The sequence below is a fragment of the Thermobia domestica genome, chromosome 10 (assembly GCF_964235325.1).
Source record: "Thermobia domestica chromosome 10, izTheDome1.hap1.1, whole genome shotgun sequence".
NCBI classification, from domain to species: Eukaryota; Metazoa; Arthropoda; class Insecta; order Zygentoma; family Lepismatidae; genus Thermobia; species Thermobia domestica.
Genome location: NC_137463.1, coordinates 16,601,679 through 16,740,501, shown reverse-complemented (window position 1 = coordinate 16,740,501; position 138,823 = coordinate 16,601,679). Strand labels below are relative to the sequence as shown.

General features: G+C 36.2%; 1 protein-coding gene across 2 annotated transcripts; it reads left to right on the top strand.

The window, feature by feature from the left end:
- Positions 1–40,397: 40,397 nt before the first annotated feature.
- Positions 40,398–133,851, top strand: msk (importin-7 msk). Of its 2 annotated transcripts, none has more exons than XM_081727779.1 (23): positions 40,398–40,812; positions 60,265–60,346; positions 62,626–62,779; positions 62,871–63,029; positions 68,059–68,215; positions 69,916–70,100; positions 71,964–72,137; positions 74,463–74,608; positions 76,549–76,712; positions 76,871–76,990; positions 79,941–80,129; positions 83,223–83,360; positions 85,208–85,394; positions 87,601–87,692; positions 90,783–90,914; positions 92,927–93,019; positions 99,207–99,430; positions 100,809–100,954; positions 104,714–104,773; positions 107,297–107,367; positions 124,412–124,547; positions 127,306–127,449; positions 130,537–133,851. In XM_081727779.1, exons 1-23 carry the CDS (start codon positions 40,729–40,731, stop codon positions 130,602–130,604), a joined length of 3,105 nt encoding a protein of 1,034 aa, XP_081583905.1. In that variant the 5' UTR covers positions 40,398–40,728; the 3' UTR covers positions 130,605–133,851. The 2 variants fall into 2 exon arrangements, with proteins under 2 accessions (XP_081583905.1, XP_081583904.1); XM_081727778.1 differs by having other exon boundaries at positions 40,399–40,812; positions 107,297–107,418.
- Positions 133,852–138,823: the final 4,972 nt, after the last annotated feature.

Here is a 138,823-nt window from a genome sequence, read left to right as displayed (position 1 = left end):
GTCAATGACGGAGGGGTACCTAGGACAACCCCCTCTAAATTTTGGCAGGGGTATCTTGGCCCACCCCCAAATTTTGGCAGGGGTACACAGGACCAATCCCCTGAAATTTTGGAAATTGCCAAATCTAAAAATTGGTGTGGTAGCCTAGGACCATAGTATGTACCTCTATCAGTATTGGGGGTCTATGTCGTTCCCTTTCATGGGTAAAAAATTGCCAAAAAGTCAAATTTCGGAGGTTTTTGACCTAATTTATCCCCTTTGATGAGGTGTTATTACCCTATATGGTTATATGGGCGTATGCAAGGATCTATTACCTTTCATAAGACATGGGTATATTAATGCACCCCTTGAAAATTTTGGGAGGGGTACCTTGGCCCACCCCTTAAATTTTGGAAAATGTCAAATTTAAACATTTGGTATTATAGTATAGGACCCTAATATGTATTATGATAAATTTGGATGGTCCACCTCGTTCCCTTTTTGGGGGTACAAAATTGCCAAAATATAAACGTAAGCAATACGTTATACCACGTGTTTGGTTCTTGGTCGATTTTATCCCCTTTGATGAGGTCCTATTACCTTATATGGTTATATGGTCAGGTAAAGGGGTCCATTACCTACCATAAGACATGGGTATATTGATGCACTCCTTTAAATTTTTGGGAGGGGTACCTTGGCCCACCCCTTAAGTTTTGGAAATTGCTCAATTTCAACATGTGGTATTATAGTATAGGACCCTAATATGTATCATGATAAATTTGGATGGTCCAACTCGTTCCCTTTTAGGGGTACAAAATTGCAAAAATATAAACGTAATTAATACGTTATACCACGTGTTTGGTTTTTGGTTCATTTTATCCCCTTTGATGAGGTCCTATTACCTTATATGGTTATATGGTCATGTATAGGCGTGCATTACCTACATAAGACATGGGCACATTGGTGCACTCCTTTAAATTTTTGGGAGGGGTACCTAGGCCCACCCCTTCAATTTTGGAAATTCTCCAATTTAACCATTTGGTATCATAGTACAGGACCTCAATATGTATCATGATAAATTTGGATGGTCCAACTCGTTCCCTTTCATGGGTACAAATTGCCAAATTTTAGTACAACCACATGTTTGGATTTTGGTCCATTTTATCCCCGTAGGTGAGGTCCTATGGTTATATGGTCATGTATAGGTGTTCATTCCCTATCATAAGACATGGGTATATTGGTGCACCCCTTTAAATTTTTGGGAGGGGTCCTTGGCCCACCCCTTAAATTTTGGAAATTTTCCGATTTAAGCATTCGGTATTATAGTACAGGACCTCAATATGTATCATGATAAATTTGGGTGGTCCACCTCGTTCCCTTTCATGTGTAAAAGATTATCGAAAATTAGTACGACCAAGTGTTTGGTTTTGACCTAAGTTATCCCTCTTTGATGAGATCCTATGATTATATAAGGGTCAATTATCTTACATAAGACATAGATATATTAGTGCATCCTTTTTAAAATTTGGGAGGGGCCCATCCCTTAATTTTTGGAAATTGTTTAATATAAGCATTTGGTATTGTAGTATAGGACATCAATCAATATGTATCACTATAAATATGGGTGATCCATCACGTAAAGAACTACCACAAATAAAATTTTGGAGGTTATTGACCCCCTTTGATGAGGTCTTATTACATTATACGACTATATGGTCCATGTATATGGGTCTATTCTATTGATACATTGGTGCATCCGTTGAAAAATTTGAAGGAGTACACTGGCCCGCCACCTTAAATTTTGGAGATTGCCAAATGTAAACATTTAATATAGTACTATAGGACCCTAATATGTATTAGTATAAATTTTGGTGGTCCATTTTGTTCCCTTTTATGGATAAAAAATGTTAAAAATTCAAATTTAGGAGGTTATTGACCCTCTTTGATGTGGTTTTATTACCTTATATGAATATATGAATGTGTTCAGGGGTCTATTTTCTTTTATAAGGCATGAGAACATCGATGCTTCCATTTTAAAATTTGGCAGAGGTACATTGGCACACCCTTAAAGTTAGGAAATTGTCCAATTTGATATAATAATATCGGTTCTTATAAATTTAGTTTCCTTTCATGGGTAAAAAATTGTCAAAAATGTAAATGAGCCCTTTGATAAGGATGAATGAGTACAGAGGTTTATTACCTTTATATTTTTATATTCCTTTTTAAATTTTGTTGGGAGTACATAGAATCATTTCTTAAATTTGGAAATTATCAAATAACAAGTAGGTGTCCCTCTTAAGGACAAATATTCAAATTTTAAGGTTATTGACCTAGTTTATCTTTCTTGATACGGCTTTATTATTGAATGAATACAGGACTTATTACTTTTTTCATAAGACACAGGTGTATGTGTGTACCAATTTTAAATTTTGGGAGGGGTACATTTCTTATTGTTAAATAAATAATTGGTAATTGTTCTTAAAATTGGATGGTCATCTCATTCTTTGGGTAAATCATTGTCAAATATTAGTATGATCTTGTGATCAGTTATTGACCTATGATGGGATTAGGAGTCCAGGACATTGGTACATTGAAACTTTGTAGGATAATTTGAGAATTGTCAAAATAAAATTACGTCATTGGTTTTGATTATTCCCGCCAAATATAAACGTAAGTAATACGATGTACCACGTGATTGACCTAGATGAGGTAGTATACAGGGATTCATTTCCTTTGTTGTGGTACTTCTTAAGTTTGAGTACACACTTCTAGAAAACAGTTGGTTCTACTAAGGTAAACAATTGACGGACATTATTGACCTTATTGAACATATAATTAATGGTTAATTTTAAGACAGGTGTATCGAGAGAAGTATTCTTTAAATTTGGGAATTGTGATAAACAGAATTTTAACATAAGGCGCGAAATTTGAAACAACACTTTGAACTTTGATCACAACTCATAGTCTAAGATCATTGGTGTTGGTTGATTTGACCTTGACCTTTAGAAATCTGATGGCTAACCTTATTGCACCTTATGACTCATAATCTAAAGGCAATACATGCTACAACACTGAAATTTAGTCACAACGTGATGTAATCTGACACTGGCAAAGTTATTGTTGATGCAATTCGATTGGATGATCACTATCTTTCGTGCTATCTGATTGGCTGACCACTATCTTTCATGCAATCTGATTGGTTGATGAATTTCAAATTTTTGCTGCATTCAGTTTTAAGTTTTGTTTAACATTTAGAAATCTTGGTTTCGCTCAACATTTTGCACTCATTGATAAATATGATCAAAACCGTTTATTTGTTAATCGAATAGTTAAAAAACCGGATAAAGCTTGACGGTTAACCGTGAAACGTAAAAGTTTTAGTTTGAACATTTTTTGTTTGAAATTTTTTATGATTTTTTTTGTTTCAAAATTTGTTTGAAATTTTTTCGTTTCCAAATTTTGTTTCAAAATTTTTAGTTTGTAATTTTTTGTTTGAAATTTTTTGTTTCAAAATTTTGTTTGACAATTCTTTTCGTTTCAAATTTTTTTCAAAATTTTGTTTCAAATTTTTGTTTGTGAACTTTTTGTTTCAAATTTTTGTTTGGAAAATTTTGGTTTCAAATTTTTAAGTTTGTGCACTCATTAGTAAAGAACCGGAACTGTTTAGAACAAAAAAACTCTGGCAGCATTGTTTATCATGGTGCAATAGTACACGTCAGAACATGATAATGCAACGTCATCAGTTTTGCATCATATATAAATATCGTTCGAGTTAGTATTCATGATAACATCATCATGGCTACTTGTCTGTAGTTTCTAAACACACGTGATGTGATGAAATCATTTACCAAGATTACTGATTTACAACAGAATGTACCTTATAGAATTTTAGCTAGCCAAAAAATCCCGACAAAGTTTGGATTAAGAATCGTAATGAAGTTTGAAAATGATAAGAATATAATTTTACCAATGGAAGCATCAAAACCAGAAGAACTGCTGCGTTTCTTAAATACTGAATCTGTATCTTTATATTACAAAGGATTCTTGGGTCGAAGTCATCAATTTGAATTTAGTACACAGTCGGATCAGTGAATTTGGTTTCGTCAGCAATTGTGATGAAATCATGAATTCAAACGTCAACACATTCCTTTGACATCAGACGTAGTTGTATGCAGAATGCGATCAATGAATTTGGTTGGTCAGCATGACGTCAGCAGCTGTGATGATATCATGAATTCAAACGTCAGCACATTTCTTTCCAATGATGTCAGCCGTAGTTCAATGAAATCAGCAAATACAGTGTCATCCCATGAAATCATTTGAGCAAGTGCGTTTCAGCAGCAAAGATGTGTACTTCTAACGATAAAGAATTCATCTTCACAAGTTATTATCCAATAAATATGTTTCAAACAAAACATGTGATGATTGGTATCAGTGCTAGAATATTTGAACCAGTGATTCGATTGGGCAAAGCAGAACAATTTGGTGTACAACTGAACTTTGAAGAATGGCAAATATTATGTTCACGAATCGACCAAATGAATGATTATTTTCATGATGAGCTAAATGTGAACATAGTCAAATCATTAGGCTCAAATCATGAAGTGGTGCTGCGTACAGGCCTCGAAGAGAAGATGGTGCTGTTACGTAAAAAGAGTACATTGCATGTCCCTCGTAACTTAGTGTATCTAACGCAAACGGGATGGAACAAATTCATCAATGTATTCCAGTGTGTAAAACATGCAGTGGAAGTGTGCAATGGTACACCTGAATCGACTGAAGAAACATCTTGCGCTAAAAATTTGGCAACATGTGTTTTCCGAAGACTTGGGCCTGTATTACTTGCAGCTAAGATTATAGATATAAACTAGAAAAGGAGCTAATGTAAGTCTTGGGACGTAGCAATTTTGTGGTGGGCAGTCACGAAAGAACTGACACTTGTAGATGGTGATTAATAATAGCTCGCAGTAAAAATAAAGCTGCTTCAGTAACCAAAACACTTATCCACATACCTGCACAAGGTCCGTCCTCAACGAATTTATATTTAGGTATGTTTCTTTCATAAATAAATTCACCCTAACAAACTGTAGTGCAAGTGGGAAAGGCTGCAGTAAAGTCTCTTTGAATCCACACATTTTGCATTCCTAATTAACACTGCATGGGTTTTCGTCTTGAACATATATCAACTTGATAGAACTTGGCATTTCTACATTGTACTCCTTAATTATGTGCGCTGCACAAATCTGCATAGAAGCTTTCTCATGTACCATGTAAGCATTCTTTTGAATGTTCCATTTGTAGCGCCCCAGAGGGCCCAATCCCTGGCAGGCTACAGCTAAGTTTGATTGCTCAGTACCGGAGCACTGAGATGATAAGTATATGGTAGGGGTCGCCACCTGTGATCAACCTATGACACAGGAGAAGAATAACGCAAGATGCTAACACAGGAATAAACTGCGCTAAAGTAATACGATGATAACAAAACAGGGAAAAAAAGAAAAAAAAACCTTAGTACAACGGCAAACGAATCCAACATGTGCGAGACTGCCCCCTGTACACTCTACGAGTGCACCGAAAACAGCCCTTTCCTTGTGCTGTGATTTCCTTACCTATGCAAATCTCATGAGAATGCAGAAGCTGAAATAAGAGACAGTAGGGTTGATCGCACAAATATAACACTTAAGGTAGGGTGTTGCAACATTTATTTGACTGAAAGAATGTTCACAATTTAAGAGTAGTCGATCTTGCTAAATATTACAACAAAATTATACTGAGATTACGATTGCGACTGATTTCTGAGAACCCTTTGCAATGCTGTGCTTCGTGACTTATTCAGGTACTTAACTGAATAAACTTACACCCACAATATAACTACACCTTATAACGGTCCGATTTTACGGTATCAAAAAAAAATCAAGGTTATATTAGATTTAATGTTCAGGTTGCATTAACTTTAGCAAAAGAAAAGAAAGACACAACGATAAAGCTATTATTTATCATCAGAAGTTTCCAGATTCTTGTTTTGTGGCCAACCAAGAATAAGAGTCAACATTGTCCAGATTAATTAGTATATATATATAAAGAACATAAACAATTAGAACCGTCTAAGTTCAAGTTTATGAATTGCATTTGAAATCATAAAGTCAAGTTCTCAAGACTAATTTATTTGTGCCATTAGTTAACGATTACATAATAACAGATTTAAAAGAAAATTTGTGTCATTAAACATTTGCCTCTATCATGATATCTCAAAGACACTCTATCAACATCTTATATGGAAATATGTTATCATAGTGGTTTAACATATTCATATTATCAACATGTTTCTCAACATTGATACATATAGGAAACTCTTAATACTAAAACAAAATCGGCGATCCATCCTCTCTACTTCTATATTTCTAAATAAACATCTTAATCAAGCGTTCATTCTTTATAGTATCCCTGTCGTATATCAAATGAAATACAAACATAGGCCATATCATTACTACTACAACGTCATTCTTTTAACTTAAAGTGAATAAGTAGCATTTTCATACTTCACATTAGCCTATTCATCATTTTTATAATACATCTAACGTGGAAAAACACTGCTATTAATGAAGAATGAAATATTTACAAATGTGTAGTGAGTGAAAGAAAAAAAAAAAAATAATCTACTCGACAGGTTCAAATATTGAAACGCCTTTCCAACTATTATCATTTTAACTTATTATTGTTTCTGTTCATAATCAGTTAAGCTTGAAGAGGGATGGATACGCGTAAGGAATCATATTCTAGTTGGGTGAAGCAAGTTGAGACATATTCCAAAGTTATTGGTTTCGATGAGGCAAAATATATATGTTTAATGAACAGGCACATAACTATAATCATGGCACGTTCAAAGTAAACATCAACGTTACACGAAGTGATAGTTTTAGAAATAATGATATTAAATCCGAAAATATGTCCAAATAAAATTTCACCGGATCAGCACAGGCCGATATCAACATCAAAGAAGCTAATTTAAAATATATGTTGCGAAACAACGAGTATATTACTAGATACTATGAAAAGGGCACATCACTAAATAATAAAACACGTTCAAAGCACAATTTTCCCGATTTCACACGTATTGCGCATGCAGAAATGTATTATTAATCAGTATAAAAAAAAAAAAAACACGATGAAATATGGAAAGCGCACATACAAAATATATTACGAAATGATATCAAAAGGACACACGGCAAAATATGGAAGAACACGTTCAAAGTACAATTATTACCGGCAATACACTTACGATATACTTTTCCCTAACCTACACAAATGTATTTTTAAAAAAAACAAAACAGTAGTATATAAATGAAGGCACTCCCAAAGAAATTTCATCATCATTAACATTTATCAATGGCATACGTTACAGAGCATTTAATATTCTAACATAAACCGTCAAGTTATCACGAGTGCGTTCAAAGTGAAGTTCACCCCGAAAAAAAAAAAAAATAAAATATATCACATGGCAAAACGAAAGGCACATATTAGATTTGAAATCACAGGCAAAATTACATTCTCTAACCTAACCAAAATATTATGGGACACATCTTTCAGATTTAACCTACCTACAGACACATATTAAATTCGAAAGCACGGACAAAATTTAATTTCCTAACCTAGCCGACATAAATATTATGGTTCACACATTTAAGTTTGACCTAACCTAACCTACAGCAAATATTCCACAAAATAAAACGTCATCAAGGGACATGCGTTTAACTGAGCTTACCTAACCTAAACATTCAAAGATCTTAAAGTACATTACTATAGAAGAGTGCGTGCAAAGTAAAGGTTTACCGTATCAACACATAAGATTTAATACTTCGATCATACATGCTTATGGCATGCAATTATAAGTACATGAGTGGACTATGATAATGAGCTTGAAAGACACGTGACGCTTTTCGATTTAACTACGCATAGTAATCTTGAAGCACTTCATGATTGAACAAGAAAAACAAAGAAAAGATGTTACCAGTTAGGAAAATTCCCCAGATTATGCGAGTCCAATCCTTCCCACTTCTTACACTCCAAAATTGATTCCACTGGATCACTAGTTCGGTACCCTACAAACGCAGGAGACCGTCCGTGTGGCCCATTGTCGTCAACTTCGAAGAATTACATCCCCCTTGCCATCACTATACTTCACCAGTAATGGCGGAGATGGTACTTGGCGGCCTTGGGCCTAACGGTGTTTAAATTAATTTTGAAGTCAGGCTCCTCGGTTAATTTCTTCACTTTCTAATTGTCTCGGTTCACCAAAAGATTAAAATTTAGATAAGGTTCACTTTCCGAATATATACTTTAGCTATCAAATTTCCAAATTTAAAGGAGCCTAACTCAGACCGCCTTCTATGTTCTTTACTTCATGGTGGTCAACTACGTCATCTTAGTCGCGTCACCAGACCTTAATAATCGCGGTTTTAATATTACATGATCAATTACGAACTAAAACAAATTTATATATCTTCTGTTACTATACAAAACTCTATTCAAATAAGCAACCGTTCTATCTATTAAATGACATTTCATAGTTATCGGAAACAACCACATAACATAAATTTTCAAACTCACCTAGCCACGTCTTGAAAACATTTCCCGTTGCTGTGACGACCGCTGCTCTCACTGTTCAAGCAGGTCGCCATTTGCAAAGTAAATGCCCGCATAGCGATTCAAACGCCCTCTTGTAGTGATAGCCAGAATGAGTAACAAATAAACATCAGAATGAGTAACAAATGAACATCAGGGCGCATAACAAATGAAACACGGGTAGTATCACGTGAATAATTGACAGACATACGTATATGAGGTAAGGTAAAATATAAAATAAATTTGTACTATATTAAACTATGAATGGAATCATTACAATAATGCGAAACAGTTGTAGAAAGAAACAGTTCGAAGTTTTAGTGGTAAATTATTGTTGTGTTTGCGTATCTCATATAAAACTGATCACTTTTCGTGTCATTTATTTCATCTGCAACAAACCAATTAACGTCAAAACGAATCTGAAACGAATCTTTGGAAACACTAGGGTGCAGTATTACAATACACAAACCAACTTTAACGCTGCCTCAAACAACCGGTAAACATTGCAATACGGGTAAACATTACAATCCGGGAGCCAATTCAAATAGAATGTAAACAACCGTTACTCGGTCTGTTACATTTTTCCCGGCGGCTTTAAGAAAAAAAAAACTTTTTTTTTTAATTTTTTTTTATATATATTTTTTTTATGACTATTTAAAGTCTTTTAACAATTCTTCTCTCTTTTCTGGAGCGCAATTGAACAATTTTACGTTCGATAAATTTTGAGTTGGCACTTCTCTCCCCTCCAAATCTTTTAAATAAACTGAGTTGTGATGCACTCGAGTCGCAACAAAAGGCCCTGTGAATACAGGCATATACTTATGCGTGATTTTTTTTAAACGCATCCGATTGAAAATGGGTTTTAACCATAACCAAATCCATTTCCTTAATTTCAATCACATTATTTTGCGACTTTCGTTTTCTTTTTGATAACAAACGGGGTTCCACCTGAATATGCCGTTTAGAATTTTCTACTGTTTTCAGTTCAGACGGCCATGGAAATTTTTCTCGAAATCTATCGGTAGCTGAAAAAGAAATGAACACCTCGGCAGGCGTGCATCCAATGGTGCTATTATAAGAATAGTTTAGCAGATCTTGTGCTGTCTTTAGCACTGTTTTCCACTTAGTGTGGTTATGGCTGCACAATAATCGAATAATTCGGTTGAGTTCTCGATGCGAACGTTCAACGACGCCATTCCCAGAAGGGTTATATGGCGAGACCAAGATGTGCTGAATTTGGTGATCATTACAGTAATTCTTCCACGTGTTCGAGAGGAACTGTGGGCCCTGGTCGGATATGATAGAATTTGGGTAAGGGAAGAGATAGAAATATTCCTTTTCTAGAGTCCGAACAATCTCAGCAGCTGTGGCAGTCCTCAATGGCAAATAACATAGAAACCGTGAATAGACATCAACGATTGAGAGGATGTAGTAGAATCCATAACTACATGGCAATTTTCCTACGAGATCTATGCACAACTTGATATGTGGCTTATCTGCCTCAATATGTAGATCCTCACGAGCGATAATTCTGTTGGAGAACTTCGTTCGAGCACACAATTCGCAATTATTGATGAACTTTTGGAACGTACGTTTTTGTCCTTTCCAGAAAAACAATTCTTGAACTAATTTCAAACATTTACTAACACCAAAATGCCCCGTTTCATGAACCTTCCTAATCGTTCTCTCAATCAATAACTCTGGGATTACTAGCAGCCAACGCTTCGTTTTTGAATTTTGAATGTAAACCAAATTGTTCACTAGCCGAATTCGAGAATCGGTACTGTCTGACATTTTCGCCTTTAATTCGTTACAGTACCTATCACCCTCTTGCATTTGCATTAACTCATCTACAGTGAACCACGTACTATCATAAGAAACAAAATTAACACAATTAACAGAATTAACATGGTATTCTTCAGGTTCGGCAGGGAGTTCCGGAGTATTGCGACTCAATATGTCGGCTATTTTATTGTCAACTCCCTTAATATGCTCGAACCGAAGATCGAACCTCTGTAACTTCAGCAAAATTTTTGTGGTTCGGGGATCTAGGTTCTGTAACGTAAAAGCGTATGTCACTGCGCTGTTGTCACAATGAACCGTGACTTTTCTACCCAAAATATAGTATGAGAAATGTTCACATAGAAACAATACTGCCAGCAATTCCAATTGGAAGATCGAATAGGAAACTTCATATAACTTTAATTTTCTGCTTGCATAGCCGATAACGAGAAGTTCTCCAGTATCATCATACTGAGCCAGATAGCCAGCCAGATTCTCTAGTGACGCATCTGAAAATAAGTGAAACGGTTGGTCGAAATTAGGTTGACTGAGCGCTGGAGGCTCACTCAACAATTCTCTCAATTGTTGGAATCTATTCAGCAATTCCTCAGTTAGACAATATTTCTTGTCTTTCTTCAATAAATCGAAAAACGGCGCTGTTAGAGCAGCGAACTGAGGAACGAATTTTCTCCGCCAAGAAAGAATGCCCAAGAAAGATCTAAGTTTCTTCTTGGTTTTCGGTATCGGAAAGTACTTTATCGCTTCGTTGTGTTTGGGATTCGGCTTCAATTCCTTCCCATTCACAATGTGTCCCAAAAATAAAATTTCAGACTTGACGAACTGACATTTCTTGAAATTGAGCGCAAAATTTCCAAAGGTTAGAATTTCAAAAAGTTGTTCTAAATGAATGAAATGCTCATCGAAAGTAGAACTAAAGCACATTAAATCGTCCAGATATACTACAACAAAATGTCTAGTATCTAGTCCAAAATATGAGTTCATCACATTTTGGAAGATACTAGGACTTGACTTTAAACCCATTGGAAGGACACATAATACATATTGTCGACCTAAATATATAAAGCTTGTGGATGCGAAGGAATCTGGATGCAGTCGAATACCATAATATCCCATTGTCGCATCCATGGAGCTAAAAATTTTAGCTCCAGAGATGCGAGTAAGAATTTCGTTAATGGGTTCGACCTGTATCTTAGGACTTACGACCTTTGAGTTCAGTAATCTCAGGTCGATTACAGGTCTAACACCCCCTGAGGATTTTCGCACGCAATGAATTGGGTTGCGATAACTGCTGGGATGTTCTTTAGCTATCCCCAACCTTATCCATTTCTTCAATTCTTCCTCAAACTCTTTTTGCATAGCTTGAGGGATCGGATAGATCTTTCCGACCACAGGTTCTTGATCTGTCAATTCTATTTTATAAGGTTCGCATCGAATGGGTTTGGGATATTCGCAAAATAAGTGCTTGAATTTAAGGAGCAAATTTTCTAGTTTCAATTTTGTATCATCATCTAAATCATCACGACTTTTAATATGTTCTTTAATTTCTAATTCCGAAATCTCACCATAATCCTTACATGGTTCGCTAGAAAAAGAAAGAATTTGGTTAGGTTTACATGATTCAGAATTAGTATCTAACTGAACAAGAAGTATCTTTGGATAGGAGATATCCAAAGTTACTTCTTCGTCGTTATTATTTTTCAAGATTAACTTTCTGTTATGACTGTCCAAAGTAACTCTAAACTTAGCAAAGAATGGCGAGCCTAGTAAGAGTCCAGCTTTCATGTCTTTCACAACAAAGACTGGAACATTGAAAAGATTATCTTGTATATTTAATGTCAATTCAAGCAACCCCTTCACAGGAAAATTATCTTTACCTGCAAAAGCAGTCAAATGCACACTGGGCACTGGTTTAAGCTTTGCTGAACGGAAGGAATTTTGAAGATTTTGCCAAATATTATAATTGAGGAGGTTCAACTCTGCTCCAGTGTCCAGGATACAGTTAATTTGCATCTTTCCAACCTTACAATCTATAGAAGGAGAAGGAAATATCTCGAAATCTTGTTTGGACATATTCCCTTCTTCTTCCTTTAACACAAAATAAGTCAGTAATTTTAAAGAAGACTCATTTTCAATCGACACATTCTCTTTTTCGAAAGAACAAAATTTACTAACATTTTGTTTTGGGGAGAGAAGTTGGTTGGAGCAGCCATCGTCTCCCCTTAGTGACGACTGCTCAACATGTTTTCCGAAACGACTACCGGACTTGTTGGTTCCGCAGTCACCGAAGGGTATGGTGGACGTAAAGCGGAAGTGACAGTAGTCACAACAGGTAAGTTTTGGGGAAACGAAGAAGTTACCATAGTAACGGAAGGACCTGGCATCATAACTGGTTTCATATTACTGAAATTATACATGCCCGGTACCGTATATGGTACTGGTACTGGTACACCCCCATACATCGGAACCGGCTGAATACCGTTCATGGGTTTAAAGTTATTATTTCTGTTCTTATCCCATCCATGTTTTTGGTTTCGATTTCCTTTCCATTTATTTCGGTACGATCTCCCGTTAAAATTTTGAAGTTTATTTCCGAATTGAACACTACCTTCATTGCAGATCGGCTCCGTTTGCACTGCATTGTCGGTTCGATTAGTGCTATTAGGTAAAAAGAATGTTTTCCTAACCTGTGGTTTCCTAGGTTGAATTTTTTGATTGCCCTGATTTCCTAACGAGGGAGTAGGACTACACTCTAACTCCGCTATTCTTAACATTAAATCTTGGACTGTACTAACTGAGCCTAATTTCAAAATCTTTGCTTCTTCCTCAGGAAGGCAGTCCAGGATCAAATCCTTCAGCTCTTGATCCGAAGGTGAAGTCACAATCGAATTGTATTTTTCTACAATGTGCCTCACAAAACCTAACAAGGAAGCATGTTTTGACTTATCATACCGTAACGAGTAGAGGTGGCGCTTTTGTGCCCTCTCTAGTCGTTCCGATATGTATTGAAGCTTAAAAAGCCGCACGAAGTCAGAGAAAGACTTGACTTGTGAAGCAACACTACGATACCAAATTTTTGCTGACTTTTCCAGAACTCGTCCCACTATATATACACGATCTCTATCTGTGAGAACGTACATACTCATCGTTTGCAAAAGATCATCTAAGAAAATTTGTGCTACCCCTTGCGTCAATTGACCGTCAAATTTTGGGAAGTGATGAATTTCTTTGAGATACGTGCCAGCCCCCCTTTTATAAGAAGGACTAGTTTCCCAAGGCTTAATCTTTTGATTTAATTCCAAACTCATTGGATTATCCTGATTGTTAATGACCAAATCTCTATGACCACGCTGATTCTCACTCACACCCGTACGAACCGATTTCTTTGTTCTTTTCATTTTTTTTAGACGATTAGCTCTGCGAGATTCTTTGCGACATTTTTCAGAGTCCGACGAAGATGATGAAGAATAATTCATGTCATTCTCGGTATCATTTGTTAAAATTTCATCAAGTTTGAATACCGGAGTTCTCGGAAGTGCCTTATCATCTTGAACCGATCTACGACTCTCGAAAGGAGTTTCAGTTAAATTTAGATTACCACGGTTCTCGATCAAATTTTTCAAGGTTTCGGCATTTCGTTCACATCGATCACGACTATGACGATACGCATCAATTACATCTTTTTCTATCGATTGTATCATGTTTGCTGTTTTCTCATTAGCTTCCCGTAATTGTCTATGTTCCTCAACTTGCCTCTCTTTTACATTTTGGAATTCACTATTTAGTCTTACATTTACTTTACTAATGTCACATTTCAAAATTTCCATATCTTTAGCCAAAGTCTCAACCTTACAATCTACAATTTCGGTAGTTTCTTTACAAATTTTACTTGTATTTTCTAAGTCCGACCTAACCTTGGTAATTTCAACATTTAAATTATCTACTTCTTTGCTACAAAACTCTCTGACATTTTCTATAGTTTGACCTAAATTTTGGTTAGTCTCGTTCAGTTCAGTTCTTAACTGTGACACCTCACGTTTCAAATCACGTTTAACAGCTGATAAATCCTCCTGTACCGAGGAAAGGGATTCTTTAATCGTAACAATATCTGCTTTTAAGTCATTCGTATTAGCGTCCATTTTATCATTTAATCTATTTATGTCAGATTTTAAATCATGGTTACCAGCGTCCATTTTACCGCTCATAACTGACATCTCAGTTCTCAAGTCCTTAATGATCCCAATTAAAGTTTTAAGTAATGGTCCCCCACCAATTTCGATTTCGGGTACACCTTTCCTTTTCGGATTTCGCACCACAGGTGGTTCAGTTTCTGTATCTAACGCACTATCGAGCTTGCAGTCGAAACAGACCCATTTGTTGTTAGTGGTGCGTAACACTTCCTGTTCCTCATCAGGAATGTTCAAACAACGGATGTGGAACCATTGATCACAAGTTTCACAGCGTATAGACACACTGTCACTAGAATCATACTTATTGTCACAACATTTAAAATGTTCGGTAGAACCATCTACACTAAGACTTTCGTCACTCATTTTACATTAATCGAGTCACGCGTCTAATAGCTCACTGTCATCAATCCACTCATTACTTCACATACTTATCTCAGTTTGGCACACAAAACAATAATTATAAAAATATTAATACATATCCTAACACAAATTATCAACTAAACAAATATCCTTAAAGCTGAGGTCGCCAATTATAACGGTCCGATTTTACGGTATCAAAAAAAAATCAAGGTTATATTAGATTTAATGTTCAGGTTGCATTAACTTTAGCAAAAGAAAAGAAAGACACAACGATAAAGCTATTATTTATCATCAGAAGTTTCCAGATTCTTGTTTTGTGGCCAACCAAGAATAAGAGTCAACATTGTCCAGATTAATTAGTATATATATATAAAGAACATAAACAATTAGAACCGTCTAAGTTCAAGTTTATGAATTGCATTTGAAATCATAAAGTCAAGTTCTCAAGACTAATTTATTTGTGCCATTAGTTAACGATTACATAATAACAGATTTAAAAGAAAATTTGTGTCATTAAACATTTGCCTCTATCATGATATCTCAAAGACACTCTATCAACATCTTATATGGAAATATGTTATCATAGTGGTTTAACATATTCATATTATCAACATGTTTCTCAACATTGATACATATAGGAAACTCTTAATACTAAAACAAAATCGGCGATCCATCCTCTCTACTTCTATATTTCTAAATAAACATCTTAATCAAGCGTTCATTCTTTATAGTATCCCTGTCGTATATCAAATGAAATACAAACATAGGCCATATCATTACTACTACAACGTCATTCTTTTAACTTAAAGTGAATAAGTAGCATTTTCATACTTCACATTAGCCTATTCATCATTTTTATAATACATCTAACGTGGAAAAACACTGCTATTAATGAAGAATGAAATATTTACAAATGTGTAGTGAGTGAAAGAAAAAAAAAAAATAATCTACTCGACAGGTTCAAATATTGAAACGCCTTTCCAACTATTATCATTTTAACTTATTATTGTTTCTGTTCATAATCAGTTAAGCTTGAAGAGGGATGGATACGCGTAAGGAATCATATTCTAGTTGGGTGAAGCAAGTTGAGACATATTCCAAAGTTATTGGTTTCGATGAGGCAAAATATATATGTTTAATGAACAGGCACATAACTATAATCATGGCACGTTCAAAGTAAACATCAACGTTACACGAAGTGATAGTTTTAGAAATAATGATATTAAATCCGAAAATATGTCCAAATAAAATTTCACCGGATCAGCACAGGCCGATATCAACATCAAAGAAGCTAATTTAAAATATATGTTGCGAAACAACGAGTATATTACTAGATACTATGAAAAGGGCACATCACTAAATAATAAAACACGTTCAAAGCACAATTTTCCCGATTTCACACGTATTGCGCATGCAGAAATGTATTATTAATCAGTATAAAAAAAAAAACACACGATGAAATATGGAAAGCGCACATACAAAATATATTACGAAATGATATCAAAAGGACACACGGCAAAATATGGAAGAACACGTTCAAAGTACAATTATTACCGGCAATACACTTACGATATACTTTTCCCTAACCTACACAAATGTATTTTTAAAAAAAACAAAACAGTAGTATATAAATGAAGGCACTCCCAAAGAAATTTCATCATCATTAACATTTATCAATGGCATACGTTACAGAGCATTTAATATTCTAACATAAACCGTCAAGTTATCACGAGTGCGTTCAAAGTGAAGTTCACCCCGAAAAAAAAAAAAATAAAATATATCACATGGCAAAACGAAAGGCACATATTAGATTTGAAATCACAGGCAAAATTACATTCTCTAACCTAACCAAAATATTATGGGACACATCTTTCAGATTTAACCTACCTACAGACACATATTAAATTCGAAAGCACGGACAAAATTTAATTTCCTAACCTAGCCGACATAAATATTATGGTTCACACATTTAAGTTTGACCTAACCTAACCTACAGCAAATATTCCACAAAATAAAACGTCATCAAGGGACATGCGTTTAACTGAGCTTACCTAACCTAAACATTCAAAGATCTTAAAGTACATTACTATAGAAGAGTGCGTGCAAAGTAAAGGTTTACCGTATCAACACATAAGATTTAATACTTCGATCATACATGCTTATGGCATGCAATTATAAGTACATGAGTGGACTATGATAATGAGCTTGAAAGACACGTGACGCTTTTCGATTTAACTACGCATAGTAATCTTGAAGCACTTCATGATTGAACAAGAAAAACAAAGAAAAGATGTTACCAGTTAGGAAAATTCCCCAGATTATGCGAGTCCAATCCTTCCCACTTCTTACACTCCAAAATTGATTCCACTGGATCACTAGTTCGGTACCCTACAAACGCAGGAGACCGTCCGTGTGGCCCATTGTCGTCAACTTCGAAGAATTACATCCCCCTTGCCATCACTATACTTCACCAGTAATGGCGGAGATGGTACTTGGCGGCCTTGGGCCTAACGGTGTTTAAATTAATTTTGAAGTCAGGCTCCTCGGTTAATTTCTTCACTTTCTAATTGTCTCGGTTCACCAAAAGATTAAAATTTAGATAAGGTTCACTTTCCGAATATATACTTTAGCTATCAAATTTCCAAATTTAAAGGAGCCTAACTCAGACCGCCTTCTATGTTCTTTACTTCATGGTGGTCAACTACGTCATCTTAGTCGCGTCACCAGACCTTAATAATCGCGGTTTTAATATTACATGATCAATTACGAACTAAAACAAATTTATATATCTTCTGTTACTATACAAAACTCTATTCAAATAAGCAACCGTTCTATCTATTAAATGACATTTCATAGTTATCGGAAACAACCACATAACATAAATTTTCAAACTCACCTAGCCACGTCTTGAAAACATTTCCCGTTGCTGTGACGACCGCTGCTCTCACTGTTCAAGCAGGTCGCCATTTGCAAAGTAAATGCCCGCATAGCGATTCAAACGCCCTCTTGTAGTGATAGCCAGAATGAGTAACAAATAAACATCAGAATGAGTAACAAATGAACATCAGGGCGCATAACAAATGAAACACGGGTAGTATCACGTGAATAATTGACAGACATACGTATATGAGGTAAGGTAAAATATAAAATAAATTTGTACTATATTAAACTATGAATGGAATCATTACAATAATGCGAAACAGTTGTAGAAAGAAACAGTTCGAAGTTTTAGTGGTAAATTATTGTTGTGTTTGCGTATCTCATATAAAACTGATCACTTTTCGTGTCATTTATTTCATCTGCAACAAACCAATTAACGTCAAAACGAATCTGAAACGAATCTTTGGAAACACTAGGGTGCAGTATTACAATACACAAACCAACTTTAACGCTGCCTCAAACAACCGGTAAACATTGCAATACGGGTAAACATTACAATCCGGGAGCCAATTCAAATAGAATGTAAACAACCGTTACTCGGTCTGTTACAACCTTAGTTGAAAATAATGATACGGGATTAAACACTCACATCAAACAAAAATATTGGAAAATATATATATATATATATATATATATATATATATATATATATATATATATATATAAAATGGCATAATGAGTAATTTATTATGACCTTAACAGATAATAGGATAAATGGCTCGAGCAAAATATAGATTTACTTACCACGACTAGTCGGGTTTACACCAATTATGTAATACTCAAAAATGCAACATGACATACTTATGAGTAACTACCATAGCGGTAATGAGCCCCAAAGAAACATCATGCTAGATAGAGTTTCATTACTTCGCGTATAAACATAAAACAAATGACTTGTCCTAACTGAATGAGGACATAAAAGTGGGCAAAAGGGTGGACAAATTAGATAAAGGTAATTGTGAAACATTATAAATAGACCGGACAACGAGTTGCTAAAAACCAAGCCTCGATCAAGATGCTAAGTACAAATGAACGTCATAATTATGTAGACATAATGATCTGACTAACAAAAACCCATGTAATCGTCATGTAGTGGCACACTCGGACAGAACTTAAAAGGGAAAGACTATAAAGTGGTCAATATGAACTGACAAACGTTAATGCCATGGTGACCTTAAAGTAGCAAACCAAAAGGACAGCATTCCTGATCCACTTGTGCTAGATGGCCAGGTGCCTCTTAAATACAGAAAACGTATTCATGTTTCAGACAGTGATAAACTCAATGAATAGCGGTAGACTAAACACTCATGTAGCTAGTGGTATTCCTATAGCGTACTTCAGCATTGATAAGTGCTAATAAACATTTGTAGAAAATACATTCTTAAGACGTGCATCAGCAAATCCACATAAGGGTGCTATGTAAACACGATTCCATGAATCAGCAATAGAAAAGATAATTCTGTACAAAGCAGAATTATGGTTAGCCTGCTACGAAGGCGGGCACTCACAACATAGGGTACTTACCCCTTTGACAGGTATAAACAAGCAGAAATTATTATACCTTTCACAAATGCACTTTCACTATTAACGGAACACACTCCTATAGGAAAATAAATGATATACACATTAACTGCTGCTCAAAGCACACACGATGCACAGAGACTTGGACAAAATAAATGATCACTGTTGTGAAGAGCTTCCCTTAAGTTATATGGCCTAGAAGATTGGACACAAGAAGATTTCTTCATTTTTACACAACCCGGTCTGGGCAGGTGGGAGCTGGTGTGCACCCAATCCATGACGTTCACTGGACAGTTTGAAAAACGATGATAATATGCTTATTTATGATTATTAACTGAAGTCTAACTGATAGGTAGTAATATTATAACATCATAATGATAATATAGGAACTGAACACTTTGTCGAAATCACAGATAGTGGATTAATGAGAACATAAATGTATAGATATCAACTCTTATTGCTTAACACTTCATGTGTGAGCCTATGCACAAAGTTCCACTCTAACCACTTGGAGCGATGCTAGGTTCTTAACTTCTTGAATAGCCACCCAAAAATAATGGATCACATAGATTACAAGGTTGCATGCGATCAAGTGGCTAAACAGCACGAGGAAAATTAGTATGAACAAATGATAACCCTGTAGCCATACTTGCCACTCAAATAACTCACAATGATGACAATGTTCTGGGTTCCACTCCCAGAGTGTTATATTATTACAGGCGAAGTTACTATAAACTCTTGATGCTTCCATATTACATAAAGGCACGGATATCACTGAATAGTACAGATGGAGAGAGTGCTTACTTTCGCTTCGCTTCACGGACATTGCGAATGAGTTTGGGGGCCCCGCTGCTAAGACTTTAGTTGGACATTAAGTACATTAGTTCAAGCTGCAAGTTAAAAATACAGTTCACTGAAAACATGATGACCAAGCCGCTTTGAGAATGGTTCACACTAGATATCAGAATATGATGATGTAACAGGATGCAGTCCAACCTAAAACATGCACCTACACAACGATGGCTCACGTGGTAGCTAGGGCTAATGAGTATTACCCAACTCCATTCAGAGTTTTATACTATGCAAATTAATGGCACACCTGAAAAACATGTGAAGCAGTTCGCTAAAGTAAGAAGTAGAGCACACACACTATTAAATATGACGATGGCCATTATAAATAGAGATTCGACATGGTTTTTGTTAACGCGCACAAGTTAATGTTACCATTGCGTCTTCTTGTTCAGCTTCGAGTACCCAGAATCCCTTGCGCGAACCCGCGAACATGATGTTTCGGCAGGGTTGCCAAATACAAAAGGATTACAAGAGGTAAGTAGTAACTTGTACTAATGATACAATTGTAGAATGAGTTATATAGGGGCGTTACACATTTTCACTAGGGTAGTGTCTAGTCATTTCTTGCATGGTTTTCATGGCATAAATTGTAGTACCTCATTTCGGCTGCTATGAGATCCACTTCTCGTATCTATAACTGTAGTGATTTATCTTCCTTCCGAATAGCTGCTCCTTAAATGGCATGTTCAGCAATTCTAGTGACACATGTTACTAGAGTTTCCCATGAAACATCCTTTCCCTTTTTTCGTGATCTCCATTTTAGCTCTAGTTCTGGCAAAATATGAGTTGTTCCTCGTTAACAGGATGTCTTCTAAATACTGTCTTGTAGCAGTACGCTCCAAAGATGGTGAATTATCCACTAAGAGTGTACAATTTTCCGCCACACATGATTCAGCATTCTAACTTAGTAATCGTGGTAATTTTGTAAAACTTTGGTATTCCCAGCGATAAACCGTGTTTGTTAGTGAGGAATTTGGATGCAAAAACGGTGCAGTTTTGCAAAGTCTATCTCTTGCCGCAATTCTTTGACCCGAAAATATTTATGGATGCATTTTTCGATGAAATTTTTCGTCCTCATGTCAGTTTTGTTGTATGCGTAGTACATTACACAGAATTTTTGATTTTTCACATCAGCAATCCCTTTCCTTATTGCAATTGTCGTCTGTCTGTCTGACTTCTTTTTGTTTGCCATTCTTTTTCAGAGTAACTAAGATGATGTGGATTTCAGGGCGAATGTGCTACTATTATCAACTTATAGACAGACAAGAACACAAAGAAAGTAAAAGATTGTTTAGTTTTACGCGAATTAGAAAACTACATTACATACTATATTAAGTGCGATTATCTCTGTGCACATGTATTAAATGTACGTTTCCTCTGCTGCTATTTGAGGGATCAAGACAAAATTTTAAGTTGAAGTTGAACATAAAATAGGACATACAAATACATTTTATTATTCAGCTAGTTTGCAGCGTTGCCACGTAATAACTGTACATTGACACTAAGTCATACTCGTACTTCCATGAAAATTAATTTTTATAAGCCCTGTAATGACTATAGAATACATATTTCCTCTGTTGCTTTTTGATAGATCAAGACGAAATTTTCAGTTTAAGTTGAACATAAAATAGTACACAAAAATACATTTTATTATTCACATAGTTTGCAGTGTTGCCACGTAATAACTTAAAGAATCGCGAGAAGGGACTTTTTAGTGCAATTTCTTAAATATCCCTGCATTATTTTTCCTTAGTACGCAGAAATATCGTGTTCATTACGTAAACTGAAAGCCTACACTCTTACAAATCGATCTAGCTATAACTTATTCCACTGTTGCATTAATGGTCTAATCTACGGTCATTTAAAGAGATTCTATCGATGTCCCTAAATATACACGGGTGCTAAAGGGTTAAGAGCCCCAGGACCCAGGTGTTGCACTTATATGTTGACAAACAACTATTTTTTTGATTCTAAGGACTGTAATGAACATTACTAATATAGTGGTAGAAGTTTCCAAAGGGGGGATTTTCACCCCCTTGGTCTATAGGCATTTCAAGACCTTCATTTTGACTAGGATACAATTTCTACAATGACAGTACTTAAAAATAAATTAATTGTTGAAGTTGTTGTTGCGGCCTTACAGTTTTGGAACCTTAGTTTCAATCTGAAACAACTCATCATTTAATTCTCTCAAACTACTGATAATCAGATAGTGTCTCATATCACAAATTACAATAGACATGTGTAGTATTACACTATAATTTTTTGTACGAAGGTAATTTATAATTACAGAGATATTAAATTTATAAGCCATGTTCTGGACTGACATTTCTATGTTCCGGACTGACTCTTATCAAATAAAACTAGGATACTGAGAATACGAGTGTAGTTAGCAATAGTATGTGCACAAAGTGAGATAGAGTATATCAGCATTTAAAACATGTGTGCATAAGCCAATAAGCATTTAAGCTTACAAAATTGGCCACAAAAGCTTAAAAAATGAAACATACTGTAGGACGATATTGACTACAAATGTATAATTCTTACAAATCTTTTTTAACTGATTGTACTTCCTCTGTACAGTTTCTAGTTCTTTCACTTTAAATGGGTCAGCACAAGTTAATTGTAATGGACCATAAAATACAAACTGCTGAGCTGCATTTTCAACTCTATCTTTTTTTTGGACAACAAAAACTCTGTCCTATCTGCTCCAAAAAATTAATTATAACAACACTGTAATCTTTGCTGCAATGTAATCTGGCCAGCACATCTTTCCAAAATTCATTACGATCGTCTTTCTCAGCTTCAGTTTCATCCACTAACACTTCAAAAACATTGATATGCTTCACCCTGTTTCCAACTTGTTTCACAAAATCATGTGCACTTCTAATAGAGTTTCCACTTAACATGGCCCTTTTTGCAATCCCCTTTACATTGTTCTCCATACCGTCTACAGTTCCTTTCCGGTTGGAGGTTACAAAAATGTTCCATTCCACGACGTCAAATGTTTCAGCCATTCTTGTTATATCTACCAACATGAATTTCTGCTTAAACTGGCTAGATGCGCCGGCAGAGAAAATTTTCAAAGTAGATGCCTCTTTCACGGAATATACTCTGATTCTCAAGAGCAGAGAGTTTTTTTTTTTTTAAGTAAATATGCACTATATATTTTTCGTGTTCCAAAGAATCCAAAACAAAAGCAAAATTCATTTGCTGTGCTGACCACCATCTATCTGGAAACACGACACATATGTAAAGACTAACACTTGTTTGTTAACCCAGTGAGCTGACTGATTTCATTCTGCTCTTTAGAGGTGAAATTTTCAGCAAAATCCTTCTGTAAAACAATGGTTCCACGAGGAATGTTTGCTTTGCTGTTAGCAAAATATGTTGCTTGTTGACGTTTTATCAATGTATGGCTAAGAAAATCAGGCATATCAGCAGTCAGTTCATCCAGCAGATCTTGAATTATACCGTTGCCCATTTCTTTCATTGTTGCTGGTGTTTTCTTCCCACAAATCCCATCGCAAAGGCGCCCTGCTTCATCACTACCTTCTTCGTAAAGTCAGTTTTTTTTTTTTAAAGGACAATCTGGACATTTGGACAGTTTCAAGCATACATGTTTCAATGTTTTGGGAACATACAGTGCTGTCAATGAATTTACCAAAATGAGACGATGGAATCTTTTTTTCTTTTCCCTGCAAGAACATGTAGACATAGACGAATGTTCTCATGGATAAGACAAACACAAACATTATGAGGAATGTTTCTTTGAAGAAACACATGTTTTGGTCGAAGTTCAGGTAATTTTGAAGTAGATATGACATCTGACACACAGTTTTCCTTGAACAGTGCATATCAGGGTTGCCAACCGTCCTGCTTCTGTCAGGACTGTACGTATTTCTGACTTATTTGTCCCGCATCCCGATCGGACACTCGTCGGGACGTATATTGTTCTAATTTATCGATTTTCAAAGTTAATATTTTGCTGTGCCATTTTTACAAAGGAATAATTATTCTTTTACACGCACAGTTTTATGTGTAGAATCAATTTAACAAGCATTTGACTCATGAAATATTAGTTAGCAGCTAGTCTTTAATTTACAGTTATTCCCTAATTGTTTTGAGTTGATAATCCAGCCGATTATGATAGTATATAGTATATTCCATGCAGCGCTAAGAATATTGTTTTTGCAACCTAAGCGACTGCTACCGCAGTGGCAGTAACACTAGCGCTCACTTCAGCGGGTGGCTACCACGCTAACTATACTGGGAACCGACCGTCTGCCAGATCTGCTACCAGTGTTAGCATCTTCTGCTTCTTTTGGTTTGGCGCGCAATCGCATTGTTTACATTAACCTGTGCTGTGCAGTATTTTTCTGTTCTTCGACGTTAAATTATAAAGTTAATTTTTTACATAATTACAATGATGGATGATAATGAAGACAACGTCAATAATGAACTATCCACATCGAAATCCTGGGGGAAGGGAGCTCCAACACCGATTCTCCCGTCCTAAGTTTTCTTAAGAAAAGTTGGCAACCCTGGTGCATACACTTCTAACAATGTCATTAGTATATAAGAACCTTTTTGACATTTTTGTTTTTTTACGAGTTTCGTCAGTGACGATAATGAAAATAAACTCAAAATATAAATAAGAAACTTTGAAGTACAAGCTATATGTTTACCCGGCAGAATTTCTGATGAGACCGGAGAGCAAAAACAAGTCCAGACTTGAGAAAAAATGTCAGTCCGGAATACACACTTGGTCAGTCCGGGACACAGTTTAATGTCGGTCTGGAACACAGTGATGTCAGTTGGCGGGAAATTTCCCGTGAAACGGGAAATTCTGAGCACTGCCGGGAAATTCTGACATTCCCGTTTAAAATAGGCTGAAAACGGGAAATTTTGACATTCTCAACTTTTCTGGTATGTTTTATCATTCATTCATTTTTCCTTCTTTTGCTCATTTTCTCTCACATGAACAATTCCTTCACTGACTTATCTCAATGTTGACCAACTAAGCAGGCATATAGCCAGCAACCACATGACAGAACAAAGCGACTAGATAAAAACAAAATTAAACAAAAAGTTTATGGTACTATGGACTTCTGCTGCGAACTGACAGTGAATAAATACCTCCTCTTTACGCTGTGCTACCTTTCTTTTCGCACACGAGAGATTGGTTTATTGTTTCCGAAACAAATGGGGTACAGTTGTCTGGTGGTTTTGTGTTTTGGCACGCACACAGGTATCACTGCTATGTTTCGATAATGAAAAGAAATAACAAACCCATCCGATACATATGATAGGAACAGCGAACAGAGGACACAAACATTGTAGCAAGCCAAGTTTTCTGCGTGGGGACATTGGGGAGAGTAAATCTTTTGATAATGTCACGTTGATGCGTTTAGGCTTTTCCTACCCGTTCTTATCACTTTTCAGCAGGAGAATAGGCTGTCTCAAATGATGAGTAAACTCCTAAGAACATCAACTGAAATCAATAAACAAGAAAGAAAACAATACTTCACACTGCTATCATTTGTTGTAGGCCTACATCTTTATAAAGTTGTTTTCCTTAGAAGCATAACCCTCTTTTCGAAATAGCTCCTTCGTGTCACAGAAGTGTCTAATTTAATCTTGTTTCGTGCTATAATGAAAGAGAGAAATGCGACATTTGTTTCCCGGTAATTTTTCTTTTTCCTTTTTTTTTTTTAAAAAAAAAAGATGAGCGAGAGTAAGAAGCAAGATAAAATTAAGAGATCTAACAAGTACTGGCTTTCGGATCCACAATTTAATAGGGGTTACAGTCCGTCAGGAATCGATACCAAAGCTAGGTATAAGACCTGTAACATCAAGCTCTTTTGTAGTAAAAGTGAACTTCAGTATCACACAAAAAATTTCAAGCATCTAGTTAATGTAATGCAACAGCAAAATACCTTGTCTATTGCTACAGCTTTTTTGTGCCAAGGAACTAGTAATGTGCAGCAACACAGAAATCTTGTTAAGACCAGAAAATGGTATTGTATTTTATGTATATACTTATATATATAAAAGTTCACAGTGTTTTTGAAATATATATAATTATTGTGCCAGCATCTTTGTGATATCATGCATAACTGTAAATAGTGGCTTTTATATTACGAGAATGAGCTTAACTGTACGTTATATGCCCTCTAAAGTGACATTTTTCAAAATTATTTATCATTAGGTATTGTAAATTGTATCTTTTTTAGTTGCCGGGAAGTTTTGCGTCTAATCGGGAAATTTCATGGCTTCGGACGGGAAATTCGGTTACAAAACTGGCATCACTGCTAGAACAGTTTACTCGGTTATGGGAGCTCCTGCGGCTCATTTGAAAGTCTGTTTAAAGGAGACAGAAAATATGAATTATTTTTTAAATTCACAAACATAGGGCCTACAGCCAAGCTACATAAAATTAAAAATGGAAAACGTTCCAGACTGACATAAACATAAATAGTACGTATTTAATTCGGAAGATTATATTTACACACACTATATTCATTTTACTTTTTGATTTATGAAATACTGATCACAGTGCATCGGTGATTTTTTTTTTTGGGGGGGGGGGTCAAAATCTTGCTGTCGATCCCTCTGTATATCAGTTTATAATCCAATATACAATTTGCCTTTCTTAATCACTTGGATAATCTAGTATTTAATTTGCGTTATTTGCAGTGGCGTCTCGTAACATAATTTTTCGGTAATTCACAGTCGTTAGAAAGTTCTATTCTAGAATTCCTTTAGTATTCTAAATAAGAAAAACTATACATAATGAATGAAAATAACCATATATATATTTACACATAATGAAAAGTACCAATTTATAAACAAATGCTCCATTTCATTCGTATATGAAATTATTTATCATGCTCTTCTGGGCAATCAACTCGTCAATAACTCTTCTGAAATTTAGTTTTTTCTCTGTTGATACTATAGCTAATGCAGTGGGAATATTTTGAGCTACTTTACTCCTTTAAATGCTTTCATATTCTTTAATATGGTAACACAACTTTCAGTTTCTAAAGTCAACTTCGGATTATTTGCTATGATTTTCACAAATTTTGTTATACGCCATTCTCTTTCTACAGACTCACCATCAATTTCACAACATACTAAATGTAATCTCAATTAGTACCAAAACTACAAACGTCTGCTATCTCGTATATTTGAAGAGCTCCTTTGTGGCTAAGCGCTTAGCGTTAAGTGCCTTTAGCATGGGAGATCCGGATTCGATTCCCGGCAGGAACTCATGAGGTTCGGATTCCACGTTAATCAGTAGGTCCCGTCTCAAATAGCCTCGCTGCTTAAAGGGGCGTTAAACTCAAAATCAACTCAACTCGTATATTTGAATTGCCATGTATGCTCTTTACTGAACTGTTAACAGTATACACGAAACATCAAATTATTATTATAGTTGCAGAAGCTCCTTTAATGAGGAACGCTTTGTCCATGTACTTTTGCATTGTTATCTCAAGACACTCCATTACTGTTTCGCCCCACTCCAAAGGAAAAAACCTTTCCGATTACAGCTGAACGTACGTTACTGCAAATCTCAATACTCGTGTTTTTGTATTTTGCATGTGTTAAAGATGAATGTTGAAAAAATCAATTCCAAAATTTCCTTCAGGTTCCCACAATACAAAAGGTATGATCTTACCATTGTAGTAATATTACCAAGTAGTTTTATAAGCTATTCGCCTTTCTTACAAACATTTAGTTTATTTAGGTAGAAAAACCATATCCTAAAGAAAAATCAGGGATTATATATATATTTTTAAAAAAAGTCTTGAAAATAAATTAAAATTTAATTTTATTCTACATTAACTTAAAAATCTCTGGGGAAGGGTTTTAAGCCTCTCATTCCCCTTGGTACGACCTCGGAAAGCCGTAATTTTGTTTGTCCCATTAATGTATTTTCATTATGAGAAATTGAGATAAAAATCAATGTAGATAACTGGTTAAAAGAATGAGTTATATAGTACACTATATTCTATATATTTTTAATTGCAGTTCATTGTCTGATTCTGTTTAAAGCGCCACGTTCTGGAAATTAGTCAACAATAGCTGTCAACGCAGGAGTTCATTCTTCGATTCTTTTTAAAGCGCCACATTACTGGAAATAAGTCAACAACAGTGCTGTCAACGCTGCAAGTTCAAATCTTGATTTGAACGTCAGGAGACCGCAGTTCCTCCCCTCAGCTACTTTTGTTTCCCATCCGTACTATTACACACAGAGCAGCCTATCACGCTCGCTGCTCTGTTGTGAACGTGGTGTGATGATGGAATGCATATACGTAAGGGATGAAGCAAGCGAAGAATAGAAACGAACCGACAATATAATAATATTCTAAATATTAATAAATATCTTAAGGTGGATCACTAGGTGTTCTCGCTGTTATGCTATAGTGCGTCCAGTAAGAGAACGTTTCTGACAGCTCGCACTGACATTGCCACTACTCGCGTGTCAAAGTTTTTTTTCGGTGCAACTGTAGTGGCAATTTAATTAATGGTATAAGACAGAGTGATCGTGGTTGGTAACACTGGTATCAAAGTAGGAGTGCAATGTCCCACCGCATGTGGTAAGAAACGTCAGAGACCATCTCTTGTTGGCCGCGGCGTTGCCAGATAGTGTCGAGTGTTTACTGATGCCAGATAATAAAGAAAGTAATTCTGGAATTCTGCTTGGGTACTTACTGGTGAAATTAGTTTTCGACCCTTACCGCAATTCACAGGTAAATTCCGCTTCTCGAACTGCAACGCTAGAATCCAGGAATTTTCTTATTGTGACTACCACAGTAAACATAAAAATTTGGCAACAACGCATTATGGCGTTCTGCGCAAATTTCTTCTCAAAATCTATTTCCTTAAATGTAAATTAATATTTAAATAAAATGTGAAACATAATACGAATAACGGTCAAACAAATTATCTATTTCGTAATAAGATTGTTACTTTAAAATACTTTACACATACAAATAAACATGTCATAAAACTGAGCACTTCTAGTAAGATCTAACAGTAAGTGCAATCTTGTGTGCTCATTGTAAAACGAATCAAATATTTTCTTTTATTTGTTACCTTTCTTGATATCAGACGACACAACCAAATGAATCAGTGTCTTGTGTTGTAGCTGAAACATAACTCCATCTTATAGTACAATATTTATAATATGCAACGTTTCATTGCGCAATAGTTAAGAGAACGAGCTAAAATATATACTGACTTCCGGGTGGTGATCCACCTTAAGGAGCGACAAACAGCCTACGATACTTGGTGGTTCACGTGCTCTTGCGAACTGCACAAGGCGACGCCACTGGTTATTTGACAGTGAAATACAAATTGTATTTATTGAATCTGTTTTGATCTGGATTTTATATGAAATTAACTTTCAAATGATGTATTCAACATGCATATTTTCATTTTTTCCATGACAAATTGACATTCGTCTGGAAATGCTCTTTGTCGAGTATTTTTGCTCTTTTACCTACATACGGCTGGCCGGCAGAAAACACATTTCTATTTCTCTCACCTGATGTCGCTTAAATCGAAATGTTATGAATTTTCATTCCGAAATAGAGCGTGCTCTAAACACCAGAAATCTCATAGCATCGTTCAGAACATAGAAAACGACATGCTATCTGAAGTCATATACGTTTAGATATGAACTCTAGAAAAAATCGTAAGAGATTATGATCAATCCTATAATGTATAGCAGACCGAAGTAGATAATTTGCATGCACAAATTTCGCTACATTTAATCAACAAACCCATAATATGTACCAATCAAAACGTTCATTAACTTGAAATTTAATTCTAGCCTCGAATTAGCCTTTTTGTTTTGCATTGGTTTTAGAAGCAGTTTAGTTTACTAAAAGTTCCTTATATTTTTACTCTATCCATGTGTGCGTCCGACCGAGTGACAAACCATGTTAAGAACTACTTGATCGATCATCACCAAATTTGATCAGGAAGCAGAGGGTAAAATGTTAGGAATCAAGTACGTTGAGGAGATGGTGTATGGAAACCGGAAGCGTTAGAAATAAGCCATTTCGCGTTTTACGTTTGCCACTAAAAACTAACTAACTAACTCTATGGCCTATGGAACCCGGAGGTTCAATGCCGCGTTCACAAAAGCTCTCCACTGACTTCTATCCTTAGCTAACTGCATCCAGTTTCTACTCTGTATTCCAATCTCTGCGAGATCCATCTTAATATTGTCCTCCCATCTGCGCCTAGGTCTTCCTAATGGTCGTTTTCCGATTGGTCTTCCAATCAAAACTTCGAAAGCGTCTCTACTTTCTTCCATTCTAGCTACATGACCCGCCCATCTAAGCCTCCTAGACTTGACGACCCTAACAATGTTGGGTAAACCATATAAATTATGTAGTTCCTCGTTATGAAGTTTCCGCCATTCCCCATTCCCGTTCCTCTTGGGTCCGAATATTCGTCTCAGGATCTTGTTCTCAAATACTTTCAGTCTATGTTCTTCCCTCAGAGTAAGTGACCATGTTTCGCAGCCATACAGAACAACAGGCATGATTATCGTTTTGTATATTTTAAGTTTCAAATTCCTCGACAGAATTCGCGACGACAAGAGATTTTGAACCGAATAGTAACACGAATTCCCTGCTTTTAGTCGACATTTAATTTCTCCGTGAATATGATTTTCCTCTGTTAATATTGATCCTAGATATTTGAAAGTATCCACTTTATCAAAAGTATTATTTAGTATTTTAACGCATCCATAATTTGCTGTATTCCGGTCCCGACGCACTTCCATGTATTTAGTTTTCTCTGCATTTACTTCTAAACCCATGTCCCTGCAAGCGTTTAATAAGATCTCTGCATTTCTTTCTATTGTTCTCCTATCATCTCCTATTAAATTTACATCATCAGCATATGCCATAACCTGGTGAATACCGTTCAACTGTAAGCCCTGGTTGCTATCTTTGATTTTCCTTATAGCGTATTCCAAAACGAAGTTAAATAATAATGGCGACAACGCATCTCCTTGTTTCAGGCCATTTTCGACGTGAAAGCTCGTGGACAAAAAATTTCCTACCCGGACTTTACTTTGGGATTCATTTAAACATATCTTAATTAATCTAATTAGCTTTCTCGGTATTCCAAGTTCTGCAAGAACGTTGTATAATGTTTCTCTCCTAACCGAGTCGTACGCCTTTCTAAAATCAATAAATAGTTGATGTACCGGGGTATTGTATTCCCACTTTTTTTCGAGTATTTGGCGAATGGTAAATATTTGGTCGATAGTTGATCGATTTCGTCTAAATCCGCACTGATAATCTCCAATAATTTCATCTGCATATGGGGTCAGTCTTGCTAACAGAATATTTGAAAGGATTTTATAGGATGTTGACAGAAGAGAAATGCCTCGATAATTATTACAGTCAGTTTTGTCGCCTTTCTTGTGGATTGGAACAATGATTGATTCTTTCCACTCTTGTGGCAATTCTTCCTTGTTCCAGATAAGGAGAATGAGTTTGTGTATCTTGTTCCACAATTTTTCGCCTCCAGCTAAAATTAACTCAGCCGGAATTTCATCTACACCCGGAGATTTGTGTTTCTTTAATTTCTTTATAGCGGTTTCTACTTCTATTCGGTTGGGTTCTGGAATATACGGTTCTGCGGTGTGTATCTCCTTTTCTCCACGAACACTAGTTTTTGGTTGCGTGTTAAGCAAATCGTCAAAGAAATCTTTCCATCTATTTAAGATGCTATCCGTGTCAGTGAGAACTGTACCGTCAGATTTCTTTAATATATAAGGACGAGGTTGATAGCCTTTCTTAAATTCGTTGATTCCCTTATACATGTCCCGTATGTTTTTATTTTTACTATTATCTTCAAGTTCCTTAATTTTAGCTTTGAGAAAATCGCGTTTCTTTGTTCTAAAAGTTTTGGAAGTTTCCCGCCTGATATCTGCGAAATTTTGTGTAGTCATTTCATTCGGATTTTGTAGCCAGCGTAATTTTGCCTGTTTTCTCTTCTCTGCTAGTTTTATGCATTCCTGGTCGAACCATGGTTTGTTCCTACGTATTTCCGCGTGTCCCAATTTTTCTTTTGCTGAAATTTTAATGCTATCTCTAATTTCAATCCAGTTATCCTCAACACTAGTGCACTTCGAATCTTCTAAAGCCGAAAATCTATTCGAAACTTCAATCTGATATTCCTCTCTTACCTGGCTCTCTTCTAATTTCTTTAAATTGAATCTCTCCGTTTTCGGACAATGAATATTACCTTTATTCAACGATAACCTCTCTCGTATTATCGCCGCTACCAGGTAGTGGTCAGTGTCACAATCAGCCCCTCTAAATGACCGGACATCAATTATGCTAGATTGCCTTCTTCTATCTACTAAAACGTGATCAATTTGATTATGTGTTTTCCCGTCTGGTGATGTCCAAGTGTATTTATGAACGTCGCGATGTGGGAATTTTGTACTCTTCACGATTAGGTTTTTGGATGTTGCAAAGTTCACGAGTCTAACACCGTTGTCATTACTTTCCTTATGCAGACTTTCGTTCCCTATAATCGGTTTGAAAATATCCTCTCGTCCTACCTTCGCATTGAAATCCCCTAATAGAATTTTCATATGGTATCGCGGGAGTTGGTCAAATATCCGTTCCACTTCTTCGTAAAAACTGTCTTTTATATCGTCATCCTTATCTTCTGTTGGGGCATGTACATTTAAAACAATAATATCACACCACCGTCCCTTAAGAGTAATAAAAGAAAGTCTGTCAGTAACAAATTCAACCCGTTTAATTGCTGGTAATATACGTTTATGAACGAAAAACCCTGTTCCTAACTGGTGATTTTTATTTCCTTCCCCGTAAAAGAACGTAAAATTTCCGGAATTCTCAGATCCATTTCCTTCCCACCTAACTTCCTGAACTCCTACTACGTCCATCCTGTATTTCTCTAACTCCCTCGTTACGGATTTTAACGCGCCTACCCTATAAAGACTCCTAATATTCCATGTTCCAAATCTCATGTCCATTTTCTTTTGCTGAGGTCGTGCCAAGTTATCAGTCCTTGTCCGAGGCTTTTGTGAATATTTCTGAACAAGTGCTTTTTTTTACAGGATGAGGTTGTTAGCCCTACCCAAACCCCCAAGCTGGAGGACCACTCCTAGTCGGCTGTCCGCGACTGCTTATTCAGTATATTCGCAGCTAACCTCTATATCTAGAGGCCTTCTCCTCGATCCGCAACCTGAGGACGCGCCATGCCGTGGTGATAGGAACCCACGTTACACGGTTACGTTTGCCACTATAGAGCAGAAATGATAATTCGATGAAGCCGGTAGCCAGTCCAAAAATGTAGGGGGGGTGTTAGAAGTTAGGGGGGCGATCCAACCATATTATAGTTCATTTGCAAGCCTACCGTGAACATTTTAGGCGGGGTCGGTAAAAATGTAGGGGGGTGGCCCCCTAGACCCCCCTTGGATACGGGCCTGTATTGGATAGCTAAAAGCGCTTTTTCTGCAATCAATTAAGCGTCAAAAGAATACATTTAATCTCGATTCTTAACTATCCACTATTAAGTAAGATCAGCTGCTCTGATTTCAATATTTATCTACATAAAGAGAATGACTATAAGAGAAGCAATCAATATCTTTTTTTTCAATCGATTTAACGTTCTAAGAGTAGGTTCCATCTCCGTGAGCACTTTATTTAAACCGGAAGTAGGGGCACTCGGTCGAAAAAGTGTATAAAGCTTTTTCAGACCAGGTAGCCTGAATGAGGGTTCCCTCATTCACACCAGGCAAATGACGGGGTGATACCTAACATATAGGTCCTTCCTTTCCCAATTAGGGATGGGCACGAGCGAATTCAAGCGAGTTTTATTTAAAACTCGACTCGACTCGACTCGACTCGACTCGAAACAGACATTTTGGAACTCGACTCGAGATGATCCGATTGACATCATTATCTGGGTTGAGCTTCTACTTAGGCTGAAAAATTCGACCATGCATTTTTCAACCCTGATTGTAAGAACTACAATGTATATTTATATTGGTACTTACGACATTTGAGGCTCTCTCGTTGTAAAAATCTATTATCGTCTCGTTATCAGGACGAGACGAGATGCGAGTAGTGTCTCCTATCTTGAGCAACGTTAAAAGTATTCTACATTACTACTTACATTTCCTATGGCTTTTGCTTTCTGCTTAATCAGGCCACGATTTCAAAACGAGCTGAACGAGCGAGCCATTTATCAAGCTCGACTCGACTCGAAACTCGACCTCAAAAACAGTGACTCGACTTGGAACTCGACTGAGAAAATTACCTTTGACTCGACTCGAAACTCAAGCCGAATTTTAGCTCGAGTCGTGCCCATCCCTATCCCCACCCCTTTCGCCCTTTCCTTTCCTTGGATAGTATGATGGCCGAGGAACGTCATCCCTCATACTTGACTTGATAACATGGCCATATATGCCGAAAGCCCAGAAATGGGCCATTCCATCATCACGTGCAGGACATTTACACTATATTTTTGATGCTTTAAAGTTGTATATTTCTTAAAGTAGAACATAAATTCTGCTAATTGTATGATGTATGAGCAGTACGGACTTAGGAGTATATGTAGATGATGTTTTCAGTATTTTTTTCTGTTTAGAGTAGAAAATATTAATTCCTATACGTCTGTCACGGGCGGGGACAAAAATGAGAAGTGATTTTCGACACTCCAAGTGAATGTTACAAAACTCTGTGAATTCTTAGCTTAAAATGTTTTTATTTCAACTGAAATGTATAAATGATGAAATTTTTTTAACAAAATTCACATAAAAGAAATTTGCCAAATATTTATATTAATAAATAAACTAAACTTTACTGTGTCACTGGCAGGACACATGGTTGTCACGGGCACGACACCGTGTGAATCAACACATAAAATCTCAATAAGAATGATTTCAAAAATGAAACAAAATCGAAAATAAGTCAATTTCTGCTGTTCTGTTATAGCATTGTACACAAATAATTCTATTTACTTTACTTGAGGCTCGCTTTTATCACATAAAAATAATAATATATCGTACAATTATTTCTCACCACCTACACTTTAGGAAATGGTTTTATTTGCCAATTTACCCACCTTGTAGGGAAATTCGTACAAAACACTATCTAACAGTATATAAAATAGGTGCTGGTATCCAGTGCCCGTGCCGTGGAAAATCAGCGCCCGGGGCGAGAGTATACGACGTGTCGCGACGGCGCTCGCGTAAATATGAGTGAGGTCGACAGACCAGCCGCAATGCGTCACCATGGTTTTCGCGACGCGTAAGAAAATTTTCAAAAAAATAAACCCTGCTTTTCTTTGTTTTTAAGCATTTTTAATACTTTTTTCCTTCCAATTTATATATATCTTTTATTTTTTCCTCCTGAATTTGCGCCTCCTTACTTTGACGCCCGGGGCCGTCACCCCCTACCGCCTCTTCCCGCACGGCACGGCACTGCGTGTATCTCAGGTATTATTTGATCGAAATGCACGTAAGACACATCTTCAACAGTCTTCAAAATTTTACCGCAATCGCTTACGGTCTTCATACGAATTTCCTTGACTTCTTCGTCCCCTTCCACTGGGCTTTGTGCGATAGTTGCATGTGTTTTCTTTTTCTGTCCACTAGAGAAAAATTCCATCAACAAAAATGTTCCTTGTGTTATACCTTCAACAGCTGGTCTAATACAAGCCTTGTTAACATTCAAACCTTAGTCGTCGCTCAGGATAGCTTCATGGCTTTCGGAATCATCATTTTCAGAATCAGAATAAAAGTCTGTTAGGAATTTAAAGATTTTACACGGATGAAGCTCTGATTTAAAAGTTCGACGAACTACCAAATTTTCGCTGTCAAACTGCAGGAAAAAAACTGTTTTGATTGAAGATATTCAATTGACAAGAGCATTTTCCTGTCTTTTATTCAAAGTTTTTTTTTTTTTTTCAATTTCTGCTGATGATAGTAGTAAAACAGATATATTTTGAAACGAAGAGCTTAAAGCTGCTACGAAATCAGCAGCACATTCTACAATTACTTTCTTTTGTTTCACAAAGTTCCATACTGGCTTTTTTGTACGTACTCCAATCCCATCTACTGCTTCTTTGAAACGAACAAAAAGTGACGCTAATGATAATATTTATATGACATTTATTTTAAGTTAAAACATCATACTGACAGTAATAGATAATCCTTTATTTAAGTAAATAATGTTCATGCTTAGAAAACGTTATTTTATTACACATGGAATCATTTTCTATCATGAATAACCAATGTACACAAACTTTCCCACCAGTGGCATGCCCACTGTCACGGGCAGGACAAGTTTTCAAATTGAAATAAGTCGAAATATATTATTAGCATTAGTCCAAAATTTGGTAAATGTGAAGTATACGTGCAAATTGTTACTTCTACTAAATACGAACTACATTCTCAAATTTAGTAATTCAATACAATAACTTTTGGTAGTTTTCTGTCACGGGCAGGACACTCAAATTGACGTTTATATCTTTAATGATATTATAAACAATTTTTATCCTGTAAACACTTTTTCAACTGCAGCTTGTAGCAAAAAGAAGCATCTTGAATAGCTCGAAGTTACTTCAGCCAAACATGCACAAATTATCGTAAAATGTTGCCGATAACAAGAATAAAAAAATTCCCCGCAGCTGTCATGTTACAAAATCACAACTTAGATTTAAAATTTTACGTGAATTCTAAGTATAAATAAGTTTTTCTTTGTGAAAAAGTAAATTTCGTTCTATTTACATCATATATACGTAAAAATGCATTGGTTTTGACAGTTTTCGAAAATTTGGGTTCAGGCTCACTTTCGCGGGGAATGGCCCAAATCTAAATCCTAATCCGTAAGCCGGAAGTGGCAAATCAACCACTTCCGGTTTTAACGTTGACAGTTATAGAGTAAAAAACTGAAACATAGCGAGATGTGTGTTCTGCAATCAATCAAGCATCCCAAAAAATATTGCATCTGTAGTTTAATCTGTCTACTAAAACCGGAAAAGGAAGAAAACTACCACCACTTCCGGTTTGAATATAGTGTTGAAATTATCAAGCTCTATGGACCAAAATCTTACGTAGTGTACTTGTGACACTGCCATTACGAAGTTTGGTTGAGCAGAACTCCTTTATAGCTTTACATTATGTCTATCCGAGAAACAAAAAAATTCAGAAACTAATTAATGAATCATTATCAATTTTGACCAGGATATGGAGGGTCAAAACTTTGGAATCGAGTTCGTTTTCGGAGATAATATATAGAGGATATACGTAAACTGGAAATAGTAGAAATAGATCATTTCTGGTTTTAACATTGAACACTATAGAGCAAAAACAGTAAGAGCAGGGCCGGCTCTACCATATGTACTGTACAACACGTCCATTTGCACGGGGCAACAAATTTCGAGGGGCGGCAAAATTTGTCATAACTATATTATTTAAATTAAATATTTCTTGTTGGAAACAGACTTTATGATGATGGTAGTTACATTTATTAAGCTGACCTTCTACTTGAATAGTACATTCAGAAATCATGTTTAGGTCGCATTAGGTTAACCCTTCGTAAGTGTGGTGAATATCTGGAGCATCTTTAGTGTGGTTAGTCTCAGAGACTGTTTCTTTTTTTTTTCTTTCGTTCTCCTATGAATTCTTTCTCGTTAACTAATGTTTAATATGGTTGTCTTATGTTACCATCACCTTTATCAGTATACAGCTATGATCATTTCAATTATTGACCTCAAAAATATTGAGGTACAACTCCCGCCACCTGTTTTTTTAAAAAATGAACACCACCCGAAATCTGAGACCATGCCACACTTACGAAGGGTTAAGATCACATGGACAGTGCTAAAACAAATAGTCAAACAAATCTCAGCACCAATTGTATCTTTGTTGTCAAATACGAGAACTTAATCCTCGAACAGTAGCGAACAGCTGTTCCATTTTGTTAGTTACCACAGTTTTGATATGAAACTACTCTTGTCTTTGTTACAAACAAGCTCCTTATCATTCTTAACAAGTATTTTTTAAAAAAGGTTCTTTTAACAGATGTAGAAGGAAAAACAAGAAATAAAGATAAAAGAACTAGTTGTACTGGAGTTGCAAAATGATATATTGAGACCTGAAGCTCGATATTGAATTCTATAAAAATAATTACAACCTTTCCTCTCCGTTTCTTTATTTTTCGTTAACACAATAGATTATTATTAAAACAAAAAGCATGCACGAGATTGTATTTGTTGTGTTTACGCCTTGCGAATGCACTTTCCCTCCTCTTCGTAGTTCATGATAGGCAGTGGCGTATTTACGATTTTGTTTCGGGGAGGGCTTTGCTAACTTTCGGGGGGGGGGCTTTGCCAGAAAATGTAAAAATTCTGCAAGATATTTCATATACTTTACTATAGTAAGTAAGATTTCGGAAGGGGGCTTAAGCCCGGAATCCCCCCCCCCTAAATACGCCACTGATGATAGGGTAATATACTTAAAATCGTGGCTTTTAAAATTTGTTCTTTCTGGAGAAAGGGGCGGCGGCAAATGATGCCATTGCACGAGACGGTAAATTGCCTAGGGCTGGCCCTGGGTAAGAGATAGCGAGAAGCGATTTCCTATAATCAATTAAGCGCACACTTCTTCTTCATCTTTAAGTCTACTAAAACCGGAAGAGAGATAGATATCCTCTTCAAGTTCTGGTTTCAATATTATTTTGTGATATTATTTTTATACATAGATCAAAAATCATAAGAGATAGCGAAAGGCATTTCTTTCAAATCGATTTAGCGTTTAAGAATAGGTACCATGCCTATTAAGCCATTATTCGACCTATAAGTGGCAGAAATCAAGCAGTTCAGGTTTTAACGTTAATTGCTATAGAGTAAAATCGGTTCTAGATAACCAGGGGGTAAAAGTGGATCTGGAAAGGTAGGGGAACGCTTGACTTTACGCCGTCCTTCGTACGTATCTTTGCCCATTGTACTGTTTTTTTTTTTCGAAAGTGGAAGACGCCATAGATATTTTTGGGAGGAGGGGAACGACGTCCGCCCGCGTTCTCTCTCACTTTTACCCTTGTAGATAACGAGAAACGTTTTTCTGTTTTGAATCAACTGTGCCAAGAATATTCCATCCCCACTTTAAGCTCTCCCTACTAAAATAAGAAGTGTAGACATCACTGGCACATCTAAAAGGTAAAAAACTGGGCGGGGGGAGGAAGCGAGAACCCAGACTATGATGAGTATATCATCAGTTTACACAAATCATTTTAATTTGAAATCCGTTTACGCACTTCGTTAACATGGACTAGGAATATAAGAAAATGAATAATTCCTTTCACCAGTTTCAGTTCGATATAAAGTACGAATTAGCAATTAATAAATTGTAAGCATTTACAGATACGGTAACTAAACGGATTAGTCACGAGACTTTGCTTTTTATATAACCAAAATTCGTTATTAACATTCAAGTTAGAAATTGTCGTAGGAATTACATTTTTAATACAAATATACAACCCACCACTATTAATATTATTCTAAAAGCGTCCAATAAAGAATAAAAGGCAACGCTTGCTGTAAACGTTCAAAAATATATAAATAATAGGCCTAGCTTCAATTATTTTTGTCACTCAAAAAACAACGGGGGGCCTAGGCCCCCGGCTAAAGGCTAGATCCGTCACTGGTAGACATATACTACAATTCTGGTTTCAATCACGCCATACAATCGTGATCGTGATCGACCAAAATATCACACAAAACAACCAAAACTTCTTAATGTGGTGTTCACGTGACATTATTACTTGTTTTTTTATGTGTGTATGTCGGGGAGAGGATAGAATGAGCCTCCTAGAATGAAATTTATAATTTACGCAAGTATGTTTTTACAAAATTTGCATTTAATATTTCTTTTAAAACTTTTATTCGCTCTAACTACGGCGTAACTGTAGGTGTCAAGGGTGATTGATTGAAATTTGAGTCGTGGTTGTAATGTTTTTATAGTTTGCATAGTCGCAGGTTATACTTTTCATATAAGAAAGGAAAGTAATAAAAATTTCATTTACTTTTTGGGTTGGATATACTGTTTGAGATGCATACATCGTTGAATATCTGACATATTAAGAACTTACCAAACGATTTAAAAAATGTTAAATGTGACGCTCAGAAAGTAATTTATTCATTTTTAAAAATGATTTAGAATTGAAATTTCTTTGCTTGTTTATAGATGAAGAGAACAGGAAGTTGTTACGAGAATTAAGTTTTTATAGTGCCTAGTGGTTGCACACTTCTGCCACATTCGAAGCCCGCCATGTTACTGACGAATCACGTGAAGAAAGAGATCAAAGTGAATGTACCGGGTTAGGAAAAATATAGAATATATTTAAAATATTTTAGCACTTCAGTTTTTTTGTGGCTCGAGAAAAGCAAGATGGATACAAGGAAGTTAATAGAAATTTTAAGAGCGACCATAGACCAAAACCAGCGTCAACAAGCTGAAGAACAATTGAATCAGGTATGTTGAGCCTTAGAACATGTGCACTGTTAACAGTGCAGGAATTTTTGGTTCGATTGGACCTAGATCATGCTAGACATCCGGTATATTATTAGCTCAAATAATATTGATATGTAAATAAATTAATTTTTCAATCGAATATTTTGGATTTGTAGATGCTTCTGTTTAGTACCTTTACATGTATATATGTATTTTTTTCATTTGGTTGCATGTTGCAGTATAACTAGTCGCTGAAGCATGGTGCACATTTCTGTAACTTATGCTACCTGCAATCACTCTTTTGGCAGTAAAAGTTACAAGACTATTATGAATACAGCCAAAATAAATAATGATTTGGTGCTTCAGAGCCGTGTAGTATTGAAAATTCGACTATAGGACTTTCCCGCTAATTGACGAGCATGCCCGGCATTTCAGTGTTTCATTAAAATAGAAAAAAGTACTTTCTGCAGTTGTAACTTGCGTGTGGGTTTTAGCGCTAGCAAGATTTAAAGTTAATTAATTCTGACAAAAATTATATGGAGTATATAGAAATATGTGTTTTGTAATAGGTATTACAATCTGCGGATGCTATTTAGTATCTCCCCCAACTCGTTTCATGGTTCCAGAACCGAGTACCTTGTTTTTGTCCAAATTGTCATAAAGGTAGAAGTACAAGGGCCCTGGGGGCTTCTAACTCCCTTCGCTAGCTGTCCCTAGCTCAGCTATATTTTGTAAAGTAACACACTGTAAATCTTATATGTGCAAAATTGGGGGAGATACTAAATATCAGCCCAATCTGCTAATGAGATTGTGTGTTTAAAATGTGTCCAGTGGCTGAAACAGCAGGTTATAGTTAAGGAGCCGTACTTCCCATTTAGGGAAGGACGAGAAACGTCATACTTTCAGGAATTATTCAATGACTATCTAGGATGTTAAAAAGTAGGTAATAGACAGAGTTCTTGCCCTTGTACTTAGGGTGTTTAGGTAGTGCAACAGTAAGATGTATCCTCGTGCACGGGAGATGAGAAGTAGCTGTTCTTAACTATTACCAAACAGCACATACTAATGTGTTGTACTTGTTTACATCAATATCACTTTAAAGACAGCGTGAAATATCCAGCACAGGCTCGGACTAGGTGCATCTCCTGCGCACAACTGAGCTACCAATCAAAGCTTCAAAACAAAAACTAATCATTATCCAAATAATAATAATGAACTACAACAATGTGGACGCTCTTAGTATTGTATAATAATGTTACGCCACTCCCTCATGAATGTGGATTACTATTCGAACACTGCGGCTGTCAGCGAGAAAGCTACCCAATTACACCTTTCGATCCTAGTTGATAATCTACCAACCATACATTTCACGAGCGGTACTCTAGAATATCAATAACTCGAATATTTATTATAATTCCAGAATAATTTTTGGGTAAGAGTGCACTTACAACAGAACAATTAATTTTGTCACATTACGTGGCATTAGAGAAGAACAGAAGCACTGTTATTTGTACGTAATATGTGCGGTTCGGTTAGGCTAGGCTAAGTTATGTTCGTATACATTTCTATGAATGTTCTGCTCAAAGCGCATTTTTGCCAATTTTTATTTTATTTTCGCATTTATAGTTAAACCCGATGTACACAAAACTCATTTATGTCTAGTTTAGGTTGACGCTTACGTTTAATAACAAACATTTGTGGGTGGATTGGTGGAACAAAATCCCGATCTCTTAGCGAAAACAGTTCCATGTGAAATCAACACACAGTTTCTGATTGACCCGTCAGGTTGCGGTGATATTGTTTTCTGACTGCTATAATCATATGTGGTTTCGAAATTACAGGCCACCAGTCTTCAGAATTTACCAAAACTTGCTTAAGTGGCATTTGGCCAACTGACATTTGCGGCTGACGTAAAGGACTAACAAGGGAACATTCAGATTTGGTGAATTCAGTTGCTGAAAATTATCACTAGCACTGGATTCTGCATCAAAAGAAACAGAGAAGAGGGTGTTTAGTGGCAGACCGTATACAGGATGGGAGATAAGTGAGGGCAAAGTGCAAAGATAGAACGTAGAAAATGTCTAGAAATGTCATGTTAATTTTGAAACTACTAGGAAGAATTGAGATCAAGTGTTAGATATGAGGAATGCATGTAGAGCTCCACTGAATAGGCGTACTGTGAATTATGGGAGACATCTGAAAAGAAACCATTTTGGAACTAGCGCAAGAAGACTATACGTGGAAGATGTCGTGTGACATATAGCTCTTGGCGCACACTCTATTGAAATCAATAGTGGCCAATACGATTTGAGACCTCTGTTTAATTGCAACTGTTATGGAACTTAAGAATGATTGTGTGGTTTATACAAAAATGGAGACAACAGTGGGCATATTTGAAAAACGATAAGAATGGACAGTTGGCTCGTCACAGCTGTCTCCGGTATTGAAACTGAAGCAGTAGACGATAGGTGTCACGAATGCGCCAGGTGTTGTTTGCAAATATCCAGTTTTGTAGAAAGCATATCTAATCATAGCTTGCAACCTTGGTGCTGTAAACTGGTAGTGGGTGAGTGATTGCAAGTCCCATTGTCACATTTTGAAGTCGGATGACAGAAAAACGGTGTTTATATTTCACGAAATTCTAATACGGGCGGAAGAACACATCCAACGGTTGTATGAGTGACGTGCAACCATCAGGGATAAGGAGTCGGAAAAGATCAATATTATCCGGTTTCTGCACCAACTCATCATCTTTATTGGTTCTCCATCAATCAACGAAGGGTAGTAATTTTATGTACTCTTTAGAAGGCCAGGAAACGTCAGTTATATACTTTTTCACGTTGCCCTTGGTAATATCTTCACTTTTCCTGCATGTGAATGAATATTGCGTGGATCGGGACGTTTGTTGGTTGGAAAGTGGCCTCATTCAAGTTTGTGATTCTTCCTCATTCATGTCCCCTTTACGATAGTATTGCTACATTGAAAATAGCGTGGAACACCTCCTGTCAAGAGAGGTCTCAAACTGTATTGGCCACTACTGATTTCAATAGACGTTGTGCGCCAAGAGCTATATGCCACACAACACCTTCCCCGTATATCCTTCTTGCGCTAATTCCAAAATGGTTTCTTTTCAGATGTCTCCCATGATTTACATTACGCCTATTCAGTATTCCTCATATCCAACACTTGATCTCAATCCTTCTAGTCGTTTCAAAATTAACATGACATTTCCTACATTCTATCTTCGTACTTTGTCCTCACTTATTTCCACGGTCTGCCACTAAACACCCTTTTCTCTTTCTTTTGATGCTGAATCCAGTGCTAGTAATGATTTTCAGCAATTGAATTCACCAAATTGGGATGTTCCCTTGTAAGTACTTAGTGTCATTTTAAAGCTCATGAAAAGAGACTGCAGACTTGAATAATTTTTTTCTTTCGAAAAATCAATATTTTAGTTTTTCAGAAAATCATATTTTGAAAATTTTCAAACTATAAAATGTATTATACTGTTACGAATGAATTTCTAAAATTTTACTTTGAGGTCAGCATGGAATCATTTGTAAAAAAAAAAAAAAAAAGTGTTTCTACTTCTAAACATGTAGTTGAACATTGGTGCCGCACATGGTTGCCTCGAACTACAAAATTTACGGAGAAATGATCATAATTAGGCAAAACGATACCATGAGAATAACAACAACAACAACAACAAAAAAAAAAAAAAAAGTAATAAAGGTCATCAGTTTATGATGATTAATTAGGGAGGAAAACTTAGTTAAATTTTGGAGTGAGTTTGTGTATTGATGCGAAACAGGCAATAGAGCATAATTTGGCAATGTTTCAAACCACTGTTTTACCTAGGACGTAAATGCAGCGGTAATGGAGGGAAAATAAGAATGTAGAGCGGAAACTAATGAAAAGGGAGTTTCATCAGGACCAGATGTGGTGAAACGGGGCAAAATTTTGGGTGTTGTCCCATTTTATGGGGCTATAACTTTTAAAATCGACGGAAGAAATATGTTACTTGATTTCACAACAGGAGTGTGTAAGTTTTTGAACAATTTTATTTTTATTTATGGAGATTTGTATTTTGTTTTTGAAATACTTCCGTTGTAGTCGTATAAAAATACAAGAATTGAAACTTTTTGATTTCATCGTGTTGGCTTTAGATATTTCTGGAGTTATGATTTCTCAAAATTTATTAACCAGGACGAAAGTTATCTGTTAACTGAAAAGTTTACAGCTTCAGTATCTCAACTATCAACTGATGTTCCATTCGGTTTTAAACAACCTTGTCACGATACCGCTAATATCTCCTTGGTCATGGTCAGTTGAAGAAGGCTTCGTTGTCTGTCATTTTTCATTAGATGTGTTTGAATTTGTAAATGTATTTTAAATGGGGAGCATTATTTTCAGAAATTATTAAGTTACCTATGAGCATCTCAGAATACTATAGACAAATTATTTCTGCGAACCACTGTCGTCTTTGTCAGTGATTGAAAACTGTTACGAGATCGGGATAATTATGTATCAGAAACAGTAACCTATTTTGGAAATTTATGGCATTTTACTATATTTAAATTTATATTGAGTATGCACATGTAAAATACTGACATACACTTGCATATACATACAGGGTGCGGAAAAACTCCCATAACAGTCCAATATCTCGTGAAATATACAAGTCAGCAAAGCAAACAAAAACACACGTTAAATAATTTTCAAAAAGCTATCCAGTGATACCAAACTCGGCCTCCTATCTCCACCCTCTTCAGGGGCACGGGCATAACTTTAAAATTTTAAATGGGAGCTCCCATTTCTTACTGCATATTTGGATTCTCCAGAAAAAATCCATAGTGATTTGACTCAGAATTGAAAACAGTCCTTCACTGATGGCGCTAGAATCTACATCGACAGTACTACATCGGGATAGTAAAACATTATGAAAATGGGAATTGTCAGTCACGTAGTGTATGGCCATACGGTTTATTCTCTCCCCGTTTTCTTCTGCGTATTGATTCAAGCACCATCCGTGAAGACACTGTTTTCAATTCTGGGTCAAATCACTTTTTGAGAATCCAAATGTGCAATAAGAAATGGGGTGTTCCCATTTAAAATTTTAAAGTTACCCCCGAAAGAGGTGGGGATATAATGTGGTTTGGTATCACTGAATAGCTTTTTCACAACTATTTAACACGTTGTTTGTTTGTTTTGCTGATCTGTATATTTCCCGAGATATTGCACTGTTTCGGGCTATTTTCTACACCCTGTATACATTAGCTTTTTTACATACACAAGTCCCAGGAAATTTGTTCGGGTGCTGTATTTGAGGACTTCATGTTTTCGTTATAAAATATAAATATTCCAAAATTAACAGCATCTCACGTTAAGTTGTAGGGTTATAGTTAAGGAGCCGTACTTCCCATTTAGGGAAGGACGAGAAACGCCATACTTTCAGGAATTATTCAATGACTATCTAGGATGTTAAAAAGTAGGTAATAGACTGAGTTCTTGCCCTTGTACTTAGGGTGTTTAGGTAGTGCAACAGTAAGATGTATCCTCGTGCACGGGAGATGAGAAGTAGCTGTTCTTAACTATTACCTTTAGAACAACAAACGGCACATTTCCATGCTGGATTCATGTCCTTTTTAATGCTCCGAGTTTTTTGGAAACGACGACGTGTCAGTAGCATTGAAATCGGGGTGCTCGAAGGCCGAGGGAAATCCAACTGGTCACCTTTGCGCTGCAGAAATTAGTTGCAAACTGCCATGTTTATGAAGTGTGACTTTTTTTTTTTAATACTTCTGCTGACTAGATTGTGAGACATGCCTTGATTTGTTACCTTGCCATCTGTTGGCTAACATCAACCTGCATAATTCAAAGGATTGCAACGTATGCCGTCCGCTTGTTCCAGCTATTAAGAGGCTTCATCCCGGCGAAATTAAAATACCACTAATTTTACAGATATTATGTGATATCTTCCAATAGATAAAAGATAATCGAAATGTGGAACAAGAGCGCCCTAGACAATATCATTTTGCGTGAGGTACCGTTATCACAATATACCTAGTGGCTTTTCGTTTTCAACCGTTTAGAAACGCGAAAATAAATGCCGATTTTGAAAATGGCTCGGAATCGAAAGCAGACAAGTGAGTCGTGATAACGGTATCTCAGGTTAAATGATATTGTCTAGGCGCTCTTGTTCCACGTTTTGATTATCTTCTATCTATTGGAAGATATCACATAAGTACTGTAAAATTAGCGGTATTTTAATTTCGCCGGGATGAGGTCTCTTAAGAAATTAAAAACTCCCGAACGTATGGAGTACGTTCGTACCGGGTAAGTGATTATACTACAATTGATACTACTTGTTCTTTCTGCCAGCTCGCTGCGCGCACATGGTGCTCAATATCATGTCAGCTTCTGCGTCGAGTATTGAAAAAATATGAGTATAACGAGTGAATTGTTTCTTGTTCCACGTTAACATATATTAAATGTAGAATGCTTATTTAAAATCACAATTATGAGAGAAATAAACATAATTGTAAATTACATTGGTACGGTATTAAAGTACGGTAAATTCAATCATTCCTCCCTCTCAGTTTATTTCTATAGGAAATCTTAACTTTCACTGGAGAAAACAGAAATTTCCGTATACTGTAATTACTAACGTCCATAGTGGACCTTGTTTATAATTACTGAACTTTCGTTTGTATACCATATATCACTCACGATAGTCTTAATTTTGAATTCGTGACACTTCTATTGCGACAAATTTAACAGTTAATATATACAGTAATAAAGAGAAATGTACTTAGGTTTATCGTGTGATTGGGGATACTCGCAGAGAATAATCACTTACTTAGACCACGTTTCCATTTTACATGAATCTTGCAGCTGTAAAAAGGAAGAAAAAAATTGTAACTCAATCTTTCTATTTACTGTTCACATGTTACAACTTCCTGAAAGCAAGAAAGGTATCTGCACCCATGCAGCACTGCACTCTAGTGGTCAAAGACTGAACCTCCATTAAAAACGTGTATTTTGGCGCACCTCCTCTTCCTGTCCAAAAGAATCCGTTGTTTCGGGAGCGGTGAAACTGGTTTTTCCTTTGTCAGCGGGAGGGCGATAGCAGGTAGCAAGCAAGATGTCCTAGAAAGTTACACATGGTTCAACTCTTTGCAAGATGGAAAAAAATCTCTTTCAAGACTGTTTACATGGTGAAATATGGTAGGGTTTCAAGATGACAACTACAAGATTCATGTAACATGGCAATGCGGTCTTACGAAGCTGGAAGTAACAGAGATTATCACGTTTTCCATACACTATTCAAGAGTTCTTTATCCCATTTCTCGTCTAGGAGTTTTTTCGAATGCTGAACATCAGCAGTTCAGTTTTCCGCAGTGACAATCATTTGCTTCTCTCGTAAGTCTTTCCACTTCTGCCACTGTAAAACTTTTATTTTTCCTCGCGACGTATTCCTTTCCTTGCACCCAAATATTTTCTATAAAGTTTAAGTGGGTGTGATAAGGGGGAAGTCTCATGACCTGGTGACCTTTTTCCTTTGCTAATTCGTCAGTTCTCTACAAAGGGGTTTGTGCTTGGAGAAGGTCACCAGTTCTAGAAGTTCTGCTTTCATATCAGGCTCTAACTGGACACTGGTATTGCACTTTAGCCAGTCCAAGACTTGACTTCCGGGACTAGAATTGAGTTGTTGGAGGCTTGCCGAGCATAACAGAATGTTATGAGGCGTTATCCATAACAATGATGAATTTAGGGACATGTTTCACAAAAGAGCTTCTTGGAACCATTTCTAAAATGTATCGGAGTTCATTTCCTCGTCATAATCAGGTTTTATTTATTTATTTAATTTGAAAATGAGGAGGCAGTTTGGGACAAAGGCATGAGATGTGCCTCTTCCCTATTGGTGCGTTCATTGTACTATGCGCAGTGAGATCAGTCCAACCTTTTTCTAATAGGTGACCTCCGGTGACTCCGTCTAACCAAACCATATTATTATAATCGCATTTCTTCATAGCTCTGAGGTACCGACAACGCCAAGTTACGATGTCACTTCTTTCCATCATCACTGTGCATTTGGAGAATTCGTTAAATTCGAACCCTGGGTCCATGAGATAGCTTCTAAGTGAGAACTTAACTTCCGTGGAACAAGTTCGCTTCTTTAAGACTGGCTTGGAGCTTGCTTAATGTGGGATGCTCCTTGCGCATGTAATACGCGTAAATGTAGCATCGAAGGGCATCCCGCTGGAATGAATCTAGGTTTGTGATCTTTCCATAGCAACGATATTTTCCTGGAGTGTTTGGTCAAGGTTCGTCTCTTTCTTTCTTTCTTCTACAGTTCCTTATTTTTTTATTCTTTCCCAATTCGCACCACTGTTTTTGTTAATTTTAAGGACAGCCGCTGTCCTTTTTTCCTATATATTTGCGTCTGTTCCTATAAACTCCTATATTTCCTACATTTTTACAAAACCTATATTTTTGTGGCATTGCTACTTACACTTGTGAAAATAACATAAGGAAATAAAGTGTGGCTGGTTGGAGGGCCTTTTGTCTTCACAATAGGGTGGTTAAATGTAGAATCTTCTTTGTTTCGTTCTTCCCTACTTATTGTCTACAGATAATTACACCAAACAATATACAGTTAGCGCAAAAACAGATCCTTTTTACACTTTCCTTATATCCGTTGGTTAGTACTAGTGAGCTACCTACGAAAACACTAAGAAACTCGTATAAAATTTTGCAGCGAGATAATTACCCATTTAGTTATATTTAGAGTAGAATGTATGTTCAAATAACAATTGGTGTAGGGAAGGTTCTAGAACACGTCTCCCCCCCCCCCCCTTCCAGCAAGTAGTAGCTAGGTTGGTTCCTTTTTGTACCAAAATTGAATATTCACTAGTATTGCCGAGCGAGCGTTAGTGAGTGAAGGCGGGTCAGAGCCCCGCAGGGCACGTTGTTTTCTGTCTTTATTACAGTTCAATGGGAAGGGGGATCTGTGTTCTAGAACCTTGCTATTGGTGTAATTTCCATGTTACTTTTTTATTCTACCTATTGGATAATTTAAATGTTCCTTTTTCACAGCTTCACGAAGCCTCTCATATTTTTTCGTTGTGATTTCTTGTATTTTCAGGGCTCATAGCGAGTCACTTTTTAAAAAAAAAAAAAAAAAAAAAAACAAACTACAAGTTACTTTTTTCAAGTTGGTCACAAAAAGTTACTTTTTTTTTTCAAATTTGTCACTAAAAGTTACTTTTTTGGAAGGTAAAATGACTTTTTTTTGTGTGTGATGTATGTTGCATTGGCAGTTTTCTAAGAAAAATATTATAAAAATAAATGTAAAAAGGCAGGAACTTTTTACTCAATACTCTTCTAAAAACTTTAGTACTTGCTGCTACATGTGAAATAGCTTTATTCTCATTTCAGCTTTTTTTCTTTCTAAAGCACAGTGGATGGTTGGTGGATGCATAAGCTTTCGGGGTGGGGTTGAAAATCCTTCTGTGTCTATTCTTTCTTCTATCATAGTAGTCTTTGTTTTCTCCCGTAACAGTTAACGCTCCGCTCAACGTTGTGTGTATTTGTGTGGTTCATCATGTTCGTCTTCTGTTATACATCTTGTATGTTCTTCGTAAGAGTAGGTCATGGCTTTGAGAACTCTCAATGCTAAGTTAAATATAATGTCTGGGATGAAGAAATTCGGAAATAGACCAGAACTGGTTCCACTTACTCAGAAGCTTCTTACATCTGCTAAGTCTGCTTACCGTAACTACAAAGCATACTTAGAAAACCTAAGAAAGGAGGAAGCTCAAAAAGAAGAAGAAAGGATGGAACAAAACAACAAAGAGGCGATGGAGAAATTGACAAAGGAAAAAAGGGGCATGATGAGATTTTGGTCACTTTCTCGTGCTTTTAGTCACTTTTTCGTGTGCTTTTGGTCACTTTTCAACTATTTACAAGAGACCAGACCACTATGAGCCCTGTATTTTTTTTCTTTAGCATTGGAAAGCCTCCTGTAACTTGATTTACATCGATAAGAGGATCACCATTTTCTCTTTCCCACTCATTCGAGTAGTGAACACACCGTCTCGTGAGCTTGGCCTCGTAAAGCGACACTGTCCACTTTTTGAATATTTCTTTACAGGCGAGTGAATTCTTCGTCGCCCCCGACTTCGACCAATGGGATTTGCACTTTCTGCCGCTTCATTCATTTCAGAGGACACATACACAAATTAAGAGAGTCAGAAATAAATAATGCACTAAACGCTATAGCATACACGAAACACGAAATTATTCACTGCAAGTAAATCTCAAGTTTATAAAATTAATGATACAAAAACGAAAACTAAAAAGAATGCTCTCAATAACCATCAGGTTGACTACCAGGGTTTGAAAAAACCCGGGTATTTTTGAAAAAACCCAACCCACCTGGGACCATGTGGGTTTTTTTCGGGTTTAATTGGTTTTTTTCGAAATATTTCAATCTCTTTGGGGTAATAATGTTAAAATATGATTTATATTTCATGAGTGTCATTGTCACAACTTGCAACAACTTTCTATTTACTGCTGTTTTGAAAAAAATGCCGCCATTTTGAAATTTTATATTGGATCGCCGAAAAAATCCATACAGCAAATTTAGAATGTCTTGTTCTTCTACCCTCAAAATATCAACTTAAAAAGTCCGAAAATTGCACCTTGTAGCATGGGTACCCGCTATTTTGAAAAATGGACGCCATTTTGAAATTTTATGCCGCCAAAATATATACAGCTAATTTAGTCTTTCGTGCTTTCTACTTTGAAAATTTCAACTTGAAAGACCTAAAATCGCGCTTTGTAGCGTGGATATAAGCAGCGGCGCAAATTTGTCTTCAGCATTGGGGGGACGGGTAACGGTATATATATATATATATATATATATATGCGATGTACAAAATATTTATGAAGGCGAAAAACAATGCTGAGGAGGATTACCCATGTCGGTCTCGGCGTCCTCCATAGGGGACATAAAATATGACATTATTATTGCTTTATAACTTTAAAATCCCCCCGGCAACATTGAAAACTGTTTACAAGGGATAATCCAAGTATGATCATTCCCTGTAAACAGTTTTCAATGTTGCCAGTCTGATTTTAAAGTTGTAAAGCAATAATAATATCGTCATATTTTATGTCCCCTGTGTGGGACTCCGAGACAACATGGGTAGGGGAGCAGAGTTGTCTTCAACATTGGGAGGCGGCCAGATTTGAGGCTTATTCTGGGAGGTATCAATTTCATCTCACTTTCCTTTGTGACAGTTGGACACAAATCATCACATTTCTTCCTAAAAGATACATTTCCAATCGGATTATTGAGGGGAACAGTTCCAAGATTGTAGGGGATATGTCCCCATCATCCCCCCGGGAGTTTCGCCAGTGGATATCAGCTATTTTTTTAAAAAAGCGCGCCATTTTGTAATTTTACGTTGGTATGCTGCCAAAATCTAAACAGAAAATTTAGAGTGTCTGTGGTTTGTATCCTGAAAATTTAAAAGACCGAAAGTTGAACACTGTGTGGTAAAGGCAGACAAACTAACAAATGTAGATCGAGTCATCCTAGGAGCCTCAGTGACGTTCGTCAAATATGAATACCAAATAGCTATATTAATTTAAAACAAAGACATAATTCATCAAAATGTCTTAAATATTTTTCAACGTAAAATAAATGGTCTTATTGTTGAAGTTCACTTTCGATGCTTTGTGCATTCAATTACGGGAATTACCCGAGCACTTGTTGCAAGACCGCTCTTTTCCGAAAATTAATTTAAAACAAAGATAGGCCTATAATTCATATTTTATAAAGTAAATGTTTCAAAATGTCTAAAATGAAATGAAATATCCTCCAACGTAAAATAAATAGATTTATTGTTGAAGTATTCACTTTCGATGTTTTGTGAGTTCAATTGCGGGAATTTCCCAAACACTTCGTTCACGACGGGTTTTCCCTGAAAATGCAGCTTGCTTTACTGTACATCGAAACTTCCATTAATACTGAAGTTTGAATGCAACACTTGAAATGGTAAGCGTTACGTAGTCTTCGGAGCTCCGACCATTAAGCTTCTTAATTTTGACAAGAATTTTTACGTTATTGCTAGTGTTGATTCTACAGAATGCTTATTTGAAGGCTAGCAACAAATGACTGAACTTAACTGCTGTTGTTGGAAAACCAAATTTTACTGAATACTTTTGTTACCATCAAAGGTAAGAAATAATACTAATAGTTTTACTAATGTATTTACATATTTACTGTTAGTACCGGCTCCTATGACCTTAAACCCGTCAACGTATGAGGGATAACGTTCCTCGGCGGCGCCGAGTCAGGAAACACCTTATTCACGGAAAGTATTTTCTAAAATATACAATCGCTTACTTTACTTCAAATAGGCTATAAGCATAATCCGCACATTAATTTGTTCTACAATTATCTCAAGCTAAGGTGAGGTTTTATTTATTTATTTATTCATTCATTCAGTGCATTTAGAGCTTTATAAAGGTCTTATGTTGATTATTGTTGTCTATCTTAACATCTTAACATGAAAGCATATAATTCGCCCAAAGAAAGTTTAAAATCTGATAAAAATAACTTTCAATGTGATCACCTTAGTTGTACCAATAATACACTAACAAAAAAGTCAAAAACCCAGGTGGGTTTTAAGATGGTTTTTTTCAGGTGGGTCCAACCCGAAAAAACCCGGTGGGTTTTTTCGGGCTGGGCCCACTTGGGCAAACCCTGTTGACTACTAAAGTTGACATTCGACTAAAAGAATGTGCATTGGTTTATATTTAAATTGACAACGTGCGGAAAGGGTGAAATGTTTACCATTGCAGAGTGAGAGAAATGAGCCACTATAATTGGCTGATGTTACCATAGAAACAGATCTTCTTGCCTGCCTTCTTCTGACCACGTGCAGAAGGAAAAAAAAAAAAAAAAAAAAAGAATAAAGCAACTGTCAGCAAGGACAAAGGACTGAATGCAGAGCATTTGACATCATGAAATTGCCTCCAACTCCTAGATTATGGATTAGTGAATACAGATGAATGGAACACTATACAGATAAAATTGTTACATTCTGAGTTCTTTGAAGTTAAGAAAAAAATCCTTTGACAGCGTGATCAAACTTGGTCTTGTACACTTCTGTTCATAAAAACCTAGAATCCCTTACAGAGGCTGTCGTAAAAAGTGAGCCTAGATCCATCGCAATTGTCACAGATCTGAACAGGAAATTGGATTTTCCCCTCTGTACTTTATATAGACACTAGCTGTAAGAAGTACTTCTACCGACGGTAGTCGAGCGTGGTGAGGCACTGAGTCTTCGTAAAGATCTTGAGACTTGAAGATCGAGGGTTCAAAACTTTTTTTTTTTTTTTTAATTTTTTAAACATGAAGATATGATGAAATGATAAAAAGTGTAATATTTGTTGACATATAAATTTCAAATTCAGTTCTTTGATGCTAAAATTGGTGTTCATTGCCTATATTTCATTTTTTTTTTAAATTTTTGCTTTTAGTTCCGTAACAAATACTTACAAGACTCCTCTGTTGAAATCTCTAGAATAATCAGCAGGGTGTCTACTGATACTGGAAATACTTGAATTATACTGGAATTTAATTTTGATACTGGAAAGTTGATCCACATACTGGAAAAATAATGAAACAGGAAATTTGTCAACAATGCTTTTTTGTAATTGTTTTAATAGTCCTAGAAACAGTTTTGTATTCATTGAGATTGTTTCATGACTCAAAACAATTTAAATGAAATAATAATAATAATAATAATAATAATAGTAATAATAATAGTAATAATAATATAAGGAATCCATCAACTATTCTTACGTTCATCGCTTCTGAATACTGGATGAAGAACAAATGCATAAATGGAAGGAGACTCGGGGAGTTCAGCAGTGATCGTATGAGTGTCAACTTCCCCTGGCGTGTTGCGCAGAAGAGGAAGGGGATTAAGTGAAAAGTGCACATCTTACATTCATTACACACATTTACATTCATCCACAAATACTCTACTCATCTGTATTTCATTTATTTTTCACTTTTTCTCACTTTTACATTCTTTCCATCTGGGTAGCTGGTCCTCTTCATCCCGCTGGACCCCCTTCCTGATTTTGACTTCAATTCTTTCCTATTTTGACAATTTTTCAACTAACCCGACTTGGACATATTTCTATATATTACATGCATCTACTGAATTCTATTTTTAACTGCTGTCAATTTTTTTATACTATAATTCAAGCACTTCGACTTCACTGTCGGCCAACCTTGCAAATGGCGATGTCCACCATTTGTAAACTTTTGTACACTTTATTATACAAATAAGTCAATTTCTGCACAAATAAGTCAATATTTCTGCATTTATGGCACATTTGACCTTAGTTGTTGGTGCACCTAATTATTAAACACCATTAATGGTGACGAAGACAAGACAAGAAGGAGACTCATTAAAACTGAAATAATCAAGAGTGTGATCATTCCTTAGGAACTTTAAAAAATAATTGTATTAGGTACTGGAATTTTGCTGACAGTTATACTGAACATACTAGAAATGCACTGGAATTTTGAAAATGAAACTCAGCAGACACCGTGATCAGTGACACTCAGACTGAAATAGATGAAAATAAGCATGTAATTAGTGATATATTACTAATTTTATGGCTAATAAAATAATTTCTACTGCAAATATATTTGATAACCAATTAATCATACAATACTGACAAATTAAAAAAAAATCTAGTAAAGTACACTCACTGCAATGAAGGTAACTTTCATTTTCTTTACTATCACGAATATAGATGTCTATCACTTACTGTAAAACGAAGTTGCTGCTCCCAATCTTATGAAAAATTTCCAGATCTTTTTTGCGTTTTCGTAAATAATCGTCCGATATGAATTTATTATGCATAGTAGTACCTTTGGAAGTGTCTTTACTGAGATTTCTGTAAGCTTCAAAAGTTTAATATCACTTTCTATTGCAGTTGGCATTGAAGTATAGTGCATGCAATGGTAAGATGTTTTTAAGAGTTCTTTGAGCTTGTAGTATCAATTCCAAGAAGTCAAATAAAGATACTAGTCTTACCTGAATACAGATGAATACAATAATCAAAGATATTAAAATAGCAGATTTTTGTTTAACTCGGACTACTTTATATATATCCAAGAAAAATTGTAGCTAATGACAAAGTAGACAAAAGCTTCGATTCTTTTGATGTATTTTACGTCATGGTTAGTGTTTGTTCATACTCATTTTTGACACCTGTTGATAAAATGAAACTAGTTTTTGATTACAAGCAAGTATTGCTCTGGATGTTTGAAAAATAAAACTCTGCAAGAGCAAGTGGAGACATACTAGATTTCAAATATTTATTCAAGCGAGCAGTAACGGACCTTTAAAAAAATCTTGGAATCATATTACCGAAATAGGTGCTCACACCCCCGTGTCAGAAGCAATTAGTGAAAGATAGGGGTCTGCAGTAAGCAATATTATGATAATTGTCTTGCAGCCAGTGATTTTTCGTTTGAAGTGATTGGCACAAGTGATCGACTTACATTAAGGTAAATGGACCTGGTGCTGGATACAAGAGAAACAGGAAGTTTTCTTTTCCTTTTCTTCTTTTTTTAACTGACTTTGTCAGAAATTTGGTAATTAATACCACAATTTCAAGTCTGTTTCTGGGGACAAATTGTCTGAAGATGAGACATCCGAAGTAAGGAACAAGGGGACTTAAATGATTCATTGCCATCTTTTATAATAAACTGTACTTTCTTTTTGAGTACATATGTGCGAGGATTTCTTGATTGGTTACTTATTCAGTTATTCTACAGTCTTACAAGCCTCCTGTATATTTCTCCATAAATAAAAAGCCTATAAGTAAAAAATGGAACTCTGTTTGCTTTTATGCGCTTGAAAATTTTAGGTTATTTTATTACTGTATTATTAAAATGGTTGCTGAAAATATTTGGGATTCTCGTATACCATTTCAAAAAAGTTGAAAAACGTTCTGCTTTGAAAGTTTCATTACTTCATTAGCTTTTCTGTTGACAGTTTCAAACATGCGCACTGCCGTCTATCCCTTTCTTACACCAACACGTACTTGACGGTTTTAAATTACACTAATTTTTGTCAGTGTTCATAGATGGCTGCAATTTTACAGACTTTGCGCTATGCCACGCAAAAAATCTATCGTAACTCTCAAAGTGGTCTGAATAACCTCCTTGATGTGCTCAACCCTTCGTCCAGCAAAGCCTCCTGTCATGTCATAGATTATTAGTACGGGGATGTAAGATAAGATTCTGCTGGGTTCCGATACATTTGGTCATAGCTGGTAATAGAGGCATGCCAAGCAGCGAAAGTTAAATGCCGATGAAGCGAAAAAGCTCCATCTTCCCATACCCACCATAGATTGTGTTCACTAAACAGTTTCATCAGCGCTTTCAACTCGAATGGAACCAAGTTGTCAACAATATGTATTGAAGTCTGAACTTGTCTGGATCACCAAGTCAAGTTCTTGCCGGAAGGAACAACTTCCACTCGGTTTGGCGTCCAACATTCACACTTAACACAAGTATTTCTACTGCGTGACTATGACTCACCATTGTCCGTGTCCTATGAAACTCGATAAAGTATTCTGCATCTATGTATGCATTGTCCTCCTTCAGCTTCTAGCTGACTTTGCCGTATAATCAGACCTACGAACACTGCTTGGAGATGATCAGTAAATGATCTCTCAAAATTTTGTGTTCGTCACCTGCACGTTCTATCCAAATCATGGTCGTCTTAGTGTTTTCTTCCTCCTATGTGTTCGTCTCTTGTCACTAAATGCGTTCTTCCTTTCCAGTCTGTGATAATCCCGACATGTATTTGACTTCTCTTATATTTCATACTAACTTAGGGCTTGCTTTACCCTTGTGATTGTCACTGTATTACCATGACATTGAAAGTGCAAAATATGTACAGTATAAGACATCCAATTCCAGTGCCTGTTTCTTAACTTGACCTATATTTCAAACCTCAGAACTCCGGAGCTTCCTTAGCACCTCCTTCCCTACACTGTAGTAAATCTAATGTGTGGTGTATTGCTTACAATTTGCCGTGACAGAAGAGGATGTGCTACTAGCATTGGTAAGGCAGCATTATTATAAAACTTGTTAAATTCGTAATGTATATAAGAACGTAAATGGAACCACTGAATCAGATAAGGATGGAAGAATTACAGAAGTAGAATGGTTCTTTATAGACTGGCTTACTGATTTAAGGTTTAACACATGTAAAGTTCCGTGTAAGATGATACCTTTGCTGATTTATTTACAAAATTGTTCCTTGTATTACATAAAAATTTCTTGAATCTTTTGACTGATTTCCCAACGATCATTTTATAATCATGTCAAAGGAGAACACGTTGTTTCGGGTCTATGTCAATGTGTCTGCTGATACTACTAAGAATATACTGGAAATTGTATAATATTGTAGAAATGTAACAATTTCCTTTGAGATCCTTCAAGATGGCAGCTCCATCATCTGGCTGTAGATGGTGATGGAGCTAATTAGCCAACCACTTAAGTAACTTCTCGCAGAGAGATAGAAAATTGGAATTGAAACTCAAACCTCTGCTCGAGCCTGCAGAAGAGGAGACAAAAGCTTTGGAAACAGAAATGAACAGCATGAAAAAAATAATAAAGTCGAAACCTGGAAACATTATTTTTTAACGTATTTTATATGCATTTTGTATTCATTTAATATATGCGAAGTATCAAGATAATAGCACATCCAGATTCGTAAGCACGAACATTAGGCGTGTTACACTTGCATATTTGTAATTAATTCGTCTTCTACATAACAGTGTTTTCTGTACCAAATGTAATACGAATGTAAATATGTATATATTGTAATGTTTGGTAGAGTCAAATGATATACAGGGTGTCTTTTCCGCTTCACCAAGTTTTATTACAAAATATAATAAATACAAGTGTGTCTAATTCAATGTCTCTTCCTCAATGACCAAGTGAAGGAATACTAAATGTTTTGCCGGGTGCCCCTTCCACTCATGGCGGTTTCCAGAACACTTTGGCAGGTTGTAGGTTAGACTTGGATTATAAGTTTAAGATGGATCCCTAGTTCAGTGCGACATATGGTAAGGAAGAGGTGCTCCTAGTCCACAGCGACATAGGAAGGTAAAGGTTAGGCGATCAGTTGGTCGACTGATCTGGGTCCCTCGGTGGTCCTCCTTTTATTTGTCCTCCTCGGGTACTTCCGTGAGGTCCGTCTGTTTCGGTGTTCCTCGGTGTCTTCCGGGTTGGCCTGTTGTCTGCTAGGTTGTTTGTAAATATTAGCACGTGTTGAGCTGACACGTGCGTCTGTTGTGATGTGGGGATCCTTGCAATATAATACGGCGAACCAGGTAGAGAAAGGTTTGGGGCTGAGAGGTAGGATTTAAGGCCAACATACACAGAAAAAAGAGGTGTGCATCACGACAGACATTTTGGGAGAAGTAACGTTAACGTTCAGAAAACACACACACACACACACACACACACATATATATATATATATATATATATATATATATATATATATATATATATATATATATATTATTGATTTATTTAGTCTTGGTCCCCTTTTAACTGTGATTAATGACTTACACATGTGGGTTTGGGAGTCCACTTTGCTTTTTTTCTCTTTTTCTCCCTCGCCAACCAAAGGTAGATGCTGCGAAAATGAACACACTGACTAACTGTGCATATGGTTTATTTCTTGTCAACAGAAAAAAGATTTTCTGGTGAAAGTGTCATAGCGCATGTATTAGTTGCTAAGTGAAGTCTTGACCCGACTACGGTAGGTGAAATAGTTTTGTAGCTATAGACCTTTAAAGTTAATTTTTTTTTTTTTTTTTTTTGTGTGTGTGTGTTCGGCAGCCTATAACTCCAAAATGAAGCATTTGTGCACCCAGGTTGGTCTATACTTTTTGTCTTATCTTAGTGTCAGGAATCACCTCCCAAACGTTGATAGACAGATAGTTTACCCTAGTATATTGAAAATTATTGTAGGAATACACTTGGAATCTGGAGATACAGTGGGAATAACGAAGTTCATCAGACACATTATGTGCGCTTCGAGCTTGAGTTTCCATTTTATATTAAATTACATCCACTTACCACACGGTGCTCAAAATACCAAAATGTTGATAGTCGAGGAAGAAACCCAAAAGTAATATTGGTGTGGTATTACGATAAGGTTCTATTTTCCAAGTACCAGCAATTTTTATTTTTCTATACAATGTTGTTCATTGAAGGAACTTAATCTAATGATAACATGGGGAGAAAAAGAAGCCAGTCTTATTGATTCATGAGAGTGCTTTATGAGAAGTCTCGGCTTTCTGATATTATTATTACTATTATTATTCTTCTTTCTTTTATAGATACACAAAATTATCGGATTTGCACCGACATTACTTCAGGTTGTAATGATGTCAGATGTAGACATGCCTGTACGACAAGCAGGTGAGTAATCTATTTTTGAGAGTTTGATTCAAGGTGTGTGTGTGTGTAATTTTTATATTATGTGCAGTAACTTAGTTTTTTTTGTAATTGTATATGAAAGTTCCGTTCTTGGAATACGTGGTAGCTTCATATTCAATGAAAACTTAAAGGAAGAAAAAGATAATAACGTCAAATTTTAATTTCCTTATCTGTATCTACCAAAAATTAGGTATGCGCTAAATATTTCATATAAGGGACTAGTCTTCTTCGGTATTCTTCTTACGCTTATTCTATTTTATGAAGGTAATTGATCACATTAAATTGCTTCAACTCCATTCTATTATTAAAATAAAAAATAGATCACTTGTTATAGAGGTAAAACGAAGGTGGTATATAAACACTGTAGTTTTTTGACTTAAAAATTTCTTCAATGAAAAAAAAAATCCTAAAGAACTCTACCTAAGATACAAACAATTTTTGAAATCTTCAAACTGCTATCTTAAAACAATTGTTCTATTTAAGAATTAAATACTTTGAAGATGTATAATGTATTAGGGAGTTGAGTGCATAGGGAAATGTGGACATTTCTATACAAGGTGATTTTTTTTTTTAACTTGACAGCAAAATATCAAGAGAAATAAGCGGAAAAATGTCTGAAATAAAAAAAAAAAAATAATACTTTTGAAGGGGAAATCAATCTGTGATAAAATTAGCCCTCTCGTGTGATGTGGTGTGATATTGGATAACATTCTGGCAAAAGTCTAGAAAGTCGTGACACCTAAACATCCATCGCCAAACAATGTTACACCATTCGGAGAAAAGAAACTCTACGTTTGATGCCACATGATCTGACTGAAAAACGTTAACTCGATCGAATTTCGATCTTCGAGCCTAGTGAAACATCGAGCGTGATCCACATCGAACGTGCCAGGAACTTGAACAAGAGTTTGGAGTGTTGGAGGAAACCATTCCATTGCATCTGCACAACCTTGGGAAGACTTGGAAGCTCAATAACTGGGTTCGTCATGTTCTGACCGAGAAAACCAAACTCCAGCGACTCACCATTGGCTCTTCATTGCTGTCACCCCACAAGAAAGTCCCACTTCTGGACGAGATATTGACATGTGACGAGAAATTGGTGTTCTGTAGTAACCGCAAGAGAAAATATGATTGGTCGTTCCCTGGTTTTGTGGCATTTACCCCCAAACAAAACAATCAACAGAAGGGTCTGCTCTGTGTTTGATTCACCAGCGCTGGTATTGTGCACTTTAAGTTGCTAGATAGTTGCAAAACCATCACTGTAGGGATGTACTTGTCCCAGTTGCAAAGGGTTGAAGTTGCACTGTCAGAAGCAGCCAGTTAACAGAAAAGGAGTGATCCTTCTTTAAGACAATGCCAAACCTCCTACGGCGAAAGCGACCAAGGAGGTGATCAACACGCTTGGGAAGTCCTATCTAATCCTCCTTACTCCTTGAACATCGCTCCATCCAACTATCATCTATTTTTGGTCGTCGATAAGCATTTGCGTGAACAGCAGTTCCGAAACCGTGGTGGTGATGCGCAGGCCGTAGGATAATTGGTTATAGAGACAAGAACTTTTAAAAACACGGGATTTATAAGCTTTTCTCTTTAAGAACATGTAATTGAAGCTGAAGGAGATTATTTTGCTGAATAAGATGCATTTGAATGAAAATACGGGTCGTTGTTTTTTTTACTGAAACATACGGCACGAACTTTTTTGGATACCTGGTAATTATTGGTTCATCATCTAACTTTCGGCTGGAACACGGATTAAAAACGAGAGTAGATAAAATAAAAACACGAAGGAGTGAAGAAGGGTAAAGTTGTCGGGACACCTTGTCAGATACACAAGACTTGGTCGAGTTTGACAAAACCACTCATCGTTTGAAAGATACTCCCGTTGACAGTGTGCCAACATAGCTCTTTCCCGATTTCTTTTTATTCCCTAATGTTTTTATTGGCTTTATATAATATTTCGCCAAGATTATATAAAGCTTTAGCCAAAAGCCGTGCAGAAGTTAGGCGTGGAAGGAAACTTCTTGAGCTGTCTACATTCTTTTGAATCAAACCTGTTTTTCTGTAGGTCAACAAATAACTTCTTTCAGTAAGGAACGTTTAGTGTTGTACTTAAAAGTGGAAAGCCTACATGTACCATGTATGTATTTTATTCATAGGAATACAATATATGCCGATAAAATATAATTAAAGTGCTATTTTTTTAATGTAAAAGTCTTTTTGATTACTCTATTTCTTATGCAAACAAAATTCTTTAATTGCAGGTGTAATTTTCTTGAAGAATCTTGTTACACAATATTGGGCTGACAAGGAAGCGGAACCTGGTCAGCCAATCCCCTTTAATTTACACGAACAAGATCGCGCAATGATCAGGGATGCCATTGTTGATGCTGTTGTCCATGCCCCAGAATTAATTAGGTATGTAATCAGTTAAATATTGAATATTTTAATTGACTTTCTAGAGTCAAAGCTTGAGATAACTTAATAATCATCGGTTTTCGTATTTCAGGGTTCAGCTTGCAGTGTGCGTGAGCAACATAGTAAAACATGACTTCCCTGGAAGATGGACACAGATTGTCGACAAAATTAGCATCTATTTACAAAATCCTGACTTGGGAGGCTGGTCAGGTGCTCTTTTATGTTTATACCAGTTAGTGAAAAACTTCGAGTAAGTATTGTATGGTGTTTAAAGTATAGAGTAATTATGTATTACATTTTGTAGGCATGATAAATAAAGGCAGTTGTATTCTACAAGAGATGAAAAAATAGGAATAGAAAACTTTTGGAAAAAAAAATCACAATTTCATGTATTGTTTGCATTCCTAAATAACCATTTCGGGTTATTGGTCATCTAAAGAACACAGTAAGTTGTTTAGAGACGTAGGAAATGTGTAGAAGATGAACATCACACATTTTCGTATCAAGTGGTCTGGAGACCAAACAGAATCCATTTATATATATATTTAATATCTTGCTAGAAACTATCATTTCCATTAAGTTGGACAAGCTAATATATTTTAATTAGCTAATGTACACGCATGTCTGTAAATGTGTTGTTGTAGGAATATAATTTGATAACGAATTCGCCCGGTGTTTCTTATAATGTTAGTATGTGTATAATCGGCAAAGACATGTACGTGGCAAATTTCATGTCAGAGCAGTAAATAAGAACAATAAAACGAAAATAAAACTTTCTTGTCCATTTAGCAACATTTTGTTTTACTCGTTCTAATTTTCGTATTTATAATTCTTTTCCTAGGAAATTTATCATAAATATACATTTCTCGATTATACATATAGTATCCGTGTTAAAAGTACCCTGCAAAATCATTATCAAATTATATTCTTACAAGAAGAAAGTTATAGATATGCAACAATCATTTTGAACATTAGTGTACATGAGAAACCACTACCGTATACGTTCCCGTATTCTGTTTTGAATTTCGGGTAAACTGTTTTTAATGCATACCTCTCAGAATAATGTATATTATAGGCATCCTCCTGAAGAAATTCGATTAGTGAAACCCTGCATATACGATGCTGAGATAGACATTCTTACAAGACAATAACAAGCTGATCTATTAGGGAAACTTCTACTTCATACAACGAGAAGCACGCCTACCTTTGTTTGTTTCAGCTTACCGTTATGCGCGACATACTTTACTTTGAATTTTCTATTTCCTGTACTAGCTGCAAATTCCACGATTCGCAATTTGAAAAGTTCTATATATCTGTGGTACATCCCTATTCTGATTGCCATCTTCCCAACGCACTCATCAGACAATCTGAAATACAATATAGACTGGAGGAAGAGAGGTTTTTTTTTTTTTTTTAAATTTTTATTTTATATATTTGGTCTAGGAATTAATTCGTGCGGTTTTACAAAAGATGGCGTAACTAGCTTATTGTCCCATGGTTTCGTTGATCCAAACATGCGTTGAAAACTACTGTCATTGAGCATCTTGTTTAGTATATGTCAGTTGCTTGAAGCGGAAACAACAACATTTTTTCTTCAACTGAAAATGGCGCGTTTTGTGCCTGATAAAGTGTTTTTGCGGGGAGTTATTCTTCATTGCTTTAACATGAAGAAAAGTGCTACCGCAAGTCATCATATTTTAGTGGAAGTGTTTGGTGAAAATTCTCTAGCTGAGCGAACGTGTCAGAAGTGGTTTGCACGGTTTAAAGGTGGTGATTTCAGCTTGGAAGACCAAAAGCAATTTGGACAGCCAAAAGAATTTGAAGATGAAGAATTGAGAGCATTGCTTGATCAGGATTCGTGTCAAACGCAGGACGAACTTGCAGAAGCATTTGGAGTTGAGCAAACAACAGTTTCCAAACGTCTCAAAGCCATAGGAATGATTCAAAAGATGTCTTATTGGGTTTCACATGAATTGAAAAGAAAGACGTTGAAAGAAGAAAAACCGTTTGCGAATTGCTGCTTCAAAGACAGAAAAGGAAGGGATTTTTGCATCGAATTGTAACTGGTGATGAGAAGTGGATTCATTACGAGAATCCTAAACGAAAAAAGGCCTGGGTGAAGCAAGGTGAACCAGGTCCTTCACAACCGAAACGAGATATTCATTGTGCAAAGGTTATGCTGTATATATGGTGGGATTTGAAACGTGTGGTGTACTATGAACTTCTGAAACTTGGTGAAACTATTAATGGACACCGCTATCGACAACAATTAATGCGTTTGAAGCAAGCTCTGACCTGAAAACGACCAGAATGGAATAACAGGCATAATAAACTTATTTATCAAGATGATAACGCTCGACCACATGTCGCAAAACCGGTCAAAACCTATTTGGAAAATGTCGGATGGAAAGTGTTACTCCACCCGCCATATTCACCAGACATTGCTCCGTCTGACTACTACTTGATCGATTGCATGAATAACGATTTGATTGGACAGCGGTTCACTTCTTCAGAAAATATCGAAAAATGGATCTTTGATTACATTGCGTCAAAAGATGAGGAATTCTTTCGACACGGAAACCGTAAATTGCCTGAAAGATGGGAGAAAGTAGTGGCTAGCGATGGACAATATTTTTGTTAACGTATTCATTTACAATGTTTTTGAAATAAAGCTTCAATTTTTATTAAAAACCGCACGAATTAATTCCTAGACCAATTATATATATATATATATATATATATATATATATATAATCATGACATGCTAAGTTTCACTCTTATCCATATATAGCAAATGACCACAGCAATCAAAAGGAATCGAAAAAGTGGTTTTGCAACTTTCTTTGTAGGTAACAGTTCCGCCGCAAATCAGTTTATGTGGGTATTCTTCCTATGAAAATAATAGATGCGGAATTTACGCAAGCAATATTTTTTCCCTTTTTAGATCTCAGAGAATTTAATATGAGTATTACGCTAGCGTATGCGATAGTTTAAAAAATTATATTCCTTTCGGAGTGTTTGTTTACTCACCGAATTTATTTTGCACTATTATGCTCTTCGACATAACAAATATAATCGCCATTTTCTTTGCAGGTGTCATATTTACAGAATTATGGGACGTATGTTTGCGTACACTAGGGTTAAAATTTGTATGTATAAAGATAACCAAGAAAGTTCTGTCCCTTTTTGTGGAAGTCTGTGTTTCATTGGCCCTTACACCGCGAGTTGAATGCGAATGGAGTTAAGGCGAAGGCCAGTTGTTGGTGTGGGTATATCCAACATATTACCTGGTTGTGGCAGTTCAATTAACCGTGAACTTGCGTAAAGACAGAGTGAACATGGGACTTTCACTGAGCTTCATAAGGGCGTGTATAGTGTACGAGTTCAAACTGGGGTCAAACGCCGCTGCAGCGGGGCGGAAGATACGCCAGACCTTTTGTGAGGAGTGTCTTGACTACGCGGACACTGCAGCGGTGGTTTAACAAGTTTAAGGACGGTGACAAAACACTCGAAGACACTCCTGCCACCACATGCCGGAAAACCAACACATGTACAAAATGATCTTCAAGGGGGAAGCACTACAAGTTGGGTCGATGTTCCCACATAATTTGACTCCGGGCCAGAAGGCAACGTGAGCAGGCACCTACGTTTCTTAGCTGTCTCCTCTGATGAAGGAGTAATTTCTGGACAGGGTGTTGACATGTGATGAGAAGTGGGTCCGGTACGAAGCACCACGGCGCCGTCGACATTGGTTAGAATCCCATGAACCGGTTCCAAAACAGCCGAAATCAGCACTGCACCAGAAGGTCCTCCTGTATGTTTGGTGAACTATTCGCGGCATCGTGCATCGGGAACTGCTCCTAGTTGGTCAGAGCATCAGTGCAACTGTGTACTATCAGCAGTTGAGCCGTGTTCAAGAAAAACTCAAAACTCTTAATCCAGCACTTGTGAATCGCAAAGGGGTCCTCTTGTTACAGTACAACTCGAAGCCCCACGTGGCTAGGATGACCCGGACACCATTCTGCGCCTTTGATGGGAACCACTATTCCACATTTCACCGACCGATTTATCACCTGTTCCATTCTTTGGACAATCACCTTACAGGACGCCAGTTCAGATCCCTAGTAGAGGTACAAAATGCACTTGCTGCCGCCTTTGCTTCATGGCCTATCAAGTTCTCCCGTGATGGAATCTGTGGCCTTCCAGAATGTTGACAGAAGGTCATCGTCGTTGATGGGGACTATTTTTGATCTTCCAGGTATGTCTTAGGTGACATATCGATGTTCGAATGTGGTGGGTGAAAAAGGGACAAAACTTCCTTGGTTACCGTTATAAAATAGAAAATGGCATTAATCGAAAATATCATTGTAATCGACGTAGTTGAGAGACTCGAAACACATCACTAAAGAAGAAAGATGACGTATTACGAATATTATTTTTCGTTAAAAAAAAAAATCTTATCCCTGTTAATGGCGTACATTTTATTTAATCATTACTATTACATTCTTCGAAATTAATCATTTTGGAAGGAGAACTTACTTTTTTAAGCAGCTTTGCTAGGAGTAAGCTGTTGTCGGAGATTTAAAGATGTCTTGGGAATTCAGCTAGTTTTAGTTGTTATAAGAAATATCTCTTGTATCTTTTATAAAATTAAGATCGTTGTTAATTTTTCCATTTGTTACATTATGAAGATTGTATCGTTGCACTGAGTATTCAACAGTTTAGTAAAATGTCCAGAATTCATCCCAGAGAACGTTTAAGACTGCCTAAACTTTTTATTAAGTTTTGCAAGATAATGCAGTCTTCAGTGACCTCTTACTTTTATTCAGGAGATTAAAATAGTTAATATGCTCTGAGGTTTTTTATTTTATTTATTTATTTATTTTTTTTTTGGGTGTATGTGTGTTAAAATTATTGCTCTTTTGACATAACTTTCGTGTTTTATATTTTATTGCTCGTTTAGTCTTTTCGCGACTTTCGTTTTAATGTTTGCAATTCCTATTTTTGCATTTTGTTTTAATGTCTTTATTTTATTTATTTATTTATTTATTTATTTATTTTTTTTTTTTTTCCGAATTTATACTTTGAGGTTTAATCTGAATTTTCAATGTATAGCACGTGTTGGTCATTGGCCTTACTGTAATGGGGACAAATAGCCTCGCTGCTAACGTTCCCATTTAACTTTCGGTTATCAGTGAATCAATTTGTTGGTAATTTATTGTAATTGTTGTGTACTATTACACTTGTACTGTTCTAATGATGGATTTTTTTCCTTATAGATATAAAAAACCCGAAGAACGAGGACCGCTCAATGAAGCAATGAACATGTTGCTGCCAATGATCTATCAATTGTGTGTGCGCCTTATTCCTAATCCATCGGAACAGTCAGTGTTACTTCAAAAACAAATACTCAAAATATACTTCGCTTTAACACAGGTAGGGTAGGGTCAGTTGGGTGTCAAGAGTGCAATTGTTGTATAAGGAGTTATACATTGTTAGATTTTTGAGTGCAGTAACTCATCTTATTCTAAAACTCAAAATCTTACCTTCTACTTGCAAGTGGTATAAGGTAAGAGTTTGAGTTTTAAACCGTGTATCCATGAACAGTTTAGTAACTGTAGACTTGTTCTATTTACTTATAATGCACAATCATATTTTAAAATCTCTCTCTCTCTCTCTCTCTCTCTTATATATATATATATATATATATATATATATATATATATATATATTTACGAAAAATATACTGAGAAAAGTTAATAGAAATAAGTGGTTTTTCAATGTAAAATGGTGGAATTGTTTTAATCACACCAATCGTTTGAGAATTTTTTGATATGGAGGTGTTTTTCGGGAAGTGTATCGGGTGAAGGAACACTATCGAGATTGTGTGCACTGTGTAGGCAGCACAGTAACCTCTCTCTAGTCCTTTTCGCGTCGTCCAGTTTGCAGCGTTTAGTCTGGAACTCAGGGTGAATTTTTATAAAAATTATATCAAAACTCTTAAATATCGTATTTTTACTTACGTCTTGTGCAAGAAAGCCCTCATTGGGTATTACAGTTCCACTGCTCTTGACGTGTCTGTGGGACATTCACCGTCAAATTTTTCTCATAGCAAACAGTCCCAGTAATTTCACTTCACTACAATTAAATATAATGTAACCTAAAATCAGGACTATTACAGATGGCTCCCAACAGGGAGAGCAGCGAAGTTTATCCTTGATTCGTTTACATTCAGAACTCTGGGCGTAAACATTAAACACTAACATTCAAAAATAACATTATATAGTGAAACTGAAAGAAACAAAGGGGAGGGGGAATAGATAATCCTTTATCATTGTTTAATACACTTATGCATTCAGGGGTTAAATAAATCGCACACAAATCACAAAATACACTAATATTTAAAATCGTATCCTGGCACACTTCGAAATAGAAATGAACTGAAATAAATTTTCAGACTTGACATTTGTAAAACTAAAATACATTGTATAAATTTTCAAGCAAATCAAATAAAAATTTAGTTATTAATTTGTAGTATTCCAGTTCAAGTTACTGATTGTGTACTGTTCAATAAGGACTTATTACATATTAAATGAAAAAGCAATGTATGCAGTTCAACAAACTGTCCGAATAGAATATAACTGTCCGAGTAGTTCGAATGGAGTTGTCCTACTGCCCCTGACTTTTGATACGCCTGGTATTATTATAAAATATTGTTGTTGGCCTTCAATTGAGAGAGAAACTAATATGTTTTTTTTTTTCTTCTTCTTTCGTTAATACCAATATAAAACGAAGGAAATCTTTAATACTAAAATATATTGGCAAGTTTCCTACCTAATTCGAAATATATGTAGTTCCAGTGCATTTTAAAAATACAATTGTATATTGGTATATGTTCAAAACCCAAGAAAATTATAAGTTCGCATTCAAAGGAAAAAGGTGGTCCGTGTAACATTCTGGACTAAGAAAAGTGGTTCTCACTTGTAAGAAGTTGAAGAAACGCTGGTCTAGCATGTAGAAACGACCACGAAACAAAATTGTATTTAGCTGAAGCAGTTTCGTTTCTTTGTTCTAAGTAAACAGTAGATAGCTATAACCGTAAAAGATGATTCATATATGCTTTCAATGCTTTACAGTATTCACTTCCTTTGGATTTGATATCACGTGAAGTGTTCTCACAATGGATGGAAATCGCAAGGGTTGTAGCAGATAGACCAGTTCCTGAAGAAACAAATGCTATAGAAGAAGAAGAAAGATTAGATTTACCATGGTGGAAGTGTAAGAAATGGGCTCTGCATATTCTTCAGAGGATGTTTGAGAGGTAAATGTTTCGAGTTTTCATTTTCTTTCAATGAATCGTATTGTGTGAATCAATGAAGATAAGCGTTCATACTGTTACTTTAGATTTAATGGTACTGTAATTTGTGAGTGAGTAGCCCGTATGTACTTGTTCAGAGTAACACAGTTATTTGAGTAATTCAGAGAGTTGTGCAACGTAACTACCGCTTTTCAAAACATAAATCATATTGTGTGATCTTCAGGCATCTTCGTGCCTGTTCAGTGAAAGGTTTTCAGGAGAAAAGTTGTGGACCTGTCTAAACCTACTCCACGTTTTGGAAGTTCTTGCATTGCAGGAAATGGACCACTGATCTAAGCAGATGAAGAACAGATAACCCCAAGCTCTGACGTGTTGGCAGAATGGAGCAGCAGCTTTTTTACGTTTTCTCAATTGACTGCTTAGAGACAGGTAGCAATGTGCATTTGTTGCAGTTGTTTATAGTAGCTATCAGTGATGGTCCCCCAACAGGAATGAATTCGTAATAAATTGGACCTTCAAATGCTCAACGGAATCGTCCGCTTCTGGTAGCCATAGGTTCCACGTACTAAGGTTACAGAAAAATATTAATTTTCCGTCCCATGTCATAATTCTGTCCTGAAATGTTCTTACTGAGGGTTTGCTGGCTGTTCATTTTATCAGATTCTTTATTTCTGTGAGTGTCAATTCATGGATAACAATCGGTAGCATTATTTTTCTTTCTTTCTTTCTTCGAGTGAGGGAGTATTTGATGCTACTGATCTGGAAGGATAAGGGTTATTTGACGGTTTTTAGACGGTGGTAGTGGAACAGAACAGAAAATATCAAAATGCTCTGTAACACTCCTTACACTTCGAATAAAAATACTATCTTATCTTAAATTAACACTTAAAAATCTCTTATTTCAAATTATGGACACGTAAATGAAAATTGACACTCAATTCTTCCACTCAGTAAAACACTGAATTTTATTATACAGAATAAGGGGCCTTGGTAGTGTAGTGGTAGAGTGGTGCGCGCGGTTCGATTCCAGGTCGCACCAAATAAATCGCTTGTATTATTACTTCACCTATCAAAGGAAAACAACCACTATAATTAACATGTACGAGGGGTATTAAAAATATTAGTGCAATCAAGTGGAAGAAAAGAACTGTGCGTACCTTTGAGATGATGGCTTAGTCCTTCTCTACCTAGTCACTATGCTTGTACTGTATTGTACAGTTATTCGTGACACATTTTTACTTCACTCCTTCATCTGACATAAACCGTTTTTGCAGAAGTCTGCAGTTTGGGCTTGAAATCCGCATTTCCACTTTAGAAACTGTCATCCCAATTACAGAATAGTGCCCTTTGAGTGGCCGCTTCATGTCTGGAAATAGGTAGAGTGGTCAGGATTTCGTAATTGCACTGCCTTTGCTACGGATGAATTGTCTGGATGAGATGATATATTGTCTGCAACCGCAGCACCCCGTTACTAACTGTTCCCCAACGTTTTGCCTTCAATTTCTCGTAACCGAGCTAGAAGAGAAAAGCAGGTCGTCTAGAAAGAACAACCTTTGGAGGTCAAAATTGAGTATACATTTATTGTGCTTTGAAAATAGTTATGAAACAGTAATATGCCTAATTTTGTAGTGGTAGTGTGAACATCACACACTGAAACTTGGATAATCAGGCTGGACGTAATGATTTTGTGGATTGTAGCATTAGAGACCTGTATGTAGGAACTTACGACTAGATTATTAAGCATAGGTTAACTTAAAAACGAAAATTCGGTGATTGTACAAGGATTGAGATTTTTGTGACTCTTTACGTTTACATATGAAACATACATTCCGTTTACTAAAATTTAATTCATCTTGATAACAACAGGTATGGAAGTCCAGGTCACGTATTGAAGCCGTATAAAGAATTTGCAGAGTGGTATTTGAAGACATTTTCTGCTGGTATTTTAGAAGTTCTTCTTAAAATACTGGACCAATACAGAAGAAAAATATACGTATCGCCACGAGTACTACAACAGACTCTTAATTACATCAATCAAGGGTATGTATTAATAGAAAATAATTCTTTGGTTTACAAATTAAGTAAAATAATAAAAGCATTTTTTTAGTGTGATTTTTTTGGAAACGTTTTGAATCATAATAGATAAAGTTTGTAATAGAATGGAAACTAAATTCCCTTTCAGCGATAAAGGCAAAAATAACGGGTTTGCTATTTGTCATAATGGTACTCACGTTAAGTTCATAATAAGGTAATTGTAATAGAAGTTGAGAGATCTATATCTATAGTGCACTAGAATAGTATATAATAAGCAGACAAGTTCTGCTAATCGTACCGCACCAATTTTAAGGCGTAGACTTCACTTTTTAAACTCTTGCTAAGTTCTTTTTCAGAACTTGTCGAGTGAGGGTCAGGATATTTAAAAGAAAGCAACGATATAGGCTTCCTAGATCTTCTACAATTTATACCGTGACCGCTTGAACTAAGTAACGTAAGATGATACTCCTCCCAAGCGACGCAGTGTTGTTATAACTCTTATAATAATCAACTAGATTGTTCTGCTTTTATTTGATTGGTCGAGGCTAGATTTACAGGAGTTTTATTGGTTCTAATTTTCCACCTTCTAAAACTTCCTTTCCAAATTATTTGAAATAAGGATTGAAGCTTTCCTGTTGTGATGAATATAGCTGCTCTCAATCAGTCAGGTGAATTCTACGTCGTCCAACGTTTCGAGACCCGACAACATTGTTCTAGTCTTCAGGATGAAATAAATGGGCTCATTCTTCAGAAGTGTATAGAAGTTCATACTTAACCCGGAAGACTAGAAGAATGTTATTGGTTCTCGAAACGTTGGACGACGTAGAATTCACCTGGCTAATTGCCCGGGAACAACTTTATTCAGATTATTATTATTTTAATTAGCATGATACCGAAAGTCCATGTGTAGTGTTATATATTCGTAAGTTGCACAAATCCTTCGTATTGGGTATAGAAGTTTTTTCACCTGAGGATGTAACATGATATATTCCACTGTTTTGTGTATTCTCTGGAGTATTTTTCAAATCATCTTAATTGTTCTAGAGTTCTCCGTGTCTCGTACACTAAATTACTGTATATTTTGAATAAACCTTGTTTTTTTGGCAGCTCTAAAATAGCTTGGTACTTGTAACTAAGCTTTATTCTATTAGTTACTGAATATCATGTCTATTATTATTATTATTACCTGCATATGGCATACATTATTCAAACATGTGATATTTTATAACAACTGTTTTACCTGTCTCCATCAAACGCGCTTATTTGGAAGCTCTTTGTTAGTTTCCTCTACATTTTATTACAGAATTTGTTGTTCTGCCTATAAATACAAATAAATAAAATGGAAAGTGAAAATTGCTGCTCTTTTTGCCCACTGCTATCTCCATTGTTGAAGGTTCGTTTGGGATTTAGCGTCCTTTTCAACAGCAAAGCTATATGAGATCGTGGACCTACAAAGTACGGTGGGATCTAAACCGCATGAGCTCCCGCCGGGAATCTAACCCGGTTCTCCCGCGCCGAAGATGTGAATGCTAACCATATAGCCACGAAGGAGCTATCCTTAAACTTATTTTGTTCATTACATCAGTTGTTAGTCGTCGTGCTAATTGCTAATCGTCGTGCGAAATGAATCATATAAAGCCTTATACACATTGCGATAATTCCGTGCAAGTGACCAGAGATAATGCTTTGAAGTAAATTTCTCGAAATGATCCATATTTGAAAAAAAAGTGGAAGACTGATTATCATGTCTATATCATCCTCTTCAGTTTGAAAGTGGTTACATGAAAGATATCAATACCAAAATATGATTGTTACCATCAAACATTTACTATTGAATCACTCTGAATAATCTTTACGAGTTGTTCGATACCATTGCGAAGTGTAGACGTAATACAGTACGACGACTATCAATAATTACGTGATTTTCCGAACAATGCACATCCTAGAATAAAGGTAATAGTGGGAGAAGTAAATAAAGCAACTTTATTTATTTATTTATTTATTTATTTATTTATTTATTTTAGAAATAAATTGTGTAAAGATGTATAAGAAAATTGTAAAATCTGTGTATGAAATCAGTCACGTCTTAACTGTAGTTGTATGAACGGTGGAATTGTTTGGTTGGTTAATAAAAAAGAAATACGGTAAACTATCCGTCATTTGACGTCGGGAGGAAGGGAGATCGTGTGGGTCAGTTTTCTATGGACGATCTTCAGTTATTATCGTTTTATTCTAATTATTATATTACTCAAGTTTCCTTCGTAAATGTACAGTATATGCTCTCCAGCTCTCTCTCTACATATATTTATTTATTTATTTCTGTTTTTTCAGTGTGAGTCATGCCTACTCGTGGAAATTCTTGAAGCCTCATATGTATACTATCATCCAAGACGTTCTCTTTCCTTTGTTATGTTACTCACAGGCAGACGAGGAGTTGTGGAATACAGATCCATATGAATATATTCGAGTGAAGTTTGGTGAGTGTATGCAGTGTCTTGTGATCAGTTAAAAATTTTTACATTTACCTAGTTTGATTATTGCTTTGGAATTGTTGGGTAGAAGGTCTCAGTTGTGTATTCTACAAAATTTCAAAATTTTGTGCATCTTTTTGATACACCGGTGACTAATCATAAATTTATATCGAAGTTTTTAAAAGTGAAGGCCAGTCTTTCAGATAAACCGCCACATAAAAAGATGTGTAGCCATGTCACAATTTGCGAACTCGAATGTATAGTAACAAAACTGCTCCATGACTGTGTATTAACAATTTATATTGCAATTTCGGCAGTTCATCGGTGCCTCCATGGGAGTGCCCTAAAGGCATTACAAATTGCCGAAACCGCAGTGTAAGTTATTAATATATAGTCAATGTTGGATCACTTTCGTTTATTCTCAGTTATAGATATGGCCGAAGTGTAAATAGTATACACTAATTGCACGAGTTTAATTTGACATAAATTCTTAGTAAGAAATTTCCGATAGTAAAATTTAGCAACTGCTTACATCTGAAGTAAGAAGTAGCGTTAAATTTCCACATTTTATTAAGAGCATCATCTAGTGAGATATGAACTAGGTAACTAATATTAATGAAATTAAACTTTAATATCCAAAGTTAGTATATCTTTAATACGTATGCATTCTATGAATTCGTTTAAACTATTTGTGAATTGTCATTAATTACAGACAATATATTGGCACGCTTAACAATTCTTATCACCATTTTCCTAACAGATAAACTGTAATTCCTAGAAACATCTTGCACTTCTAGCTTTAGGTTCTCCGTCTGGAGCCTTGATCACAGAGGTTAAAAACAGGAGAAAGAATAATAAAAACACCAGGAAAGTAAAAGGAACGGACTCACCTGGTTGAACAGTGCGAGAAAACATCTTACCGAAGTATCTAGTCTTATCAAAACATTTGAGTGACCAGCTGCTTGAACAAAGTGTTTTTCTCACTACTCGACTCTGGTGAGTCTGTTCCTTTTGCTTTCCAGGTGTTTTTATTATATTTTCTCCTTAAATTTGATTCAAACTACTTGCTGAGCAAAATATGCTTATTGTAAAAATTATTAACGTGTAATATTTTCGCCAACTATCCACTTTGGCTTCATCAGACATCACCAAAGTGGATAGTTGGATAGAGTATTACACGTTAATGGTTTTTACAATAAACGTATTGTTTTGCTCTGCGAGTAGTTTAAATCAAATTAGATCTATAAAAACAATTGTTTCTCCTGTTTTTTAACCTCCATGATGAGACTTAGGGGAGAACCTAGGAAGTGCGAAGTGTTTCCAGAAATTAGTTATCTGTGAGTGAAATTATTTTTACTTACGTTGTAAGAATACAAGCTTCTTTATCCTATTTTAAATCATATTATGCAATTGGACTTTTCCATTGTGGTATAATTAAAGTTCTCTTGTATTTTTAGATTATTTTTTTCATATTTGTTCATACTTGTTCGCGACAAAATTTGGATTACGGTAAAAATTTGACGACGTAAATCTCAACTTTGGCAAAGAGCCTTGGAACAATTTATGTAAGTCGAGGACTGTCTGTATTAAGGATATTTAGATAGAACTTTCACTGTTTGTGTGTAACGTAGAGGACAAATATGATACAGTCTTCAGTTAAATTAGACCGTTTAGCACCGAGGCTATATGAAACTTGGACCTAGTGCGTAACGTGAAATCCAGAACTGGGACTACTGAACCTAAAGCTAGTATACTATACCATATAGTCATGGAGGAGTTCGTATTATCCCTGTTATCAAATCCTCTAAACGAATTTTTTGTGAACAAATTTTCAGCCAATTCTTGATGTTTCGTGTTTTAAATTTTATTTCCATGTATTCTCCCAAATTCAAGACTTCCTTGCCATATATGTGTATAATAGACAATGTTTTTCTCTAATATTGTAGACATATTTGAAGACTTCGTGTCACCAGTAACAGCTGCTCAAACCCTTCTTCATTCAGCGTGCAAGAAGAGAAAAGACATGTTACAAAAGACGATGGGTTTTGTAATGCAGGTGTTGACTTCTCCCAATGCTGATCCACGTCAAAAGGATGGTGCCTTACACATGGTAGGTAGAAATACACGCTTTTTCATTGACATATTAAATTACGTATAAATCTGATTATATAGGAATTTACTTTCATTATAGAATTACTTCGAAATATTGATAGAGTGTACTTTTTCACTAGCAGTTTTTGAGATGTTTTTCTTTTTTACATTTTTCAGGTTGGTACTTTAGCAGATATTCTGTTGAAAAAAGAATTGTACAAAGAACAAATGGACAAGTTGTTATGTCAATACGTTTTTCCAGAATTTAATAGTCCACGAGGCCATATGAGAGCAAGGGTAAGTATTATTCTCTCTCTCTGTACTATTAGAGAAAAAAAAAATTGTTGCAAACTATAGGATTAGCAAGTATTACAAATTTATCTATTTTAGGCTATTGCAGACATTATTTCTAACTTCATAATTGTAAACATTATTATGCCAAAAATTGAAAGTTGTTGTGAATGCTAATTTCATAATAAATGGTGGAGTTCCTTTGTGGCTATGTGTATACAATACTCGCCTTTGATGTAGAAGAGACACGATCCATTCCTGGCTGGAGCTCATGTGGTTTGGATCCTACGTTAAGCTGTAGGTCCATATTTCATATAGCTTCGCTGCTAAAAGGAACGCTAGACTCAAATCAAATTAAAATCCTAATAAATGGTATCGGCTGTTTTACCCTAGCTGAAAACCAATAGGAACTCCAAACAACGATCAGAAATTTGGTCAATTCGTCGGAATTTGTCGTACTCGTATTTGCAAAATTATTGGAAGATGAAATGAAGAATATTCCAAATGAATTATTTAGTTTTGTAAACTAATTTTTCTAATACTCATTATGATAGAAATGTATTTTCATTATACGTAGGTTATTAGTATGGGCGTTAAATAATTTTATCGTGGTCATTTAGTGATGTATCAGAAGTATCTGTTGGATGTGAGCTTCAGTATATGCTTACTTCAACTTAGTATCAAAGTTGGGGATATTTTGCTTACTACTCACGCTCATACAGCAGCTTGATGAAATTACTAGGAAAATTAGACCTAGAAAGTAAATAAACTAGGAAAAGTATATTAAATAAAAACGGAAGCTAATTTGCAAACAGTTTCATGTAATTCAATAACAAAGATATGCTATTCCATCTGTGTTTTTCAAACTAACACTTTAAAGGCGTCTGACTACTTTTAACATAATAGTACTAATATATAGAATGTTGAATAATAGTTTTGGGGATAATTTTGTTACATTGTTATAATTTTATTTCTGATTATGTAACAATCAAATATTGTTACAACTTTCAGTTCTACATTACATATTGTTTCATGTTGAAAAATAAAATAACAATGTAACAAAATTATACCAAAAACTATTATAGAACATTTCTCTAAATTCGTACAACTGTGATGATAAAGGCAATCAGATGCGATTGAAGTGTTAGTTCGCATAAAATAAAACATAACTGGTATATCGAAAACCTTATTTAGTGAATTACGAACATCTTAAAAAATATGTGGAATGTATAATAGTTCCCCTGTATGCATATTTTGCCATTAAAAATTGTAATACACGGAATAGTTAACCTTACAAGAAAAAGAAAGAAGAAAAATGTGGGTTTTGTTTGATGGTCATTAATGATTGGCTTGCGTTTAAAAAGAAAAAAATTACTATGGATGCGAATGAAATGCTTGCTTCAGGGGCTTTAATTCCAAAAGCCCCCTCCTCCAAAAAAAAAAAAAAAAAACAATACCTGGTTAGTCAAACTATTTGTTGTCTGTAACTACACTTGTCATCGCTCAGCCAAGTATTGGATTCCGGGAGGAAAAGTCTGAAGTCTGCGATGCGATGAAGTATTCAATCGCACGTTACCGCCTGATCATCATGGAAAGTCTTCCCTCCCAAGTAGTTCAGATGCCGGAAGAAGTGCTACTCAGTTGGAGAGATATATCAGGTGAACATGGGGGAAGGGTTTATTCTGTAACTCTTGAGAGACTTGTACCGTCCTTTGACGGACGTGGGAATGCAACATGAAGAATCTGTTGATCATTGCTTAAAGCTTGCGGTCAAGTTTGGGTTCCTTTCCATGGAGTTGAGCACAATAATTTGCGTTGTTGGTTTCGCTCCGCCTGAGAAAGTTGGCCTCGCGTAGCGTAGTCGCTAACGCTCTCCCCGTCGGTGTGAGCGGTTCCGGGTTCAGTTCCGGGTGGGGGCACTCGGTCGAAAGTGTTAAAAGCTTTTTCAGGCCAGCCATCCTGAATGAAGTTTTCCTCATTCACAGCAGTTACCTAACATAGTCCCAGGCTGCTTCCTTCCTTCCATTTCCCCGGATAGTGTGCTCGTCGAGGGACGTCATTCCTCTAACGTGACAGGCTAACATGGCCGTAGATGCCGAAAGCCCAGAAATCTAAATCATCCTGAGAAAGGCATGATGAGATGACTCCCAACATAGATCTGTGGGTGGAGAGAGGAATTAGGAATCTGTCGTGAACTTTTGCCACGACCCAACCACTTTTCTGACCATTGACGATTGTCTTTCGTCTGAAGTGACAGTCCAATGCAGGAAACTTTTCCTGGTATTCTTTATACTGAGAACTGCATACATCCGGACGGCGATCTTTGTCAGCCTAAGAGTCATTCGCGAGCCACTCTTTCACCTTACTGATTGCACGGAGCCGCGGAAAGGCAGTGGTACATATGCCTATCTCATTACTTTTTCAAGGGTTTACTTCCACGGTGTATTCATCCGAGGATATTGCTTGGTGCCTATGGGGCCCATTTTGCAGTACTGTATCACCGGAAGGAGATATGATAAACCAATGGCGAATGGTGCGTGCATTCATCATTCCTTTCCCAAGTACAGTGTTAATGTGTTTTGCAACTTGCTGTGCAGAATGTCCCGGTTTAGATTTCTAAAGAAAGATCACTTAATTGTGTTCTCGTTGGTTCATGTTTATACGACCTTGTTTAACAACACACTGCCTCCTGACTGAATACCCCCGCATACTGAGTTCTTGACGTTACAGGCGTAACCTTAGTTTATCCCTACGAGGTGTTTCCAAGATAAATTTGCATTAGACATCAAAGCGGAGATTCCATTCGCACCAACTTAATGTTAAACAATTAAGGCTAAGATAAGTCTTAAAGAATTTTATTTCAGTATTTATGCAAAATACTTGCTAAAGATTAAGCAGATTAAGGATTTTTTGTACTTTATGTGAATAATAATATGAGTTTTTTTTTTCCCTGTAGGCCTGTTGGGTACTTCATTACTTTAGTGCAATAAAATTCAAGCAGGAAGCTGTTCTTGCAGAAGCTATAAGACTGACAACAAATGCGTTGCTTAACGATCAAGATCTTCCCGTGAAAGTGGAGGCAGCCATTGCGCTTCAGATGCTCATCACTAGTCAAGAGAAAGCTCAAAAATATGTAGAGCCACAGGTAAAGTAGATTTTATTTTATTATTATTATTATTATTATTATTATTATTATTATTATTATTATTATTATTTTACCTCAGGTACAAACTTCTTTCATTTTTAGTGGAAATCCCTAGTTTGAACTGGACTTGGTGGTTGTAAATGAAAAATTTGTTCATTGATGTATTATTATTGATGATATAGCTATAATAATCAGTTAGGTTATTACCGTTGCTAGCAATTTAAAGCTAACTTTCTTGAAGAAGCAATTTAAAACTATCTGTGCGACATTTTCATAGATACCATATTGTTTCACATAATTGTATTTAAGTAAATCAAAATATTACTTTTTCAGAAATCGATTTGAACCAGGGTGACTAATAAATATTGATAAGTCAAAATCTTGCTTTGTGCCCCCAACTTCCATTTGTGCTTAATACATCATCCTGCATTAAAACTAATTCTCGATAGATCCATCGTCAAGCGCTAGTGTAATGTAAGCCGGAATCTATCTATGATTACATTAGTATGCCCCTCCAAAACCGTAAGTAGAAAAATCGAAACAGAGTATTCAGTAGTACACTGTCAATTCTGTCAATCACTTCTGATTTTACGCAAACAAATCTCTTACGTGTATTCGCTATTTGTTGATTAAACCTCTTTTAGGGCTTGCCAAGTTGTAGAATAAGTATTATTTTCTCCTTGTATACTCAAACCACTGAAAATGTCAAGTTAATCATTCTTCATGTTTCAAAATTCCATGTGCAATAGGTTTCGGAAGAACATACCAATGTAATCATAATTCGATTCTGAGTGCGTCACATCAACACTTGACAATGGTTCCAGCGGGAACTGAAGTATAATGTAGGATGATGTATTGAACACGAAAGATGGGGTAAAAGGTAAGATTTTGAGTTTTAAATAATGTATCAAAGAGCACAGTTTATAACTATAATTGGCATAAGTTTTTTTGACAGACATAACACAGCATAAATAATGGGTATTTATTCTCATTTGAACACTGACATACGTTATCAACTAGTAGTAAATTTCTATAGTTCCATATGGTCATGACTCATAACAAGTGTGAACAACACCAAACTAACATTTAAAATTATTTAAGCTGGAGTAGTACTTATCGTAAGAAATAAGTTTCGTGATGTCCTTATCTTGCTGACCGACATTTTAGGACTAGTATACTTTACATTACCTTATTTATAATCTTCAAATTCTCCTCCCATTTGCTTAACGCTTGTCTAATGAATACTATCAATGTCGAAAGCTTTTAAGGAATTTAACAATTTGTATTAAAATATACAGTGGTGAGTATTGTTTTGAAACAAAATTCGTTGTACTCCCAATTCATGATTTCAAGTACATAAGAGTATAAACAGTGCAACTTCAGTGATCGGAGAAAGTTCCATTTATAGTTCGTATTCAGTTTACTTTTTTACACAAAAATGTCGTTATTTAAAGAAGGTTGATCCATCAATGTGTGTCCGATTTTGACGTTTCACCTACCTTAGGAAAAAAGCACGGTACCACCATCTGTTGCCCTCAGTGTGAGCATCATGTGTCTTGGCAATAACCCTGCACCGTAACTTCCATTATAGGAGACTTCGTTGAAGTATAGGAACAGAAATATTGAGTCACTCCTCCTGGCGAACTTTCCAGAGGACACGCACAGTAGTGACACGACGAGATGCAAGTGCTCTTTTCAATAGGCCAAACCCATAAAAATCCATGGTACTGGCATCAAGTAACTTCACTGGTATGTCGTAGAAGGAAATAGCCTGGATGTTGGTGTCTTCCGCCATCGGTTGTAGAAATCAGCGTGTAGAATGGGATGTATGTGATGAGGCCTTATCCATATTCACATAGACTTGATTTATTGTGTTTCCATACAAACGTGTTAGATCTTTTGTATAAATTAGTATGAGGATATGCTGCTGATAAAACGCGGAGTTGATTTTGCAGTTTTTAGGCACCTGCTGAATCGATAACTTGCTTGCATAACAGTGTCCCGCGTCAACAGGAATCCTTTCGAGAAGCTTGCTTTCCACTGACGTATGAGGCCAGGACCGGTTTTTGGGTCTCGTGCGGTATACGTTACAGCTCAAATTTTGCCACATTTGGAGAGAGAAATCCATGCTTCATCGAATGTGGCAACAAACTTCCACTTTTTCCCGAATAGGTGATGATCGTAGAGGCGCCTGCAGTTTGCCATATAGGTTACTGTTTACAATTGAATGTGTCACGTGCAATCGTCTTGCCATCACACGTTATGTAGGAGGATTTTCCTGCAGGCCCATTTGGTGCAACTTCCGAGCTATAGATAGTCACTGCAGTACACTGTCGCTTTCAACTGCCCTTACTGGGTGAACGAAGTGCTAGAACATCGTAGTGTTCATGTCGATTCATCAGGTTCTTGATGGTCGTTGACCCCAGTGCACACCCATTTATCCTTCACTGTTTTAGAATGTCACGGAAAACCAGGCGTGTAAAAGTGCTACGATAGTCTTCCCAAAACCGGTTCACTTCGGGTGTCATGATGGCACACATCACACACGCGTGAGCGTGGCGCGATACAGAAGCCTCTGTCGATACTTTGAACAAGGATTGAAGGTTTTAAAATCGGACACACACAAACGGATCAACCTTCTGTTCTTTATGTACAAAAGTGAACAATAATGGGTTTTCGGGTTTTTTAAAGTTGTGGTTTTTACTTCATGGCATGTTTATATTTTCTTTCAAATTGATGTACTAGTATCAGTTCAGAACTTAATAACTTAGTGAGTATAAAATACACAAAGCATTATTTTTTTCTCATATATCCTCGCTGCTAAAAGGGACGTTAAAATCATCAAAGCAGTATTCTGTTTGTAGCTTTATTTAGAAATTACTGACAAAATCAGTTTTACTACAAGGAATTTAAATTTTGAGTGTGGGTCTACTAATTTTTCGGTTTGCTCACTGATACTAGTTCCTCACTTCTTCTAGGTAGTTAATACTTCATTGTACTATTTATTTTGTTAGTACACTTCTAACTTGTCAGAAATATTTAAACAGAATGATAACAGTGAATATTCCAAGTATAATTTTTGTATTTTTGCAGATAAAACTTATTACTTTAGAGCTGCTTAAGATAATTAGGGAAACAGAGAATGATGATTTATCCAATGTTATGCAAAGAATCGTATGCACTTATAGGGAACAGCTTCTTCCGATTGCTGTAGAAATATGTGATCATTTGGTAAGTATTAACATATCTATTCGTTTAGTTTGTTCAATGTGTGATATGTATAAACGGTAGTAATTATTTTGTAAGATATGGAATAAACGGTAGTAATTATTTTGTAAGATATGGAAACGATGCAAAATTTTCCTTGATTAGAAAATAATAAGGACGAAGTTTGTAGTGTATTCATCCACAGTGTAGAGAATTCAGTGGCATTTGTCTTTTCCACCATATTTGCTGATAAAGTTGTGTGTGTATCCAGTTCAAAGAAGAAAGACGAGAGACAGGATGTTTAAGTGGTTTTGACGAATAATATGGTGGAATAGGTATGTGCTCCCCTAATGACCAGGTCATAGAGTGGGAAACGTTCGATCTGGTAAGAGTAGGAGCTTGTGAAATGGAAGTATTTCATACTACTATTGTCAAATACAGGGTGGCCCATAATTGTGTGTATGATTGACTAGTATTTTCAGTTATGGACAGAAAGTTTTGGAATGGCAACACTGTGTAACTTGAGAGTGGGGATAACGGTCACTGGACTTAGAACCGTTAGTGTATGTCAGACAGGATAGTGGGGCTGAACGAAATATTACCGAACCAAGGGATTGGTCGACTTGGGTCTGTGGAGTGGCCAGCTCGATCTCTTGATTTCCCACCACCTGACTTTTCTTACGGGATGTTTTAAAGCACAGAGTGCATGAACATCACATACGCAATTTGGCCGAACTACGGAAGGCTATCACACAAGAGTTCCACAGGATACCAGTACGTGTCTGTCAAGCTGCTTGTGACAACGTGCTCTTCGTCTCTAGGCATGTATCGATTTGGATGGTGCATTGGAGCACCATAGCATGGAGAACAGAAATTGAAATTCTTGTAAGGAAAAACATGAGAATGTGTTGTTAATGTTGTTGCTAATTTCTTTAACTCAGTCTTTGAAAAATCATATACATAATTATGGACCACCTTGCACGATGGGTATGTCAGATTTATAACATCCATTCTCAAGTGTAACCTCCATATCAAGGAAGGCGTCTAAGTTTGAAGAAGAACATATGAATCTGACCATGCTCTCATTCAGGTACTAAAGGAATAAATTAAATTAACTGTTTCAATGTTGATTGATTGTGCGTCCATATTAGGAATATGTTAATGAATCAAAACCAGAGAAAAGATTGAAGTTTTGCTGAGCGGAGCATTTGTTTTTGAAAGCATCCCATGAATAAGTTGGCCTGTAAGGGCGTGAACGTAAGACTATTAGGATTCCCATTGTTTGAAGGAGAGTTCAGAATTCTCAGCTGTGTTAAATAGCTTGACGATGAAAATATAACACTGAATTCAAACAGGATAAGATAGAATCTTACCTGTAGTGTTTTCCACATAAAAGGATTAAATTACCGGAAAATATATATCGGATACAACTCCGTTTTCCATCAGGACGAAGTCATTAAGAAATCATAGAAAAATTACATTAAGCTGTGTTCAATAGGGGGCATAAGGAATAGCTAAATAAATTGTTAATGTATATGGACACTATGCTTATTATTGGTATAGCAAATAACATTGAATATTAGACATGGGGCTTGTAATACATTAAGTTGCAGTCATTGTTATTTTAGATGTTTCTTTGTGTCCTTGTCAACACAATGGAAATTATAAATACATTTTTAATAGATCTGAACTCTGTTCTAATGATGGTAAATGGTGAAACAGACACCCTTGCATCCAAAATCTATTGGCAATTCTACTTTTTCTGTAGAAAGCAGTTCTGCCTTGCTTTATAAAAAAAATGACTTTTCGGCTCTGACTAGCAAAAATCAATTATAAAGTGGATTCTCTCTAAAACTGAATTGTATTTGCAGGCAACGACGTTCCGCCAAGTGCTAGAAACAGATGAAGGCTCGGATGAAAAGGCTATAACATCGATGGGTTTGCTCAATACGATCGAAACACTTTTGGCTGTGATGGACGATCAACCTGAAATTATGGCACAATTACAGCCTACCGTATTAAATGTTGTTGGTCATATTTTCTCCAAAAGTGTTATGGGTACGTTCAAAATAAGTATACAAGGAGAATATTATTTTAAGAAATGTACATTTCAGTAGCATTTTTTTTTTTAGTCATACACTTCGCTTGTAATTAGCATTATGTAAAAGGACTAAGTTTAACATTCATCTTCTTTCAAGTGTATTATATCCATGTTAGATGAAAAAGTGTAAAAATTGGCTGCATCATAAGATTTTGCAATGAAGATTTACCTTTACTGTAATTCCATTTATGGACAGAAACACAATTCCCATGAATGACCAGTTATTTAATCCACAGTACAGATTAAACGTTCAAATCTCTTCTTTTTAGAAGTCTCTATTACAGTAATCTCTTTAAGTAATAAAAATTTTTAGCCCCGAGTTCCTTCTGTATGGCTGCACTGATTTCGGTTATTTTTAGTGCATAAATGGACAGTGTCGTCGCTTACCTTTCTACCACATTAATTTTCCCGTAGCTTGTATCTTAAAGGATGTAGAAGGGGTTCAAAACTAAATATATACAAAAAAATATAAGTACGCTTGATGCAATTTCAACCAAACTTGATTCACATGTGACTTTTAAACTGGAAAATACAACGTCGGGGTAAAACACTACTATTACCCTTAGGGGTCGGGGTGACATAAGAAAATTACAAATAATAGTGTGGAATCCATAGTTTTCGGAGTCGCTGAGATAAGTAGTGAGAGGCTGGGTGCCGTTTAAGTCCAAGTTCAGCCCCCTCCCCCAGTGAGGATATCGCTATCGCCCCTCGAAATGAGGTAGGAAGAGATGAAGGGGAATAGTGGCGATCTTCATGTTAATTTTACAGGAGAGCGATTTGACTCACTCATTTAACGTTTAACGTTACTTCAAGATACACCACTGTATTAACGGTTCATATCTCGCCTAATATGAGAAATTCAGTTATGACATTTTTATGGTTTATAAAGCAGATTAAACAAGGAGAGATGTTGGTCGTAACTTACAATCACGTTTTCGAGTTACACCACTGCCTCTTCACCGACAATACAAAAATGGTCAAAATAGTCGAAAACGATCGATATTATTGTGAGATACATAGTTTTCGGGAGCTCTGAAAGGAATAGCGACACGCTTGATATTTAAGCCCATACTCAACACCCATGAGCCCTAGGAGTGAAAAATAAAATGTCCACAATGACTAAGATTGGTGTCGAATCCGTAGTTTTCGGGATCGAGAGAACAGTTGACCTCTAAGAAATTCTTTTTAGAACATGGTTTCTACCTCGTTTTTTTTTTTTCTTTCTTTTTAATCATATCACTTCGATTAAAGGGCGTATTCTAAGAGGGTAAGGGTTCAAAATTTATGCCCAAAATAGAATACCTCACGGTTTTTTATCATTACACTTCCATTGCAATGGGTATCCTAAAGGGTTGGAGGAGGGGGAAAGAAGGATCAAGTACATCCGTGAATCTGATAGTCAAATAAACATGATACTACTACTACCACCAATCATCATCAATAATTCCATCTTACCGGAACGTACGTAACTTCTACAACAATTTCTTCCCTTTACCTTTGTTCAATCCTAGTAGTTAATATATTCGCTTCGAAAGGTTCCAAGTTCAGATCCCGTAGTCACTTATTCAGAGGCTTCGGAAGGTTTTCTACTACGTGAATGCAGGAATGGTTCAAATATAAATCCTGGCCGATTTCCTTTTGATTGTTGAGGTTAATGATGGCGATTAATGATTCAGTGGAAACGTCTTCATCCATCAGGCATTATTAAGTTTCATTAAATTTAGTTGGTTTTTTTGAAGAAAGTGCATTAAATCTTCAGTATTATTTAAGTTGTCATTAGGATATTACTGAATTCAATAACATTTTCGTTGCAACAAATTGATGAAATTCACGGATACAATATACACACTTCATGACTATTACTAGAATCAATTTTAAATTAATTATTGTTATTTATTACAACTTTTCCGAACAAGTTTCGCTAGTTTTGCTGTTTACGTTATGAAATATATGTTAAAATATTCTAGATTCTGTATAGATGTGATCACAGCTTACATATTGTAAGAACGTATGTTAATAAAAGTGATTATGCTACCTAAACTGCGAAATGGTTATGCAAAATAGTTAATAAAAAGGAAAACTTGAATTCATAATGCTTTAATTTGTATTCTTGATATTATAGTAAGTGTTACCTCATAGATATTTCATTCTTGGGTGTTCCAGAGTTCTACGAAGAAGCGCTATCGTTGGTCTATAATCTTACGTGCAAAAAAATATCACCTGAAATGTGGACAGTACTAGGAGACATGTACGAAGTAAGTGCAATAGTATGGTTTATATTTATTATTATTAAGGTTGTGAGACTATGAACTTTGTGTGTTCAGATACAAAGGGACTAATATAATATTCAAAGGGCGCTCAAAATGTTTTGTACAATGGGCCAATAACTTTCTTAATAGCAGTGTTCGTAGTTCGAGGGAAATTTCCCTTATTTAGGGAAATTTCGTAGGTAAATTTAACAAAAAAGGAAAAAGGGAATTTTTTGTTAACGTGAAAATCCAGGGAAATTCTCGCGGTAACTGATTGGCCAACATAATTGCTTAAATTTACCTTTGTTCTTTAGAAATAAACCAATACATTAGCAGCAGTTTGTGTATGTGTGAAAAGTAGCATAATCGCACATATCTTCATTCCACCTCTTCCCAACTGTGCAGACGTTTCCTAGGGGTAAGTACTTATGAGATATTACCACACTGCTTTCTGAGGTGCAGTAATGGATTTATGGACCACTACACTTTGCTTTACGTTCGGACCTATAAAACAGCGACGGAGCAGAGCTACGAGTTGTACATTACCACATGACCTACATAAGTACGCAGAATTACGCACACAAAATTTCATCACACTATGGTATATGGAAGTGGGTCAAGGTAAAACTTTTTCCGCATCTCTCGTTAGAAGTCCAATTTCAAAGAAATTACACATGCGTCAGTTACTCAGAAACTATTGATTTGCGACCCCCGGTTCATATAGGTGAAAATGTTCCAAAGTGCTTGTAGAATATCTCCTTGCAAGGAATGCATTAACGAATTACCAGTCACCATATATATATATATATATATATATATATATATATATATATATATATATATATATATATATATATGAACAGTACAACGCTTGGTGAAACACTTCAAGGACAAAGAAGTCAAAATGCCCCGCCCAAGACCAAAGTTTGATAGACCTAGGAAAGTGTCTCAAAGGACGCTAAAGATCATGAAAAGGCAGCTGAAGAAGCAAAAATCTTTATCAGCTAGAAAATTAATAGAAAACAATCCTGCATTGCTTGGGAACGTGTCCCTTTGGACAGTGTAGTAGAAAATTCATGACAACTTAGGGCGACAAAGTTACAGAGCTTTCCGAAAACCCCTTCTTGCAGAGAATCATCGTAAGAAAAGGCTGGCTTTTTGTAATAAATATGGTACCTGGACTGTTAATGAGTAAAAAAAAGTGTTGTGGATGAAGCCACGTTTTTTGTTGGTGGCACTGGTTGCCAGCGAATGTACCGTCCTCATAGTGCTGATCACACCTTTACTCAGTGCACTTGTCCATCTGTGAAAACCCTACCGGTATCATGGTCTGTGGTTCCTTTAGTTATGGTTTTGTAGGGGAGTTAGTTATTCAATCTAGAAACCACACTATGAATCAGTTTGTCTATTTTGAGGTATTAAATGATGCATTGGAATCGTCCTTTTGAAAAAAAATGAAGCGTCCTTTTTTTATGCGAGATGGAGCTCCTTGTCATCCAGCTAAAAGTGTGGTATCTTGGCTTAAAGATGCTTGTGACTCATTTTTTTTGAAGATTGCCCAGGGCAGTCCAGACTTAATCCCCATAGAAAACCTATGGTATATCATGAGACGTTTACAGGGTATGGAAATCTCTACATTGTCTCTGCTGGAAGCTGCCATCAGGGAGGTTTGGGACAATTTACTACTTGTTACACGCCAAAATCTCGCCTTGAGTCTTCCAGAACGCCTGAAAGCATGCAAGAGGAATGGAGGTCAACAAAATACTAACTTTCAGTTTGTGTTGTGTTCGGCGTAGTTTTATTTGTGGTTCTAGCTTTCATTTGTGTCGCATCAATACTTCCCGCGCGCACTGTATATATTTTGAATAAAAGAAATGTAGCTGGCACTTCCTTTAATATAGCTGAATTAATCTTAACACATAACTTCTATAATAGGAATTGGACTCGATAAACTAAGGAAAATTTGATAAACTGGAAAATTTTGAGTCAGTTGAAGGAAATTTTCATGATGAAACCTACGAACACTGCTTAATAGTAGAATAGGACTATGAAATGCGTGTGTGCGCTTTTATCCTTTGTGTACATATGCGTCACTCAGTATATTCTCCATCCGCTGACACATTTATCCGATCCCACCCGATCCTTATTAGTACATCACTGTTTCACATACACAATTAGTTTTTAGTCACTAGTAGATTGTCTACTACGAAGTGAGCCTTCAAACGACCAAACACAAAGAAATCGGATGGTGCCAGGTCCGGACTAGGGGAGTTGGGGGACCACTTTTCATCTCATACTTCTGATTTTCTGCTCTCTCTCTCTCTCTCTCTCTCTCTCTCTCTCTCTCTCTCTGTGTATATATATATAAAATTTTGGCAGAGTGGAGCCACACATTATCGTGGGGCAGTTTTATTAGTTTTATTTCCAAATTTCCAAGCTTTGGTCTCTGTAGAGCACGTCGCAGGTTTGCCTATGACAAATAATATAATGCACAGATGACCCATTGTGGCTACGTATATGCCATTCCTAATCAGTGTTGTCTTTGTTAACGTTGATCAGTGCAATTGATGGTTTCCTGGACCATGGTTAGACCAGCAGACTGAAATCAACACTGGAACGTTTGTACTCCTCGCTGGATACTACTGCGGTCCAATGTCATCCCTATACACAGGAAGGAATTTGCATTGAATTGATGTGGCTGTGATCGCTGGTCTTGTGACAGACCGTTGGACCATTGTCCAAAATTTTTTGAGCATCCTTTGTAAACATTTTAAATGAAAATTCAAAATGAATTTAATAGAAAAAATAAAGTAAATGGGCAAAAGCTTAGATATTACAATTAACATATTGATAAATAAAGGTAGCAATCTAATTTCTCTGCCAGTATATTCTTTAGAGCTGGAAACTTATTACATAAGGTCGTATTTCATTCCATCTGTGCGGGTTTTATCATTGGAATCGCGACAGTTAAATTTAAGAAGTTGTTTTGCGTAGTAATTTGCTTAAAGACTTAATCCAAATCAGTGTATCAATTGTTGTGTAGTTTGAAATTTTATTTATTTTTAGGTCTTTGAAATTTTGGTTATTTATTTTTAGGTCTTTCAAAGAGATGGATTCGACTACTTCACCGACATGATGCCTGCTCTCCATAATTACGTTACAGTAGATACGCCTGCTTTTCTTTCCAATCAAAACCATGTAGCAGCAATTTTTACTATGTGTAGAGCAGTAAGTAAAATAGTTTAGCCGTGTTAGGCATAAGTAGTTGGTACCATTTCTTTTTGTAGAAGAAATCAAAATTGTCTATTCATCCCATATATCAGCTTTAGGGAAAGATCATCCTTGTTCGTATTGGTGGTACAAGGATGCTTTACTTCTGCTGTTTGGTGTTGCAAATCATTGTTGAAAACAAAAAGTTCCCCAGTCTGAATAGACAGAGAATCGATGCTCGTGTCGCTTGACGGGCAGAAATTTACTAACACTGAACTATTAGCGACGTTAAGTCTGTTAATGTTACTTCTTAGATGTTTATTTCGGAGAGTTTCACATTAATCCTTTTATGTATGGAATAACAAAAGAGAAGACTTAAAAATTATTTGAATTTGTTGATACTTACGTTCATTTAAGGAAGTAAAGAACTTTTTATTCATCCTCAGAATAATGGATTGCTCTATAAGTAATACAAAGGTGTCAAAAGTTCCTTACTTTGTCTCAAGTAACCAAAGCTGCCTAGCATGTGAAGTAGAGGCCATCGTGTTGCACCGTCTGAAGTTACCTCTGTTATGTTTCAGTTCCACACCGATATCAGCTCTTGTTCTTCATTCCAGCTTCCATCTTCCCGTGTCAATAGAGCATTGCGAACGCAGAAGTACTGTACACGCAATCTAATCAGAACAAATACTATGCTTCGTGACTAACCCTGTTGCCACAGTTGTTTCACATCAACTGATAGATTAATAGAAGCTAAGTGTAAAAACTGGTAAGAGTGAAAAAAAGGATAATGCACTAGAAATTTTAATTTAGTCCGGTAGATGTCAAGCACTGGAGAATGTTTGCTGCAATCTAACGGCAAGATGTGTAATTTCTACTGCCTTTGCAAAAAACATAATTCAGAAGTTCATTGAAGAGTTACCGGGTGGAGTGACGGACGGACGTAAGTCACGCTTACTCGTTAAGTTGTTAACGGATTATCTCCGTTTACAAACTCATTTGAGATAATTGCTCTAGCTATCTATTGCAAAAAAAAAAAAAAAAAAAAAAAAAAAAAAGTAGCGTTTGTTTAGGAGTTACCGTGTGCATTAACGAACAAACATAAGTCGCCGTTACCTGTTAAGATGTTAACGGATTGACTCCGTTAACGAACTCGACTCAGAGATAATCGCTCTAATTATCCATTGTTAAAAAAGAATTGAAACGTTCGGTTCTGTTCCGTTCCAGAGTTATTGTAAGAAGTAATAGAAGTACTAACATCACAAGTTCAACTTGCGTGATCCTAATAACTACTATTGTTTTACCCGACCTGCATCTGACATCGCGTTCTCGAATTATGACCTTTCACTTTATCGTCCCTCCAACTTTCAGCAGCTCATAACCCAGAAATTACCCATTTGTGCCCCACTTTGGTCTATAACATTTTTTATGTGCTCTCGTGAGAAGTTATTTTGCAAAGCTTGTTTCCGATTACTCTATACAAAATATAAATATTACTGACCGACTTTTAAGTTCTGGAAGACTTCATAGGTTGAAATCTGCAGTTGTACAGGAAATTCGTTCACATTGCATCTGGTATGTAAGATGTAAACTAGCTTTCAAACTTCTGTCATACTTGGGTGAGGTCAGAAGGCAATAATTAACATATAAAGGTAAAGGCCCATAATTTGATTTCATACAACATATGCCAATTGCGAACGGTTGCATTTTAGCGCTGAAGAAGTTAGATTTATTATACAAACTTGGTTTAAGAAACACTTATATTCTGGGCGAAATATTGTAAATAAAATTGAGGAAAGTGTAAATATTGATAAATGTAATCGTACTTGAATACGATTTAAATTTGCAACACTATATTCAATAAAATGAATACATACATAATCAAACGTATGTTCAGAATATTTTGTTTCTTTTACACATTTTTAACGAGTGAATAGTAACCTACTCTGTTAGTATGTGATTTATATACTGTGCAAATGTTTATAAGTACTTTAATGTAAGTTTTCAGTTCCAAATAATTTTCCTTACAGATTTTGGAGGGTGACGCCGGAGAAGACCCCGAATGCCATGCAGCTAAGCTTCTCGAAGTTATTATATTACAGTGCAAGGGACAAATAGATCAGGTACTAATATATTTAAAAAATCTAACTAAACAATTCAAATAAGTGTCAATTGTGATTTTGGGCAGATATTTTTTAAGACCTACGTAGTATAGTACTTCCAGTTTGAAGAACTGGTTTCTATTTGTTTTTTACAATTTTATTTATTTATTTATTTATTTATTTATTTGAGTAGTAGTGAGTTCTTAGACACTGCTTTAGCTGGAAAAGAGACATGACTGTAAGTTGATCGTTTGACGTGCTTATAAGGCATCGTGTTTTAAACACACACAGTGGCGAACAGTGATTCCACAAACAGGGTAGGCTCATAAATTGCTGATATAAGAATTAACCACTAACCTACTTCGTGGAACACACATTCATTTGAAATTAGGTAAGCAGACACTAGTGTAGATGTAGTTACTAATTTTAGAGTGGGAGCTTAAGCCGTTTTGATGGTATCATTACGCTCCAGCGCCAGCTTTTCACACTGTGATCTCTCACTTTAGAAAAGTGCTGAACGTGCACATTTGAAAACATTCCGTTCGATCCAGTACGGGACAGAATCTTTCTATTTGGTAATTTATTTCATGTATCTCGAAATTAGACTACTGAGTGGTTAACGTGCGTAGTTTTGAGTTTGACGTGAATATATGCCCTCTGTATTCTATTTCATATATTGATAATAATAATAAAAATAAATAAATAAATTCATTTTAAGTAAAATTGTTCTTAAAATACACTTACAAAACTGTGGTAGTTCATTCGGAAACTGTTATCTATATTTTGTTTTAATGTACTAATTTATACATTGTGACAGGAACTTCGTATTATTGGTAGCATCTAATTTTTCTTTAATTATGGTAAAATTTGTAGTATGTTTTCTAGGAGGAACACCATGGAGGCAAATTACATATTACGGATCGAAAAATATAGCTTTTCATTTCGTATTCAAAGGCAGATATAAAGTTGTTAATTGCTGTTGTGCTGTGAAAACAAATTTTGACTAAGTTCAAGAAATTATTGTGCTGAATTGAATGGTTTTCGTATTTCTGTAAAGAACAATCTAAAGATATGTAAGGATTATCACTTTAACACATAGCGAATTTGATACCCTTGTACTGGAATTCATCCCATCGAATTGCGATCTCTCTCTAAAAGGTCTGAATGTTACTTTAAATGTGAAAGTTCAACCCTAAAAGTGAGCTCCTTGGAGACTAGGCGTCCAGGTCTTTACTATTAAAGTTTTACTTCGTTATGTAAACAATATAGACTGCTGGCTACTGAAGGGAGGGAATTAGGTGCAGATAAAAATGAAAGTTTTAAGTAGTAATTTAAATGATTAATAATGTGGCTATTAGAATAGTGCAAGTAATGTGTACAGAGAAAACCCCAACCTCAGGGTGTTCATGCAGTCGTATTGCATAAAGTCGGTATGCGCGTACAAATGCTCCGCATACGTACATCACTAAATAAGAGGGAATCAGGCAATCACTATGCCGTGCAGCTGTCCCTGTGAATTTCGACAGTGGAAGCCTTTATCCGAACTGATTTTGTTAGAGATTCAGCAGGTACTGCGGCGAAACAGTGATTATTGCCATGTGACTGTACCCAAGAGGCACAGTATTCTCAGGTGGGTGAGACAGTGGAGAGCCACTGGTAGTCTTGAACCGGAGTCACGAGGCCGGTGAAGAAGTCTTAGAACGTGTGAGAACTTGAAACAAGTCCGCGTATCACTTAAACGCAAACCCAGATATTCAGCACGGCGACATGCACAAAGATCACAACTGTCGCAACGTTCATTGGACCACTTACTGAATGATTTGAAGTTCCATCCGTACAAACTGCAAGTATTTCAAGAGTTAAATTGATGGGCAAAATAAGGTCGCCAACTGTACGTAAATTCTTGCAATGATTTATCAAGAACCACTGTTTCTCCAACAACTGCTGATGCCCGATGAAGCAAACTTTTTTTTTAATGATGATTATGTTAATAAGTAAAACTTCCGATATTGGTATCAGAAAGACCCACGACGTTTACATGAAAAAACCCAGACGAGTCCAGAAGTTATGGTATGCACTTGGTATGTGTGGTATTATTGGTTCCCATTTTTTAATGATGCCAGACGTGTTACAGCTGTAAATGCCGATCGCTACTGCAAATTGTTTCAGAATTCTCTCGTTCCGGAATTGGAGGCAAGAGTGTTGCTGAATACCATTTGGTTTCAGCAGTATGGTGCAACGCCACGCACAATGTGCTGTACTCCGATAAATGTTTCTAAACCATGTGATACCCCGCTTTGGTGATGTGACGTGGGTGTCCATCTCGTTTCTCAGATTTAACTGCTCCGGGTTATTTCTTCTAAAGGAAAGTCTTTGCCAATAGTTTCAAACAGTGGCGAAATTAAGACTGCCATTCCCTATGAAATAAGCGTCATTCCACAGGATACGAGGTGTGTTAGAAAAGTAATGAGACATTTTGTACTAACTAAAGTTTTTGTTTTTCAAACAACAATGCTATCCCCTTCAAAATAATTCCCTTGGACAGCTATACACCGGCGGAGTCGTTCCCACTGTCACAGTCATTTGAATGTTCTCCTGAGTTGCAAAATGACGTCCTTAGGACATATTTCAATTTAGGGAAAAGAAAGTCACAAGGACTCAAATCAGGTGAATGATGGGGGGGGATTGAGGAACAACAGTAATGCGTTTTGAGGTCAAAAATTCACTGATGGAAATGGCTGTGAGACACGGGACATTGTCATGATGAAGCATCCACTTGTCTGCAATGTCTGGTGTCAAACAAATAACTTTTTTTCCTGAGCCTTTCAAGGACACTTTTATAAATCACTTGGTTGACTGTTTGTCCTGATAGAACAAATTCTTTGTGCACGATACTCTTACTGTAAGAAAAAAAAATCAGCATCGTCTTGGATTTTTGATTTGCTCATTCGACATTTCTTCGGCCGAGGAGATGATGGAGTGTACCACTCTTCGCTTCGCCGCTTTGTTTCAGGGTCGTACTCAAATATCCAGGATTCATCACCTGTGATCACACAATTGAAGAATTCTTAGTCATTGGTTAGCCTCTCATGTTCAACGCACACGTTTTCTCGATTGTCCTTCTGTTCAGTTGTGAAGTTTTTCGGCACCATTTAGGCACAAATCTTTCACATGTGCAAATAGTCTGTCGGTGAAAGTGTTTAAATTTAACTGTTCACACATCATCCTTATTGTTAAACGACGATCTGATCTCTCACGAGCCCTCACACATTCAACGTCTTCGTCAGTTTTTGAACGTGAATGTCTCCCTGAGCGAGGTTCATCATCAACATGTTCTCGGCCTTCCAGAAATGATTTGTGCCAGCGAAAAACTTGTGCTCTTGATAAGCAATGTTCCCCATAGACCTGTTTCAACTTTTCAAAAGTCACACTCGCGGATTCACCAAGATTAACACACAACTTTATTGCACAACGTTGCTCTAAATTCCGATACTCCATTTCTGTAACACACAACAAAAACAACTTCACTGATGGCGCTGTCAAAAATAATGTGTTAGCTGTACGGAGTTGTAACTCGGACTGAGGAAGTGGAAGGGTTAAACAAATCGGTCTAGCACAGGCCGGTAGACACAACGTTGCCAGATCGCCCGCAGTGTTACCAGTCTCATTACTTTTCTCATACATCTTGTATGTTAAGGCACGTTATGGAAATATTCCCGCGTCGGTTTCAGTAGTCCATCTTGCCAAGCAGAGGACATTTATTTTCAAGGGCTGTCGATATGTGTTAAATACTGTAAAAATTGCCAGTTTATTTACTTGTATTTCATAACTATTAAATTACTATTTGCACTCAGCATGTTTGTGTTATTTGAAGTTATTAGATAAAATACACCAACCACATTGTATTAAGGGGGGGGGGGGTCAGTGGCTCACAGGCAAGGGGCGCGATATCGAGACTCGAATTGCGCAATAAGAGTTACATATACTGAAAGAGCATCAGGTAGTTAGTAAGTTACCAAATTATTAGCTGCAGTCCGCCCGTAGGGAAAAAGTTATGGGACTGTAAAGTTCAGAGCCTGGCGTCCGAAAACCACACAAAACTTATCATTTGGCTTGTTTCTCTTTGTATTGACAAGAGATAATGAACTCTAACGTATTCCCATCACAGAACATGATATTTGACATAAGAAAATCTGTATGAGAAGAATTGTCAGTGTTGCCATCCATAGAATAACAGTGTTGCTCGAATAAGAATACCCCAGAAAGCTTGCAAGCAAATAGTACGTGATCGGGACTTGCGTTACACAATACGGGCTATAGAGTATATTCTGAAAGAGCATCAAGCTTTAAGTGACCACGTTATTAGCTCCAGTACGCCAGTAGGGCAAAATTATGGGGCTGCAAAGTGAACATGAGATACTATGGCAAAACAAAAGGAATAACCTGTTTGTGTGTGCAATAGCAAATGGTATTTGTTTGGGAAGCGGAGCACAATTGATATGAAGAGCAGAAAGTATCGAGTGATCCAAACAAAAACAAGTTAGTACAATATGCACATCGCACGATAGCCAGCGACGCGCAGTGATAACACATTTCTGTGGTAAGGGAGACAAAACAGTACTGAATTGGTGTCTGGAATGCTTCCGGTGCGATGTCCAGGTATCCCGCTTTATAGAAAGCAAGGCGAATCATGTTGCGGAACAGGGGAGCGCAGAATTGGTACAGCGTGAACGACTGGAGACGCAGGAAATTGTCACGGTGCCAGTTGTTCGTTTCCTGCGACAAGACAATTGTGTCAGTGACGAACTTGACAAAGTTCTTGTACGGATGGAAAAAGTACACGTCCAAGGGCTGCACCAGTCCAGTACATCCAGCCGCGATCAATCGCTGCAAACCAAGCTTTTCGCGGTATTCTTATTCGGGCAACACTGTTATTTCTATGGATGGCAACACTGACAATTCTTCTCATACAGATTTTCTTATGTCAAACATCATGTTCTGTGATGGGAATACGTTAGAGTTTATTATCTCTTGTCAATACAAAGTGAAACAAGCCAAATGATAAGTTTTGTGTGGTTTTCGTACGCCAGGCTCTGAACTTTACAGTGCCATAACTTTTTTCCTACTGGCGGACTGCAGCTAATAATTCGGTAACTAACTACCTGATGCTCTTTCAGTATATATAACTCTTATTGCTCAATTCGAGTCTCGATATCGCGCCCCTTGCTTGTCAGTAATAGAACATTACCTGGGGTGCGATACATGGTTGGATCTCGGCCATGAAAATTTGTGGTGAGCAACATCGTGTTCGTAGATTTTCGCGGTCTGCCGTTTCCTTCTACATTCTCATTCCGTCAGTTTTGTCTAATGTTTCTGATTCATCTTTCCCTTTTTGCATAAACATGGGATCTAAAATTGGAAATGACATTTCACTTCCTTTTCCCAAGGTTTTATACTACGCTTTTTCACCTGTTTTAAAGCTAGAGTAACGTAAAATACAGGGTGCGGCACGTAAAGCCGGCCCGTCGTAATATTCTGGTATATTGTGTTTTTGGCAACACTTAAATAATCTACCTTCCTACCAAGAGATGGCGTGTCGAGGTCGGGTCGACTTACGTGACCTGCAGCAGTCACGTGCAGCCGCAGCCAGTGAAACATGTCGAAACCAGTTGAGAAAAAGGCCTCGTTGTGTTAAGCCGGGTGAGTGTCAGTGTGTGATAATGCCGTATTTGACACCCGAGCGTGTTGCCATTGTTGAAGGGTTCATTCTCACTGGATCTTTTGTGAAAACAAAGAATTTGTTTCGGGAGAAATTTCCAGGACGTTCTGTGCCAGCAAAAAGCACCATTCAGGAATTGATTGAAAAATGGCTGCGTACAGGATCGGTTCAAAATGCTCCCAGGAACAGACGACCATCTGTCTGCACACCTGAATTAAAGATTCAGGTGGAGGAGATAATGACAAGAAGTCCTCGAAAGTCAACCAGGAGATTGAGTCAACAGGTTCATGCGAGTGAGAGAAGTTGCAGACGTGTTTTAAGGGGACTGAAGTTAAAACCGTACCGGATAAGTGTTTTACTTTACGGGCCGGTTTTACGTGCCGCACCCTGTATAAATGAATTAAGTGAACACATTGCAATATTTGTATCGACCATACGCAATTTATTGGAAATATGTTCCTTAATTATATTTTTGAATGTTTTTTTCAGTGTATTCCATCCTTCGTTGAAGTTGTGTTGAAGAGGTTAATGAAGGAAGTGAAGACCTCAGAGCTTCGAACAATGTGCTTGCAAGTAGTAATAGCTGCTTTATATTACAACCCACAATTATTGTTCGAAACGCTAGACAAAATACAAGTTCCAGTTTCCACTACTGAGTCCATTACATCACATTTTATTAAACAGTGGATCCATGATACAGATTGTTTCCTGGGGTAAGTTGACTATTCTTTTAGCTGTAATCACTATCTTTGGAAGTTAAGGAGTGTAACGTATAATGAATTTTAAACTATTTAAATCTAATCCTGTTTTCTGTTATAGAATATTATAAATAAATCATTTCGTTCATTTGTTTAACATTGGTATTAGTGTTAAAGCCTTTCCTGTCAAAATATCTCAAACAAATTAGTGAGAAGTGAAATATCTTAAACAAGATAAATTTTCCAAGAGTGAATGGATATTGGTATCTTAAGTGCCAAATATTTTAAGGGTTTTTGAACACTTGGAAGTGTTTCGTTATTACAGGACTAAACACAACATAATACCTTCGTAATTTCGTCTCGTTTGCTGTATTCACGACCATGGCCCCAACGTAGGACGAAATATAGAATATAAAGTTTCAACAAGGATACAAAAGCACTGGATGCAATGAGAGTCCCCTTTCCATGTTCTTTGTTATTAAGTGCTCTATAGTATGTATGTATTACTGTTACGAATGAGTTATGATATTTTTACCCTATGCTTTCAGCTAGTTAAAAACTGAATGTCAGTGTATGTAACCTAGTAAGATGAAACAACAAAATGTCTACTTGAAGGTGAAATAAAATATAAATTAAATAGTGATTCGCACACTTGTGTATACATTGATGATGGCGTCACCCAATGGATGGCTTAAGCAGGATGCATTTCCTCCAGTCCTTCCAGCGTCATTTGTTTCTGCTAGATTCCAAAGACATGAGCTACATATGGAACTTACATTGGTGGTTTTTCATTGCTTATAAACATTATAATGGAAGAGAAAGTTGCAAGTTTTGTTTAAATTTCCGAAAGAAGGGACTTTGAAGGGCAAATGGATCAAAGATAAGGAAATGTATTTACAAGAAAATAGTGACACACACATCAGGCTTTGCTTTCCTCACTTAACAGACGATGTTTGGAACCGAGAACGTAAGATTTGTTACCTTATGCTTCGGTTGAGAACGGAATGACAAAAGTGCTTGACTCATCCATTGGCTTGACACATGGTCTCGTCTATAAAGTGTGCTTTTGTATTTTCCTACATTGCGATTATCGATTTCATTTGATACAGGTAACTCGTTGAATTTTGAAAGATCTAATTGATCTGAGTGCAGTTTATCGAGAAACAATGAGTTTAAAAAAAATCGTAAAAATACAGCAGTGGAAGAGTAAAATTTTGTGATTCTTCGAAAATGGCTACGTACAGGACTCCTTCAACGTGTTCTTTGTGGTAAACATCATCTTTATATTACGTCTGAATACTAGACAGGTGTGAAAATAGAGCATATTTAGAAACAAGAGACGGAAAACAAATGTGGAAGGCGATTTATTAATTAATTATTCGTTTATTTCCAGTCTGCACGATCGAAAGTTGTGTGTATTAGGGCTGTGTACATTAGTAAACTCGACTGGTGGGCGTCCGATGGTTGTGAATGAATGTGCTTCTCAGATCATTCCTTCTCTTATCCTTCTTTTCGATGGACTAAAGAGAGCTTATGCAGGTAAGGAGTCTGATTTCTCTTCTTAAAATCTTAAAGCACGTTTTGATACTTAAGAAGATATCAATACATTTGTCCTTACAAGAAAGATGTTTTGGTTTTATAGAAAATAATGAGATCGAGAAGTTTAATTTTCGCCTAATACATAAAGTATTGTTTAATATCCAGTCAGAAGTTTCAAAATTTTATAATTACTGGAAATTCAGAACACAACATTACAAATAACTTTTTCATATTACTAGTTGTGCTGAGCTTGCCATGCTGTTATACAAATTTTGTAGCTGTCAGTTTGAAGTTAGTGTTGTAAGAAATATAGTAGTTATTGTATATCGAGAACAGTTCCACGTTCTCATTTGTTGGGCAACTGTCGCTATACTAGCTGTTCTGGGCTTTTTTTTACAACGAAATACATTTTTATTGTGAGTCATGCAAGTTTAGTGTTTCCTGGAATATGGGAAATTGTCTGTCTACCATAAATCTTGCAAATCCGTGTTACGAGAACATCGCATTGAAAGACATTACAGCTGTATGTCTTCTGGAGACGCAGGTTAGTTTCATTTTCACAACCTTAGCGGTTGAATTAATTCCTATTATAGTTTAGGGGCCACCCATGGGTCCTGTTGGATCAAAAAGGTCGAGAGCAAATTATTACTGGACTTTGTCTAATGGTACTAGTGGATGATTTCTGCCTTGGTCACATGTTCTGGAAACTTGAGTGTTTTGGCAGAATTAAATTTTAAGCAAATCCACTATTACCTTTTTGTCACTTTTTATCCAGTGGCGTAGCGTTATAAAAAAAATAGTTTAGGAAATAGTGTCCCCTATCTTCAATTATCGGGACCATACAAATATCCATATGATAAAGAGGTAAGTAGATAATTCAGGGGAAAAAGTTGAGGACATGTTCCACCCCCACGATGCGACACCCTTTCCTAAATCTTACCTTTATCGCAAAAATGCATGCGCAAAGTTAAATGCTGATATATAACAAGTGTGTACGCTGCAGTTTCTTTTCTTTTACGGTATTAGTTAAATGGAAGTCATTGTAATTTCTCAGATGCTTTATTTCATTAAGTAGAAGTAGTCTTACTGTATGTAGCAAAGCCAGTATTAAGTATTAGTTCTTTTTGTATATAACTTACATTTTTATATCTTTCTTTAATATGTGTTCTGAGTTCTGAATAGAAATCCTATTTACCGGTACTTAAAAGAAAGTAATTTTATTCTGCAAAGATACTTAAATTACATTCTTGCTTATAAGCTTATTGTTTCCTAGAAGGATTAAAGTTTAAAATCGCAATTCTGAAATATGTATAAAAATATTAATTTTGTTATTAATATTGTTAGTAACATTTTTGTCTTCATACTTTCAGTTGATTGTACCGCTCCTTTGTTTTATCTTAGTTTCCTGTTATTACCTTCAACCTTTAACATGATTCGTCAATTTCTTTAATTATAGCAAAATTGATTGGTTTATACATCTTTTGACATAGTAACAATATAGAAAATTGTGTAGTTTTCCACTTTTTTTTTTTTTTTTTTTTTTTCTGGCAAAGGGGCCGGAGTGAAGGATTGCTGATTATCGTGTTACCTAGTTAGTTCTGGCGATGGTTTTTAAGTAGTGTAATTGAACGCTATACGGAAAACAAAACATTATATGGAAACCAACAAGAACTTTAAGCTAACGTGCATGATCATTGGTGATAGAGAATACCTTAAATTTCACGGAGAGTAAGTTGTTCATTCCTCCAGCGCGAATAAAAATACCGAAGACTCAACAAGAAAACAAGAAATTTGACATCATAAGGGAAACCTAAGAGTATGAGGATTATTGACATAGCGAGGAAGAGTGAATATCCACTCGATCGTTTATGATATGAAATAACTTCAGCTTCGTTCTTTCTAACAAAAGACTGTTTCCTGTCCAAATCAAACAAATCTGAAATGATACAGGAACTGGAAAAAGAATTGCCTGAAATGTCTACTTCAGCTCTCTCTGCGTCTTCCTTAGCAACTTCAGCTACATTTGACTTTGTTTCATCCCCGTGTTGTTGTTGCGTCTGCTTTAAAGTCGTTGATGACGTATGGAGATCTTGCACATCATATCTTGCGTAAATTCTGTCGATAGCACAAGGATCAAGCAGAAAGATATCGTATTCGATGTGTATAAAGAGGATAGTGTAAAATAGCATGAACGACTCAGAAGATATGAGAGTCAACCCATTGAAATTACCATCAATGGCGCAAAAACCTCAGTGCCAAAAGATCTGCACGCATTCTGGGCATCTTCCCAAAATAAGTAGAGACTGCAAAATGGATATGAGGTCTTTGTACGTTCAGCGTAATCAGTATTTGAAGTGATGGGAGAGAAAACAGTTCAATCAATTAAAAAAATAATAAACAAATATCAGTATATATAACTTCAAACTTAACATGGTAATAAGCAAGAATGCAATTTGAATATCTTTGCAGAATAAAATTATTTTCTTGTAAGTAAATAGGACTTATATTCAGAACTCAGCTAATGAAGATATGTAAAATGAAGGTTATATCCAGAAAGAACTAGTACTTAATACTGGCTTTGCTAAGTACAGTACGACTCCTGCTAAATGAAACAAATCCTCTGAGAAATTACAGTGACTTAACTAAATACCGTAAAAGTAAATAAAATATAGCGTATACATTTGTTATATATCAGCATTTAACTTTGCGTGCATTTCTGCGGTAAAGGTAGGTTTTAGACCAAGGCGTCGCGTCATGTAGGTGGAACAGGAAAGCACATACCCCCAGCTTTCTTCCCTGAATTACCTACTTACCACTTTATCATATGGATATTTGTATGGTTTAGATATTTGAAAGGTAGTTTAGGAAATAGTGCTCCCTAAATTTTTTTGTCACGCTACGCCACTGGATAAAAAATGACATCCAGTTTTTGGGGTTCCAGGTTCCCAGCCAATTTGCACACACACACTAACGTATACGTGTAATATATATATATATATATATATATATATATATATATATATATATATATATATATAAAATTAGATTTTACATCTTTGTATTAAAATGGAATACAAAATGTGCATTGAAAAATAAAATGGAAGTTAATAGGCCATACAACAATTGTAAATTTTAATATAAAATTCCATTCATGTAAGTCTACAAGGAACTAACAATCTTTATATGTAAAAGTAATCATCCTGACTGATATTGATCAACACCCAGACCACACCTCTTAAGGTAGAAACCTGAAATTTCAACAGAGCATAAGATTTTTGATGTAAGGTCCCACTAAGGAGGGATTTTTCGGAAATTCGACGGGCTAGGGGGGTTAAGGGGTGGCAGTTATTATCTTAAAATATCGTTTTCTCGGAATCTGAATGCTACAGATATAAAATTTGATATATGGACTTCTCATTTAAAATATTTAGGTTAAGTTTAGGTCTGTAAGTTTATTTATTTATTTATTTATTTATTTGACCTAGAAGGGAAGAAAAGGGAATAGCAAGAAAAAAAGAGGTGCGAATTAAGGTATGTTGCAAAATAATAAAAACGATCCAAATACGTAACATAACTTTAGTAAACGCACATCTCGGATGGGATACATGAGATGTAGAGATGCACAAGGAGGATGTGTATATAGACTATGGATAGTTCACTAATTTCCAAGGCTAGGTAAATTGAAAACAAAAAACAACCAATGTTGAATGAAATTTTCATCTGCAACACTGAAATTTATTTCTTTTTTTTTTTTTTAAGCTAAAGCACAAGAAGGCGAGGAGGAAGAAGAGGAGGAGGAGGAGTCCGATATAGAACACGGTAAGTATGTAAGCATGGAATTGCGTTTTGCACTGTCTGTCTGTATATTTGGAAAGTAGAATAAGTTCGATTTTCATGATGGAATCTCCTTTTTTTCTTCCTCGCAAAGTTTCCGAAGATAAAGCAAGTTAATGCCACTTTCGCATTCTTCCTGAGATCAATTATTTTATTAAGAAAAAGCGGGAAAGCTATTACTCACCGCAAAAAATATGTAGCAGAATTTTCTTCTACATGCAACAGGTAGCGCTTTCGGAAGATGCAACTTCCTTCATCAGCCTGTGGAGGATAGTTAAGAGGTTAGGATTTGTAAAAAACAAATTTTCTGTCAAACATTAAAACACATGGGAATAGAAACTCACTGACATTGTACAATGCTGCTCACTGTTTTCTGTTCTTGCTTTCCAATTGATGAAAGTATGTAGTGAAAAGATTACTCCAATATTTATTTCTTCTCTATCCAGGTTGAGTGAGGGCCTTTCTTTGTGAATATAATACAATTCTTTAATTTTTTTTTTCGTTGCTGTTTTTGCTTTTTCAATTAAACATGATTCCACGATATGATGGTTATAAACTCTAAGATGCGTTGCTAGACCGGATAGCCTTTCTAATTATTTTATTCTTTCCTTGTTCCATTAGCAGTTGTTCTCGGAAAGTTTTGAACTGCTCTGACAAGAAATCAAAAAGGCAATGATAACCAGGCTAACATAATTACGCGAAAATGTATTATTTATCTGTGGAAAATTTTATACCAGGGGAAAAAAAGAATCGGAAGTAATGAGAAACTGGAACTAATGCACACGCCATTGTTAGCAGTAGAACTTGCATATTTAAACTGGTGTGATTCAGTTCAAAATTAGATCAAATCAATATTAAGTGAAGTAAGACAAAACTTCTTACGTGTTACGTTTTCAAAATGTATTTTCAGGAGTCATTATACTGTTAAGCATTGACATAGTTACAACTTAAATATGATGTTCGTTATCAATCATTCAGTCCGATATATTATAAAACATTGCATTTGTTAAATAAGTACGAGCAGTTTCAAAATGTGCTGAGAGCAATTTCATAGTTGACTGCTAAACACCTAAATTTGTTATTGGTTTCAACTTTTTCTTTGCTACAGGGGCTGCGGTTGCTCAGCGGTAGAGCGTTCATCTCTGTTGCATAGGGTCCCAGCACGCGCCAAGTGAACTTTGTCGTTGACAAACACCGTGTACATGGGTTTTCTTGGGACTCTACCGTTTCCTGCCACTTCCTTCATTCCACCATGTCATTCATTTCTATCACTTGTCTCCTTTAGCCTAGCTGGCATAACCGTTGGACGTAAAACTTCATTTAATTTTTTCTTTCCTTGCTACAAGATTTTCGTTAGTTAATTTCCTACATCCATTCGGGTCAGCAATGAACTGAAACTAAAATTTGAAGTAATATTCAGATGGAATTCTCTGTAGGTTTCTAGTACTAACTATATACTTAAAACACTTCTAGCTCTAAAATAACATGATTTTGCAATATACCGTATTTACGCGAATATAGGACGCACTTTTTTTCTAAATTTTGGCTTGAAAAATCATGGTGCAACCTATAGAGAATTTTTCCCCTCAGATCATAAATCATCAATTTCAAAATGACATGTACACGTATCTTCTGGGTTGAAATTAACACAATTAAAAGTTTCTTTTGTAAACAATCAAAGACTTAAGAAGAGAATAGCAGAAAAACTTACCTAGTTCACAAAAATTGCCACCTTCTATGGATAACAGTCTTATCTTACACCACACTGGCACAAAATCCACTTGTACACTTAATACTTTTATTAATGGGAATACGTATCTTCGTTATACAGTATATATAATATATACTGCATATTTATATACAATGCCTGTTCTTGAAAAAAGAAAAGCAGTTTTGTTTCGCAAAACTGCGTCAGTGTGTTTGTACCCACCCAAATCAAGCACAATCACTTCCCACCATCTCAGCACCAGTAGTGTCTCCGATTATTTACCTTCGCTAGACGATCCAAAATGCTGCTCTGTGTCACTATCACAAAGATGATCATTTTCAGTCTCATCGAGATTATTGGATTTTTCTTAACTTTTTCGTGACAGGTTCTTCCGATATTGACCGCCATGCAGCCAAAGTCCAGCAACACGCTTCTGATACAGTCCCACGTTGCAAACGGCCTCCTGGCCTCGAAGTTGCTATGTTCATGATGTAATTTCTATAGAATTGTCTTACACTAGCTTTGAATGGATGACTGATATACATATCCAAAACTGCAACACACATATTGTAGTGCGGCCTATATTCGAGATTTACTTTTTCTGTAATCTCGTGTCAAAAAGTTTAGGTGCGGCCTATATTCGCGCAAATACCGTAAGAAAAATCTCGGGAATCATGAGGATGGCATAGTGATCATTCTCCAGGGCACATATTGATCCGAACTACCGAGTGTGTGTTAACTTGAGAATTGGTGATAATGGTAAGCATTTTGACAGTTGTTTAAACCTTTTTCTGTTTCAGAGGTGCTGGAGAGTGATGAGGACGAAATAGATGAAGCAAATGCAGAGTATTTGGAGAAGTTACAGGAAAAGGTAACCAAATCCAGCAAGACCAGTCCCTTCAGCATAACAGCTACCATTCAGGTGAATACAAAAGTAGGCTGCTGAGGAATGACATAGAGTAGTAAATATGCTGCATATTATGTTAAAATGCTTAGAAATTTTGATCTTTTAGTTTCGAGAAAATGCCCATTTATTAGGTGTAATGTATATTACGCGTTCATCTGATCTTTTGCCTTCATAAGTGTTTAGTTCAATTCCATGATACACACCTCACCTTCTTCTTTTACTGGGACGCCCTGATCAGTGTTTAAAAAACAAAAAAATTTGTTGTTCCGCGCTACAGAAGATAATAAGGCCAGAATCTGTTGTTCTATGCACTTTAAAGGTTGTAAACCGAAATGATTGTACGAGGGTAAGACCAAAAATAAGTTTCCCCAGGCGTCTGTGGACTGAGGTTGGGATGCAATACCAAAAATAGTATGTGATATCAAAAATTACCTTTATTTTTCCACATAAGTACCACGTACATTGAGACATTATCATACCGGTCTCGAAGCTTCACAAACCCTTCCAGGAAAAATTCAGAGCTCTGCATACGGAACAGCTTCTGTGGCTTCAACATTGCTTCCCAAAGCGCATGCCGCCAAGAGTCTTCTTCAAAGCCGGAAATATATGGAAGTGACGGTGCGAGATCAGGACTGTATGGTGGATGGACAAGGCGCTCCCACCCAAGAGTTGCAATATGGTTTTGCGTTGCCGTCGCTGAATGTGGTCTCGAATTGTCATCCAACAACAGAACACCAGATGTGACTTCCACGAGGCGGTTATGGATTTTGCTCCCGATACACCATGTGCCCGTTCATAGCAGACAACCGCTCACACTTCCTCCATTGACCACGTCGTCAAAACGCGCCTTCTCTCCATAGCTACCAGGCTCAGACTGACAGACTTGGCTCCGGTTTGCACAGGCGCTGTGACGACGCCATCTACATGATCGCGGGCGAACGATACCCACTTGTGTCTCGGTGTGTTGCGAATGCAACTGCTGTTTTGTTTCCCCCATTGCTGTTCGCTTTCCTGGAGAAAACGAAAGGGGAAACTTATTTTCGAACTTCCTCTCGTAAGATTGTCTGTACGTGAGAATGGAACTTGTAGTTTTTAAGTATAAATTATTGACTGTTATCTGTTCAGCCAAATCTCTAAAGGGAGATAGACAACAATATTCATAATCTTCCGCTATTTAGATATCTGATTAGTAAGTAATGTGTTCACGCCCCCTCCCACATGTCCATTTTAACCATCTTTGTCAGGCGGAGTACTTGGAAAAAATGACGCTATAGTTACTGCACATGCTTAAACATAATAGTTTTATTATTTCATTAAACATACTCGATTGCAATCTTAGATAAACTGTACCATATTTTTGTTATAATAATGCCATAGTTTTGTGTGATAGTTTCATAAACGTAATAATTAAAAGCGGTAAACTATTGTGCGGATGAGTACAATTGTAGACCCATAGCAAAGTATCGTGCATTAGTTACACGTAACTGTTTATCGCTGTTTAGAGGTAAAATGGAACAGGAGTTTGTATCGTGATATAATGTGCCACAACTCGTGATGGTTTCTCTAACTCGAATTTAATTTTGGCATTTTCATCGAAACTAGTCTTTACTGTTGGTAATATTGCATTGCATAATTACTGTAACCATTGTATGTGAATGTTACCAGTAGTTTCTTATCCTACTGAAAACGTTCCGTTTGGAGCATTCCTATGCAGATATATTCGCAAATGGCATGATATTCTCCCAAACACATGATTTTCCGTAAACCTGATATCCAGTTCTGGAAGCAAGATAGTGTGTTTGGAAGTGGTTTGGTATAAGAGTTGATTTTGCATCCGCCAACTACACGAGATTCAGGCCCTCGTCATACTTTGGAGCCTACGTTAATGGAGGCCCCATTCTAGATTACCTGGTGTTGCATAAGACGCAAAACTCGAAAACTAAAATGTATTTCGAATAGCTTACATACACAATGACGCAATTTGAAATCGAGATTGAAGCTGTAGAAAAAATGTGTGAACATAGAAAGTTTCCTACTTTGCATTAGTCAATGTTGACCCTCCTGTACTCATACATCGTTGCGCCCTGGTCACCGGTGCATAGGATTGCTGGAATTTCTATAGTGCAATACTGTTGAAATCCCTTGTCGTAGCCCTCTTAATAAGCTTTACGTCATCAAAGTACAATCCTTTGAGTGCAGACTCCAGTTTAGGAAATTAAAAATAATCGCACGGGGCCAGATCTGGTGAATACGGATGTTGGGGCAACACACATCCCCTTTTTGACAAAAATGGCTTTCACAATCAGTCTTGGGGCATTGTCATAAAGCAGACGACGCTAAACATCACTCTGATACTCATCGTGTGATACGTTGCAGTAACCGCTTCAATAAAAACCAGGCATTAACTCTGTCATGTATACACAAATTCCTTACATTCATCAATGCCAATTACAATCGTTTAAAAAAAAAAAAAAAAAGCAAAAGCTTGAGTTTTTTCTCTTGTGGAGAATTAGCAGACTTTCACTCTGCACTCGGATGTTTTGTCGATGGATCATATTGAAAATCTCAGTTCCAGTAACGATATTTACGGTCCCTATTGGCGGTAGCAATCACTTCTTTGCAGTGATCAACCCTGTTCCTTTGTTGGTCATCCTCATTCCTTAACACAGATCTTCCTCTTGTTGAGATGGTGGGTTATTATTTGATGCACAGTTTTATTCACGTGCAGCTTCTCAGCAGAGATTCACAGTGTTGCATTTCGGTTTTCCGTGATCAGTGTCCTTACTTTCTCCACCAATTCCGGTTTTCTCAGTGTGCTTGCTGCATCCGGATGTTCCTCGTCTTCAGTTGACTCCCGTCTCTCCCTGAAACGCCTGTGCCTTGCAAATACACGCGCAACGGATAAATAAGTAGCCCCATACACTTATTGCAACATTTGGTAAGTTTCTGCAGCAGTCTTACCCAGACGGGCACATAACTTGATGTTCACTCCTTGTTCCAGGTTGAACTCATGACGTAACTTAGTAACACCTGTCTGTACTCACAACACCCATACACGTAAATGTCAGCCAAGGTCATTGCGCTTGTTATCGTTTTTTTTTTTTTTTTCCTACATCTCAGTTGCACAACTGCGCCACATGTTGAGAAGAAAAAAACACTCTCGATTTCAAATTGCCAAAGCCGTATATAAGCTATTGGAGAAATAAGATAATGCCTTCGGGAATGTATCAAATAATTTGTGAACGTGCAGAAGACACTTGTATAGAATACCAAGAGAAACATTTTCACGTGGATAAAGAATGAAGTTCTAAACATGACTAATTCTGATTTACCTAGACACCTGTTGGAAAATGAACATATAATACATAAAAAATCAGATGTTACGTACACAAAACCACGAATGTAAAGGAATGTTTTCAAAAAATCAATACTAAATGTATCAAGGGACACATAGCACAACAATATATAAAGATAAAAGTATAACTATAACAATGTTATTTATATATAAAAGTCATATCCTCATCAAAGTATAATCTTAACTATTACAAACAACAGTGTTTCTCAAAGCGTGCTAATAACAGTATTTCTGAAGCAAAGATGGGGGGTGTCTCAGCTTTCAAATTACCGACCGAAGAAGGTTTGCAGCGGAGAAGTGAATGATAGGCTTTTGCATTCTGTGTGCAAGATGTACTTTTTGAGAGTCATACACATGTTTTATCAGTTGATGGCAGTTAAGTATAGATACATAGATTTCTTCAAATCTTGGATTTTTTCGTCCTTTCAAGTAAACTCCTACGTGATTATAATTTCTCTCAAAATGTGAAGTCATCTGATATTTGCGCTAAATATCTCTCTCTGTTGTAACATTTTGTAGATGTTCTCGTTACGTGTGGCGAAATTAAGGCTCTGCAGCGTGCGTATTTTGATTTACATTAAGTACACAAAGAATACAACTACAAAAGAAAAGTAATTTAACCTACATATTATTCATATATTAAGGAGTATGGTGCCAAATTGAAACAAAAAATGACTGAAGAAGACATAAAATTGAATATTTTATATATTTTCTAAAGAAATAAATACACAGAATATCAGAAATTCGGGACGAAGGCAAACTCCGTTATTTGTAAAGATATGAATGCAACAGTGGAAAGAGAGAAGAAAAGTTGTTGGAAATTGGTGGTTTCAAGTCCAAAATGGTGGAATTTTTTCAGTCGCACCAGCTATTTTGAGTCCCACATTGATTAAATGAGAAAGCAACGTTTTTAATTCAGCAGGCTATTCGAACGGAACACTGGACCACTCTAAAATTACATGGAGAAATGCACATTGTTGTATGAGGAATCTAGAAAACTTCAAAAATGCTGAATTGTTGGCATGGTGAGGGCCCAGGCAAACAGCTTTTTCATTTAACAAAGGGCACCTTACTCGTGGGGAGTCCAAACGGCTGGTGCGATTGGAGAAATTCCACCATTTTACGTTCAAAACTACTATTTTCAACAACTTCCCTCTTAAAGTTTTCTCATCTGTACTCAGCTTAATTGGTCTGTTCCCCCCCTCCCCCCTTTTTTTATATACTCTGTACTGTGTAAGTATGCGTAAACAGTAGTAGTAGTAGTTCGGCAGCAGCTTTCAAATCTTCGTGGCACTTAACGAGAAATCGTACTGCAAGAAACTAGTCTTGCCAGTCTTTCACATAGACTTGTTAGTAATAGTAGAAAATTCACATAATTCAACTAGTAGCAAAGAAAGTAAGAAAAAAATCTATACAAAAGATAATTTTATTAGTTGTACAGTGGGAGCGCGGTATTGAGCGTTAACTCGTTGACCTAGTTGTCAACAAAAAAGTTAGAAAATAAGGAAAAATCCTCGAAGAAACCAACAAATAACACTCACATGCTACACTTAATCGAATATAGTACGTATTTGTTTGTCAGTATTAGTCATAAAAATGCGTCGTTAGTAAATTAATCAGCGGAAATTCTGGAATAGACAGGGAATTTTGAAAGAGAATGGAGAAGTTGTGATAAAAGTGATTTAAAATACAAAATAAGTACATTTTGATGTTTGATTTATTTGACAGTAGAGCTTAATGTATATGGATGCTTGCTGAATGTGCTTGAAGTTTCTTTATTTTCAATTAAGTTGGGAAATTGTATTTATAGTATTTTGTACTATAATTTGGGAGAATTCTCATACATAGTTAAATGATTACGACTGAGGTATAATTTCTGTATAATACAGAGGTTATTCAGTCTACATTTGGCCAGTTTCGACTTACCTAAATATATAGAAGAATCAATGGCGCCAGGTCCGTAAGTGCTCGATGTCTTTCCCTTAGTTCCTAACAATAGCCCGACAGCGTAACTTCCACTGTAATAGGCTTCTCTGAAGAACTGGGAGGGGATTCTTGTCCCATTCCCTTTGCACAGCTTTCCACAGTTGTCACACGCCGTTTCCCTAAAGCCCGCTTTAGCAATCCAAATACACAATAGTTCATAGGACTTGCATCTGGAGATTTAAGAGGTACCTCATTGAAAGGTATCAGTTGTATACCACTTGCCTCCTCCATCTCCCTGTAGAATGCGAGGGACAATCGTGGGGTATGTGATGAGGCCTTTTCCATGTGAATGCGCACCATATTGGCGTCATTTCCGTACATTGTTGGAATCTCAAGCTCGTAGATGGGCCACATGATCTGTTCCTGAAAATACTGCGAATTTATTTTGCAGTTCTTCGCCACCCTACGAATCTTCAGTTTACCTCGGTAACAGTAGCCAGTAATGACCATGAACCCTTTTGGGAAGGATTCTTTAGACACGGACCCACCTTCTGAAGTTCTTGGCGCCTTTCTCTCGGTACATGACAGCTCTCGGTTTGCCGCAGTCAGAAAGGTAAATCCATGCTTCATCGAGCGTTACGACATACATCCACCTTTGTTTTGCCAGATGTCGTTCGTACAGCTTCCGGGCGTTACATTCACATTTCTTTTGGTGGGCATCTGTGAGAAGATGGCTGCGAGCTTTCATGACTTTTTCCAGCTTGAGTTGATGTGACGTCCGACTCACAGTCCCCAAAGACACGTCAAGACGATTAGTCATACCCCTTTGTGTTGGCGGATTTTCTTGCGTTGCCATTTTGCGAAGTTTCCTCTGCACGGTGGAGGTGGCCTTGGTGCATTCACGCTTCCTAGGCAACTTCGTTGGTGATCCAAATGGTGGAGCTTCGTTGCCCTTGTACTTTTTAATAACATTTTTTATTTCACTTAAACTGATGTTGCAACCATTCTTCTTGCACCGTTTTCTAATGACAGAAACACTAAAGTGGGCGTCATAAAGAGCCGCAACATAGCCTTCCCAAAACCGGCTTAGTTTGGGCGGCATTTTGGTCAGAGCGGAAACCCACACACTTGGAAACAGATTAACACAACACTCACAACAATGGTCCTGTTTTGTGCGTTATTTTCGTCCGCGCGGAAAAACAACTCCGTTCCTAGGAAGCCACTGCACAACACTGCAGGACGCTACGAGCCAGGTCGGGTCGAGTCCATTCTGCCCGGGAGTGGGGAGGAAAGAAATCGGCCAAACGTAGGCTGAACAACCTCTGTATAAACTGTCCGCGTGTAATGTTGGCGCTACATATGGTTATGGTATAGATTAATATTTAAGAACATTTTTCGCTTCTTTTTGTGTATTCTTCTCTAAGAAAAACTGAACTGGCGTTTTTAACATATTACTGATCTATTTTTCGGTCGTACTAGGAATCATTGTTGAGTTTTTAAAGTTACTTTTTTGAAAGCTTAATTTTCTCGAGTCGAAACAAGGGGTGAAATTAAGTTGGTCGTTGCGTCGTATTCTGTGTGCAGTTTCAGTTCTTCCACATGGACTTTCTTTTCAATGTATGGCCCAGGCCTGCTGTTTCACAAATCACCCTGTCAGGTTTTTCCTCTTTGTCTTCCCCCCCCCCCACTATTCACTAGCGGAAGAAGTAGTTATTGTATATCAGTCTTTAACTTACTTAGTGTCTCTCTTGATGTTTGTAGTAAATTTGCTGCGTCATTTCTATTAACCCCTTTTAAGTTCTAGTACCTATTTTTAGACACTAAAGAAGTGTCCTCATTATTAGACTGAAAAGGAACCAATGAAGCTTTTTACTTTTTTTTTATTTCATGTATAGAGACATTGTAGAACACGTTACTATGGTTTCACGCCTTCCTGCGTCGAGACATAGAAGCTGATGATGTCATAACTTTAAAAAAAAAATGTTAGGCCTATTTTTATTTTTGGCAGGCTTACTTTTGCACCTAGATTGAAATTTTGCACACACATTCAGTGCACCCCCTAGTATTTTTCAGATAATCTCTGCGTTAAAATAGGGGGATTCAGAGGCAACAAGTTTTTTTTAAACTTTTTTTCGCGATTTTTCCGCCTTAGATACATGAAGACATATGATTGGTAATGTTTGAAAGTCTGTTCTATTCTGAAGAGAATGATGTACGATCCATTACCCTAGGATAATAGAGATGTTTCAGGAAATCTTTAGATTACATCCAGGTCTTTTGGAGTAATCTGGGGCATATTATAGCTCATTGGTAAATACTGTTTCCATTCAAGATACAAGCTTGAAATTTTGTACATCCCTTACTAATTTTCAGTTGATTTTCACATCTATGCGTTAACACAGTGGGGGCAGGGGGGGTCCAGAGGAGCTCGAAATTTGAAGAAAATCTCGATTTCTTTCAATTTCCCGCCTCAATGACGAGATAGGGAAATATGAATGGTATTGTTTGAAAGGCTGTTTGTTGTAAAGAGAGTGAGGTACGGACCATGATCCTAGGATAAATAGGGATGATGTAGCTGCTTGACTGAAAGTCTTGTTTTAAGCCAGAACTTAAAAGGGTTAAATGAAACTTATCTTTTAATTTCTCCAATAGAAAGGCCACAGATGCGTTTTACGTAATGCCTTATACGATTTCTGCTCCAAGTAGTTCAGCTATCTCGTAAAATCAATAAAAATACGACTTCAAATCGCGCACAAAAGGATGACATCTTTCTAATTTCTTTCGTCATACTACTTTTTTGAAGTCGAATCAGTAAACGAATAATTTTGTTCTGTTAGTCGCATGTTCTTAAATTTCAGAAAGTAGGGTGATTGGGCCGGTAGTGGACAACCTTAAGGAAATTTTGATATTTTTCTGTCACTTGTGTTTTAATGTTACAGTGGTGATATTTATTCAGCTAAAGGAAAAATCTGTGTTCTTTCAATGCAAGCATAGCTTTCATTCATTAAGGGAAGCAGTAAAATATGCCGGTTTTTCATTGGTAAGAGCAGTTTTGCTAGTAGTGGTCAGTCTTTTCTGGCTGTGGTCACTTTTATATTCAGTAGTGGTCACACATTTTAGTTGACACTTATTATAGATTACTGTGTTTATTCGTATTGCATTTTCGTGGTAAAAGTAAATTTACATTAAAATGATCACTGCTCTAGTGCTATCAAAGTAATATTGTAACTAAGTAATATTTAATTAGCTACAATATTCAATGAAAATAAAAAAAATACATCAACATATAGAAGGAAAGTATAATATGATTACATTTTAAGTGAAGTGTTACATTTAAACAAGAAAAAATATGTAAACCCATCTTATGTACCTTTACATTCATACATAAAGGTCCAATCTGGCAGAAAATCATATTTTAAGGATCTTCCATACAACGAAATTAAACTACCACTTATTTTACAGTTTTTCTGTAATATCTTCAAAACAAACAAAAAAGAATTCGAGAAGTGGAAACGCGGTGCGGTATAGAATATTATTTTGTATGTGATGTCGTTGTCGTACCTTCCTATCTGCTATGGCTTTGGAGCTCTTTATAGATTTGGCATTTATTCACGGGTGTATAAATATCTCTACAGTAATAGCAGATAGGTAAGTCATGATAACGGTATCACATGTAAAATAGTAATGTCTAGTGCACTTCGTTTTTGCTTTTCGGTTATTTGAAGTTATTACCGAAAAACTGAAACGTTCGCTGTAGAACCTAGTTTAACTGTTTGGAAGACCCTTTATGCCAAATATACGATAGGAAGCAACCTTATTGTGCATCGTCTGAACAATTTTCATTTAGGTTATTTTATCTCGCACAAAAAGTTTCTTTCGTTGTTAGAATGGGATTCAGCAATTTTATGAAGATAGAAAAATCCAAAATCCTCACAATGTTTAACGGATACACAACTAACATGAAAACTCTTTTTTACATTTAGTACACTGCACCGGTCTCGACTTATTTCCGGCGTGGACGTGCTGAGATCTTACATTACTCTTTTGATACTCACGTCCTTAGGTAATTATTTTCGTATCAACTTCACAAGTTGCTTTTGCCTCACGTGAACTGTTTCAATTGTTAGACTTCGATTTTGCTTCATCTTGTTATTTACATAAGAAGTCACTGTACTGGTTTGAACTCACATCAGGGAATCGAAGCTTCGTCTTTTTGGAATTTTGTGTTTTCTCTGCAGTTTTTTGGTCACAACAAATTTCTTTTGAATGGGCTAGAGACACGGTTTTCCCATTTAGAATTTACTTTGGACCTGCATTGGCTATGACATTCCGAACTGGCACCGACAGGCTGAGAGGCTGTAACTGTTGGAGGCGCATTGCTTTTTGATTGATATCCTTCATCAGACTTACGAGGTAAATCGTTCTGGGTATAGGTTGTGTATCTTAAGTAGGATCGCGGAGCAATTCCACAGACTCCGCAGACATCGTTTGCATATCCTCTGTTACCTGCTCTGAACGGAATTTCTCCCAAATATAAAATACATCATGAAATCTTTCATCCCCATGCTGTCACCTGCTTCCTTGAAACTGGTTGATGTTTGTTCATCAATTTTGGATTCCAGGTAATGTGAATGATTTTGGGAGCAAACCGTATCAACAGTCATCGTTGTACATAAATAATTACTTTTTACAAGGCATTTCTTTAGTTTTGGAAAAATATTTTTAAAAAACATTGATTAGGAGTACGGTACAAAAAAGAAAATAAAATGAAAATGGAGAGAGATTAGGCGTATGATAAAAGAAGGAAAAGAAAGTAATTTCAAAAGTATTGTGTGACCTTTACCAAATAAGCATTTTTATTAGGGATGGGCAAAAGCGGTCTTTATAAAAACCGGAAACCAACATTTCGGTTTTCTCCAAAACCTGCTCGGTTTCTCACCGAAAACTATTTCGGATATCCAAAAACCAGTTCGGTTTTTCACTGAAACTGGTTTTGGTTTACGACAAAATCGATTCGGTTTTTCACCGAAACTGATTTCGGTGAAAATTTTTGAAAAACAAAACTATTTCTGTGGAAACGGAATCGGTTTCCGGAGAACAACGAAACACTATTCTTGGCAGAAATAGAACCAATTTTGGAAAAAAAAACCGGAACCGGTTTTGAAGGAAACTGAAACCGCATCCGGTGAAAAACCGGTTTTTGTGCCCACCACTAATTTTTATTCTGGTTATTTCTATGCCCACTACTGAAATTGTACTTTCAATTATGGTCACCTAGTGTAACTGTTACTAAAAAGTAGTCATTTTATATTTTAGTAGTGGTCACCCCTACGACTCATGTCTGCAACAATGTAAGCGTAAAAAGTAAATATATTTCTGAAAAAACTGATCATTATTGAATTATTATACATATATTAGAAAGATTCACAATGCTTATAAAATAAACTAGATAAAGTGGAATAAATCGGTTTACTTACCTTCAGAATTTGGAAATTGGAGAAATTCTCCATATACACGTAACGAACCTTTTCTAGACTTGTAGACCAACTTAAAAAAGCTATCCATTAGGGGTGCAGTATACAGAAAGTGTAAAAGGCATTACAATAAAAATGAAAAAAAACTAAAGTTTATTGGCTAATACGAGTCTGCACTTCAAATTTATTGTCCTAGGTGACCACTACCGGCTCGGTCACCCTAGGTAAAACGAAAGCAGTTCGAAAGTTACTTCATTCTTTCAACCTTGTGTGTATAAAAAAAATAGTTTCTGATTTTAATTTAGGAATGCAGTGTAATTAGCATGTTGGCTAAAAAAGTGCATGAATTAAACTATTAGATAATCTGTCCATATCGAGGAAATGCGCTTTTTGTGCCAAGTGTACATTTTTATTATACCTTTCTAAGATGATAAAGTTGAGTCTTTGGAAAAGTCAATACGAATATTTATCAGTGAATAAACTAACCGTACTTCTGTTGTTTGCGTTACTGCTTCAGGCGAAACCTTGATAATGCTTGCAGTTTGAAAATTATGCAGCATATTTATAAACGAAAAGTTGAGGTTACGTTGAAAATGACAGGTTAAATACGCGTTTATTTTAAAGATTTTCCTCATTAGCCTGCAATAATTTTCTCTTTCACTGACTGGTAGTAATTGACTTTGTGTTTTTATGAACAACATACTTTCCCTTTTCCCCATTTCCATGCTAGTAAATATTCACAAACCCTTACAAGAATAGCTGTAATTTTGGTTACCTATGATAGCATCAGTGACCGTAAGTTATTATTGAAAGCATCTTACAAGTACAAAATCGTAATTAATTTGAAAAATTAGAAATTTTAAATATTTTTGGTGAGGTGGAAGAAGTAACGACCTCCTTATACTACGTTATAATTGACTCGAAAGAATAATCTATACAGGGTGTTTCAAAATAACACCGACAACGTTTGGAAGGTGATCCCTGACACCAAGATAAGACAAAAAGTATAGACCAACCTGGATGGAAAAATCCGTCATTTCGAAGTTATAGGCTGCCGAAAACATGAAACTATGAACTTTAAAGGTCCATAGCTACAATACTTGGGACCTACCATAGTCAGGTGAAGATTTCAAATAGGATCTAATATGTGCTTGTTTCAGAATCTGCTGTACTCACGCAACAATTTTTTTAGAGGCAGTTTGACTGCGGGCATATAATTTGAAGTACTTATCAAATACCTCTATAAAAAATGTTGTGGAAGTACCACAGGATTCTGAAACTGATTTTTGGATAGGGCACATACTAGTTCTTAAGTGAAGCCTTGAGTCTACTATGGTAGGTTCCATACTACTGTAATTATGGATCTTTAAACTTTTTTTTTTTTTTTTTTTTTTCATGTTTTCAGCAGCTTATAACTACGAGATGATTGATTTCTGCGCCCAGGTTGGTCTATAGTTTTTGTCTTATCTTGGTGTCAGGAATTACCTCCCAAACGTTGCCGGTGTTTTAAACCTTACCTTTGCATTATCATTTGTAACAAATGACACGCGAATTATCATTACTGAATAATATGTTGCGAAGTTTGGATTTACTTCCTTTTGGAGCAATTTCCCATTTTACAATTTCTAATCTCATCCCAATCTTCATTCCAGTTCTACCAACCTGGGCGCAGAAATCAATCATCTCGTAGTTATAAGCTGCTGAAAACATGAAAAAAAAAAAAAAAAAAAGTTTGAAGATCCATAATTACAGTAGTATGGAACCTATATATATATATACGTGTACAACTTGTCATTATTTATTGTCATTTACACATATTATGACAGTACATAATGGGAATTCGATCTCTTGCTGCTTTTCCTTCTTTCTGAAGAAAGACCTAGTGGTAGCGCTCTAGTGCGACGGATCCCAGATTAATTTTCAGGCAATGTTAATTTGTGATGAACGACATTGTGTCCGTGGTTTTCTCGTGATTCTTCAGTTTCCTCCCACATTCTCATTCCAGCAATTCTTTCGTTTTCGTTATCATCTTTTTTTTTTAGCCTAAAGAGCGTAAACGTGGGACGTTAAACTAGAACTTCCACGTCATGTTTCTTTTTTAAGATTGGGATGAGACTAGAAATTGTAAAATGGGAAATTGCTCCAAAAGAAAGTAAATCCAAACTTCGCAACAAATTATTCAGTAATGATAAATAACTGTAATAAGTCCTTGATTCGATCCCAGGTCGCGCCAAGTAAACTTTGTGGTGGAGAAACACCGTGTGCGTAGGTTTTCTTGGGGGGTTCTCCCGTTTCCTTCCACTTTCGTTCCACCTTTTCATTCATTTCTCATAATCATCATCTCCTTAGCCTAGCCGGCATAATTGTGGGACGTTAGATTTCATTTCACAGTGATAAATATTTTTCCTTCGAAATGCCCAAATAATGTGGTATTTATTCTACAATATGATAATTTTGTTAGTTCTACATGACACTCCCATGAAAAAGATTCCAACCATGGAAAGAAATGTCTAGAAAGATCCCATAAGTTTCTTCTCTATAAAGAACGTAGCCTTGTTACTTCTGAAGCAAACAAGAGAGACTTAGAAGTTGATCTCCGTGTGCTGTACCACTGTTATTTTTATCACTAAAGAATCGAAAATTTAAGAATTAATTGGCGTTTTCAACAATAATATCAATAAAGAAAAAATATATGAAAATTAGCTGGTAGATTCGCCCACAGGGCTTTCAATACATTTCTCCAAAATATGTTTTAGTATATGAAATATTAGGATTGTAATGTAGGCTTCCGGTGTTTTGTCCTTGGAGTTGATCGTCCTAATCGAGAGCGGTGATCAAAGTATTTGCCTTCACTGTAGGTATTGCTAGTTCAAATCCTACTTAATGTACTATAATCTTGACTATGAATCCGAGTAATGGTTTCATTTATAGCAGATAATAGGTGAACTGTAGATTGACAGTAGATTAAACCGTTCCATGTTCTACAAGGATATAAAGTAAAAGTTTCCAAAGGTTGTTTCAATGCTAATGTTTTTGTTCCTTAAATGTATCCTTTTTTGCTAGCTATCCTTGAAAGGACAGTTCACAGATTTATTTCTTACGATACATAATTTTCCTTTCGAAGAAACATTTGAATAAATTTGTCGGTTTTAATCCAAGTGGCTCATTCTGTAGTTGGTATTGCCTTTTCTCAGGAAAGAATGACAATTGATTGACACATAATTGTCCGATAGAATTATATACGATGATTGAGAAATACTCATGTAAATAGAAATTGGTGACACGTCGTTTTGGTGTTCATGAAAATCTCGGAAGCAAGTATAGAGACAGCTTAAATGTATGTTGTTTATTGTCACTGCTTACAGCCAGGTTTAAAAAATGAGCATCAAACTTTTGAAAGCTCTACACTAATATTCCTTCATAGTATAGTGTGGACTACAGAGCTTCGATGTTGAACTATTGGAATTGTATGTGTGCGCGCGCGTGTGTGTGTGTGTGTGTGTGTGTGTGTGTGTGTGTGTGTGTGTGTGTGTGTGTGTGTGTGTGTGTGTGTGTGTGTGTGTGTGTGTGTGTGTGTGTGTGTGTGTGTGTGTGTGTGTGTGTGTGTGTGTGTGTGAGAATTACATGGGGAACGTAAGTGAATCACCTTTTACAGAAGCGACTGAGCAACTCATGTCTCTTGGACACAGGTTATTATGCTATTAGGTAGAAGTAAAATTTTACGTGAAGAATTTGGGGGGGGGGGGTGGATTAGGAAGAGGAATAGAAATATGCAGATCTTACGTTCAATTCTTCAGTTACCAATATACCTTACTCGTGCAGTGTGTGGAAGCTTTCTCCTTGTTAGTTACGTCTCACCTGCTTTGAAATGTAATACTTACCTCTTTTATACTTATAGATCTATTCTGGAACTATTCGGTGCTGTAAAGGGTTAAATTGAAACGAAACCAGTATAAACGTTCTAATGCAGCTTGGTGTAGCTTATGGAAGTTATCTTATTGAATAAAAGATAATCTAAGGAAAATACTAAGAGATAGGGGTGTGCAGTAAGTTGTATCCCTCAGTAATATTTTTCATGTAGATTCGAGCAAGTCTTTGACATGCAGTCATTTAAGTCAGTTTTGATTCAAGCATTCGAAGTAGACAGAAATAATCTACACATCAAACGTTAAAATAAAGGATTTTGGGGTGGGGTGGGGGTGATAATTACATTTATCTCAAAGAAAGAAACAGAGGAAATCTATGAATGGTGTGTGGTGACACGGGCAAGTAACTTAAATGGGGCAAGAAGGACATTGAGTGCGTGTGCCACGCAGTGGTGGTATTAGCACTATGGAAGTGTATCGTTTGAAAATACTTGTTATAGCCTATCAGTTAACACAGTTCCATCCAACATCCTTGAACATTCGATGACGTCGAAGGCAAGTCCCAATAGATGCCGCGAATATTGACAAAAATCAGAAGTTTCTTGCTGCAGCACCAGAAAACCGAATTTGGATATGCTTGCAGGAAAGCTAGGGTACTTTTTCCTTAAGAATATTGATGGATAATGAGATGTGTCTACCTTACGACTTAGACTCTAAAGAGGAATCGATGCAATGGAAACATGAGGGATCCTCGACTGCGAGAAGTTCCGTCCACAGTACTTAACCGAAAAGGTAATATGAACGTTTTTGGCGGATTTAGGTGGTGGTGTGCGTGGAGGAATCATGCAAATAAATCGAGCAGAGCTGGAATGCTCTAACAGCATTGCGGGATATTATTGATACACAGACAGATAATCTGCAATGACAACTGGTGGTAGCTGTCCTGCTGCATTATGGAAGCTAGTATTCGCAAATCCCAGAAGGTGCATACTGCAATCAGGTGATGCAGTTTCGAAGAGCTAAAACATCCACCATGTAATCCAAATTTTGATTGTCACCTGATGAAAACTTCAAAGCACCAACTACTGACTCTGTAAAGAAGATGGGAGCTGTTTGGAGGAGTTTCTAATTCCTTTAAATTAGATTGAAGGAAGTGTAATTAGATCAGCGGAAATAAATGTTGTAAGGAAAGTAATTTTCCGTATTCAGATAGATAACTTACCTCCCTCCTAGTAGCAAGTCTGATAACCTCGCGGTCTTGGTCGTATTTTGTGGCATACAATTTACTTAATTTGCCTATCAATAAACCAGTGTAATGTATTATTTTCAACTATAATCAGAATTCAAGTAATATCTGACATCTTGAAGGATGTACAGGGTGGCTCATAATTATGTATGATGTTTCAAAGATGGCGGTAAGAAACTAGGAACATAACTTGAACATAAAATTGAACATAAACGCATTACTCTCGTACTTGTAGTTACAAGAATTTTAATTTCGTTCTCCAGAGCATGGCTCACCAATGCACCATCCAGATGTTATCCTGTGGGATTCTTCTGTGATAGCTTCTCGTAGTTCGGCCAAAACTTTGTCCTTTAAAACACGTATAGGAAAAAGTCTGATGTCAGTTCGGGAGATTGAGCTGGCTACTCCACAGATCAACGTCGACTGATCAAGTGACTCGCGCACTGTCAGGCATACACCAGCGATTCTAATCCAGTGACTGTTATGACCACTCTCAGGCTACACAGTGTTGCCATATCGGAACTTTTTGTCCAGAATTACAAATACTAATCATTCAATCAAACATTATATACATAATTATGGACCATCCTGAAAATGTGAAATTTTAAACTGAAGATTTTATTTAATTAGAATTCATTAATTGCATAAGTAGACTGCGAAAACGAAACAGTGGAAATACTAGAGACAAGATTCAGTGGTGTATTATCGACACAATTGTAGAAATGCCTGATTATTTTTCGTCGTAAGAAACATCCTACACTTTCGTTTTATTGTATTTTTCTCTTTCTTTAAATTCATACATATAAAATTAATGCAGAAGTTGTAAATTCAAAAAGAAAATGATTGTGTAAAGTTATTTCTTCTTTCAAAGTGTTTATTTGTGTGGGGAATTGCAGCATTTAGAATTTGACAATAGCCTAGCTCATTAACTACTCCAATTCATAATATTTCTAAGACCTAGAACATTGTGATAATTTTTTTTATTAATTCATTGTACTTTGTGTTTTTGTAATTTGTTTGGAAAGGTGCTATCAAATTTAGAAAACCTAATACAAGAACTATGAGAAGAGTGATGCTTAACTAATTGTAGTTAATTTGGTTTTAGTAGGTTACCTAATTATTTCGTATCATTTTGTTACAGGATGAAGAATCAGATGACGAAAGTGACGAAGACTACGAACAGCCAGAGGAGACTGCTCTGGAAAGTTACACCACGCCATTAGACGAAGAGAACTGCAATATAGATGAATACGTTATATTTAAGGAGGTTTTGCAACGTGAGTATTCTTTACGTTGTTAATGTAAAAGTGAAACTTGTAATATTATCAATAAAGATGATAACTCATTCATCAAAGTCCATCAGAAGCCGTTATACTAAGAAACTCGAAATTTGCGCACTATACTTCTTTTATGACTTAGGCAAAAGATTAAAAAGATCTTTGGAATGCGGGCTTTAAATTGAAGAATAGGCATGTGTATTTTTTTCTTCCAAAAGAATACCCAATCTCACGAGTTGCTAAAGTTAGACACACACAATTCAGCGTAAAATCTCTAAGAGACGACTCATGTTTTAAGAATTTTTCGAAGCTAACTTCCAAGAACAGAATGGCTATCTCAAAATTAGAGGACTTAAACGAGAGGATCAAATTAGAAGCTTAAAATTTGATATATCATGTAAGTCTCCCCTCCCCCGAATATGTCCGTGAATTTCATTTTTTTTCATACACAGTTAATTCTAAACAATAATTACAAGATTCACTTGAAGGCATTATTTATTTGTTTGTAGTAGCGTGCAGGACACTGAAACGTACCATTTTACATAGTAGGCCAAGGTACAGGAAATAAGTGCATTTACGCTCAATAATTTACTGTGTCTTAATCATTAAATTGTTTAAATATGTACCGACTGGAGAAGCAATTTTTTATCGCGGACAGGATGCACATCACTTGGCATGTTTGTTGTACTCTTTTTTTAAAGTTAAACGTACAAATTTAATGTTAATTTTCACAATTTCACACTTTTTCATATTTTTATGGCATTTTATAGCCATATATATATATTTCTTAGGTCATGAACTTCCTGTTCCTAATTGTTATATATTTAATGAGTTGGGTTTTGGAGACCAGTCGTTACGATGATGTAGAAGCTGTAATACTGTAAAGCTAACACTGTAAACTCAAGTGATCAGTGCTTGGATTACTAGGGTAGCCTACAGTCACGACTAAAGCTTTTAAATCAGATGGTCTAAAAATTGATGATGATCAAATGTACTAACGGTAAAATGTCACATTTTGTGGTTTGGTTTCATGGCACACTTTGCGGTAATTCAAATTTAATGTAGTCTGGATTGTTGTATTCGACCGTGTCTATCCAGAGTAAAAAGAATGTGGCAGAGTTTATCGTTGGTATTTTGTCGGACAAGGGATGTTTTAGGAGTGGCCTATCAGAGAAGTCAACTCGCGGCCCTTGACTCATTTTTCTACAGACCTCGTGTTCACCTTGAGAAAATAAATAGAAAATTTTCAATATGAACAACTTTCTGACGTATGAAAAGGAACGAATCCCCAACGAAATTCAGGTTAATAATTTGAGCTCTGATCTAAAAATTGCTAGCGCAAGTTGCGTGCTTCCACGCATTGTAAAGCTGGTTGCGGGAAACATTCCAAGGGTCGGGAAGAAATTAAGATATCCATGTACTATATATCCAGGTACTCCAGCGACTTCAGTAGTCATTAGACATCGTGACAAAGCAGAATTGGGCGCTCCGCGGAACTCATGGACTTCGAACATTGTCAGGTGATTGGGTGTCACTTGTGTGTGGGTAAGTCTGTACGCGAGATTTCCATACCTAAACATCCCTAGATTCACTGTGTCTGATGTGATAGTGAAGTGGAAACATGAAGGGACACGTACAGCACAAAAGCGTACAGGCCGACCTCGTCTGTGACTGACAGAGACTGCCAACAGTTGAAGAGGTTCGTAAAGTGTAATAGGCAGACATCTATCCAGACCATCACACAGGAATTCCAAACTGCATTAGGATCCACTCCAAGTACTATGACAGTTAGGCGTGAGATGAGAAAACTTGGATTTCATGGTTGAGCGGCTGCTCATAAAACCACACATCACGCAGGTAAATGCGAAACGACGCCTCGCTTGCTGTAAGGAGCGTAAAAATTGGACGAATGAACAGTAAAAAACGTTGTGTGGGTATGGTGAATGCCCGGTGAACATCATCTGTCAGCGTGTGTAGTGCCAACAGTAAAATTCGGAGGTGGTGGTGTTACGGTGTGGTCGTGGAGGGGGCTTGCACTCCTTGTTTTGCGTGGCACTCTCACAGCGCAGGCCTACATTGATGTTTTAAGCACCTTCTTGCTTCCCACTGTTGAAGAGCAATTCGGGGATGGCGATTGCATCTTTCAACACGATCGAGCACCTGTTCATACTGCATGGCTTGTGGCGGAGTGGTTACACGACCATAACATCCCTGTAATGGACTGGCCTACACAGAGTCCTGACCTGAATCCTATAGAAGACCTTTGAGATGTTTTGGAACGCCGACTTCGTGCCAAGCCTAACAGACCTGTATCGATACCTCTTCTCAGTTCAGCACTCCGTGAAGAATGAGCTGTCATCAAGGCTAAGGATGGGCCAACACTATACTGAATTCCAACAGTACCGGTGGAGGGCGCCACGAACTTGTAAGTCATTTTCAACCAGGTGTCCGGATAGTTTTGATAACATAGTAAGTGTATATATATATATATATATATATATATATATATATATATATATATATAAATTTAAGAACCACAATATTGGGTAAGATTTACGCATTTTCTCACTTTGTAAATGCATCATTAAGTATGGTTCAGTTTGCGGTCTGTTGTACGCTGATGACTGGCCCACTTCTGTCGTTTTCCTACTTTGATCCAGTCGTCCTAGAAATATAAATTGTACTTTGAAATTATTTTGTAAAGAACTAATATGTATTTCTGTATTCAGTGACTAATTTCTTTTTGAACTTTTTATAGATATCCAAGCGAACGATCCTGCTTGGTACAGTATGTTGACAGCTCATTTGACTTGCGAACAGCAGAAATCTCTTCAAGAGGTGTTCGTTCTTGCTGACCAAAGGAAAGCTGCTGCTGAGAGCAAGAGGATAGAGCAAAGCGGGGGTACGTAGAATTATTGAACTATTTTAAGGTAGACGTGTTAATTCGCATTATAATGTGAAATCACAAGTCGAAAAATAATTTTCTTTTTCTAAGATATAAATTCCTATGCATTAATTAGGCTACTTCTTGTGTTTCTCTAATTTGACATTCACATTACTATTCTTGATTCCTTTGAGTGCTTAGTAGCCCATGTAGAAAATACGTTCAGAGAACACACGGAATGATAGTCCAATGATGATATTTTATTCAGTATTGTAATATAATGCTAGAATCACTATGCATTTGCATTACAAATGATCCAGGGTATTTTCTCTGATTCTGTTCCTATAGAATTCTGATTTTCTTTTCAGTAAGTGTCTGAAGGATTATGCAAGTATGGATAAAAGCAGTATAAATATTTTTTAATCATCAGATTTAACTAGTGAGTTATTCTTTAGTTGAGAATGTTATAGTTTCATGAACCACCGAGAAAGTACATATATTCTCACTCAGTTCTTTTAGTGTGGTCCAATTTGATTAAATATTTTGATTACAGCTAATTCAAGTCGTTTTTTAAATTAAGTTTTCAGAATTGTGAAGTAACTGTATCATCATCATACGAAAAACAGACATAAAAATGTTCCAAATTGTGGAAAGATTCGACTACATACGACTTAATAAAAACTATCTTCCTACTGTGAATGGTCCCTGAGTTATTGAGATCCTCATCTATCGACGTTTAACACGTAGATTAGATAGGTGAAACCATGACGTCATACTAAATATTGGCCAAGGATACCAAGGTGGCATCACTCGGAGTGTGAAAGAGAATATTCAATTTCATAGTGAAAAGCAAAGAAAAAACTTCGTAACACATGTTACTGTATTCCCCAGATCTGCTTGACTATCAGACTCCATTCCCCACTTAAAAACTTAATGTTCCCATGTCAATTAATTTTCTTTTATTTATAATTTACTAATGGATAACCGGAAAATGTAGTAGACTTTTACCAGTTTCGGTTTTAGTAGCGTTAGGGTTGAAGGTGAAATATGTTCTTGGAACGACTAAGCGATTGCACTATCAAGTAGTTCCTGGACGGACGCACGGGACAGATAGAGCAGATACACAAAAGAGCCTTTGGTAAACTAAAACTCCTTAAAAAGAACATAAGTGAAGCAAATGGGACTAAGAAGCAATATTCCTTTAATTACTATTCCTTAGCTACATAAATACTATTTAGTGTTTATGAGAAGAAGTGTGTAGAAATAACGTAATTTTATGAAAGACTACTGGAATTAAGAAACTAATACTAATAAATACTCAACGGGATATCGTTTCACAGACGTTAGTTTTCTTACGGAATTTGTGCCTAGAAAAGCAATAAATTATTTGTTGAAACGTATACAGTAGATAATTCCGGGTGCTTTAGGAGTAACGTCGATGAATATTGAGTATGCATCTTATTAAATCAAGTAGTAGTCTGACGAGGGGAAATCAAAAAGTAAAGGAACTTCGCAATTCCTCGCAGTAGGGTTTAATAACTCTGCTAGTATCCAGCGCTGAATTAGTGTCGTCAGCAACACTTCTATGTAACGTGTCACTCTTATATTCCCGCGTTAGTCGTTGGAGTGTAGCAGACCATTAAATATGGTGGCTCCATTGTCGATCTGCACCAAGGAGGAAATAAGGGCAGTGATTCGCTTTTCGTTTGCAGAAGGTGTTAACCCTGCGGAAATTATTCATCGAATGCAGGCTCAGTATGGTGACAGCTATGTTTCGCGAAGCAAAATCTATGAATGGATAGAGCGTTTCAAACAGGGAAGAACTTCATGTGACACGGAAAGATTGGGTAAGTCATCGACGTCAACGACTGAGGACAATTTGAAGTCGTTGAGGGTATGGTGATATAGTCTAGACCAGCGTTTCCCAACCGGTGTGCCGCGAATGGGCCGCTGGTGTGCCGCGAGGAAATGAAAACAAAATTATTAATTATATAGCAACCAAATGCAAGACAGGAAAAATGTGTATTTGTATTTCACATTACTATGAACCTCTGTAATGAAAAAAAATACTGTAATTGTAATATATTATTGTATATACATACATTACTAATTTTATTAATATTTAAAAATTGTGACGTATATTAACCATGTTAATAAATTGTAAGTTTCACACTGTGTTACTTGTCTGTACATTTTCAATGTTCAAAAAAAGTATTTATCATCATTGTTATGATCATTATTGATTCTTTATTGTTACAGGTTATTTCGTAACTTGAAATTTTAAAATATCTTTCTACCCTTTTGACAAAGCACTCATACAAATTACCTCCATCTGTTTTAAAAGTACAAGAGATGTGTTTGTTCGTTTATTACTTAGTGATCTTCCTTAGTGAAAGGTTGGATAGAGTCTTCAAAAAGAAAGCGTATTTTTAAAAGCCTGAGTCCTATATTTCATTGGAATTGTTTTCTATTTTTGAATTAGAATGAAAAATAAGTATAACGATTTACGATGGGAGAAAAACAGTGATCGAACTTTTTTTCTCTGTGAGAAGGCCAGTAATCACAGAATGAAGTGACGAGGGTATTTTCTATCTACTACTACTATTACTAATAATAATAATATCTATGAGTGTGCCGCGAGAATTCGTTACACCCGTAGTGTGCCGCAAGTTGAAAAAGGTTGGGAAACGCTGATCTAGACCTAGCTCCAAGCGATTTTCATATGTTTGGACCATTGAGGGAAGCGCGTAGGGGAAGATGATTTGCAACCGATGCAGAAGTCATTGATGCGGTGCAAAATTGGTTACAGGTGCAACCGAGAATTTCTTTTTTCTTTTTTTCAACGGAATCAAAAAACTTGTGAAACGTTGGAAAAAGTGCGTTGACGTGCAGGGAGATCATGTAGAAAAATAATGTAGCTTTCAGTTTTCTGTCAGAATAAATGTATCTTTTCTTGAATCCCTTTACATTTTGACTTTTCCTCGTATTACTATTTACTACAAGTGAAAATACGGGTACAGTTAATAACAGGAATATTACATGTAAATTGTGTGGGGTTCCTTAGATTTGTGTTCGAAATAGTTTATTTTTCTTTTTCTTTTCAAGGTTACGTTTTTCATCAGCAGACAGTGCCTACATCCTTTAACTTTGGTGGAACACCATTGGGTCGGTAGACTCGAGGGACATAATCTGGAAGCTTTACCTTTCTTCTTTTTTTTTTCCTAAACTGTTTAGTTAAATTCGCACTTGAGAATTCTGCCAGTGGAATGAGAACTTCAAAGAAAAAAAAAAAACAAAACAAGAAAAAAATCACAAACAAGACTGCAAAGTGACCTATAATATGTATTCTCACTTGTGCACTGGAAAAGTAGTGATATATATACATCCGATTCCATCTTGCAGTCAAAACAATGGAAACTTTTATGCAAAAATGTTTGTGTGTGTGTGTGTGTGTCTGTGTGCAACAGTAAATTTTGTACATGAATCTTGAATATATGCTGGTTTATGCAGACGCCAAAAATTGTGTATAGAAATGAAGTGTAACTATTAAAATTTCTTTGATTGGCTTTCACCTGACAAGTATTTCTTTTTTTATTATTATTAGTATACATAAAGTTGATATGCATGATGTAGAGGCACTGCAGTATTCTGTAGCTTTGTAATACATGCATATAACTTGGCAGTTGCATGTTAAACACAGAAGATACTTCGTATAGAATAATGTTACTCAGTAGATGTTTTGAATTCCATTTGATAGTTGAAGCACATGTTTATTTAATAAGTTATTTTGGTCATTGTTGTGAATATATATATTTTTTTCGCCAATCAAATTTAAAAGTACTTCTATTACAAGCAGTTCATGTAGTGTTTCTCTGCTCATGAGTGGTAAATTTTTATGTAATATTTATTCAGTATTTCTAGTTTTATTTATTGTGCTTTTTTCATCCCAAAATTTTGCACAACGCACTTGAGTGTCGATGTGCATGTTGAGATCTGCTTTGTACAGTTTCCATGTCTTGTTCTCCTGGTTGCATTTTTATACATGTATTGCTGTAGTTGTAGATATCAATCAATATAGTTTTTTCTTTTTTTAAAAAAAAAAATATAAGAAATATTAGTGCAGCTTAATTACCAGAGCCCAAATGATAATATTGTACAAAATGGTGTCATTCAGGTACTCATTAAGTGAGCTGGGTTTCAAAATTCAATTTAAAAAAATGTACGTGTTGAAGATTAGTGCCTGTATGGTAGTGCTCTGATATGTAAACCACATCATGAACTGTTGTTAAAAGTGCCTTTTACTCAGAACACAAAAGGTAACGAAAGTTCAGCGCGGACCCAACTGAAATACAGTTCCATAACTGTAGGTCGGAATGTCGGAGTACCTGCTTATGCACCAAATATTTTCATAAAGTGATGTTCTCTATAGTTGGGAAAGTTACTCTATTTAGTTTTTTTTTTCTTCTCTAAAATTTAAACTTAAAAATATATAACGTGCTTGTATACAAGGAACGGCTGTTGCTTTGACTGCTACAATAGTTTGTGACGAACTGAGTGAAAGTTCCTGTGAATTAATCATTGTATGAGATGAGTATAGGGTGCTGTTGGGCCGACTTTTGTCATAGTTTTCAGCTCAAAACTAATCAAGAGATAAACGGTGGTTTGATCGTGAAGTGGAATTGTTCATGCCTTTTTCAATTCACTTTCTTTTCCAGTGAAATGGGATTGCGAATGAAAAAGTACGTGAAAGTGTACTTTGTTTTTATTGTTAACTGTTCTATTCTTATCTCCGGTTCTCTTTCGAAAATCATCGATGTAGCTACAAGAAGTTAACTTATCATTGACAAGGCCTGTTCATGAGTGAATACGTGTGCGTGTGCGGTGTGTGTTTAGTATTATTATTATTATTATTATTAAATAATTAAAGAGAAAGAAAGAATATTAGTCCCAACGTAAGAATTCATTTGTGGTTGTCGCAAAAGTACATCTAGAGCAGAACTTCTTCCAGTCGCCCTTCCACGCTTTGTATTGTAGCGTTTCCAAACTGAATACTGCTGTTTTCTGAAAGTTTTGCGGCAAAGTTTAATTGGGTTTATTTTCGTATGCTGATGTTGCTTTAGTGTAGTGTCTATTATATTATTTGCCATTTATATATGTTATATGTAGTGCGAATGTGTAATATTTCATACTTGGAGAATATTTAGTAGTTGAAAGATTAATATCAAGTAATTACTATTTTTTGCCTATAGGGAATTATGTGTAATTTATTATTTAACGCAGTGATGGGCAAACTATAGTGAGCGGGCCAGACGTGGCCTCCTGAAAGTTATATCTGTCCCGCTACGTGATTCCTAATTGATGAATGAAGGCATTTTCTGCCATTGTTTCTAACAAATTATATTTTACCGCGTAGGTTTTCTTTTTTGCTTTTTGGCTTACTGCTTTTAAACAAAAAATAAAAAAGGTTTGCCCATCACTGATTTAAGGGATAATATTACTTCTTTAGTTTGAGTGACTAACATAGTTTTGAATGAGTAATTATACTAAAAGCACGAATCCATGACTGGTACGATATACATGAAAGTAATTTTGGTTATTCTCATATGTGTGTGTACGCTTGTGTGTGTGTGTGTGTGTGTGTGTGTGTGTGTGTGTGTGTGTGTGTAAGTGTAAGTGTATGTGTGTAAGAAATATCAGGTGTGTAAAATTTCCGTACGTAAAGTTAATAAGTTTTAAGAGGTTTCGTTAATTGAGTAGAAATAATGTGTACATAGGAAAATTGTAATCTGTATATTTGTCCCTTTACTCTAGTTATTTTCTCTCAGCTGTTATTCCGTAGTATATATATTGAATTAATACATAGAAGAGAAACCATAAATGAATTCTTAATAATGGGACCAATAAAATAGAAGCCAAAGTATGTCGAGAAATATATATTTGCCAATTGTTTATTACTCCAAATTTATAGATGTAAGTTCGTTGGCTGACATATTTAATGACTTTTCCGTGTGAGGGAAAATGCATGGTAATTTCTTCGCAATGAAGTTGATTTAATTCCAAAGACGGGTACCCTTTATTAGCATTTTGCTATGGGGTATGTACTTGTAAAGTCTATTTTTATTAGTATTTGAAATATAAATAATGCTGGTTGTTCCTTAGTAATAATTATTGCTTAAATGTGGATGTGCTCTTCGTTTGTAATAGCTTTTCAGAATATTCGAAAGTCCCGAACAGTTACTTCGCAATAGAAGCGAAGAACATGTGTATTATATATATATATTAAAAAAGTGGCAAATGAAAGGCACAATCTTGTGAGTTTATCAGTTAGAAACATTACAAAAAAATATTTTGCTATAAGAAATTATCGAAATTGTCACCTGTTTGATTTTTTTTTCGTCAATAAAAAATTGATGCTAGATATGTGTTGGTGCTATTAATTATCTTTGGCTTATTTCCCATTTTTCGTTTTGTAGGAATTACGAAATAGTTGTGTATTTCGTTAATAATGATGTAGAATTCTTTGATATAAAGGACACTGGATACTTTTGCAACAAATATTTTTCTTTAAGAACTATAGTATTCAATAGTATTTATGCCAAGATTGTCTCCATCCTACATACACGAAAAAGTTCGTTTAACCGAATTTCCGGATTAACGGAATCGCTGCTAAGAAACTTTCATCTAATCTGAAGTAAAAGAATTTTTTTTTTCTCTCAGAAGCTCAATTTAACTTCATTGTTTTAGTCGTACGGTTTTAATTTACGAATGTATAGTTTTGAATGCATCATACAGGATGATTCAGAAAAAATGTCACTAATTGGTGAGGTAATTCTACATGTGACAATAAACCAAAAAAGACCTATGAACATGTGTCCGATTTTCGATCGTTACGGAACTCGAGTGGATTGAAGACTACATACATCCATGGATAATTATGGAGACAAATGATAATATTACTTACCGAAATGCTGTGTAGGCGCTGTGGTGGACAGAATAATGGTGAGACAGATGATTGATTCATCCTACAAGAGTGTTCAAAACGTTCCCCACCCATCTCAATGCACTTGTCAACGCATTAGAGGGTGTGTTGTGTTGCACATCGAACATTATCTCTGCGGGCAACAGCGTCGGTGATTTGAGCGACAAGTTCTTCACGTGTATCCACCTTTGTAGTATACACATCTTCCTTTAACCAGCCTAGTAAATAAAGAAGTCTAATGGTGTTAGGTCTGGTGATCTGGGAGGCCAGTTAATGGGCCCGCCACGGTTGAGGAAATGTGTTATTTGTCTGGTATAGTGAATCAAGTGCAATACTCAAGCACGACACGCACACGGCCTCTCGACTGCTCACTGATCCAACCCACAATTGCACACGGTACGCTTGCAACTGTTGCCCCATTGCGACGTCACAGTGCTGCCATCTGTTGAACCCTCACACCGCTTGTAGGATCGATCAGTCATCTATCCACCACAGCGCCTACACCGCATTTCGGTAGGTAATATTCACACTTGTCTCCATAATTATTCATGGGTGTGTGTGTGTGTAGTCTTCGACCTGCACCGTAACTTCCGTAGCTATCAAAAATCGAACACGTTCATCGAACTGTTTCGGTTTTTCACGTGTAGAATCATCTCACAAATTGTGTAATTCTTCCTGAATCACCCTGTATATTGTTAGCAAAGTTTTCTAAGCTGAAAATGTCAAGTGTATTAAACTAAATGTTAAAAAAAGTTTAACCCAGTTTTCGTTGAACAAACACCACGAGTACCATCAAATCGGTTAAACGAGACTTCAGTGTATGTTAGTTGGAACTTCCTGGATAATTCCTTCCAAGAAAGAAGTAAGCTGATGGGACAATATTAAGGTCTTTTCTGTGTGAAGTACAAGTGGTGTGTACTTTTGCTGCTGCAAAAGCATGTTCTTAAGTCGTGATTCACCAGGTGTTCTGAATGACTTCGAACTCTTGATTATCGAGCAGTGATGATCTGTCATAAGAGCGAATAATACTATCTATTATGTTGTGAATCACATTTATGAAGTGGCACATTTATATGATGAATATGATTTTTTTTTTAAATATATAAATAAGATGTACCTTTTTTGATATAGTGAGTGAACCTTTCATCTCAATAGCATCAGTGTGGTTTCAGGCTCATAATTCAGGATCTAAATTTCATCAATGCTAGAGTCGTAGGTTTTCTTATACTAGCTTTGTCTAGATTTTTTTTTTCCTCCAGCGTCAAACTGCACCGCACTTATTAAGTTTCCGTTATTGAATATTATTCTCAAATGAACATAGCTCCACGTGGCTGTGTAGCATATGTCTGGGAAGTTCGTGTACTCATACCGTACTAGTTTCTTTTTACCGTCGATTTCTCCATGAAACAGCCTGTTCCTTCCTTCTTGTGCATCTCCAAGTAAGATGATTTATATTACTCTAAATACTGCAGTTTTTAAGGGAAAAAAATCATCGCTCTGCCTTACTGCATTCAAGCTCCTCCATATCGTGTGTTCTGCAAGGTTCAGTATTCAGTGTCGGGCGTGCGAGGAACGGAAGAAGCTGTGCCTTGGACCTGTTCTATCCACTGTATTGAGAAGTTCAGTATGTTTATGTAATGTACGGAACAAAAATAAATAATCGAAAACGCTTTAAAACTAATAACGATTTGAGTCTTAATTTTTGTCCCGTACTTGACAAAGAATAAAGCGTAAAGCGGTATGTTCATCCTTTGATTTAACGTTACATACGATATTGTATCAACAACAGCAAAAAAAAAAAAAAAAAAAAAAAAAAAGGCTAAGGTTCATACTCATAGTTAAATCTGTGCAAGTAAGATGATGAAAAGGTGAATACTAACTGTTCCAGGTTCACGAATTAGGCACCACTTGCACAAGAATGAACTATACGCTTTTTCACGAAGCTTTGCAACCCTTGTAAACAATGCAGAAGACAGTGTGTAAATGTTGCCAACTAACAGACTAAAAAGTTTATAGAAAACCTCGAGCTAACAAGTTAAGAAACAAACCGAAGAGCGGGAGATTGAAAATGAAATGGCATGGACTTCTGATATATTACCAAGATGGATTTTCTCTCTCCTGAATCTTTGAAGTAGCATATAAATATAGACACAACACTAGGAAGCATGGCTACCCGCAGTGGGGAAGGGGGAAAGGGGATATTACCTCCCTTTGTTTTAAAAGGTTTTTGGAAGTGCATGTCAAGACATACTAATTTGCTTACTTAAATGTTGTAACACTTAATATATTCATATTAAATACTATAGTATCTGGTATTATAGATTATTTACTGTAGTTAAAAAGCATACGCGCGTAAATAACTGTTGTTTTACTTGATGTATTATGTGCCCTCGTGTATCAAAATATTGTGTATTCGCGACTGAGTTTGTGTGTCGGTCTTTTGTCCTCCCCTGGAATCGGTATTTTACCCCCTTGAAAAAGTCCTGCGGATGTCCATGCCTGGAAGCCGGGCTGAACAATCTCTTAAATTTTCCCTGTAACTGCAAGTCATGGCTAATCGTGGTTGACCATAAATCCTCGTCCTTTGATATCAGGGAGTTCGCATTATTGGTTCAAAATATTCAATCTATCACTACTAAATTTTATTTAGCCTGCCCATAGCGTCAAGGGATAACATGGAAAATTAGAATCAGAGCTATTGGATCTTACTATGTTCTCTAGTCTCTGTTGTCTTACTATGTTTATTAGCTTGACTAGTAGATCTACTAAAACATATGCTCTTTACTCCTGTCCATTTCAAGACTGTTTCGGATCACTACGTAACTCTCAAGTAGAGGCAAGAGAACATGTGGATCAAATAATTGTTCATTAAAAAAAAAAAAAAAAAAAAAAAAAAAAAAAAAAAAACGACTCTTAAATGTTCATTTAACCCTTAACGTACCAAGCCTAACTCGTCAACGTTGTTTACCAAGCTGGGGTCTTCTGGCGACCCCAAGTATTATTTTAATTTCTCAACATACATAGTATTGCAACTCAAATTATTATTATTATTATTATTATTATTATTATTATTTGATGTCTAAAAGCTTACCTAAGTTAAATAAGCATTGTTGACATCAAATATTATGTTACAGTTTTTCGTACAATTTTATACTTTTGTGTTCGTAAATCTGAAATACAAGTTTTACAATGGAGCTTTTGCATTTTCAAGTATGTTTTTATTTTATTTTATTTTATTTTATTTTTTTTTTTAACGAACGCATCTTTGATCTAATTATGTAATAGATAGTATATCCCAAACGGATGCAGGACACACACAAAAATCGAGAATAAATTGATTCTTATAGTTGCAGCAGTATCACCAAATATCACTCTCTGGGGTCCCTAGAGGGTATGTTAAGGGTTAAACCCGATTGTTTCTTTTAATCGATATGCGAATTATAACCAGGGGTAAAAGTGTGGGGGAACGCGGGAGAACGCCATCCCAGACCTCGAAAAAAAATATGTACGGCGTCCTCCCGTTCCTAAAAAATTAAAATGGGCAAGGATAGGCGGGGGGACGGCGTGACGTCATGCCGCTTGCTACCGTCCCCCTAATTTTTCAGATCCACTTTTACCCCTGATTATAACATACAGAATTAACATCAGAAGTTACGCTACTTCGAATCGGTGAAATAGCTTTTATCTTTCTTTCTTACTTATCTTTAAAATAAATAGGCCTACAACTTTTTATATCCAATTATCCGAAGTATAATGCATTTAATATATTACATAGAAATTTAGTACAAGGGCTCAGTTTTTCTTTTGGGTAACTTAGTGGACATTTGCAGCCCAGTTCTCTGAAACTGACTAAACAGTCTGACTACGATTTAAAAAATAAATAAATATATATATATATATATATATATATATATATATATATATATATATATATATATATATATATATATATATATATATATATATATATATATCAGAAGTGAGCAACACTGACAATGAGCCAAATGACCATTATTCTTCCATAAGAAAATAGTCCCCAAGAAATTCCACTTGTTCAACCTAAGTAGCAATTATTGTATTTTTAAATCACACTAAGAACATTTTAGTTTCAATTAAAAGCACATCTCTACATGTGGATTGATATCTTACACAAAAATATTAAATTTAACAAGAAAACAGCCACAGCCACTGACAAATACGCAGAGCGCGCGCTATAGTTGATGGTCATGCAGGCAGGAAGGTTACCAGTGAAGGATTACATGCACGTGCAGAAGCAGAAATATTGCGGGAAACAGACGAAGCATTTTCTCCTGCACCAATGACTGAATACTCGTGCGCGGAGTGATACAAATTGAGTTACGCGGTTTGTTTTTGAAGGGTGCAAAGGTACGTGAAAAAGCAGTAGCTAGGTAT

Coding starts and splice junctions, on each gene's coding strand:
- msk (XM_081727778.1), top strand. CDS start 40,729: ATGGATACAAGGAAGTTAATAGAAATTTTAAGAGCGACCATAGACCAA. Junction 100,955..104,713: donor ACTAAAGAGAGCTTATGCAG/GTAAGGAGTCTG, acceptor TTTTTTTTTAAG/CTAAAGCACAAGAAGGCGAG. Junction 104,774..107,296: donor GGAGTCCGATATAGAACACG/GTAAGTATGTAA, acceptor TTTCTGTTTCAG/AGGTGCTGGAGAGTGATGAG.